This window comes from Chelmon rostratus, chromosome 6, assembly GCF_017976325.1.
Source record: "Chelmon rostratus isolate fCheRos1 chromosome 6, fCheRos1.pri, whole genome shotgun sequence".
NCBI classification, from domain to species: domain Eukaryota; kingdom Metazoa; phylum Chordata; class Actinopteri; order Chaetodontiformes; family Chaetodontidae; genus Chelmon; species Chelmon rostratus.
The window spans coordinates 23270513-23414691 of NC_055663.1; the positions used below are offsets into that span (position 1 = coordinate 23270513).

The 144179-nt window shown below is 41.4% G+C and overlaps 1 protein-coding gene across 1 annotated transcript; it reads right to left on the reverse strand.

Moving 5' to 3' along the window:
- Nucleotides 1–31050: 31050 nt before the first annotated feature.
- lingo1a (leucine rich repeat and Ig domain containing 1a) lies at nucleotides 31051–91921 on the reverse strand. The gene is made up of 2 exons (XM_041939381.1): nucleotides 91815–91921; nucleotides 31051–33164 (listed from the first exon to the last, which is right to left on the reverse strand). Exon 2 carries the CDS (start codon nucleotides 33150–33152, stop codon nucleotides 31305–31307), a length of 1848 nt encoding a protein of 615 aa, XP_041795315.1. The 5' UTR covers nucleotides 33153–33164; nucleotides 91815–91921; the 3' UTR covers nucleotides 31051–31304.
- Nucleotides 91922–144179: the final 52258 nt, after the last annotated feature.

Below are 144179 nucleotides of genomic sequence, written 5' to 3' on the forward strand. Positions count from 1 at the left end.
AGTGACCTGTCAATCACAAGGTAGCCACACCATAAAGCATACCCTGCTTTATTGTCTATTTTACTCAAAATGGGACCATGATTCTGAGAGAAGCCTTCAAAGTGATTGTGAATGAGACCATAACTCATTCAAATGTTTACTGAGGTAATAAACCAAGTGATAAGTAGGGTAATTTTCTCATAAAATCACATGTAATCTGACTTAATTTTGCAACCACTAGACTCGCCCCCTGCTGGCCAGTAGAAAGATCGCAGGTTTAAGCCACTTTGAAACCAGGAAGCTCCAGCCACATATTATACTGTCTGTGATGCAAAGTCAATAAAAAGATGCAAGATAAAGGTGAACACTGATTCACTGTTGGCAGCGGAGAGTTAACCGTAACTTGGCAAAAGAGCTCTAAGTTATCCAGAGTTTTATGACTCCACTTCCCTTCATGCAAAAACAGAGAGTGAAACAGAGATGGCCTGCGGTGGAGGAAAAAAACAACTGGAGCTGAGTTTGAAATCTGTCTGTCTGAGCTGTCACATGCACACATACACAGACAAACACCGCTCCCCACCACACTGGATGTGTGTTATTACATCAAACGTCAGTGCTGTCAGGGAACAAGGCTATTGGCTATTTGTGGCCAAAAGATGGACTGCAAAAACAGTCCAGCTGTCAAATATGTCCAAATAAAACCAGACAAGCTGCATCTGAACGCAGCTTGCTTGTGGGATGCAGCAGTCTCTTTGAGTAAGAAGGAACACTGCTCTGGTCAAAATGACGCCCCTCCACTCCCACTCTGCACCACTGCTGCTCGCAAACAAAGGCAGCCCTGTTCCCTTTTTAAGTGAAATATACAGAAACCAGTGGTGTTCAGTCTGGTTCAGAGGGGAGTGCCTTTGTCCTGACAACCACTCTTACCCACTCACTATACCCAGGGTTTGAGCGTCAGACGATGAGCGGACACCATGCCATTCCTTGGGTTTGTTTTGGGGAGTTTCTACTTTCTCCTAAACTTATTTTCGCCGTGATGCATTTATGGTGAAATAGTTCCAGACCCTTTTCTAGGATGTATGCGACTACATTACATTTTCTACACTTTAGGTGCTTTAACTAATGTACTGCATCACGTTTTCACCATTGAATTTGGTACCCTAAAGGGCCCTGCACCATGTTTTCTCCACTAGCAGTGCACTGCATGACATTTTCTCCATTTTTAGGGCCCTCATTAATGCACTTCATCATGTTTTCTCCATTTGAAGGGCACCCCAGAGGACACTGCATAACATTTTCCCCACTGGAAGGGAACTCTAGAGGGCTTTTTTTTCCACACATATTCTAATAATGTAGTAATTATAGATAATATGTTTATAACAGTATAATCATTCATGTAATTGTTTGATTCTATAAATTCTATATGAATAATTTTCTTAAATGCCAAAAGTATCTAAATTCGGTCTTAGTGGGCTGCAAAGGTGAAAGGAGGATCCTTGAAGGCTCTGTCAGTGAGTCCTGTTGGACGGACCTTGAGTAATGGTTATCAGCTCCTTTAAAAATAGTATTATTATTATGGAGGATATATGTCGGTAAAAGCAAGACCGTTCTGTTAAGCAAACCATCATGTGACATCATGTATTTATTTATTTTTTTCCAGAGTGTGGGCATTTTGTTTGTTAGAGCAAATCTCTTTAACAACATTTTTAGTGAATTGTTTAAAAGAGGGAATCCTCTTAGTTTATTTTTAGGTGTAACTTAGTGGGAAGATTAGATTCAGAGGGTGAACTTTTATGGTAAAACACAACTGATCTCCATGTCATTACCTACCAGATATTTAGACTGAATGGTGTCAGAAAGGTCATTATCAAACACAGAGCTTCCACCATCAGCATGGAATAAAAGTACTTAATGTGAACATACAATACAATTACACATACATACAATTCATGGTTGTTTGTGATTCTGCGTGAATACTCAGCTTCTACATGATAATTTCTTTGCTCCTTTTGCTAAAACCACATGAAACTCTCTATAAAATAAATGTGTTTGTGTTTGTTTGAGCCATCCATCCACCCCACCTTCTTCCAAATGCAGACTTTTTTGCTCTTTATACCACGTCACCTGACTTTGTCTTTACTTTCGTCATAATTAGTATAGCCACTAGCTACACCGCTTAACAATAAATGTACATACGGGCAATAATAACCAACTTGCCAAGTCTACCAATATGTTTCTCTGATGAAGATGGGCTCTCATAAACATCACATTAAAGCCTGATTGTGCATAATATGGATAATTAATAATACTGAAGTATAATACTTTTACAGTATCACAATCCAAATGGCTCAAGATCGCCCTAGTGTGTGTGTGCATATGTACGTGTGCTTGCATGTGTGTGTGTGGATTATTGCAGCAAAATAATCCATTTCCCAGATGGTGAAATTTGTCACCATCCATAATGTCACAGTCATGAAATAATAATTAAAAGCAGTGATACAAAAGCCTCTGAAATGTTGCAGCTCTGCTGCAATAAAGTTGTAACCTGCTCCTGCCTATTGACAACTAACGACCCTGCAAACAGAGAAACCCTTCAAGGCATTATATTGCTAGTATAACCAGGCTTGCAAGGGCTGTTACTCAGGCTACAGAAAGTTCAGCATTTGCACCATAAAGCTTCATTCACAGAGTGAGTCGGCAAAGATTTCAGTACAGTCCAAATCCTGGGGGGGAGCTACCGAGGACTGAGCTCAAAATCCAATCAGACGAGGGAAAGAACAGAGAGGATTGATCGCAGTCTACCTGTTCATTCCATGTAAAGTATTGACAGTGCACTGTGCTGCAGGGTAATCTAGTCAAAGACTGAGGAAAATGTAATTTTGGTCCACCCAGTCTCAGTAAACAGTCCAACAGTTACCAAAATAATCCATTTCTCAGATGCTGAAATTGAACCGAGATGATCACTTAGTCGCCTGCTGTTCTAAAGTTCATTTTGGACTCCAAACAAATGCTCATGTACTTAAAAGTTGGGGTTAAATAACATGATGGCGTCATTGAAATGACACATGAGCACAGCCTTTATGGAACTGTTAACACTCACTGTTCACAATAAAGCACTTTTCTTTGTAATACCACTCGCAACATTAATGCTTCCAGTCATATTCACCATACTATTTATAGATGTAAATAAGTGAAGAATACACAACCAAGGATTAAACTGAGATAATCTCATCTCACAACACACTTTGCAGGGAAGCTTTACAAATAATCCTGGACTCCAGAGTCCTATTTAGGTCCTTAATGTCAGTCTCTACTTTGTGGGCTGCATATTTTCATGTAATAAAAACGATGCTTAGGCCTATATTACGTAAACAGGCAATACAAATATATGAGATTTATTTCAGCACCTCAGCAAAGATGTTTCCTGTAAATGACTGTCGGCTCGACTATCTGGTTTCGCTTCACAAGACCCTAATGTTGACAAATGATGCTGTCTTGTCAAGGTGGTTTATTTATGGTTGGTGTACAGTACCTATTGTGGGCACAGTTCAGTGACTTGATGGTCTGACCCACCTCCACCATCTTGTATCTCAGCTCTCCACCTCACTTTGTCGCTGCTTGCCAAAGGTAACTCCGTCTGTGTTCTATAACTTGTCTGGACCTTTGCTGAACTTGCCTACAAAAAGCGTAATGAACATTCGTTTACTGCCTTTCGTTCTACGGACAAAACCTCCTCTCCTCCATTCTTGATTCTTTTCTATCAAAAAATTGAAGAGAAATTCGAACAGGAGGAAGATAAGTAGGTCTGAATGGTGTTGATATGTGAAAGAATATCAAATTAATGCAGAACTCAAAAGCAGGTACAGTGAATTTCCAACCGTTCTTTATTCCCTGCTTTAACCTCGGCGAAGGTGTCAGAAGGGACGACTCACCCTTTGCTCTATCTTGAGCCCTCCCCTTCCTGTGCAGTGTTTATTAAATCACATAGCACATGAACGCTTTATTAAATGAGAAAATATTGAAATTCAGCCATTCCTCTCCAGTCGAGTTTGTTCTCACACTCTTCTGCTCTTAAATTGATTTCACGCTCTGTGGCTATCTGCATGGGAAATAATGTGCGGCATTATTAACTGGGAGAAGGGGAGGAGAAAATCACAGGGGAGGACAGGAGGCTCCGACTAAGAATGTGGGCCCCAGATAAACGCCGTCATCTAAGGCCGCATCCAAATCTAAAGTGGGTATTCAGTGCAAATTAGCATTGTTCTGTTAATGCCGCACTTGGATGGAGCCATTTGCTTTACTTTTTCTGGAGCCGCTGAGCCAGAGGTGCCAACCTCCTCTGCCCTCATCAGGGCCAAATTGATTTCAAATTCCTCCTCGATAAGCCAGTTGCTGGTGAAAGTCACAATAACAATGGTGAATCTCAACTTTAAAGTCTTTCGTTCTGCCTTCGATCGCTGTTTCTGTTCAATTAAACGCCACAAACCACAATGTAAGTCACAATCTGAACCAATGAGTAGAGGCTGACGTCATGCCTTTGGAAAGACCTTTTGAAATTAAAAAAAACAAAAACATTTTCAGTCCTGTGCCATTGCATTTATTGTTCAGCCATCTCTTGGTCATGTTAAAAAAGTAATGTTCGTCAAATTCCCCGTCAGCTCCGACCTCTGATCTAACATATGGATGATGCAGATGTAGGTAGAGGCTAACAGTTCTCTGCAGCTGTACAGCAGCCACCCCCTGTGGTTCTCCTGAGGGAAGAAGTACACAGAACACTAGGGACCGATGCCGCCTCCCGCGTTCTTCTGCATCCACCTGTGGGCAGATCAATTGTGCTGCCGTTTCAGGCCCATTTTACAGCTGCTTTAACTGCAGGTGCCATCAGGTTCACAAGAACAGTAGATCCTGTCATGCCCGTGCTCACTGAGTCATGCACCCTTACGAGCGATCAAATCAAATCCTCAGTAGCGCTTGCAACCTCGTTCATACCCCGACCACATGTTCCATATCTCTTGGACATACATTGTAAAAGAAAGATAGCTAAGCTAAGCTAGCTAGATATGATGGCTAGAAACTACATCTACACACCTGAGGCTGTAAATGGAGTCAGTAAATAAATATATGAAATTGGTACAATATGTTCCACAATATAGTGCGCTCTTTAAGCGGAGGTGTTGCCAGACTGGAGAGAAGCAGTGGTGGGAATTATCCTGTGGAAGCAGAGGCTCAGACTGGCTGCATCACAATGTATGCATATAGGCTTGTTAATGATGGTGCATGCAGGGAATACATTCAACAACAAAACCAGAACAAATGCATTCATCAGTTCATTGTTTGTGTGGCCTCATGCTTCTGCATCAGGGAAAACAAATACAACTAAGAGGCCCCAAAACATGACAGCTTGAAAACCCATTGAGTCAGATAGCTGGCAGCAGCATCTCCGGGAGAGGAGATCAAACTCCTCATCAGCTGCCCAGTATCACAAGTGGAATCCTTTGATGATGGCGGGGAAGCAAATTGCACAGTTTGGGTTTGCCTGTGCGAGTTTAGAGCTCAAATCGTGTCTAAAACCAAACTGTGTTCATCAACCAGTTTGGGCGTTCGCTGCCGCGCTGTTTCATAACACACCAACAGATCTGCTCTGCAAACAAACGCTGGTGTGAATACCAACAACAGGGTGATTAAAGCCTCAAATTGTCTTCCGCTTGCCTAATAACGTGTTTACTACAGTGTGTGTGTTTGTCTCCCTCTGTGTTTTGTGTAATCCGAATGCAATAATGTTGTTTACAGATGAGATGGCAATCTGAAAGGCGTGCCGTCTATTTAATTTAATGCTAACAGGTTAAGAGATGGTACTATAATGAAAGCAAGCACTTGATTTATAGCAACTGCTGTGTGGCTGCTGCAAAACAGGAAAACACTTGATAATAACGAGTAGAAATTTTGATAGCCTTCTAGCCTGTTACATAACCAGGTAATAAAGTGCGAATGTTAGGCCCCATCGTCCTAACAGCAAACACTCTTGTGAAATGGGAAACTCTTGTCAGATGGTAGTATCTTGATACACAGGGCCAGATTTAGAGAATGTGCATGGATGTGTCTACACACACACACACACACACCATTTCAAGCCTTTTCTGGCTATGATCCGAGCTGGATATGCATGGGGACTTTTTTCTTCATTAGAATATTTCACTCGCTCAGTACAAGAAAATTACAAACTGTGTGCAAATACGTTTGATTGCCAAGAGTGTTCAAGAATGGTAAAACTGTCTAAATTAATTGCTAAAAGTAGAGAATTATTTGCGTTTGTGCCTTTGGGTTGTTGTGTTAAGCGTGAACTCTGGTGTTTCCTCACTGTAGATTCATGAAAAGCTATGAGTGTTTATAGTGTTTATAACATGGCCATTTAGCGTTGGTGTGCGAGGAATGTGTGTGTTGGGGGTCTGGGTTGGAATGTTTCCTCTTTTTGTGCGTGTTTTTATTATGTAAAGCACTTTGTGTTGCATTGCCATGTATGAAAAGTGCTATGCAAATGAAGCCTAACTGATTGATTGATGAGGGAATCTGAAAATAGACATAATGCAAAATGCATTATGTGTGACGTCAACTTTCAAGGAGCACTTTTATTTGCTGTGTTGTTGAGCGTGAGACTGATCTCAGTCTGTCTGTGTGCAGGGCTGCATTCAGGATGCGGTTAGCCCAGACTGGCTCCCTGCAAAGGTCAAAACACATGTTTATCAAACAACTGCATTGTTAGCAAAATGTATCTTGTTCTTTTAACCCACGTGTGAACAGAACTATATATATATATATATATATATATATATATGTATATACATGTGTGTGAGCAGTCTCTATGGGCACATTGATACCAAACCTGGCAGTCACTGTGCACAGCATCAAGAAATAGTTCCAGCACAAATCTCCCCCTAAAACACCACAATGTTGTTTTTTATACTCCTGTCTGTGTACAGCATCACATTTTTGAACTTTGGATGGTTTTCCCTGCTTGATGCTAAGCTAACCATCACTCCAGCTCCGTGCTTAACACTCACGCATGACAATGACACCGGTATTTTGATCTCGCCACCAAAAAGAAACTAAATAAGTGCATTTCTCCACCTGTTGCGCATAATCCAAACATTTCCACACATTCCCATCTCAGAAATCCAGGACCAGGATGAGCATCGACTCTTCGGCGCCCGCAATAATCCATCTGTCTCGGCTCACCTGCTTTTGATTCAGTTCGCATGTCTCGGCCTCTCCTGTCAATCTCTGATGCACCGTTGGCTCAGAATCATTTCTCAAAACAGTGAACAGCACATACAGCACAACAGGGCCATAAATTAGGATCTGAAGAGGGATCTGGTCAGCAAAAACACACACATACAAACACACAAACACACACACACACAAAACAAACCTTGCAATCTGGCTCATGGTGGCACAGAAAGTGCTTTTTAATCTAATAGAGAGCTTTTGAGCTGTGAATTAGTGTGTGTATGAAGTGGAGGTAGTAATCCTCAGCCTGGCACGAGCTGGTGCTCTGAGTCCTCCTACGCAGCTACAGGGTGACACAGATAGTTCTCTCAGTAAATTATCTTCCAGTCTTCGGCTTGTTAGCGATGCATGAGAATATTTGTCAACAGCAGTGAGAGGACCCGCTCTGTCTGGTCAGATGCTGGAGAGCGTCGGCCTCGCCAGGTCTATTGGCCCCGTGCCATCTTCGCTCTCTTATGCTAGCAGTGCTGCGTCGGACTAGAATAGCACTTCATGCTCCATTTGCGCGTAAATACACCCTGCTTAGTGCGGTGACCTTGGAACAGCCTGACATCTGGTGCCTTGCTCAAAGTCGTTGTGACAGTGACGGAGAGTTTGTGTAGCGTTCGCTGCTCTCCAGCCACTGGCACACATTCCACTTGCATCACCACTCGACACTCCCGTCACCGTGTTAATATTTCAGCTAGCATGCACATTTCAATTTACCCACTTTCCAAATCGAGGAAGTGGAATTCCGTGTTTCTTTTTTATTTTTTTAACAAGGTAATTTCTGTCGCTGAGTGACTCACTCCGTCCATACACGGGGGGTTAGGTGAGGATCACACTGAAGGCAGAGGACAGGACCACAGAATATCAGCCTGGGGAGTTGAAGCATTGCTTTGGAGGACAGTGAGTGGTCTGTTATCCCCAAACGGACCTGCAGTTTCCTATGCTACCCTCCTGCATCCTACTGTCCTCTCACTCTGTCAAACCGGCGGCATCGCAAGAGCTGGATGGCAAAAGGAAACTCTGCCTTTGCAGCCTTAGCCTCACCGCCTTAGGAATAGCCCATTATTCCACAAATAGTGCGTCACAGTAAACCACAGCATTCACAGATAATTTCACTTCACAGCTTGTGTTGCTTGCTTCATTTATTAGCACTTTGTGACTGTTTTATATTTCATGTCTCCAATGAGATGAAGAGTTCAAGGTGAATTCTGAACAACACATCATGAACATCACAACAGCTAAATACATTGAAGTAATCCGAAAACGTATTCATGCTTTGCAAGAGATTGATGTCTGTTACCACGTCAACATGTTGTCTTCCCACAAAGGTGTTTCTCAAATAGAAGTGACCAGATCTTGCATCGCCCTGTTACGGTTCTAGACTGCTTATTTGGGCCCATGTTTGCATTTATTGTTCGGCGGGGGACCCCTAGTGGCTGTAATAATTAAGACAGGAGCAAAGGAGGAAGTCAGGTGATGTAGTATAAAGAGCGACAACAGGCACATATGGAGGAGGTGGGCTGGACGGGTCATCACCCAGGCGACCAAAAGTCAGCGTTGACTTATTTTAACTTGCGTAATGTACTCATGTACACAACTTTATTTATTGCAATCGAAATCATAATCTTTTCCTTAACCTAGCCGAGTAGTTTTGGTGCCTTGAGCTAACCAAAGTGCGACCATTTCACAGCGTTTAATAGTCGTAACTGGATGTAACTTCAGTTCTTTACCAATGACTCCCGAAACCATGTATATGACAAACAACCTGTTCTGTCGTTTAGGTGTGAGGACATGTTGGTATGAACAGACACAACTACAGTTCGATGAAATGCAAAGGAACAGGGATCCACTGCAACTGCAAGTGCTTTTCTAGCATTAATCCTTAGAACTGCTACCCGAACACTACATGCATCACATTTTCATGAGTTAAAGCTCTCTGGATTTGTAAGCCGAACAGCCAGCACCTGGACACTTCTGAAGCAATGTTTGCACAACTTCTAAGATCAAGCCATGCTCCTCTCTGTCATTCTGTTATTTCACTTCCCTCAACAAAAGGAGCTTCAATGATGTTTTTTTACGTAAATGTTAAACTAATCCATGTTCTGCTTCATGTTTCCGGAGGGAATTCTTTTTGCCACATCCGATTTCACATCTCATCCCCCGTTTCACAGAAATTAGTGACAGATAAGGTGTCTCAGATCACTCTGGAGGGTGAGAAACACGCACCTTTTCAGCCACATTTAAAAGCATTGCCTCAGGCACATTCATGAGAAAACTTTGCAGTGTTTTCCTATTCCTCTGTGAGAAAAGAGCAGCGGCTCCCAATAAGCCCCAGAACCGTAAAATACCTTTGGCATTAATTACAACACAAGCTGAAAACCTGTTTATAAAAGATTTCATAGCTTTGAACTATAGTACCAGCAACAGCAATTAAGAGAGAATGCTGAAGATTGACTAAATGTTTGTTTTTGAAGGAAGATAAAATGCAGAAAAACAGTTATTCACCCAGCAGACTTCAAGGAAAGAGCAGGTTGGAGCTGCACAAAGAGAGGGAAGTGCACTGATAACATCCTGTCAAAGAAGCTTCCACGAAATGTTTTGTCAAACTATATGCAAGCGGTGTTTTACTACTGAACAGCTTCTCCCTCAGCGCTCACAACACACACATTCACGTGCCTGTCGGGACGGAGAGACACGTTTGTTCAGCACAGGAGCGCACATGGAATAGACGTCTTTGCACAGGTGAGAAGCCCAGGTGTCAACTCTGATTAACACATTGGGGCATCGGCAGTGAGAAGGAAAACAAGAGGTCAGTCTCAGTTCATTATTATACGTTTCACTGGACGGCACAAAGCACAACAGAGAAGACTTCTGGCCGCCCAGCCGCTGTCTGTCTGTTAAGAAATGCTCTGGGTAGGTTACTCAGATGCCCAGAATCAACAGAATATGTAAAGGCTAATGCTAATTGCTTGCAAATGAATTATTCTGATCATCAATTCATCTGTCAATTATCTTTTGATAAGGTGTTAAGTCTATCCAATACCAGGAAATTGTGAAAAGTGGAGCTCAAGGTAACATCTATAAATTTCTAATGTTGTTTGATTACTAATTCAGGGCTGTGAGTTGGTCCATTTACAATCATTTAAAACAAAGAATAGCAGAAAATAAGCTTGACCCAGTGATAACCATACACATGCACAACATAATTTATCATCAACTTTGTCATATAAATTAAAAGATAATACAGTAAATATATTCACCAAATGCTACAGATTAATACCACTACATATTCTATAGTCACAGATGATCAGAAAACTGATGCTCATCACTTTATCAGTCCTCAAACTGTTTTTCTGTGCGATTGCCACTGTTGTGTGTTAACTCTAATAATGTAGTGTTGTACACACGTAAATATGTGCAATTTGCATTGAAATATGAGCAACGCCCTGTTATTTATCATGCGCCGGGTGTTCATTTTCTTCTAAAACTGATTAATTGTTCATATGGGGAAAGCCATATGCTCACCTTGCGGTGCTTTTGCAGCGTTGTGCTGTGGTGCTGATCACATGTTGACTTGTTAGGCTTATGCATCAAACAGGTATTTCTCAAAGGAAGCGACGACAACTGAGACATACCGATGAAAGCAGAGCGTCATTAACTGTTTCTGCATGCTACGTGACTTTTTCTGCGAGGCCTAATCCTGCTGGAGAAAGAATGTGGAAGGTCAGATGATTTGTGAGCTGATTGTGTCCTGAAGCTGAATAGAGGAAAGCACAGTTCAATCAGCGTTGGCAGAACAGGCTGCAAAGCATCACGCTGCGCGCCTCATGGACGGAATTACATTCCCTCAAAACATTATTTGTCGATGAATTACTATGAGTGCAGCCAAGTTTGCTTAGAATGTGACATTCCAAAATAACCTTTTATTCAAATGGCTGATGGTCATTTTGTCCTTGAGAGGAGCCTCATCAAATGAGCACAAATACGACGATTGCGTGTGTAAGTATGTAGCAGTTGGACTGTGCACAACCGTTGACAAGAAAAGAAAATGCTGCGGGTTAAATATTTTCTGGTTCTGACGTCTTCGCTGTGAGGGTTTTTGGCTTTCTCTGTTCTCCATTAGTGTAAATTAAGCGGACAGCAGGTGCTTGCAAAAATTACTCCAGCGTGGTCAGGATTAACTTTGGGTTTCAGATGTCACTTTGAGATCTGGGACACTGTGAGTGGCATCACATCTTCATAACATTTTATAGACCAAACTGATGAAACAAACCAAAAAAGCTAATCAATCATTATAATCTTTGGTTGAAGCTCTAAAGCTATCATCAGAAGCAGAATAATGCTGCGTTCACATCAGGTCGGGCAGACTGTAAATGGCAGGTGGAAAACACCGTCTGGATGAGACGAGAGAAGCAAAAAAAAAATCTGACAGTATGGCGGCACGGCAAAAGGAAACACACATGGCAATATGTTGCTATATTGTTTACAAAGACTGGCATAAAATATATTAAATAAAGTTATTTTTTGTTAATTTTTTTTATATAATTGTTCTTGTAATGCATGTATGTTCTCTTAATATTCTATTGCAAACTTATTGTTTGCAAATAATTGTTATCTTATTATTATCATTCATTTCCACCATGGAAAGTGATTTCCTGTTATTATCTCAGTCTTACCTAATTTTACCGCCCTGCTCTCATTCATTAAAATGAATTTGCCGTCTACCATCTGCCTGAATCCATGTCAAAGCAGCACAAGTTGACTGTTCGCTCGCTGGCACACCACTCAAGCACAACAGTCTGAACAAGTGGAGACTTTCTGCAACGACTAATATTTGCTGTCTGCAGTGGAGCTTTGATGGAGGAGAAATGCCAGATGTTGCAGACCGAATGAATCCCCTCACCAGAACAGAAGAACGCATATCAGTAGCCCTTAACAAGGTTGTGGGGCAACACTTCCAATGAAAGTTGATGTAAATGGCCTTCCATAGGAGCTGTTTTACCAACCATAGGAAGGCCCTCGAGCAAGAGACAGGAGAACCATGTTCACCCTGGATCTTTCAGTTTTCCTGTTAGGTGATGTTAAAGAGGAGAGCACAGCTGGCTGAGCTCATTCTTTCCACTTTATGCTTTCTAGACATTACTATATATATATATATAGCTACCAACTGTGAGCTCATCTTCAAATGCAAATTGCAGGATGTCCAGAGATAGATTTTTTTTTTTCTTTTTGCTCGCTGGCGTTTACTGAACAGAGGAGACAGGAGCCTCATATAGCTACAATAAGAAATGGCTGTTTGAAGAAGTCCAAACTGAAGCAACCACAGGACTTAAAGTGAGTGGAAGTAATGAAGATGAGACAGCTGGTGCTTCAACACACTTTTAACAAAATAAATAAAGCTATATTGGAAATTTAACATATTCTGACCAATTAAAAAGGGAGCCATAGTAGATAATAGAGCTTGTGATGCTGTGAGGTTCACAGTTTGTCTCTGGTTAGTGTTCTGGGGATTGAAGAACACAAGTACTAACTTGAGCTAATCTAATATTAGAACATGTTCTCCCCTGTTGGCTGGCTGAGCCGCTGAGTAAAGCCGGCACGATGGGTGGATTTATTTTGATCTCTTTAAACTCTTTGAAAGACCGAGTATATATAAATATATATAGGAGCCCACAAGTGTTCATTGTTAAGTTGAATAAATAAAATAAAGCAGAAATTATGAAATAATCATATGAATAGATTTTGTGTGAACTGTGAAATCATTTAATAGTTGTTTGATTTTTACTAATTTCATTTTAATTTATTATAGACATTATTTATTTTATTTTTTAAAAGAAAGTTTTCATTTCATAATGTCTTTTTTTTTTTAAATTTTATCTTATTTCATGTCACCTTTCATGACACTCGTGGAATTGTCACCAGTACCCGCCCCTCACCTTCCAGCCAATCACTTGCCCTCAGCTTCGAGCCTTATGTGAGCAAGCTCAACAACGGCTAGCAAATTTAGCCACTTAGCTCTGTTAGAGAGAGAAACGACAATATGGAAGTGATTGCAGAGGATGCTGCTGTAAACACAGCATGCCAGGCGCTGCGCCATGATTTCAGTTTTGGATGGGTCAAAGAAATGCTGGCTGGGCCTTTTCATTACAGAAGTCATCCTGTCTGCCTTCCTTTGATGGTTCCTAACAGGTTGTCTCGCTAAATCTTTTTCTAGAATGCTTTCAACGCTGAAATAACTTATCATATACCCACAACAGTTTGCATTTATTACAAGGCACACCAGGTATATTGCTCAGATTGTGTGAAAATGAAATGAATGTTATCTATTGAGTTTTTTTTTTTTTTTTTTGCTGGGAATTTTTGTGGACTAATGTGTCCATTCATTTGGAGCACTGACGTTTTAATTCTATTTCAGGAAATATCATCTTGTTTGGATGATCTGATTATTATTTGTTTAAGTTGACTGCAGGGATAGAGAGCGAGACCGACTGCTGGGTGAGCTAGATTGACTTTTAACAAGAGAGAGAGAGCGTCGCGCTGCGCCGTCAGCTCATAAGCTTTTCTCTCCAGAAATGCTCTGTGCTTTCAAGGCAACATTGGCGACATTGGACAGATATGTCAAACAAGTTTTTTGCGCCATCATCTGCTGCTGCGTACTGTGACGTGCATGCACAGGCTTAACAGGCCTGGGCCCACGTGAAATGTGCAATCGTGATTGGTCCAGACTACAGCTGTCATGAACAGGGAAATTAGCTTCAGAGACCAAAACTGTTTTATCTGCCATGCTTCATGTTTATTTCTGCTTGTACAGCCGGCCATTTTATTATGAGGGTCTATGGGGATAGACTCACTTTTGGAGCCACCCTCAAGTGGCCGTTTGCGGAACTGCAGTGTTTGGCACTTCTGTGCAGGCTGCACTAGCATGTTCAGGGAGTTTAGTTGCTGTGTCTGTGCACTGTGTTAGCTTACAGCAACAGCTGCTTCTGTGGCTGGTTGATTCAGAATGACTGTGACATTGCTGTTGCTCAAGCTAAAAGGAGCCAACTGGCTAAAAAAAAGAAGCAGGGGCCGTGTGATTGGCTGGGAGGTTAGGATGAAATAATATTTCATAGTAAAGAGGTGATCAGTTATCATGAGGATTTCTTCTAACATTTCACAAATTATTGGTTCATTTGCATATTTTACATTATTGCTTAATGAAATTATGTAATAACTTGACCTGAAACATTGAACCATATGATATATACATATAGAATTTTTAATGTAATTAAGTAAGAAAATTAAATGCAACAACAATACAAAAGTCACCATAATCAAGATCAAAATTTATGATATAACTTCCTTGGCTTAATGGGATGAAAAAAGCAGTCAGATGGAAAGATAAAAGAAAAACATTGGCTCCCTGATGTTTTCTCATTCTGGATCCAAGTCTCTTTTGAATGTCTGCTTTTAATAACGCTCGCTCTGTTGTACAAGTTTTATTGATTTCATTTGGTCGATTTAAAGTATAGTATATTGCATATAATTCCTCAAACAGAGATGTCTGTACATGATGGATATCTCCATCTCTGGCTTTAAAGAGTCAACACAATTCATCGTTTTGTCCTTTTCCTATTTCCTGAGTCGTGAGCCCACCCATTCACTCCCCCAACTCACAACACATGGAGGAAGGCTCATCAATCCTCCATATATACATCTCATATGTAAACAACCGCCTACACAGACTCCTCCATGACTTCCTCTATAATTTCTCCCGACACACAGACGGTGGATTTTCTTTACATCAATTTCAGCTGTGACGAAATACAAATCAAACAAATGCGTTCTAAAGTTCCACTGTTGGAAATGTGTGCAATACAGTGATGCATTGTTCTAGGACAGATCAAGGTTAATCTTGTGTGGCCTCTCTGCATGAATTATAAATAGGTGCTGCAGAAGTGTGTGCGTGTGTGTAGTTTAATACACCAAACTGCGAGAGAAAGTATACAGACCTAATTGGCCAGCAGAGATGAAGAACCTGTGTTTATCAGTCTTCAGTTTGGCTTGTGCAATGGTGTGTTTGCAGATGCTCTATAAGACTAATAAACTGACAATTGCATTTAATCTGATTTAGATTAGACTGGACTGGTTGTAGCAACAACACTAGATCATGATAAATGTATTCATGTCTTTTTTTTATTTACCTTTCATTTCAAACATTTAATGTATCAGACACCTGATTTGCAGATTGGGTCAAAACCAACGTGTGAATTTGTCCTGTGGAATAACGGGCTGCGTTTCCATGCACATTTTCAGTCACTTATTTTACACAAGTATTTTCTCGTGTAATGAGATAGAAACTATGAATAGAAATTTTCACCACTGGAATAGAACGTCATGTGACATAAGACGACAAAATAGAAAACAGCAAACCAATTTGAAAATGGCTTGTGTCCAAAACAACACAAGTGCAACAGTTTGGGGAAATGCTAGCTTATCTTATGCTATGCTAAGATAATTTCTTGATAAATAATACTGTAATTCCTCATTAAAACACAAACTGCATATTAATTAGCCTCAGTCGTGCTGGTATGTGTATCTATGGAGAGAGACAGGCTTGCTGTTTCCCCATCGTTATGCTAAGCTAACCTATTTACCTCTCTGGTCCATTTCTATACTTAATGCACACATATAGTCGTGGTATCAATCTTCACATCTAACTCTCAGGGAAAAACAAGCTTAAGCATATTTCCTAAAAATTTTCAACTATTCCTTAAATTCACATTTGGATCAATGCTGCCCTTCCTGAATGAATGTCCCCAGTGGATGCAACAATGATCCAGTATTAACTATGCATAGCTCTGTGATATATACTGTGTTAAAGTCCACAGATACCAATTCAATCCCAGAAATGTGTTGTTTTGGACCACTGTTTCCCTCATCAGTAATTTCAACACTATGGTGCATTCCTCCTTTTTTCCATTAATTTTACATTTACCACAATCTCATTGTAGAGGCCTTCTTGGTGGACGAGCATAATTGATGGTCGAATGCAACATATTTTATTTGGCCTCAAGTTCAGAGCAAATGCATTTACCTTGCGCAGATTAGTTTCGAATTAAATTTATATAGCACGGGGTCTAAGCAATCAGACCTTTCCCGGTAGCTCCCCGCGACTCATTTCTTTGAGCAAGTTTAATTATCTTTAATGGCAAAGTCAGGCTCTGCATATCTGGTGAGAAACAAGGTCTATTCCTCATAAATTCATTATACTGTGGGACCTGGGCAGGAGGTGGTGCTTAAGGCAAGAAAATGCCTCGTGTCATTTATGGAAATGCAGTCAGTGTGGTATTTTGTTTTGATTAGACTGCAGAGAAAATCGTCCAAATGACATTATTTCTGAGACAGAATTAATTAATTGTAATCAACCTGTATATTAACAATGCACACAAGAGGATGGAGATATTTTCAAAAACTATAAAATAAACCCATATCAGGTTATAATATAATATAAAATAGCATGCAGACACGAATTATTATTATCATAATATGTTTTTTTTTTTTTGTTTTTTTGCACGAGGAGCCAGTCTAAGACATACTTGTGATAGCTTACATTAAATCATTTTATTATCATATACTTAGATATCAGATGCTTTTCTGAAAAGATGTTTTTTCCCCTTCTGTTTTGTACCTAAATCATCAAAAACAAGACTTTTTGTATTTGCAGAGTACAAAAATCCAAATATTTTTGGAGCTTGGTGTTGCTTTATTATCGTGGTTCCTTTCTTTTTTAAGGTTCGTGACTTCGTGCTAATGTGTATTTAGAAAAGTAGACAATTATTGAAAAGATTCTCTTAGATATCAGCAGCCGCCTTCTGTTACTGGCTATCATTGGCCTGTATGTGTGCTGCGTGTGTGAGGTCAAACGTGGGAAAGGATGACGCCAGCAAGTCAGCCAATGGTGAGTCCAGATGGACATGATCTCATTGGCTGAGTTAAACCTGAATGAGTGGAGCCAGATATCCAACGTCGTTTTCTGGCCAAGTAACATTACACTGAAGCTCATGGACCAGACAAGGAGTAGAAGTGGAGGAAACTAATACTGAAAAACCTTCTCCACTGAAAGAATGTAATCTAGCTAATTACTTACTGTGGGCCAGATAGTTTACTTGATAGGTCAAGTTCATGATGGGCAGTGGTGGAAGAAGTACTCTGATCTTTTACTGAAGTAAAAGCAGTAGAGTGTGGGAATATAACATGTATACTGCTCCATAGCTCGTCAATCAGTTCCTAGGATTTCTGAATTTGGTGCTCAGGATCAGACAGATGCAGGACACAATGGACTGTAGCCATGCAAAATCTGGCTCGACTTTACATTTGCGCCATCCCAGGGCAGGCAAAACAAAAATGTTTTTGGTCATTCAAATTTCTAATTACAATAAGAATTTTCAAGGATTTACACCAAGAAATTGCAGATGACCAATTATCTGCCCTGGGAATGGTTCACTTTTTTTCCATTAGCATGTAGCTTGTTACAATAAGAACACCATACAATAAAAAGCCAAAAGAGGCCCAATGGTCACCAAAGCTATGTTTCACCTTCGAGTCTGAATATTTGCATATGTACCAGCAGTGTGCTGACATCCTTGGAGGTTTCACTTACAAATCGATTCTCTCATGTGCTTCTGTATGTGCAACTGCTTATTTCTGCTATTGCAATCACAGCAGACAGTTTCAGATAATGTTCACATGCTGTGTTTTTTTTTATGAATCCACTGCCCATGTTACTTTAAATTCCCTTATTATAATAGAAAATATTCAATTCAGAACCACATGTCATCATACTTTACATCCGTCCGTCTGTCAGGAGATGCTGGTCCTAGTTATTTTTAATCTGTGAAACCATATGCGGTACTATATATTTGAATCTAGCAGTGAGTGCAGTTAGAGGTTCTCCCTTGCAAAGCTCATTAACAAGAACAACAACAACAAGAAAAACCTGTCTGTATCTCCCTGGTGTAGCCCAACCATTCCTGGCAATGGCTGCGTACAGTATCCATGGAAACAAGAAAATAATTTGGCAAAGCTGAAGAGGACACTGGCACAAAAGAGGGGTTGCCAAGTTTATTTTGTGCATCCCTGTGAGCGAAGCAAAGAGACTGGACCATTACCATTAAAAAAAAACACCAGCGTGACGTAATTTGAGGTAATTAAGAGAAGACTTGGACCTCACCAGTGACACAGGTAATGACTCATTCTCCAGGAGGCACTGATCTTACTGGGGTTTGTGGATGTGCAGAGATGGAGAAGGGACCCCCAGAGCACAATCTTTCCTAGGACCCCGAAGTGGCCGAGACCTGGGCTTTTGGAGACAAATTAAACTCCTAAATAACAAAACCCTGTATTTGACACAGCTCCAAAACAAAACATTGGCACTCAAACTGTAAATGAAATTAAATGAAAATCTAGTTTCTGTTAAAAAAAAAAAAAAAATGAATATATCTATCTTTCCCAGTGAAGTCACACTGTCTGTGTCAAGAAAATCTTGCCAAATACAAGCTGTACTAATTGATATGTGACGAGTCGTTCAGTAAGTCACATGTTCTCGACAACCTTGTTTATCACCCTGGCAGCTTCCAAGGATGCCTGCAATGCCGGCTGTCATTTATGTGATAGAATAAGAAGCCTCTGTGTTTAAAGTGTTTTGAAATGAAAATTGGGGGAAGCCTTTATTTGAAATGGGACATTTCAAACATTGCATTTAACTCAGCAATTTGCAAACACCACTTTAACACGACCCACCTGCATGAAATATGAGCGTTTTAAGCGCTTGGCTGCATGCTGCTCCACTGTTTCCCCGTCTCATCTGTGTCCTCTTGTGTTTTATTTTCCATTATCAGGTGTGCAACTCCGCAACTGTCATGCATCATCTGTGCCCGCACATTTCACTAACTGCACTAGTGCTTGTTTTTTTTTTGTTTTTTTTTTACTATGTAAGTCTCAATCCGCTGCTGCCTCAGAAGTGCCAAACCATAGTGTAACCGCACACCTGTTTTTCACTGTACCTTCAAGAGTAGCAAGCTCTCAGCTTATGCTGCTTTCTTGGTTTCAGAGATCAGAGAGCTTTCAGTCTCTCCGGGTCTCTCTTTAATGTGTCAAGAAACCCGTCCTCAGGTAAATTCACCCCAGGAGCACTTGGTCTCTGCAGTCGTATGTGTCACAGATCCTGTCAGAACAAGGAATTTGGGATTAGCGAACAGATTCCTCCTTGCCGGCTTGTGCTATTGTTCCAGATTGCTGAGCCTGAGATAACCAGCCAACAGGTGTAAATTCAGATATGTTCAGTTGTGCAGCTCAGACTTCCAGTTAAAGCTGCTAACCTCCTTAATGGGGTCAAAAGTTACAAATCTGTCATAGTGGTCATCATCGTTTAGCAACTGTTTTCCCAAAACTTTTAGGTTCACGCACAATGTTTAGCTGTTCATGCACTCATACTCATCCACACTTCACCGCTGATCAGATTCACACAAACAGCTGAGCCTGAAGAAGGCCCAAAGGCTGCTGTAAGCTAGTTTAGATGCCTTTGAGCAATGTAATATAATTTGCCATTATACAATGGAAATTAAGAAAAACGCCATGATACGATGTTTTTCCTATATTGCACAGCCTTAAAAGAATTTAATTAGTCCGGAGTTTCAAAGCATAAATTGTGTAAAGCTGTCTTCTCTCATAAATGGCAGTCCACTTTTAAAGTCCCAAGTGGAAAGAGGTGGGCTGTATACCAATCAGCAGCTGTTACAATCAAACCATTGGGCTTTTCGTTGCAAGCAATTTGCAATTTTCGGTGACAACGCCAGGTGGTTCCTCCAACCTCTTATCAAATATTATGTGGCTGAGGCAGCGGTGACCTGAACATTAGAGAAAGTTTCTCGAGGCAGAGTTTTTCAGCGCGAGACGGGGGCCACCAGCAGATGACTGCGTGCAGGCAGCGAACAGATGTGACTGTACTCGAACTAAATTAGTCAGGCTGTTGTTGAATAATAACAAGAAGCACTGAAGCAGCTCAGTTCTGGACAAATAGAGACTAGATTCGTGCAACATGCAGAACCGACCTGGCAAAGCAGGTTTTTTTGTTTCCTTAGAAACCTCAGTCCAGGGTCTACTGTCTGATATGCAAATGAACTTCTTTAGTACAAACTTACTTGCTGTTGGTTGTTCACACATTTTGACTCGAAACTTAAGAAACCATGGCTTTTTGTTTGTTTTGCCTTTTTACTACCTGTCTGTTCTTTCGATAGACAGCGTAGTTTAGATTTTTTGCAAATTACGTTTACCTTTCCCAGGACTATCACTCCTTATTTGTTTGCTTGCCAAACGTCAGAATGTTTACTTGTTAGATTTATGCATTTTGTCATTTTCCTCCTCCATATTTGCTGACATGTTCAGCCTTTTCAGATCGTTTACTGACCCACTGCAACAAAGAAGAATGATAATTAGCATGTTCTGTACTACTAATGGTCAGTGTCTGCTCAGTATTATCATGATATTTTAATGAGCTAATGTTTGGCTTTATAGAAAGTGTTTCTATTCTATTGCACAACCCAGATTCCACAAAAGGCATTTGTTGCTCCAAAACCTGTATGTACCTTTCTGCACGAATGGTGTAAAGTCACCCCTGCCACGGGCACGAACACACCCCCATACCATCACAGGTGCTGGCTTTTGCTGGTAACAATCTGGATTGGCACTTTGTTCTTAAGTCAAGAGAAAACGACGTCCATCATTCCAAAAACAATCTGAAATACGGACTCGTCAGACGACAGCGCACTTTTCCACCTTGCCTCAGTTCATCTCAGATGAGCTTGTGCCGAGATGAGTCAGCAGTGTTTCTGGATGTTGCTGATTTCTGACTTTGGCTTTGCATGGTAGAGTCTGAGCTTGCATTTGTAGATGGGGCGATGAACTGTGTTTACCAACAGTGTTTTCCTGAAGTGCTCCCTAGCCCATGCAGTAATACCCTTTTATATGTTATGTTGGTTTTTAATGCAGTGCTGTCTGAGGAATAGAAGATCTCAGTGTTGGTTGTTGGTTTTTGGCCTTCCCTACATAAAGTCTTTGATGATATTATTTATTGTAGATGGTGAAATCCATAGTTCCTTGTTACGAGGTGTTTAGAAACATTTTTCTTAAACTGTTGGATTATTTGTTTTTCACAAAGTGGTGAACTTCGCTCCATCCTCCCTGTGAACCACTGAGCCTTTCCAGGATGCTCCATTCATACCCAATCATGATACTATCACCTGTTACCTATCAACATGTTTACATGTGGAATGTTCCAAACAGGTGTTTTTGGAGCGTTTCACAACTTTCCCAGTCTTTTGTTGCTCCTCTCACAACTTGGTTGAAACATATTGCTGGACTCAAGTTAAGAATGAGTGTATATTTACAAAAAACAAAGTTTATCTGTTTGAACAGTATTTACGTTTTACATCCCAACTTTTTGAAAGCAGGTTTGTACCCCACATCTGCTAAAAATGACAAAGCACTTTAACCCATATAAACAAGTTATTCAATCACCCAGAGGCTCTAAGTTTCTTTATTTTGCCCTAATTAGTTGAGCCAACTTTTCCCCTGGATGCCCTAATAATGTAGTAAATTACATGGCCTCACAGCACGTTTTCAGCAGTAATTTGTATCTGTGGGTAAAACTCTCAGCCGCATGTTGACCATCTCATAGTAACAGCGACTGGATAGTGAATCTTTCATTTAAAGCTCACGCTGAAGTAATAACTGAAAATCGTCTGATGTCCTTTGGTTCATTTGTAAAATACTAAAGCTCAGCAGACCGCCTGGCTTTTGATAATGAGTGCACCTTGAGCGAGATACGGCGGTATTGATGTGGTTTTGATACAATAACAAAGTAATTCTACAGTCGAGCAATGAGTGAAAGTCAGAAAATAAGGGAAAATAAAAAAAATCCACAGCACTCTGTATTATTTTCTAAGACAACTGAGGCATCTCAAGGGCTCTCGTCTGCGGTGTAATGTGAGAGAAACGGGATTTTCTCACCCTCATCTTTCTCCTTGTGACTCCTTTTAAATAATTGAAAGCTGAGCAAAGCCGGGCAATTCTGTCTCACTGAATGAGAGAAAATTCTTCTGCGGGCTCCTGCAGTGAGACTGTTGAAAAAGCCAAAACAGCTTAGATTTGTAATATCTCCACAGCTATGTGGTGTCGTGCCATTGTTGCATCGCTCATCCCCGGGGCTTTGCGAAGAAGAGAAAGTCATTGCTGAGGCATTCAACTGGTTTCTGACATCTACACTATTTTACTCCAAGGGATTTGGCTCTCAGAGGACAACTGCATTGATCAGTCCCTTTTGTGTCGTTAAGTCCGTCTCCACTGGAGTTTTGGGATATCAACTGATCTGCTGAAATTACCCCGTCATACAATTATTACCTCTGCAGAAATGATTAACTGCCTTGGAAACTGCTGCATGTAATAAAGGACCCTCCATACAGTGATTATGTTATTGTCAAATATAAGTGATTTTACATACTTCCGTGAATTTGGAGAACAGCCTGTAATTAAAATGAGTCAGCGTGGAGTCAGCTCACTTAGATTCACCTCTAATATATGAAGCACAGCTGATCATAATGAGGACAGAATTTTTAATATTGCCCATCAATATTTTAGTGAATATTTGAATGAGCTCGATTTGGTAAACATGCCTTTGATTAGGCACAGCTGTTTTTTGGGAATTATTTCTTTCTGGAATATGAGCCATCAGTGATCCAAGCACAAACTGTTCAGGTGGTTGTTCTATACATACAGTATGTCTACAATACAATGTAGTATAGTTATATAGTTGTGCAAGACTAGTGAGTTTGAAAATTCATGTGTGTATACAGTAAAAAGACTTTGAAATGTAATTTTCTCGTGCATGCCTTCCGCTCTAAAATTTACCCAATTACAATTTTCCTTTCATGTTCTGTTTCAAGTTAAGAGGCAGACGCTCAGCTGAGAGCTTTGAGTTTTGAGCAGCGAGCAAAGGGCACTCAGACATCGCCAACATGTCCTTTGAGTTGATTATTGCCCTTCCTGTCCCCTCCGGGATTGCAACACACCTGGGAACGTTAGTCAGTCAGTAGCTTGAATTGATCAATTAGCTGCTAAAGAGACTAACAGTGCTGAGGCTTGAATAGCTTTGGGGTACTGCCTTAAAAATAAGAAGGTTAGCAAAGAATTCTGGGACATATTTTTGGTCACTTGTATTTGCACAGCCCTATATTACAGATCACAAATTTGCCTCAAAGGGCTTTACCGTCTCTACAGCATGCAACACCCTCTGCCCTCAGACCCCTGTGCAGTATTTGCTTGTCTTAAGAGATATTGGCTTTATATGGACTTGGGGGCCAAATTAGCCTTTAAACTGGCGGGAAATTTTCCTTTGAGCATGTGTGTCTTATCATGACGATTCTCTGCAGGAACAACTTTAAAGTTCTGGCTTGGGTTTGGAGACTGCTGTGTTTAAAAATTATGTGTGTTTTTTTTTTTTTTAATGCATGGAGGGGGTAGCATCGTACTGGATTAAGCTGCATTATGGGAAGTGCAGGGTATGGTTCTTTGGAGATAAAAGGTGGGATATCTCGGCCTCTGCTGCATCAATTCTGGTCATCCTTGTTTTAATCGGTCTCTTGCAGGTCCCTCGACTTTATGGAAGTGGAATACTAAGTTGCTGGACTGGCCCTTTAATACCTATGTATCCATCCATCCATCCATAGATACACTTTGATTTTGAGTAGAGGCATTACGTATTAAACCTATTTTCATGATTCAGGAATGTCAAATCTAAACTCCATAATCTATATAAGAGTGATGTCAAGTCAATTTTTATTCATATAGCCCAGAATAGCAAAACACAATTTACCTCAAGGGGCTTTTATTATATTTCTCATGATGTTATTTATATATTGATTGCAAAACTAAGATAAATAATATCAGATGTCTCAGCATTTCAGATCTTGACTCTACAAACCCTATTTTCTGTTGTGTTATTCTTGCACAATATGATGAACCTTCAACATCACTGAGATAACGTGATGGCAGGAGCTCAAAAAAACTACCCGGACAGACAAAAACACAATATCAGAAGGCAGATGGAGAAAATAATGAAAAATGAAACCCACACTCACCTGCAGATATCTTGGAACAATGCTGACAAATGGGAGCAGCAGGCTGGCTGTGCTGTTTTCATCAGATCACATCGTCTATCTCGCAACGGCACCTGCCTCAGCTGCCCCATCAAATTTCAACAGCCTGCTGTCCTTGAGGCAAGTAGGCAGAAGCCAAATTATTTGCAGACTGGCTAGCCGCTTCAAGGTGAAACAACAACTGTGCTCTCAATTATTTCGCAGTGGCATATTCAGGCCTTACACGGGGGAATTGGAAATAGAACAGAATTATAGGATGGATTGGCCCCTTACCTCCTCACCTATTTACCTTGATAATAATTGCCCAGATCACCTTGCCTGCAAACATTCTGCCGTCCCCTCAAGTGAGCACAAATTTTAGATTCAGTATAGACATTCGCCAGCAGTGAGGCTGCCAAAAAGATGGTTTTAATGGCAGACAGTTGCAGCCTTTTGGCTGTCACATCTTTCCAATTGGGAACTCGTGACTCTTTCATGGGGTTGTTAAATAAATAAGGAGGGTAGATTGAGTTGCCTACAGAGACGTGGGCTGTGGCATATGGCCCAAGCAAAAATGGGCCTCAACAGATCGCCTTTTTGGACGCCGTCCTGGTGCATGCTAGATAGCCACGAGCCGGCCAAGACAGTAAGACAATAGCAAAGCAGTCAAAAAGCGAGTAACAGAGGGGAGTCAGGTGGCTTTTTTTTTTTTTTTTTTTTTTTTTTTAAAGCAGCGGGGCTCGGGGAAGTGTTTATTGACTATGCAGAACTGTCTGCTCAACATCAAAGCAACAGCTAAGTCCCCTCATGGGAACCACACAAGACATAAACCCCTGAACCCAGAAGGATCAAAGTCTCACCCACTATTCAACTTGGAGCATGTTAAATGAATATGAATATTCTGAATATTATGTCACAAATATAAATAGACGACTCACCACCAGGAAGCTATCGTTTGCACGGATCATATGGTAATTACGGTGGATATTTTGAGAAAATGAATTGGGAGTTGAAATTCTGGGAAATGAAATGATGCATATTTAGTGATGTACTACAGTAGGGTGCAATCTTCACATTCATATATTTGCAATGCATGAAATAATAATAATAGTTAATTATTCCTAAACAAGAACATATGTGTTTCAAAAATAAACTTCTCTACATCTATTTTTGTGTTTACTGTAAAATCCTAGTATCTGCATGTGCTAATGCAGGTTCTGTAGTTACAGAAGGCCATTTTCACCCCCAAATCATCCAATAAATGTACCTGAGGATGTGCGGGACACATTAATATGTGATTTGGGCCTTTATCAGTCAAGAAGAGTCCAGGCTAGCAGTGATACAAAGCAGGCTTGCCACTTTTTGGCTTGTACGGTAGCCTCTTAACTTTATCATTCAGTCAGTGGAAGTCGGTAACAAAATAAACTGTCATGTCCAGTTTCCCAGCGATCCCGAAGAGAGAAATTCAGTCAACAGCCTGCAGAAACCGACACGGTGCTCCTCACTTCTGAACAAAGGATGTTGCTGCTTTGATTCTGACTCTCGCTGAAACAAGACGAGACACTCCCACTTTGTTTTGTGTGTCCGGCCTCTTTAGAAGAGCTGCAAACTGCTCAGCCTTGGGGTGTTGTTGAAAGTAGGAAGTAGTCATGGTCTGTATGTTCACATTAAAGTCGATCTACTGAATGTGATGTTTGTTTTAAATCAGATCCAAATGCATCGATCAGTGTAGGAAACACTGAAACACAGCATTGTTGTGGTCTATACTCGTAGTGTTTGTCAGGTTACTATTCATACTGTTGAACTTCAGCTTTATTATCCGTCAGATAAGGCCTTATTTACAGTACATATACACTGATGTACATAGTATATATAATTTTATTTTTTCTTTACAAAACTCATCATAAAATTTTATCAGTGCTAAAACAAATGGGATGTTTTGTTAATTTGTTGTATAAAACATCACAGTGAGTTATATCATCACGATTTCTTAGAATTATTTTTCGGGGTAAAGTTGCAGTTCTTGCACATAAGCTTGTGTATGAAGTAACAACATGCCCTCTGTCTGAGATCATCTGATATTTTGAAATCTGTCAACTTAATCCTGCACTCCTTCCTCTTTTTTTCTCCATGTACAGTACACGAAGTGCTTGGCTTGACTGGAAAAGCAAATGATGTAATCGGTATGGAGAGAGCCCAACAAAACTGACTCGCATGTTCGAATATATGGCAACGTGTGCAATAAGATCATAATGGACAAATTCTGTGGGACAATGCATCTAAAAATGCATCTCTCCTGTAAAGAGCAGAATTCAATTAGAGTCATTTTTAATTAGCCACAGTCCAGTGATACAACTAATACTGTGGCATTCAGGAAGTACTCATATCCACATAGAAAACTAAAATGATTAACGCAAAGAATAAAGTTGTCATGTGTGACTTTCTGGAAAACTTTCAGGGGATGTCAGACTTAACATCATGCGTTTTTTTTCTTTTTTCTTTTTAAATTGCTGTTTGCTGCTATATCCCATTTTGCCTTAATGATGCGTGAAAATGACTATTTGCAGCAGATGAAGTTTTACAACAGCGAAGCAATAAACTCTAAACAACCACACCACTCTGAGTTTAGCATGGTAGCTCCTATCCCCTCGAAGCTGACTCCATCCCATGCATCTATCTTCATACTGGGGTAGCATAATAGGCATTTCAGTGCTTAAAATAACATGCTGCATATTAAAGCTGACGCATAATATTTACATCATGTGCTGGGGTTTCTAATTGAAAATGGTCTAGATCCTCATCGCTCTCCTAAAGCACCTGGTGCAGACAAATTACGTCTTGCAAACAATGCGTATCCTGTCATATTTGCATGTTTTTGACAGGATGGAGAAAAGTTACAACACTTTATTCTAACTCCCACCATTTAACATTCATGAGCAAACAAACCATTAATAAATGATTTATCACACACTATATTATTTAATTCCACCTGTTTTACTGCGTTATGGTTATATTGTCAATTATTCATGTACTGTTTCTAAACGGTATGGATGAATAATATAGCTATGGTAAACAAAGAAGGGCTGCTATTATTATAAGGCTTAAATGCTGCTTGCCAAAAACATACAAGCATGTAGATTAATTCTGACATTCATATACAATATGTTGTTTGGCGCAGGGCCTTAATTAAAGTAATTAAGGTGCAATTCCTTTCAATTAGGCACATGGCGTTTCCAAAATGAAAAGTGCCCTTGATTTCTGGTCCACTCGTGCCTGTTCCCTATTGGGATTAACGAGCGCTTTAACAAAGTCAGCAGGAATGTTGAAGTACAGGGTTTGACTGACAGTGACTAAAATTAGGTGAATTAACATACAGTAGGTATAATATGGAAACAAAGACCTAAACAAGGGCTTAAATTAAACCCTTTGATATGGATATGAGAAACAGCCTCCCATCTATGAGTTTAGATCCCGCATCTAAACAAAAATCTCAAATGATTTGCTTTTTATTTTAGGCATCTGAAGCTTCCATTGTGTGACAGAGGCACCGCCAACAGCAAATTCACATTTTTGTTTGCTTACATGCAGCGTTTCCCAGATGTCATTAAGCACATGGATCTGGATGAGCGCAAGGAACACCCAGAGGTGTGTCTGTATTTTTATGCTCAGTTGAGGAGAGGCGACTTGTCGCGCAGTGTCAGAATCCATCAGCCTGTTCCTGACCTAGAATTTTAAGCACAGATCTAATATCTGAGGAATGAAAACAATAGATGTCTCCATTACTCCCCAGGGCACCGAGGCCTCAAGAATAGCTTCTCTCCCTTTCTATTCTGCCTGTCTGTTTTCAAGTCAGAAGATAAATGAGCATGCTTTGATACAGCTTGAGGAAAAAAAAAAAGAACATCAAAAGTCCCTGTGGAGTCCTAACCAAGGAAGCAAAGATGTGTAATGAAAAGGAACGGGACAGAGATCCAAACTTAATGCAGTTCAGCGCTGCGTTTCATGAAACTAGGCTGTCCTACTCGTATCCTTGGTCATTTCCCATAACCTTCAAAGGTAACCTAATTTGCTCATGTTTCGCTGGGAGACATCCCAGAATAAAACTGTTATTCAATGCTAAGCAGCTACTATTTTTGTTTCATTTTGAACTTCACCAACTAATTACCAACATTGTCTTTTCAAGAATATAAATGTGCAACGTAAATTAGCAATATTCCCAATACATATCTTAATGTTTGTGATCCCTTACTAATGGTGGCTAATTGATGTTTAGAGGGCGAGCAAGTGAGCTACCAATGCCTCTGTAAACAAGTAATTAGCACTTAAACATGTGATGCTAAATTACCTTGCAGGCTGCATCATCATTTAATGAGGTATTCAATCAAAGAAATCAAAAATTAAATTGCTATTTGGTCCCTAATACACAAAAAATACACCCAAATGTTCAGCTAGACTTGCATTAAATGGACTTTGTAGCTCACTCTTGTGGTCTCTCATCTTTATTTATATGTAGCACATCTGTATTTATGGAGGAGAAAATGGAAAAAAAGATCAGCAGGACTCTGCCAGCTTGCAGTGGCCTGTAAGTGAAATTATTATTGAGTAATTAGGACAGAGCAAGGTTATCTAAACCCCACAGATACACAGCTTTCATTTCCAGCTATAAGACAGTCAAACCCTTACTAACCCCACCTTTAAAATCAAGCTAGGACCATCATGTGTTTAAAAAAGTCCATAGATTGTTTAATACAACATACCATATTCTCAACAATTCAACATCAACAAAATTTTGTTAATTAAAAAAAAAAAAATCTGCATATTACCTTTATTGCACAGAACAATTTGAATGTATTTTCCATAGATTTCTTTTTTAGTACATTTTTTTTTGTGTAAAAAGTTGGCTTGGACTACATGATCAATATAGTCCAGGGTCGAAATTAAAAAAAGGAATTAACAGAAACAAAAAACAGAATCCCGGGATCGCTCGGGACCAAAAAAAGGCTAGGTACAGTAGCCACACTTTGAACGAAGAGAGCATTCATAATCAGCAAGAGGGAGAACCATGAGCAATATCCTGTTTTTTTTTTTTTTTTTCCCTTTATGCAAAACGGATTACACCAAAGCTGCATCAGATTGCTCCATGGGTGAAACCATCTGTGTCACTCCACCCATCTGCATATTCTGTCCATACTTCCAGCCCATTACTGTGTCGTTGTCTGTAATGTCATCCATCATAAATAACTTAGCCTTTATCCTCACACACGTTTGCAAAGCCCAGCTGTCCACAGTGTGTACTTGAGAAGGCAAGGCTGTAACCTCAGATTTTATATGCAGGGCCAACTTGGAGCATAATATGCACAGTTCTTTTTCCCCTGACAAACATTGCACATTTCTGGGGAATAGCAAACCTGTAAATGATCCTGGAAGGTAATATTTCCATGGCTTCAATGGGGGGAGGGGAGCATCGGCATAAATAAATCATTGATTTCATAAAACAATCAAGAAAAATAACCAACAATGAAAGAAATATTCTACAGCTTGAGGAGCACATTGTATCCAAAAACATGAGCACCACAACTTTAATTCCTCACAATCATGTTGAGCACAAAATAATACCATTACATAATAGTTTTTGAAATGCAATTTTAAAATGTCAGGGATAAGCGCTGATAGTATCAAGGTTCCAATATCAACCAATTCTGTTTGATCGCAAAACCGAAAGAGCTGTTGTGGGCACAGAGCATCATATCAACGGCATGTCACATTTCCTTCTGTATCATGCCCTCAATGCATGTGCGAGCACACTCTGGTTACATCTGAAAATTAGGCATGAGTGACACTGATACTGATGTCAGATACTGGGCTCAAGAGGTGCTATCAGAGCATTGCCCAGTGCTAAATTCTTATACTGAAAGCCACATTTAACAACAGCATTTTCTGCTACTTTTCAACATTAAATATTGTTCTATTTATTGTTCTGAAAATGCAATTAATTTTATGTACTGTTTGGCTGATTGTTTTACAGTGCAGTGCTGAGAGTTGGTATCAATGGTGAAACTTGCACTGATGCATCCCTATAGTACTGAATCTATGTATTTTCAGAGCACTTATTTTTGTGCATCATTCAGTTTCACATAATGACCAATGTGAAGTGGTTTACAGCACCACAGTTTGTATTTCCTATAACTGTGCCATACAATCTTGCAAATTTCTACTAATTGCTGGGGCATACTTTCTTGACATTTTTTTTATCAGTTACTGTGACACAAATATACATTTGACGGATTACAGAACAATCATCACTGTAGGGAATAAATAAAAAGACCATATGTAGCACATAGCAGTCACGAATGCAACACTGGTGTGTTATAATGATGATGACGATGTACTCGAAATGCATCAGCGTTTTATAAATGTGCTCATCAACCCATACAAATCTCATTCATAACTTGACATCTGACTTTGGAAACAAAAAAAAAACCAAACAAACACGAAATGAAAAACACAGACAAAAAACAGCGATGGCCAAAATCTGATCTGCCCCTCTCATTCTGGCTGTTTGAAGTGTTTTTCTTTTCTGATATATTTTTCCCAGTATAAATCCACAGGAATATGAACTGCTTATGACAAATCTGACTTTCAATTAATGCCCCCACAGGCCTTGTAGAAACCACCGATGCGCTGTAGCAATGAGTGTGTTTTCATTCCCTCTCACTCGTGAAAGTCAGGAACTGCCCTCCTCGCAATACTTCAGTCAGGAAAAAACATATTACTCTATGTTGACAGACCAGGATCCACAGGTTTGTAAGAGAGGAAAGAAAATGTCTTCTTTTCCACGTGTCTTATTTTTGAGTTCAGAATCAATAAAATTCCACAGCTTCGTTAAATCATCTTCATGTTAAACTTGCGAGGAGCATCCACCGTGCTGCTGCTCATGCCAGCGTCCGATTTCCGTGGCACATACTCGATCTCAATGTTGTGCTTCGTGTTGCCTTTGCCTCTGCTCCAAAGGAAGAGCAGCACCAGGCAAAACAAGACGACACCCAAAAATGAGATGAAGCCCATTGTGGTCGCAATGATCAATGTCTTTATATCAAAGGGGAAGGGGACATTGGCTCTTGTACCGTTAGCACCAGTTTCTGTGGGCTGGTTGGAGATGAAGGCAAAAGTCTTGTTGGGCTGGTGTGGCCAGTCAGGCGAGTAGCTATGAATGTGCAGGTGAGCAAGAGAGGTGTCATTTCCGCCTGCGTTGCTAGCTATACACACATATGTACCATTGTCTTGAATCTGGGCATAACGCACCTCAAGGGTACCATCTGGCAACACGGAGAGCCTTCCAATTGTTTTGGTGGTGATAAACTTTTTCTGCGGGGATAGCCACATTATCACCGGCGCGGGATCTCCATCTGCTTGGCAAGCAAAATGAACAATGGCTCCCTCGTCAACAAATTTCTGCTGGGGTTTGCGATCCCTAATCCTAGACTTGCGACACGTGAAGTAGTTGGGCTGCAGAACATCCGGGAAATCTTTGAACTCTTTGCCTTGGACAAACTCGGGGGAGGCACAGGTAGGCTGCTGCCTGTTGAAGTTCAGTCTCCAGCGTCGTCGGAAAACCCATAACAGTCGGCAGTCACAGGCCAGGGGATTATCATACAAGGCGAGGGTTTCCAGGTTGCCGACTGAATGGAAAGCAGACTCCTCTAAAGTGCTAAGGGAGTTTCCAGACACATTAAGAATCTTCAGGTAATTTAGACCACGGAAGGAGTAGGGCTCAATCATTGCCAGCCTGCCACCTACCAGGTGAAATTCCTGCAGGCGCAGAAGATCATGGAGCTTATTCCCCTCAATGGTATGGATAGGGTTGTATGAAAGATTAAGAAAGCGCAAATAAACCAAATGCCTCAGGGCTACGTAAGGAATTGTGGTCAGGTTTGCATTCGCAATGGTCAGGGACGTGAGATTTAATCCGTACAAGCAATTTGGGGTCATCGTATCCAAATATGGCCAGTTGGCTATTTCCAACACTTTCAGTCGATAGAGCCGTTTAAAGGAGTAATCCCGTATCACATTGATATTGAGGTGGCGCAGCCTGAGAGTGATCAAACTGTGGAGGTGGGTAAAAGCCTCTGTTGGCACAGAGGACAAGTTGCACTTCTCAAGACTCAGGTGCTCAAGGCTACTTAGGCCATGAAAAGCTCGGTGGGAGATGAAAACCAGGTCGTTGTCGCCCACCTCTAAAGATCGGAGGTTGTACAAATCCTGGAACATGTAGTCCAACAGGATGACGATCTTGTTCTCACTTATGTCCAGCTGCGTGAGATTGCTCAGGCCCGTGAAGACACCGAGCTGGATCAGCTTAAGCTTGTTGCTACGCAGCCCCAATGTCCGCAAGCCATAAAGGTTGTTGAAAGCTCCAGGTTCAATAGTGGAGATCGTGTTTTCACTGAGCTCCAGGTGTTCGAGGTTGGGAAAGTTGGCAAACTCGTCTGGGTTGATGGTTCTAATGCGGTTCTTGCTGAGGTCCAGCAGTCTTGTTTCTGCAGGAATGCCCTCAGGAACTGTCATGAGCTTCTTGCGGTGGCACATCACAGAGCGCTCTTGAACATTGCACTCACAGCGGGATGGACAGCCTGTGGTGGAGCCAGACAGCACGGTGCCCAGCATCAGGATCAAAATGGGCTGCCAGCAAGCCACCAGGTAGCTGTGCCCAGTCGCTTCCCCGGCTGCCATCTTATCGGTTACCTGGGGAGACACAGAGGCAAGGCGAACCATTTAGTTACGACAAGAAATTCACATGAAGGTCAAGTTGATGGTTGCAACTACCCAACATTTCACAAGGTTCTGTCAGCTTAGGCTCTATGGCATGCTTTTATATTGCTCAGTTAAATTCAGTGGAAGTGGAGGACAGTGGTATGATCTGACAGCAATATGGATTTGTTTTAAAATGCTTTCCTTTGGCCACTGTGTCTATTTGCTGCCAGATGGTTATTTCAACAATCATAAGTGCTAAAAGGATGCCATTCTCATGTGACACAATTCCAAACAGAACCCAGAGTATGAATGCTGCAATATTCATGGCACAGAAGAAATATGATTTGAGGTGGGCGGTTGTGAGGAATAACATATGTGCATGCCTGAGAGTGCTGACACTTTTGAATTCTGCATTGTTCACTTTTCGACACAGAACTTAAAAAGATATTTCAAAAGCAAGTAGGTGCTGTGAATGCACCGCATTATATCAGACCTATTTGTGGTACAGAGGTAGAAGCTCTGATTTTAGGGAGAAAATCAAAGGCCAGATAACTCTAGTAATCTACATAAATCTTGCACTGCGCTCTCATTGTATCTGCAGTGGAATGCTGAACACCGCTTCCACTGCACACCTTGCAACGATCAATCAGTCAGTGCTATCGCCCTGATATAAAGTGAAGAGGCACAGCTTCAAGTGGAATTAACAGCATTTTTCAGACGGTAATCCAATTCATGCTGTGTCACAGACACATATGCTGAGCGCATCTGTGGTTTGTTCTGGTACCATAAAGTCTTTTTTTCACCCCCACTCTTCTCTTCCTGCTTCCAGGCTGAATTTGCTGCGTGTGTTGAAAAAAAAAAAAAAAAAAAAAAAAAACAGTGGGGGTGGGGTGGTGGAGCAGCAGTAGCAGGAGGACGCAATCAAAGACTGATGGTGGCAAGTGTGATGTATGTGCTGTGGTTGACACTCTGCTCACGCAATCTTTTCCGATAAAATATAGACCATACACCACCAGGTAATTGGATACAGAGAGATAAATACAGGGTTTAAGAGAAAAAAACAAACCGTATTTAATTCCTATGTCATCTCTTAGCATGCACCCAGCCGTTCCACTAACAATGCAATTAACAATTGATTGTATCATTTCAGAATTTTCAGTTATATGCAAAGAAGCACGATGGCACGGTTTACACTATGGCGTGACCTGAATACAGGAGCATCCTTCATGTTTTGTTTAGAGACAATGATGCCGACACATTGGTTGTATGAGGGGTTCAGTAGTAAAAGGCAGATGGACGTAAGAAGTAATGATTTAGGTTCTGATGAATCATTTCATCTTCACTTAAAGGACGTTATTTCTAACATTCGAGGACATGGAGTTGGACTGTGATGCACTGACATGATTAAATGTGCAAGAAGAAAAAAATCCTTCACATCTAATTTGCACTCATCAACACATGTCTCGGGGGGGGGGGGGGGGGGGGGACTCCTGTCTGAGCGTGATGGCTGTCACAATGCACAGAATTTTGCCAGTGGTGTGCAGTTTCATCTCTTGCTCTAAATTTGTCTTTGAAGTCGATTGCTAACTGGTCACATGATGCTTTCTCTTCCTTCTTTCGCACAAGGTTTGTGAAGAAGGATAACGCACACTTTTGTGCTTCAGCACATTTCATGGACCATATTACATGTGACAGATTGAGACTGTAGAGAAAAGGAGGGGAAATCTCAGATATTATGGTTGACAGTTAATTACGGGGTGACACATTACTACCATTGTGGTCACCAGTAATAACTTTTTCCCCGAACCAATAGACAACTGGACATCAGACTCATCAAAAAAAAAGGGGGCTTTATCAGCCAGATTTACTTCACTCAATTTCATTTTATTCCCTCTGAGGTCAAAGTTCAGATTGGGGATTTGATGATACCATCTGTAATCAAGTGATTTCAAAACAGGCAGGGTTGATGGCACATCTGAGATCAGAGGCCTGCACCCGAGCCTACTGTGCTCCTTCCTGCCTCCAGCCATAGTTAATCATTCTTACTCCTTAACCTACATTGATCAAGTCAGTGCTGAGCGCTTTGAGATGGAGTGGTGTGGGGCTTTGTATGGCATGCTAAGACACCTAAGAAGAAGGAGTGGTCTTATCACAAGCTCAATTCCATCTGTCACCCTCGATCATGTGGCTATCGCATATTGGATATCAGTCAATGAGATGCTATTATGTCCAACTCTATTACCACTGACACTGAAACACAATCAGCAAAATGATCATAATCCCTTGTTGGTAAAGCTCAATGACTACATCTTCAGCAGGTTATGGACCGCAGTCAGGCTTCTTAATGAGTCCTTGCGCTCATTAAGGGCCGAAATACCCATAAAATAGCACACTCAGTAACTCAATCATAATACATCCGATTATTTTTCAAGATGCATTAGAAAGCGACAATGTTGCTGAAGCTTTTACAGTTATTCCCTTAAAATTGTGCGCCCATGTCGTCTTCATGACGGAGCACCTCCGACAATTATTGCACACGGCTTCGGCAGCAGATAGGGAGAGAAACAAGTAAAGACGGGGACACATTAAGATGAAGAATGCCATCCACGGGTAAACATTTGGAGCTCTGTTTTGTTAATGATCTGCTGTTATCGTTCCCTCACAGGCATGTAGACTGAATGCAGTTCTTCATTCCAATCAGCACTCCAGTGAGCTCCCAGAGAATCACATTAATTGAGGTGAAGTGAGAGGGGGCGTGCTTCTCAAAGGAATGAATGTGGTTGAGGAGAAGTGAGACAGCCGTGCTCAATAAATGAGGACCCACCGGTCCAAGACCAGTAATGACTAGATCAATGAATGGTGAGATTAATGCCTTTATGACAGAATCCACTGGGATCCTGAAGATGCTGCCTCATATCAGGAAGTGGATGGCGCCCTGTGCTCCTATTACTACAGAGTGGCATAAGAGTAGCCATCTCATTAGTGGATGTACAATCCTAATTAAATGGACAATGAGTAAGATTTTTAGTGTCCCTTTGCACAAAACAACTCAGTAGATATATGTGGTGGCTAATTGGTCAACCAGTTACAATATCTGTAGTTTATTGGAAAGTTTTATAAGTTCAAAGTTGTCATGTCTCAAATACAGGAACATTTGCAACATGAGGGTTTTCAGCCATCTTTACCTGCTTCTTCTCGAAACACCTTCATGTTCTGATTGTGTTCCGGTTTGTCTTTTTCATGTTCACAATCTTATGATAAAATTGTTCCTTGTCAGGATCATTCCTGCAATTTAAATCTGTCTGTACAGGCGGACATTGTTGCAGTGAGTACAGCCCTTACAACAAGATCGAGCCATGAATTCCAGTGAATTCTTGGGGAGAGCACGTGAGCAGAGTGGAAGGAGTCCGGACGAAGCACAGGGCGTCGCCTTATCTTCCGCTCCAACGCCGCTCTTTTCATGTATTTTGTGTTTATTGCTGAGTTTGTGGGAGCGTCTGAGACTGAGCTTTTTCAATGAATAACCTATGGTTTGAGTTGAGTTGGGTTTTGTATTACATATTTCCTTTTACATTTTGTGCAATATTACATATCATTTACTGTTGTGTATGTTTTAATATTCTGTGCAATAGGAGTAACACTATTATTATTTTTATCTGACGGCAGCTTACATTGTTCTTTTTCCACAGCTATTGGGGCAATACATACTTTTTCACATATTTTTTATATATATATATTTTTTTTTTCTACATATTCTAGTTCTCTTTTACATAGTCAAATTTCATTTTCCTTGTATAATATGTACACATATAGTCTACTTTTTATTTTGTATTTTTCGAATGTTCTCTACCTCTGCTGCTATTTTTCTTCCCACTGCTATGACATGCTGCTGCAATGCCCAAATTTCCCCGGCTGGGGATGAATAAAGTTTTATCTTATCTTTTTTTTTTTTTTTTTTTCAATGAAATGATTTGTCTTAAGCAGCCTGAGAATAAACCAGATGAATGTGCACAGCTGGTGCTTTATTTGTGAATTAGTCTGGCAAATGTTTAAGCTAATATTAAAACACGGCGCAGCTTTTTTTTTTGTTTCAAGCAAACAGTGAGCGATATTGAGCGGAGCTGCTTTGGTCTTTGGTCGTTTTTCTTTTAGAAAAACACACCTTTTGGATTTACTGCATTTAAACCCTGTGGCTCCACGTTCAACATCTTTTATGCCCCCACTTGTAGAAAGTTGTTTTAATTGCTTTCCGTCCGCATGGCGCTTTCACATCCAACATGCTATCACTCCACTAAATCTTGTCCCATGCGTCATTAAGTTGTCCTCGCTAAGCACAATCAAGCATAGCTGGAGGTGGGCATTGTTAAGACTTGACCGTCACCCAAAGCTTTAGTTTACCTGTCACAAGACATCACTCCTGAGCCTTGTTAAATACCATAGTTAAATACCTGTAAGCTTCTGGGAAATCCCTGAGATGATGCTGACGTTATCTGCAGCACAAAGTGTTAAAAGCCTTTAAAGCCCATTCCTCTGCAAACTGCTTAGTCAGCTGCCACGCTAATCCTGAATGGGCAGACCCAGCTGCAGAATATTATTTACTGGACTATTTGCATGGCTTTGGTAGTCTATCCGAAACAATTTGCACTAATCAGATGCTGCTATCCCAAATCTCCTCAAGTAGATATAACAAATTCTTGTGGTGCAGTATGCATTTAATTTTCACCCAACACTATACAGTATTACTATCATTTTTCATAATTTGGAAATTAATCTTTTTGTGCATCCTGAGAAATACAAATGCATTCCACCCAGCTGCTGAGATTATAAATTAAACTGCTTCTTAAGATGCTTATTGGTTCAATTCTTCGCAGTAAGAAGCATTTTGGAGCGGACATGTATATTGACAGGCACATTTTGGCTAAATCCATCTCAACCAGGAGTGTCTGACCTTTAGCTCCCAAAGTAAGAACACTTTGACACTGCTATCATGTTGCTGAATTTTGTGAAAAAGGTTACCCTTGTGTCATTGAGAAGCTAAGCTGCCTGGTGGGATAGCTGGCTGGAGCCGGGGCTGTGAAATGGCAGGGCTTAAATGTAAGCCGACGCCCGACAGATGGACAGCAAAGCCCTAATCCAGGTGAAGAAGCTGGTTGGTGCAACAAGGTGCAGAATTCCTACAGCGGCCAGCTGTTGTCCTGACGAAACCCTGCCATGAAACCTGTCTACATGTCCCTCCTGAACTTCACCTCCAAAAGGGGTCATTGCCGTTTTTGTGCAGGCGCTCTGCTCACTGGTAAAGACACAAATACTTCTAAGAAAAGAGTGATAAGGAGAGCATCGGTAGCTGTTTAACTTAATTATGCGCACATAGAAATGAAAAATACAGTGAGAGGCGTTTCCAGTATTTAGTCTACCCCCCGTGATATAAGCAAGGTGGATACAATATTAGAAGCACTTGTCCGTATAGGGCTGTTTGTTTTTCTATCTCCCTGCTGTGCTCGGGTCTCTCTTGCAAAAGAGATTATGTTTCAAGATTATAATAATAAAATGTTATAATAAGATGCAGTACAATTCAACAGCATTACAAGCGAACTCCAAAGAGACCAAAGCGGAATTAACTCTGAAGTTCTCTTGCAAGATTTGTTTTAAAAAAGGATAATATAAATAATAATATATAATATATGGGCTGTTGACCGCTTTCACCGAGTGGTGTGGTTGGTTGGAGAAGTAATCAAATCAATGTAATGTTGTTGTTGTGGTCACAGGTTAAATGGTTTTGTTCTTTCTGGTATTTTGCTTTTTCAGTATTTTCATATTTGCAAATAATAATTAAACAAATTGGGACAGATATCTAATTAGATCAACAGGGATTTCCCTTCTTTAGTTTCTGAATAAAACAAACAAATTGCTGATAACAATGGCAAAAATTCCATAATTTCCAAATGGGTGACGCTGTGTGCTGAGATCAATCTTATTGTGGTTGTTGACAACGCTTCACTGCACCCAAGTTCACCCAGGCTCCTAATGTGGGTTAATTTTCACAGATGTGGTTTGGCGCTATGTGTTGGAGAGGGAGTGTGTGTCCTCATGAGATGCTCCATCGTTATTGAGCTCATTACCCTCGTCTCTCCAGCCATGTTCAAAGAATCACCATTCATTTTTCGTTCCTAAGGAGATGTGTCTTCAAAGAGGAACAGCCTCCAGAATGTCAGACTTTTATAAGGAGGATCCAGGGTTTTGGAAGGACTCAGATCAGCAGTCATTAAGAAGAACCCACGCTCCGTTCACAACATCAAAAAAGAAGCCTGCCAATACTTGTGTTTAGAGGAATAACATCAGATATCACTTCCTAATCAAAGCCAGAATAGACTGACACTCAGTTCTAACAATTTGAATACTGTGTGCGATTGTGACGAATAATAATTTCAGATTTAATCACCATCTGACTACATTACCTTTTTAAAAAAGCTATAGAAAGCTACGTGATGCTGACTAACTCGAAGTTGACAGTTTTCCTCCTCAGTTCATATAATATCTCTGTTATCTAACAGCTATCTTGTTTATCGAATCATAATATTTCACCTAAAACGCGTGGGTGGTTTGGTCGTTTAGAAAAACTCACTAGCGTGGTGCACACCTTCACTCTTCAATTCACTCAGCGACAGAAGTAAAGTCAGCTCTTCATAATAACACTTAACTGTGATGCAGCATGTGTGGCCAGAGAAGGGCAACATCAATGTCATACGGATTTATCTTCTCTAAAAGGGAAGATTTTTTTTATTCGTTATACAGATTTATCTTGTCTAAAAGCAACCAGTTTACTCTCTACTGATATAACCATGATCAAATTGGCTGAAAGTGCTTCTAAAGTGCTACAATGGCGGCCAGCGTGGTTCTGACATTGGCTTATTGCTGTGCATTTATAGGTTTATTGAAGCCTGCCAAGCAAATTGGCATCAAAAGTGAAGTCCTCGTACCTGCGCGAGCAAGAAGTGTTCATCAAATTTAAATTCTTTATCTGTTAAAAATGGGATAAAATCGGAGACGAGCACATCATTTTATTTCTCTACACTATCTGGTTCTCCTGCTGGGAGTTTAGCTGATTTCAAACTAACGAGGCTGACAATCAGCAGCTTGCAGCTCTGTGAGGCTCTACTCAGGCACAGCGGTGCTTCCAGCTAAATGCTAACATGCTCACAACAGCAACGGTAAATGCTGTTGTTCAGCAGGTACGCTGTGCGCCAAGTTCACCGTGCTAGGTTCGTGTGGGAGATTGCTAAAAGTTGCTAACTAGCACTAAAGACAAAGCACAGCTGGTTATTGGTTTTGCTGATAATAAGTTTTGGGCTGAAAACTTGATGCATGTTTTAGAGCAGCTGCAGTGCATTCTGGGTGTTTGGGAGCAGAGAGTAACTAAGCAGAACAGCTCGATTGTGAAGGATTGAGCTCCCCCAGAGAGAGCTGCTGGAATGGGCGTTTCCTTTTTTTTTTTTCGCTCCCAAGGCTGAGAGAAAATGCTCCACAGGCGGGAGGGCTTCTGCACACACACACACACACACACACACACACACGCTCTTATAAAATCTTGGTTTGCCTGTGTATTGCTGCGTCTCATAAAGCTGTGTCCTCCCACTCCGAGGCCTGATCTTTTGGGTTGGGGACAACTTGCTGACAGAAGCCCTCTAGACTTGAGGCGATGGTGTCACGGGGGGCACACGGTCACACATGGACTCCTCTCCAAACACCGCAGGAGATGTCAACCTTCGGTGCACCGGAGCACCGCTTGCTGCTACACTGGCAAAACTGAAAACACTGCAGCCATGGCGATAAATGTAGGAGAAAGAACACCCGATGAAGGTCACAGGGCTTGTACTTGTGAATTTTATACTGGATGCTGATCTTGGATGAGTGTTTTAGCGTGTGGGCTGAACCTGGCTTGCTCTAGTTTGTTTAGTTTGCAAGACTGAAAGGCCAGCACTAACAAGGCCCCATGAGGTGCTTTAAGAAAGTCTGTTTCAAGCAAAAGGCCAAAGAGGATTTTTTTTTTCCAGAGTTCTAGAGATGCTATTTTATTAATTTTCCAGATTAAAAACTTTGTCTAACTGACTACTATAAAGATGGCTATAAAAGGGTAAAATGACATAAAGCCAGAGATCCTAAAAGACTCGCATCTACTGCTGCAATGATTATTTGATTATTGATCAGCCAATCTGCAAGCCAACAAGTTTGATAAATGATAAATCATTAAAGTGACTTATTGGTTTTGGACTGTTTGTCAAGGAATTTGACATTTAATGGACATATATTTGAAAAACTTATGCATGCTTGAGCCTAATTCTGCAGATATCTACAACAAGAACACATGCTTTACTGCTATTTGCAGACAACAACATTCAGTTAATTGCATCTCTGTGGCAGACATGAGCTTATTAAAGGTTATTTCAAATTAATTCTTCATGGTACTCGAGCTCTGCGTTAGATCTTCAGTACACAAAATAGTCCCAGAGGCAGTATTAAAACTTGAAAATGAAAATAGCCCCAAATAACTCATTCTTCAAGGTTGCTTCGCTCGCACTAAAATGAAATAATGTCATGTGTTTGCACTATGTAGTATAAAGTGCCCGCATAACATTTAAGATAACTTGTAGTTAGGATAAACATTTGTCTTTGTGAACTACTGTTTTTCAGTTCCTTTTCAATATTAAGAAACCTTTTCCTTCTCCAGCATAATGAACCCAGCAGCTTCTGATTAGGAGGAAACACTGAGGTCTCACCATTATTATTGTAATAAATTCACAGGCTATTGTGCAAAAAGTAGCAACCTGAAAAATTCACTCTGACTCAGTTGCTGTTATTAAAACAATCACATTAAAGGTTTTAATTTGAGTATGATTACTTCCTATATGATTTTATGTATGGTCTTCAGTAAGTTCACAACCCCAGGCTGAAGGACATATAAACTAATACAAAGCAACAAAGTCTCTGTCAGCTCACTCACATATCCTGCCAGAGCATCCACACGTATTTAAATAATCCAGATTTTTGCCCAGAATTAATCATTCATGAGTGATGAGTTAATATTATGCAGCTAAATCAAGCCCTTACCTCTTCTATTCCGCGTAAGACATCGTGTCAGATTTAATTTAGGAATGACAGTACTTATGGAAATCAAAACAGTCCTCAAGTCGTGCTGCTGGGGTGGAAGCATTTTTTTTTTTTTTTTTGAAAGGTGAAGACGCTGAAATTGTTAAATTCTACATAAAAACCCTACTGAATATCTCCAAAAAATTAATTCAAGGGTGGAGGAAGGATAAATGAACGTTTTGCGAAGGGGGAGCCTGAACATATTACTCTTCTCACTCAATTTGTGAGTGAATAAATTTTTCCCTTAGATGAAGTGAGTGGATTTGGCAGTTGCCCTGCAAGTGTGTGTGTGTATGTGTATGTGTGTGTGTGTGTGTGTGGGGGGGGGGGGTGTTTGTATTTGGGCAAGCTCTTATGCTCGCTTATGGAACAACTACTATATCAACTCATCCATGGGTATATATCTGTAGGATGTAGCTTTAATAGCTGTGACTACACTGCGAGCTACACTGGTTCCTCAATTAAGGGAGTCAACATGGAAACATGCCTTCCTTTCATAATGAATAATTTAGGCTGTATCTTATTGGCTGGTAGGAAAGTGTGATGGGCACAGTGTGGAGCGGCTCAGGGCCATATTGACTTTAATTGTGACTGGCATCTACAGGCTTTCCTCCCGGTGTGGCGAGGAAAATGTCCCCTTTGCTTAGCTGGCCCTGCAGCTCGCAGTGAGGCCTTTAAAGGGAAATGAGCTGTAATTAGTTGATAGAGAGGTGACCCCGATGCAGGAAATGCCACGCTAATGCACTGCGATCAGACACTGGAGAATGCTGCTGTCGCCTTCTGTAGTGGAGAAAGCATAGATTACATCCAGCAGTGCAGGGATTGTTTTCAGTATTCATTACTGTACGTCAGTATCTGTGTACTGGAAGAAATGCTTGTCAGGACTTTACATTGTGGAGCAGAAAGGATCAAGATTTCAGACAGACTACAAAATAACAAAAGATGGTCAATGTTGGGTTTAAAATGCTGCTCTCTGAACCAACATGCAGGTCAATTCATCAGCTTGGCTCTACGGAGTGCATTAGAGCCCAGCTGGTAAATTGGCCTTGCTATTATTTGCTACTTGCAGATACGTTATTATCAGTGTAAATGTTGGCTGATAGGCGAGGAATTACAGCACAGAAATGCCAAAAATAGCAGCTTAGAATGACCGTCTCCATTACAGTTTGTCCAGCAGAGAGCACCGACGAGATGAAACGCTGCACTCCACTCAATAGCCAAATATGAAAGATCCTGCGAAAAATATGTTTTTGTGTGTCTGTAATAAGAAAAAGCAAATATTGGAGTATTGCAATTGTTAAATGATCACTTTTGTTATCAGCCTCAAAAAATCCAATATCATTCTCGCTCTGGCATCTTGTGCACCAGTGCATTTTTTTTGTTTGTTTAAAATTAATTATCTTTATTATTTTAAAACAGCTAGTAATCTGTCTAATGATGCTGGCAATGTCAATGTTTTCTTTTATTTCCTTTCATGATTAAAGGGAGTAAATGTTCAATCACTTGCAAGGACGTGTAATAATGGAGTCCTGAACTGCAGCCGTTCCGATTCAAGTAAGAATTCAGTGGTACTGAACAGATTAAAGCTATTCACATCATGGGATTTCCAAGGCCTTCCTTCCACCTCTATATGTACCGTTTGACAACTCGCACTATCATGTTTTAACTACAAGTCAAAGAAGACTATAAGAAAGAAAACAGCTTCCTCTCCTCAACCTTGGGTCATTTTTCTCATATTTAAAATGGCATAGTTCTTTCAAATGCTTGTTTTTGTAGGACATCCACGAAGGTGAATCTCATTCAGAGACAGAGAGGACAGTATTTCATGGAATTAAAACGGGTGGCAGTGTAGGCACACCTTCAGCAAGACACAAATTCATCTTGCACAATACATTCAAATACAAAAAAAAGCCAAGGTTTCTCCCTGCACAGTTCTTGATTTGTGGCTCTCAGACGTATAAACTGCCTCAGCAAAGTCACTTCAGTTTACCCATTTAGGATTTATCTCCTCCAATGACGTGGGCTCAGACAAAAACACTGCCTCATCAGTGCTTTATCGAAAACCAGAGGTGCATTATAAGAACGGCACATGAGCCAGCCAGCCAAAGCTCTGAGGCAGACTGTGTTTCTGCACCATAACAAAGCAAAATGTGTTTTTTTTTTCCCCTCCTCTCCTCTCCACTGCAATGTGAGAAAAGTCAAAAGGCAGATATAACCTTCCAAACAATTAGTGACAGGTCTGCAGTGTATCATTGAGGTCTCCCCGCTCACCCTCTGTTTATATGGCGAGGGTATATTGGCTGTTGCTTTAATGAGTGTTGACCCAGACTTTCATCTGGTGACTTTCAGCACTAGAATATAATGAGAGTGGACCCAGAAAAACAAGGCTTTGGAAATTCACACGGTTCTCTTCTAGCTCTCGCAAGAAGTGACTCAGGATCCTGACTGCAACTAAAATGAATCACCTGATTGTATATGCAACCAATTGGCGCCACTTGAGGCATGCAAACTGATTGTAAATAATTTGTCCAAAGGCTACGGTCGGCTCGGTTATCGATTCCAAGGGCTGATAAAATAGGCTGGACAATTGACACGTACAGGCAGTGAGAATGATTTACACTATTGAGGTTATAGTGGAATTTGTTACACACTGTAGCTCATATATATGCTTTTGCAATGCTTGCACAGAGGGCATGAATCAATCACAAACAAAAACAACCCAGGGCACTTTGAGGGTGCAGGACTGGGATGTTTGCCCAAACTGTGTGCACTGCACTATACGGTTTTCCACAAGCTATACCACAGCCTATCAATAAATCCTTTGATTCCCACTTTCTGCCTCAAATATTTATGTTTTTCTCCTTTTCTGAATATCATTTCACTGAAACAACCTGATGTCAATGCCCCCCCCCCCCCCCCCCCCCCCCCCCCCCACACACACACACACACACACACACACACAATCCACAATCTACAGAGCGGAGTAGGCCTCTGCCGACCCCACCGCGGCTCCAGTGCAGAGATAGGGGAGCTTAATCCATGTCCTCTGAGAGATCGCCCAGAAAGATGAAGTCTTAATTAGCCAGATAAAACCCCACATAATAACGCTATTGATATAGACTGGGAAACGAATAAGCAGAACAAAAAAAACAAAGACGACTGTGTAGAAGATGGCCGAGATGGGCTTGGGAGACAGTTACGAACTATGGAAAAAAAAAAAAAAAAAAAAAAAGGGGGGGGGGGGGGGCGTTCACTCACGGTCTCGACTCCAGTGGGGGAGCATTGTCTCATCTCTCTGAGCAATCCACCTGCTTCGAATTCTCTCATAAGAAGCTTAGACAAAAATGCTGACCTTCATATAATCGAAGATTATGTGAAGGAAAACAACAACAGTTTTTTGGAGTACTTAAGCAATAGCACTCATGGGAGGCTGGAGCAATTAAAGGCAAAATTACTTGTCTAAGCTGTCCTTGCATCTTCCCGTTCCCTATCTTTGGTTCCCTGTAGTACGAGAGGAGGTCATGAAGATAGCGAAAAGAAGAGAATCACATCTCCTGCTAATCCTTGGGGTACTAGAGGGAGCAGAATCTCCTTTTAAAGAAAGACAATCTAGGTATTTCACATGCTACACATGGATAAATGACAAGGTGACCCTGTATAGTAATACCAGATGGCTTTAGGGTTGGCAAAGACACTGCAAATCCCTTGTGAACAATCGTGCACCTCTTAGAAGAAGCTACAGAAAAATGCATGAGAACTTGATTCCTTGACGTAATTCAGCTAAATCAGATGTAAAATGTTCATGTGTGGATTAATAACTCTTAGAAAAACCTCATTAGATTCTGGGTGCAACTCATATCAAAGCCCATCCAGCCTCAACCTGCAGAGCTAGGAATTGAGCTCCCTTCTGACACTCACGCCTTAATTAATGAGAATGACGGTCTTTGGCTCCCCACAAAGAGCAGTGCCTTTGTTGAAGCACGCTGACGGGCAGATGATATGCTTGTGGACACACATTTTGGGATTTCATCTTTGCAGTCTTGTCATGTTAGCCTCGTCGTGATGCAACTTGCATGACATTTTCGGAGGAGATGTAAGCCAACGGTGCTGAAACACTGCTGGCTGTGCAGGAAAGTCTTTCCACATTTCTCTCAGTTCAAAAAAATTTAAGCAGTCTGGATGATTAAAGACATTTCTACTTAGAGAATCAGCCTCTAAAAACCCGCCATCCTACCGTGAGAGGTACCACATGAAACAAAACAGAACGTCTGCACTTCAGGGTGACAAACTGTACTTTATTAGTCAATACACCAGTTAGTCATTCGACCGGAAACTAATCATCAGTTGTGATGCCTGATTAATTGCTTCGGGCTTTTATTCATGAAGCAAAAATGCCAAACATGCCCCGGATGCAGCTTCTCCAATGCGACGATTTGCTGCTTTTCTCGGTTTTCTATCATCGTAAGCTGAAAATCTTTAGGTTTTAGACTCTTGCTTGGACAAAATCAGATGTCTAAAGACAACAGCATGGGCTGTGGGAAATTGTCACAGCTGTTTTTCACAATTTTCTGACATTTTATACCCTAAATAATTAACCGGCTAATCAAAAATTCATAAATGAATCGATAATTAATGAAAATAATTGTTGGTTTAAGCTCTACTTGCTTTACGTTTTACATCAGGCACTAAAAATACTATTTATGACATTCAGCAGTGACGGCACCATGCTTGTGATGTAAAAGCCTAGGCTGTTATCTGTCCTAAAGCCCGGCATCTGAGGCTGACGGACCAACCGCGCTAAATGGAAAAGACACTACGTATTTTCCTTGTTGCTCTTTTGCTCATTGCCAACGTGGCAGGAGCAAGCGCAGGAAAATGCAAAAGAGCTGAATTATTTATTTGACATTTGCATATCTACCAAGGGTTTGGGACCAGCTGAGGGTAGATTACGTTGTGGAGGGAGATTACTCCTGGGGTTTCTTTTTAGAGCATAATACCAATTTACAGAGCCCATTACTTCACATCATACGCAAGACTTAGTGAGAGTCATACCATTGTTCAATACATGGCACTTTTTTTTCCACCTGAAATTGACTCATTTTGTCATCTTAATAACTTTTGGCCACCTCGCGGTCCCTGGCTAAATCAGTAATAAGATGGAAGGGTTAAATTGCCCGGACCATCCTCTCGCCTCACATCAACGCTCAGCAGACCCGATCTCTTTCCCCTCCCGATTCCCACAGGTTCCCAAACTACTTTGCACTTCTGTGGCAGCACGTCACTCGCCAGCATCCAGCAAGGTCAAATGCCATTTCATTTTCTCGCCTTTGATCGCTCCCTGGCCCTTTCATCAGTCTAACCCTCCCAATCCACCCACACGCTACCACCGCCACCGCCACCGCGGTAAAACTGCCCTCACTCACCCCCTCCCCTTAGATTTAGAGAATACGACTGGCAGTAGCCGAACTTGAAATATGTCTTTCCAGAGGTAATACATAAGCAATCGATCAACTTCAGCGTCCAGCTTGTGAAGTCAGAGCTGCGCTTTGCTTTTAGACAGGATGGCAAAAATAATCCAAGCGGACCACCGCGTGCATTTAGGTGTGGCATCCATAAATCTCAAAGCCTTCCATCGGTAATTCAGCTTCTCCTGTTCTTGGATGAAGCTCCCTGCCCTCTCCTCTCCTGAATGAAAGCTGGGACGCATTGACTCAGTGAGCGCCTCCATCTCGCCTCTCTGCCTAATCAACCCCACCCATACTGTGGAGTTAAGCTTAGAGTGGATGCTCTCCTGCCAAGTTCCACCAAACGAACCACATGCTCCACATGAAATCTGCAATGTCACAACCACAGCACTTCAGTGTGCTATTAGCTGTCAGTTTGGTGTTATTTAAGTGTCTTAGTGGGCTAAGGGTTTAAGAAGCTGGTCATGTAATCCCATTGGCCCAGGTCTGAGTCTGGCCGGGAACCTTTGCTACACGTCATCCCTCCTCACTCTCCTCAAAGATCCTCTCATCTCTCAGTCTCCTATCTAATAAAGGCAAATATGCCCTCAAAATGCTTATAAAAATTGATGTTGCATCTTTTAGAACCAGTATATTATGCCTCCCAGCTCCCATTTAAAGTATGTTTAAGTAAAATGGGAAAAGACTGCAGATTATGTCTATTCTAAATAACAATATCAATAATAGTTGAAAAATGCAAACGCCTCCGTCAGTTAAAAAGAGTATGTTGAAGCATGTTAAATGAGTCCAGTTTTTATCAATGTTTAACCTTTTAGACGTTTATGAGTAAAAAAAAAAAAGGATATTTGCTGGATATGGATTCACAAGTCTGAAGAGTTTCTTGCTTGTGCTTTTCTTGTTTGTTTTCGTTACATTATAAATTGAGCACTTTGGGTTTTTGGCTGCTGGTCAAACTAAATAAGCAATTTTGACACATTACTTTGGCTGGGAAAACTTGTGATGGGGATTTGTCATTATTTTTGAGAATGTTATAGAACAAATGATGATGCTGAGGGAAAGAAATCAGCAATTAAAATAATTATTGGTTGCCACCATGATTCAGGCTGGATTTCTCTCTGTTTGAACATGTTTTACACTAAACAGGAATGCACGTGACCATATGGCAGGAAGTCTTGCATTGTTTGTCAGGATATTGTGTTTACATACCAGAATACATCAGAAAATGGGCATCCCAGCTGGCATAATTGGATATTTTATTCCCACGATATAGAATTAGCCCAGAATATAAACAGAACATGGCAGTTGAATTCACAAGTAGATCAACCCTATTCTAAATATAATTCGATGACACAGCAAAGGGTTCAGCATTTCTCTGTTTTTCACATCAAAGTATCAGTGGGATTATTGCTGCTTCTTCATGTCTAGCAAACTAACATCTCCTCATGCCACCGAGCCTGGTCGATAACCTGAAACCTGACCACTTGTTTCCTCCCTTCGCTTTCACTCTCCTCCATCGACAGTATTCGCAGTTCTTTGTTGCAATGTTCTGTCATTCCTTTCTCTCTGTCTCTCTCTGCATTGACAGAGAGTGGGTGATAGAGGCCAGAGTGAGTGGGGGAGAAAAAGATGGAGAGAGAGACAGACAGAGGGAGCTTTTAGGGAAGTAAAACAGAGAGAGCACCAAAGAGATGGGGAAAGTGAGCTTTTAGGGAACTAAAAGCCTCTGCCCCTTTGTACCTCAAAGCAGGACCCCGTTGTCTTGAACCGCATGATGAATGGGAACAGACTGTCAATGGACAAAAAGCAACTAGACGTGTCTGACAAACAGTGGGGATAATGGGCTTGACGCACATTAAAATATCTGAATTATCAGAGAACACTTTAATCCAGATATCAGGGTCGCCTTTCTATACCCTGGCTGCATTTGAACAGGGGTGTCCATGTTCGTAATGAACTCTAATGGGATGACTGGCTGTTAATGGCCCTCGGCGTGTCATGAAATAGCAACAGCAACAAAAACAAGTTCTGAGATGTATTCAGACTGAATGAGCTCAATGTAAAAGGGCAAAGAATTGCGGCTCTGCATATTGGTAATTAGCCAATAAGCATGCAGCATACTCATTCTAACAATGCTGCTGATTGGTTGTGTACGTTAGACATAGAGGCATGCAGTAAAACACTACTTATGCTTAAAGAAAGGGAACACTGATGTTGTTGTTTGTTATTTCCTTACTGCCGCTTGCTTATCTGCACATATAACTAAGTAAACGTTATCTGGATCCGTTAGCTAGATGGACACCCTGCAGCCGAGGCGGGGAGTGTTTCTGAACAGACAGGTAAAAGGAGAGAAATGTCCTGAACTTGACATTGTGGGTCATTGTCAGACTCAGGCTAGCTGCTCTTTCGTGCAAAAAAATTCAAGGTCAAGGTGTTGGTATCAGTATTGGTAAAATTTTTTGAAGGATACCGAGTGCTACCCAAAAGAAATAAAAATTGAGTAAATCATATGTTCAAAACCGCTGCACCTTTTGCTTCTGAAATCAGAGGAGCCCCTCAGCGGATCTGTTCTAGGCGACAGCTTCACTTCGACGCAGATCCTCGGTCAGCCTCCTCGACAAAGGAGAGACAGTTGAGAGTGCTAGTGCTGTACCTAAACACTGGACTCTGTGAACTCTGGAGCTCAACAGGGGTTTTAACAGCCATTACATCAGCGAGGTAGGGCACAAACACAAATCTTGTTCCCACTTATGGGAAATATCATATGCTCCATTCAAGTGTGGCTGTATAAGTGGAGCTGCTATTGTCCCGCTATTGGGTTTACAGTCACCACTGAATAGTACTGTTTGAATAGATGCTTTCAGGAGAACAGATGCAACATATTGTAATTTGGCCGCACAATACAAATCATCACCATTGCAAAACAATTTATTCAGACTCTAGTTTTAAATGCATGTGCGCATATCAAATGAGACAATAATGCTCATTGTGTACAGATGGAAGGGAAGGGAAGGCATTGTTAATAACAACGGATGTGGAAGTCACACCCAAAAAATCATCACATTTAGTGCTTTCACAGTTTTTGTGTTGAGCCTATACACTTGCAATTCAACCAACATTGCTACATACTTTCTAACTCAATCACAGTTGTATATGCCATATGTATATGGATACCAGAGGCCAACAACTGAAATGAATGAGTGCTTTTTGCCACTTAGTTCAGCATTGTTTTGGCTCTTCCATCCCAAGCTGCCAGCCTGAGGCCATCAGCTGCCTCGGCCGATGTAATTCACAGCCCACCAGCAGCTTATTAGGGAGACATACGTGTCATTCACACAATTATCTAAAAGATGGTTCTCTACGTTTAAGCCTGCCTAGCAACAGGGGCGCCAGCATAGGCACTGATTAGTCCCTATGCAGTGAATACAAATGTCTTCTCCAGGGGGTTTGTGAGGAGCCTAAGCAAGCACAATCGCACCTCCACAACCCTTGACCCAAACCTTGTCCACCATCAATATCTTTTTTTAATGATGCATTCTCCACGGCACTCCGGTTGGTCTATGGCAGGATGTCACTTGGACCCTGGTAATGATTAGAGGTTTGCATTTTAATGTAAATGGTTTAAAATATACTTTAAATCCTAATAGGCAAATCAAGGCATCATCAAAATGCTGGAAGTGGTCAAGCATCATTAGGATAAAATCTATATTTTACTGGATTTGCATGTAAATGAATCGGCTCATGGCTTGTGGAGGTCCAGTACCCTATGATACTGTAGCCAAAAATCCACCTCTGCTGGCTTTTTTTGCAAACATGTGGTAATCCCGCTTTTCTTTGTGGACACTTTGATTTTTCACACAAGCATAAAGGCTGAAGTCGCTCTCTCACGGCACCTTTGGAGAAATTCTCAAGACATTTTTCCCAACACTGTGGACCGGATCAGAATTAGCTGCACTTGTATAAGCTCTTCTAACATGATTCCTTTAAAGGTGAATGGACCCTACAGGCTAATGTGAATGCATGGCATTTCGACATGCCTCTGACATGCCGCTAACAAGGCTCTACTGTGCAATGACATTCAACTTAAAGCACTAATTCAAATACTAATGTTGTCATAATCATGACTGGTCCTTTCAGATAGTCCTGTTTCATGTTTCCCGTTGCTTTGCTGCTTTTGATTAGAATGAGATCTGTCACAAAGCCACTTAAAATAAAAGCCAAGTCACAGTCCGATTCGGATGATTTCTGCAGCATTTGATTACGTCACATGGCTCTGGTCAGAGGGAAGCATCTATTTGCAGCTTTGCGCCCGGTATCACTGATGTGATAAGTACAAGGTTACTGATTTTGTGTAAATTCTGGATTAGTGTATACAGTAATTATGTAAATGCATCCAACAGCACAAGATTAGGGGCAATGCAATTACAGTTTTTCAAATTTGAAATGACACAGTGAAAGCTACTGTCACTCTGATGAAGGTAAAGTGGAGATAGATGCATGGGTTGCACGCCCAAATGTGTGTTTAAACAATGCAGCATCTCCTGTAGGAACCCAGGAATTAATAGATTAATTCAACAGAGCTTTGTTGAAGCAAAATGATGTTTGGAGCCGAGAAAATGCTCTTTTTGATTTTTGGTCACCAAGAGGCCTGCAAAGCGCTAAGCCGCCGTGAGAACAGTAAAGGAGAAAAACACTGTCGGAAAGTGTGGCAAAGAACAAAACCATATTTTTCTGGACACAGTTCAGCACAACAGAGTCCATCTGTGCAGAGACGAGTCCTGTGCATGACAACCGGCTGCTACATTCTAGACCGTAAGTTAGCTTGGGCGGGTTGGTGAAAGAGGGCTGTCAAATTTGTTGAGGAGATGCGGCTCGTGCTTGTGCCACGCTCCCTGGGACACTTTCACAACAGGTGAGAAATCAAAGGGATCGCACTGCTGGAGGAAAAAAATGCTGATGACTTCTAGACAGCCTTCTGCAGCTGCTCTTCCTGCTTATCTGGTTCAAAAGACATCCACCAAGGACAACAGTGACTCGTGAACAAGAAGCTCCCTCCCCCTCCCATCAAACGGCGACTATGATCCAACCGCGGGCCTTTTATAAACATGCCATCCAGCCTCGGGCATCCATGTATCAAGGCAGGGGCATCAAGTGGAATGGCAGCCGGGTCTTATAAAAACAACATAATTGGCATCCCGGGTGAAAACTCTCAGCACTGTGTCATCGCAGCATTATGTAGGCATCGCGGCCTCACAACTGGGAGCTAATAAACACCTTGTCAGTGCAGTAGGTGTCGGCTTTACACCCAGGATGAGTGTCTCCAAGAGACGCGCAAACGCGTCACAACCCGGCGCCGGCCCGCTCACTAACACTATTGGTCATTTAGTGTGTTGCAAGAAGGCAAGCCTGCGATCAGTCATCACGCGCTAGCATCATGGTCCGCGCCGTCACCACCCACTCTGTCTCGAGTGCTCCTCGGCCCCGGTCTGCTGACAAATCTATGGTGCCACGGATTTCTTTCACCAGTGAATACAATGCTGCCCTCGCTCTTATTCCGGTCTCATTGGCTTGCTGTTCCGTTCTCCCGACATGTGATTAGATTACAAACATGCCGAGATGTAACCGTACTTCACAGAAATGTAATGCTGTTATGAGGAGCATGATTCTCCTCTGACATCTGATACTCTGTATTATATCGGCCACTATGTAGAGGTTTAGCTTATTGCAAACACTGATCAAAGTGTTGTAATTTAATATAGTATGTCAACAGCAGCATAATGTTGGAGGATAAGAGGGGGGCGGCCTTTGTTACACAAGTCCTGCAGCCTATTGCAGGGCAGAGAGGTGAATCCTATTGACAACTGGTTGGTAGCCAAGGTCAGCGGCCGCACATTTGTTTAATGAAGGCAGCCGGGGCGTCTGGACAAAGCGGATCACGCACTTCAGCTGCCTCTTAGCCGCTGCGAGGGAGCCGTGATTGAGTCAGCAGCATCCCAGCCATAAAAAAAGATCAAGAGTAAAAGCTAAAAAAAAAAAAAAAAAAAAAACACAGGCTTTTAAGCCTGCAAGTGAGGTGAAACAAACCTATAGGAATGTAGTGACAGCGTGGGGGATTAGAGGGAAAATCATTTGACGTGATAAGGTCAGTCGGAAGTCACTGCTGAGTGCTATAAACGCTCTTAGAGACCAAGCACAGGGAAAGTATTCTTTCAGAGGGGGAGCACACAGCGCCATGAGGAAAACACTCAACCCAGGAGGGGCTGTGATGCACCTGTGAAGCCCCCTGTGCCACACCCTTGCCTGTGCATCCGTGCCGTGTATCAGCTACCTATCATCTTGGATTGCGAGCCCTGATAAAGCCTGAGAGGCTGCTGCTGCTGCTGCTGCTCGAGCTACGGGAGGCTGCTCCTGTTCTATCTGGCAGTCCGCTCCCTCCGGCTATTTATAACCAATAGAGCTACAGCACTTTATGAATGTCCGCAGGCGCAGCATCACACAGTCTTCAGATACTCTGCCGCAACTGTTTTTGGTGTGTCATTATAACAGGCCGCGCTGCACAATAAAGGAGGGAGAGAAAAAAAAAGAAATGTGGGGCCACTGTCATATAGCCCATTCTCTGCAAATGCTGCCTTGAATCACAAACAACAGACGGCGCGTGGCACCACACACACACACACACACAAGTTTCATCCAGTGTCCGGTGCAGCCGCTGCGGCCGCTATATATAGATCCCATGACTGCTGTTTTATTGAAAACAAAAAGTGGTTTTCTGAGGATCGATCTGATGCACGGCTGCAGCTGAAGCCCTGCTTTGTCTCTATAAGGTGTCCGTTTAACAGATAGCCATCTTTGCAGATGAATAAAACGGCATATGAGGAGGATCACGACTGCCTCCACAATAAGACATGTTATCTCAGCAGAGCCTATACATGGCTACATAAAGGCTAGATTAAGATGACATTTTGCAGCCCTCCCCAAATTCTCTCCCTCTCTCTCTCTCTCTCTCACACACACACCGTCCCCAATCCCCATTCTCTCTGTCACACACACACATTTGCGGGACAATTACATTTGATTAATAGCATAAGCTTTCGTCCTCCCAGACAAGCGCACAGAGAGAAAAAAATGACCAGAAAAAGAGATTACGCTGTCGAAATGCGCGTGGATAACACATCCATGAATCAATTTCGCATCCGAGTGTATTAGATGCATTTTTACCTGCAGAGGACGCGCCTAACCACACTCAAGTCCCCGTCTGCCTCCCCGTCCTGCCAGCCGACTGTGCCCCAGTCATCGCGGACTTGGCGGGCGTATGTTTAGCCGAATGACGCCCGAAGAGTTTGGGGGAAGCCTGCGGTGTGGACCGATGTCGCCACCGGCACGCGAGAATTCACGCACGCGGGGGATGTTGTCTCCAAAGTAGCCCAGAGAGACCTGGGCTGAGGTGCACTGTGGGTCGGCACCTCTCTAAAAACCTTGGCCTCAGCCCACATGAAGCTGCATCCACAATGAGCACAAAAAAAAAACAAAAAAACAAAAAACACACAAACACGCAAACACGCACATCTGCGTCTAGAATGAGCCCCTTCCTGCGCTCGCAATCGGATACTCACCTGATGTAGCCTTCACTGCTTCCGAGCATCCTTTCGCATTTCTCCCCGACGGCAACTCCCAGCCACCAACACTCAGATTGAGACGCACTATCTCAAGTCCATCGCCTTGAAAGGCAGCTTTCACAAAAAGAAGAAAAAAAAGAGGAAAGGAGAGGAAAGAGCCAGCCGCCTCGTGATTTCCAACGACTTTCTCCACAGCGGCAGCGCCGCGGTCAAGCTGCCAGCTGGAGTTAAAACAGGCGCACGGCGCGATCCTCCCTCGGTAATGGGACTCCCCGCGCGCCCGAACCCGTCCGAGGATGAGGATGAAGAAGGGACGCAAACGGCAGGTGGAGAGACGCAGAGAGAGAACAACTCCCACGCACCGCCGCCGCAAACGCGAGCGCACACTTCTCTGCCGCTGGCGCAGCCTCCCGCTCGCAACACCGTGTGACGGGCTGTCGTCAGCGGCACAGGCAATCCGCTCGCTGGAGGGAGGGACAGAGATGATCGGCGGAACGCACTCCGCCCGGTGTCCTGCTCAAGTGTGAGTGTGTGGCACAGCTGCGTGTGTGTGTGTGTGTTGTTTGTGTGGGTGGGTGCGCTGCGTTTGCCTGCGTCTGTTTGGTCGCCGCGCGCATGCAGCCTGTTCATTTGCTGGTTTATTTACTTAGACTCTGCGCGTTTTGTTAACCAGCCTTATCTGTCCAGATTTGTCTGTCCAGATTTCAGCCCCCCCCCCCACCCGTTGGCGCGCGCGCGTGTTTACGTGCACGCTGGCGCCCGGACACGCGCGCCGAGGACCCGCTTCAAAGCGCAGGATGTCTTCTGAGGGTAAATGGGAAGAAAGTAGCCCACATTACCCTTGCAACATGCAAATGGTTCACCGACAAGCTGCTGGCAAATAAAGAAATAAAATCAGATTTAAGTCTCTGTCTCCACTCCACTCTCAGGGAGGGAGGGATAGTGGGGAGAGGTGGTGGTGGGGGTGTCTATGGGAAAGTAGTAGTTCCTCTTTCGAGAGCCTGATGGCACTGTGGGCTTCAGATACTGCAGACACACATAGTCACAACACACAGCTCTTTGGAAGAGGTGGGCCCTGGAGTATGTTGTCTAATACATATCTGATCCTTTGTCTGTCTCCTGTGATTTTAAAGGGGGTCTCAGGCACAATCAGTGAGAGATTGCAGTGGGTTTTAAAAGCAGGAAGGGCACATTTTACATAGGAGCAGACTCTTACGTTGTCCAATCCACCCTTCTCATTTCACTCTCTTTAATGTGATGCCAAAGTGGGAGAAGATCTGATTGTTTTCTTGAATATATGATGATGATCCAGCATCAGTGGATCTCCTTGAATATTCTGGGATCAATGCATGATGAATTAAGTCAGTTTTAAATGCATTTTAGGTCACTTGTTGTAGTTGAGTGAAGGTTAGCCACAGAAAGCCGGTTCCAAACATTGTAAGGACAAGTGTGCATGGCAACACAGTGCTGTAGCAACAGGTGTCTTTGGCTGTTCCCTGGACAACAAAGAGGAATGTGGTTTACTCTGTGGTGAGCAGCGCATTGAGGTTTCTACACCTATTCATCATCATTTTCCATCATTACTGGCAGGAATAACGTCACATAACTGCAGTCTTCAAATCTTAAACATCTGGCACATAAAATGTGTGATGGTAAGTCTGCTTATTCTGAATCTGATGCAGAAACACGTTTCAAACAAGTTGGGACAGGAGCAAACAAAAGACTGGGAAAGTTGTGGAACGCTCCAAAAACACCTGTTTGGATCATTCCACAGGTGATAGTATCATGATTAGGTATGAAAGGAGCATCCTGAAAAACGGCTCAGTGGTTCACAAGCGAGGATGGAGGGAGGTTCACCACTTTGTAAAGACACGATTGTGTAAAGGAGATTAATACATGGACTCAGGAACATTTTGTAAAACCTTTAACGGTTAACACAGTTTGTTTGTTAATGGATCCTGTTTTTATTGACATTTTTTTGCCAACACTTTTGTATTGGGAAATTTTGAAACTGCTTCTTTTTGCTTTTATTGAAGCTAAATGCAACAACTTTTGACATCTTGTTTATCTTTGGGATGTTTAAAATGTGTATTTTTGGATATCTTAAACCTCATATCAGTATTTTCATTAAAAATGATTTCCATTTCATCACGTCATCCTTTTGATTTATAGATGTTTCCACAGTGCTTTTTCGGAATTGTGGTCCTTAAGCACTTGCCATATTATTTTAATCGAGATAATTGGAGTGTGCAGAGGACTCTAAAAACAAGGAGTGTAAATATTTCATGTGTGCCAGCTTCAAATCAGCTGCTTTCATTATGCAGACATTCAGCTGCTGTGTGTTCATCATTGCTGACACCTGAAAGAGACTGAAGTGCTCTGGGTCTGCTGGGATTAGTTAATGTATTAATAACTGAAATATACCATCTGTAGTTACCTCTTTTTAGATTAACTGTAAAAAAGAAAGTTTCCGTTTGTTTTGAATCTTTCAGGAGGGATCTGGTATTAAAACCCAAATTACTTGTCATGCATCTCACCTACCCTACATCATCTAACATCACATGTATATTTCAGTCAAATTTTCACTCACGGCCCACGACAGAGAAAATACCACTGAAGTATTTGTCTGCCAGTGTTAAAATGTGTATCTGTCCTTCTTGCATCCTCAAGCTTCTCTGCACAGACCCTCAGAGCAACTTAAGCCATTCAGGCATCACAGCTACATGTGAATGTCATCAGCATCAGTTCACGCATGGCCAAGGCACCCTTGCCATGAGTACAGGGTATTTTCTCTGTATTTTAGAGCTGTTTCCCAGTGCCTGGCTGTGAAACCATTCCTTAAGGGGGGGACATAGGCTTCTTCTTTTCCAGATCAGTACACTAGACGAGAAAAAACTCTGCTGCAGAGGTATCTCGACAGCTACTTTAGTCTGAAAGTCAGTTGGCATTATATTTCCCTGTGGATATGACATTAAAGACTAAAATATTTAAATAAGTTTTAAATTATAATGCTTGGCAACATTTTTCTTCGGAGCATATGCAAGACATTCATTACTGGCCCTTACCGCTTTACGAGTAAAACAAATAAAGCAACCATTAACTGCAAATTAGCAGCGACTGGTCAAATGTGTTACAAGATGAATAAAGACGCAGAAAGGAGGAGATTAAAGAAGAGGAAATTAGCTTTTGCAGGTCACACTTCATGGGAGGGAGAAGATAGTTTGTGGTCCATCCCCTCTGCCCTGCTAAGAACTGCAAACAACAACAGAGGTAACAATGGATACCTAGTGACGCCATGGGCTTTGAAAGCATCCCATCAATAATTAATTTGTTCTGCTGTGTTTCTCAACACTAGCACGCATGCTTGTCCTTAATCTTGTGTTATACTGAGTGTGAGGGGCATCTGTCACACGGACACTCTTCACTCTAAAGGACAAACGGTTCTGCGATGACGTGATAAAATAGCTGCTTGCTTGTTAATGATACAATCATTTCCCCTTGTTAAGTGGTTTTACATACTAACCTGCAAGTCTGTCATTCTTGCTTAACTGCACTGATAAGCTCCACCTTTAAATGATCATCAGTCTATTCTGATATTAATCACTGACATTACACTATTGGGAAATTCTTGTATAGAAATATGGATGTGTTTGTAACCTAATTCTAGAAATGTATCCACTGGAGAGGAGCCTTCGCTCCACTTTCATTCATTTTCTCTCAAATTACATTCTGGAGTTTGGAGTTCGTGTTTTTTCCATAGGTGAAGTGCTGCCAGAGCACACTGGAATGATGCTCCACCACCATTTTTTTTTTCCTCCAAGTGAGGAGATTGCACATAATCTGGTTGCAATTTCTAAATTTTTTAAGCGCTTGAAGATCCAATCATCCTTAAGCGTATGCGCAAGAGAGCCCATAAGAACAAATGGAACTGCCAGAGTTGTCGTCTTGACATTGAAGGTGTGTTGATTGATTCATGACATCGACTCATGCACTAAATAACGAGCAAGAAAGCCAAAGTTGCCAGTAGCTGCCTGTAGGAAAGAAGACAAGGCAGAAAGACATCCTTTCATTCATCACTCACTCGTGTGATGTTTTTTTTTTTTTTTTTTTTTTTTTTTTTTTTTTTTTTAAATCCTTTGCACAGAAAAGTTACAAAGCCAGCTTGTTAAACTTGGCCAGCTTGTGCTGCATCCAATGCTTAGCTGGGTGTCAACGCTTAGACTTCTCCATGACCTTGACGCCCGCACTGCAGCCTGTCCTCAGAATGGACGTTTTAATAGCGGCTTCATTAGTTGGACATAAGCAAGGACGTGAAATCAAAACATAAACTGCTTGTGTTCATTCACATGTGTTGCTTAATGTCATGCTAATTACATCCATGTTATCACCCAGTACTACTTAGGTGGATGCTAGGCTAACTGCTGCATAATATTCTCAACATGATGAAACTACACAGTCAGTTAAAATTGACCCTGTGGTCGGTTATAGTTGAAGAATGTATGTAAACGGATATAATTTATATTTATACTTGTATATTTGTACAAAAATGTGCATTACTTCCATGAATTACAAGTAAATTTAGCAATCAAACCAAGTATTATGAGCAGTATTGTATTCAAAGTGCAGCAGTGCTCTGTGGCTTCCACACATGGCTGCACTGGGCCACTTTATAGCACAATGGTTTATGATGCATCTATATCACGAAGGGCTGAGGTGAGCTGACACATTCCAGCAGCAAAGATAGATGTGAACGTGTCGACGAAGGAGGGACTCTTGCTCAACATTCTTTCAGTTTTGTCTGAGAGAAGCAATTTCTTTGTTTCTTTATTGGTGAAGCTGCACAAGGTCTGTGTTAAGGCTTTTTTTTTTTTTTTTTTTTTTTTTTAAGGTCCAAACAACAGTTTGCATCATGCTGTGAGAGCCACCCAACCGCGACCTTGTACAGTTTTTCTCTCAGCACAGGATTTGGCTAGCTCTTGATAAGAGAGGACGTTAGCCAAACCCTCCTGCTGAAAACAAACACACACAAAATCTGCTCTATAGAAAGTGGACCTCTCTTTTATGGAAGAAATATTACAACTTATAAAGCAAAATACATGTTTTTTTTAAAAAAAGCTTTTACCTCTTTTAACAGCATTTAGAAATAAGTTTGTATTTCACCCAAAAAGCATTACCACAGACTCTTAAAGTTAGGTCAAGTCAGTTTTATTTATATCGCCCAATATCACAAATCACAGCTTTGCCTCAATGGGCTGTGAAGCAGATGAGAGTTCACAGCCACAAGGATGCCACGTTCTGTTTTTATAGCAGCACAGATAAAACCTCAGATCCAGTGCAGCCAAATTATTTCCCATCCTGTTCTTTATCTATTCAAGCCAACAACAACAACAACAACGCCATCGATGACCCCATCCGACTGGAGGGAGCAGAACTGAAAGACCTTACACTTCCACCTATCTTAGAAGTGTGTGGGCAAAGGTGAAGGGACAGACGCAGACATTCAAGTCTGAACTGGAAAGGCTTGAAAAGGTTTTGTTACACTGATTCTAAACTCGAAGGAAATACGCCAAAACAACAACTCTGAATATTTAGCATCAATATTATATCAGTGCTGCTCTGTAAGGTCCAGAAACATGGAGAACAACAAAGTCCAGTCCTTAAATCCTTCACTATCTTGAAGATACAATAGCCAAACATGATCAGAAATAAAGATCAACGGGCGAAAACAAACCAAGAGAAAGAAGACACCCAGATCAGAAAAAGGAAGTGGGGTCGGATTGGACACATCCTCCAGAAACCCAAAACCAGTGTAACCAGAGAGGCTCAAACATGAAACCCACAAGGGAGCAAAAACGAGGGAGACCCAGAAACAGCTGGAAGAGGCAAAGCACACACACAAAAAAACATGCCTGGTGAATAGATGTCAAAGTTGCAAACATGCAACTGGCTCCGACACAAACACGCAATCCAGGACTTATATTGTAAAAGTATCACATTTCTGGCTATTTGTTTGGAACTCAACAGCATTCTGTATGTGAACATAACCACGAGCATTGCCACTGCTAACAGCTTTTAGGCCATGCATGATACATGTTTTGTAAAAATTGCAAGTATCATCTTAAAATGCTCAAGCTCTCACCTGGTTTCCATCTGCTAGATTAACACCTAAATTAAAAACGTGTGGCAGCAGTTTGCACAAGCATCGCCACTCCAATGAATTCTGCTCAAACCCCCGTGGCCTTTTTACCAGTGGGTCCCTGAAAGCCCTCTTTTTCCACCGTCTTGCAGCATGCCTGTCCTCCTGACCTTTAAATTGAATATATTTCAGTGGCAAGGGCAATTATTACATTTCTAAACCACTCCTGTACTTCCTTGTGGCTTTGTGTGACTCTTTCTGCCTTTCTCTACTCCCACTGTACAAACTCAGGCGCAAAAAAACACCTGATGATTTCCTGTATGGCACATTTTTTTTTGCATGTCAGATCCACTTCATAGGAAAGACAGTGCTGATTAACTGGAATGCGGTTTGCAGAGCAGCACTTGCTCAGAGGAACGTCACCAATCTAAAACACAGTTTTATTCACACCTTATAGCAGTGGCATACAGTGTGCAACCTCAGTTATCACATTTTCTTTCTTGCTTTTTAAAACCTCGGGTATTTGCGCTTGCGCCATTAATGTTCTCATTCACTGAGATTCATTCATCGGGCCTGGAGAGCAGCTCCCGGTTTTACATGCATATTTTATTTTCTGTAAAAGAGCAACATTTGGCACAACATGCTTTACCAACATGTATTATGAAGTGAACATAAAGATAAAGGACATTTTAATTTTATATTTTTCTTTAATACATCATAAAAAGTTTAAATGTATTACAATGCATTAAAATGTCAATATATATAAATTATGTACGAAATAGTTACGTTATAGTGTGTTGTGTTTAGACTTATTGCAAAAATGTCTAGTATAACTGTGTATTGTGATCTAAGACGGGTGGATTAACTGATTTAGACTGCATTTCTATTCGTAGCATTGCACAGTACAGTAACATGCACACACAAGTCTTACACCACCAGGTCCAGTGGCCGTCGTGATGACAATTTGCATAATTCCTTACAAATAGCCCCACACGTTCTCTCATTCTCACACATAAATAAACACTCACACAAAGACTGACTCACTCATTGTCACTCACGCTCACCCTCACAGTCACTCATTTGCCCTGACTTGTATTATTGTGCTGCTGTGTTAAACGCCTGGTGCGGTGAAACTGGAAGGCAGTGTATTTGGCGGAGGGGAAAACTACCCTCAATGGGCTTTGAATTGCCAAGATCCTGAATAAGCATTGTAATACGGGCTTGCATGCAGCAACCAAATGTGCAAGGAATTGGATTTGGCATTACTGACATCTGGTTTTATCCTTGCAAATGCATATACAGATTCAAAACCCAACAGCCATACACACTAATAAGACCCTGTCATACTCTAAAGGCTATTGTTGGGGGACTGCAGGGTTTAGAGGTGGTCATTTTGCTTTTGCAGCATGACATCCTTGGATGAAAGCTAATGTAATGACAGGAAGTTCAAAGCCATAATGTTGCAAAGGTGCTGAAGTGACGTGATAATGACAGTCATCAAGATCATGGAAATCTATTTGAGACAGTGGCAGTACACCAGAGGACAATCTTTGTGATGGTTATAAAGATGAAGAAATATGCGAAATGAGCAGCTAACTACACAGAGGCACCCATAATCATTGCAAAAGAAATTCCTCAAGGTTATTGTACAATATATTTTATACAATGGCTCCCACACATGATTAGAAAAGCCTAAGAAAAGAAGGACATGCAGCTCCTTGGTTATTAACTCTTACACTAGTGTTGCAGTTAAATATCAGATTATTTTTGTGTACACTACTCATTGTATAATGAAGAATGAATACTTCACTAGACTCTCTATCAAGTGACATTTACAAAAATCTGCCCTCAATTTCAGAGGGATAAAAAGGGCCTATTCACACAATTGCACTAAATTGGACCTAGCTATGTTAGGCCAGTGGTCACACGAGAAACACTTTGTCTTCAGTGGTTTAGATTCCTCACAAAACAATTGGCACGCTGCTGCTCTCTCGCTGCTCCTCAGCCTCAGTGATGTGCAAGAAGGACTGCAAAGAAAAATGATGCTCCCATGCCACTTACACACACTGCTTTGGGCAGACTATCATTCCCATTAAAGTAATAACAGTTAGCTCCTTATCTCACAATGTCTTGGCAAAGTCACTTCCACCCTTGAACAAAACACAATGTCTTTGAATGCTGGGGCATAATCTATCACTGAGGCCCAAATGAGCCTGCATAATCCTTTGCAATTTGCCTTCTTGTGTTCTAAGTTATCACCAATTTCTAATGCAGTTTTTTTTTACTACACAAATTTCTGTTTTTCGGGACAATAATATTGTCCTTCAACTTCATAAGCAAGCAGAAATTCATTATTTTTTTCATCTTACTTACTTACTTTAGAATTTAATAAAGGAGGAGAGTACAGCACAACATCACTCTAGCAAACATGTTTTTCTTGTTAGTCCTAAAATTTTAAGGCAAATATTACAGTTTAAGAATCTAGAGTAAATATTTAAAGTCAAATAAACATGTTGGAGCCACTAGAGGTCAGAAGGTAGTCTTTTAAATCTAGAAAACATTGTTAATCAGCACAGGGTGGAAGACCAGAGCGTGATATAGTAGATTAAGTTCCCCAATAGACCAGAATAGGAAAGTTTTTCTTTACATAAAGATGTCTAGCCCAGTTATATCAGTTTTTTCTCTTTTGAATAAATATTAAACATGTCTGTGTAACCATTAGTGGAAGATGCAATTTTTCTGTCAAGTTCATATACAGCAGGGTTGCCAGACATGCAGGAGCATAACAATAGATATTATTCATGTGTTTTCATACTCTGAGAAGGACCAAACTCATCAATTCTGGAGTGAACATGTGGCAGTGTCTTAAATCTCTGCAACATAAAGAACAATGTCATCTGCATATAAAGATGTATGGTCTTTTGTTCCTTCTGTAATCATTTTAGAGATTGAGATGGGTTCTACCAATGATTAAAGGGAATTAGTTGTCAGAATGATGCATTTATTGGGCAGTTAGGATGGTGTTTTACTCATGCATTAAATGCAAAATAAAACAGAACTTACAATGTTCAGTATCCCCATTCAGTTGTAGTAAACTACTCAGACAGAAACCTGCTTATGTTTGGGTTAATTTCACATTTGTGTATTACCAAGATCAACCCCGATAAGACTAGTTTTACATGGGAAATTACATATTATGCAAGACAAGATGATGGGACTTTTGCAAATAACCCAACATCAGAGTCTAACAATGAAATAGCATGAAAAACAGAAATTTCAAAAGGATTCTTTCCACTTTTTAGAAACAAGACTCAAAGCAACTTTTCAGCTCCTATAAGATGTGTCAGCCTTGACAGAGTAATTTAGCAACTCTGGCAAAATAGGTCCAATTATATCAACAATGGCTGACAGTTCCTGGGGGATGCCATCTAGATCAGGAAATTTTGCTGTTGGCATTGATTCCTAAGGGTGTTTAAGCTCTTGTAGAGTTAAAAGATCATCCAAACTATTAGTCTGGATGGCAGACAATGATGGAAGGTAAAGGGAGTTGATGAATGGCATTATTGTGCTGTCACCTTGAGAGTCTGAGAAGTATAATTTGGAATAAAGACTTGTGAAAGCATTATTTACCTGTCAAAGTACTGTGAATAACTCAGCATGTTCATTTTTTGACAGGGTCTGCAGGTAAAAAATGTTGGCTTGACTCATCAAAGTTTTTCGATGCTTTTTTAATGTGTGCGTTGTATTTTTGATTCATGGATGTATTTTTGCGATGATGTTTAAAGATGTATGCTCTTCTTGTCCACTGTTTTATAAAAATTATAAATTTCTGGTTGCTGTCCCTCTCAAGTTTTTAAGGTGAAGATGCAAAATGGTAATTACTTCATTTTACCATTCAACACGAATCTGGTCCTATATGACCACCAAGGCTGCTTAGTTGCTTGACATCAGTGTTCCTCCAAAAAAGGGAATAAAAAATGGGAAGTCCCCTGTTGATTTGGGTTGTAAATCAAAAATTCAACCATGTTCAGCCCAGGATTCAGGACTCATACTCACTGGTCAAAAACCCATTTAATATTTAAGGAAATGCATTCTTAATGCATGAAACTTTCTTGGGGAGGACCCATACACTCACCCACCTCACATATACTGTAAGTGGTTATTTCACCACTCATCATTTTCACCACTAATCTTTTAATGGTCAACAGCTGTAGATGCTGTTGTATCTTGTACAAGGGGCCATTTGGGTTTTCATTTTGCCAACGAGACAAACGTGACAAATGTGTTTCCCTATAGACAAGCTATTACGAGCACCGCTTTGGCCTCAGACCCCTGCAGATATTCTGCCCATGGCCTCTGAAACAATGCCTCCATTTTTATTTATTTTTTTCATCTGCAGGGCACCATCCATCGCCAGGGCTGCTCGCCTGTCAGCCCGCCACGCAGACAATGGCTTCCTGACACGAGAGCTCCTTGTAAAAGATGTTGCCACCTCTTGATCTCTGCGCAATGCAGGCACACACATAAGAGTGTGCACACGGGCAAACACACACCACAAACACGTGGGCACGCGCACACGCACACGCACGCACGCAAATCTAATCTGTCCCCGAATCAAATCCCATCCTTTTGTTTTTCAGACAGTAAAGGAGAGTGAGGGAGTGGTATTGGGAGAAGTGTACACTGGTAAAGTAATCACTGTTTCAAGCGGTTTTGGGGTCACCCCCCTCTCCTCACCAACACCACACCATTCTGAAGGGTAGAGAGATTTCAATCAGTTTATAGCTGCCACCATAGCTTTAGTAAATTGTTGACAGCCAAATCCATGTCGATCCGCTGAGTGATTGCATGCTGCAAAAGGTCTAATCTCATTTTCTCTTCAGTGTCTGAGTGACTGTAAATGAACAGGCATTAGGTTTAGGTGGATTTCCCCCTGTATGGTTGCATCATATAGCAAGGGCAGTTATCAGTCATCATTAACACCTCTTGAGCTTTAGGGACTGATTCAGTGCGACATGCTAAAACTGTCTTTGAACTGTTATGTGTAAGACTGGCCTTACAGGTAGAACACGATATGATTAATTCTCTTTACACTCCACAGAAGGCTTCTCATAAAGACGTAGGTGGTCAGTGTTCATGGATTTTGCTGATGTCACACACATAAAAATGCACAGAAGAGCCCTGTGCCTCTGGCTTATTTTCAAATGGCTGCACTTAATGCTATTCATGGCTTTAATATTGTCACCAAAAGGCACGAGTCATGGAAAAATTATGAGGCAACGTATATGAGCTGCATTACTTAAAAAACAGGAGTAAAAAGGGGCATTTCATCCAAAAACCAAACTGTGAATTCCAACACACGTTCCATAATTATTGTATAATATTGCTGATTATAGTGACACCTCAAACACTCTGCTTATTGTGTCCTTTGAATTGAATCAGAGCACTAGCAGCTTTGGCAAAAATAATAAAAAAAAATATGTGAGACAGGTGAAGCCAGAATCTATTTTAGTGTACCCTCTGATGAATAATGTGAGGAAAAGAATATACCTGAAATCCCTTAGTAACTATGTACAAATAGCTGCCTGTTCAGACACATTTACAGCTATCCCAGGGGGGACGCTTTCAGTGTCTGCACTGTAATTCTTTGCTGTTTGTTCGGTTGTTTATTCATGCATCATTTATCAGCTGATCCATACTACCTCACTATACTCAACAGATATATGAATGTATTGCTGCATAAATGTGATGGCTTTAACCGCAGTACATCTGGAATGGAAAGTCCTATCACGCTGCTATCCCGCTAACTCAAAGCTTCATCCTCCTCTCTTGAACATTTCTTTGCAACGTGACAAACTGTCTTCAACACAGTGGGATTGTTTGTCATCTGCTGTACATTAGAGCTCCGCCAGGGCATCAAAAATCCATTACTTTTTAAACATCATTTGTTTTCTTAGCAGAACATTTTCATATTAAGCAAATGACAGACAGCTCACTTTTTAACCCCTCGCACATTTCACAGTGAAAGTATCTGAGCTTGTACAAAGCTAATGGCTTGCATCTGATGCCTCATTTGCACAAGGTGGCGACTTGGACCAAGAAGGTTCCCACTCTGTCTTTTCATCTTTCAAGGCTAGCACCATTAACCCGAATGCACAGATGTACTGTCTGTGTTACGGGCCTGTAATGTACCTCTGGATTTTTTTTTCCTGGAATCCTTGGCTTTTATTTTAATGCATGCAAAGACAGGTGTTCGCTTTAGAAAGAGCGGCTGATGTATACCAGGTGTACATTAGTACAAAAATATGAATGAATATCTTAAGACAGTGCCATTTTTAAACTTTCTTGTTAATCAGTGTTCCATATCAACATTAAGTTTGATTAATCAATTAATTCAATGTGCATAGCAACATTTAAAAGGAAAAAACAATTTTCTCCCATTATCATGACATTGTAATTATAAATGAGAGCACTATACAAGAAGGCAGTCAGCCATCCTTATGGAAACATCCACATCTGAGTTAAAATCAGTAATCCTATCAGCCTTCCAGCAATTTTGCTCATCAGCAATAAACTTAACAGTTGCTTTTTACAAATTATATGCACGGTTCCCATTTCAGCATACTGCTTTCAGTGACACTGTCAAAGTGTTGCAATGGCAACAAATGACAAAAAAGGGAGAATTAACTGTAACAAACTGAAATATATGCACTACTATAAGAACGCTGAAAAAAAAAATCATTATGTGAGATGAAAAAAACTGAGACCAGGACAATGAGCTGCATTATGTTAAGTCACGTGTGCTGCAAATAAACAGATGCCTGTCAATCAATGTGATCCCTGCTGCTTTCCTTTGCCGAGCTCCATTATCTGAGAGTTGTTCTTAGTCAATTTAAGTTGCGGAGGGGTCGGTTGTCAAAGGACTGCGGGAGGGGCTGGGCGCGCCCTTCATGTGCGAGAATATCTCCTCACAGAGACGTGCTGATCTGAAGACTGTAGCAAAGCCGTGAAATGCTCCTGAGACGGCTAAACTTCTCCGATAGAGATATTCAGCAGGTGAAGACGCAGGTCCTGCGACTGTGTCCTGCTGTTTCCACCTACACCCACAGCTTTGAATTCTTCAGCTCAATCAGCTGCATTACCCTGTCCTGTGCATCCAACCAATCCATCAGCGATAAACCCAGTCCATGTCCATCAAAGCTATCAGGTTTGATCAGACAACGTGGGTCCGTACTTCTGAAATTCCTGAAACCTGTGTTGTGATATCCAAATCAAGCCTGCTGACGCATTTGCATATTTCAGCTGTGATGATGCTGTGCTGACTGCTCCATCAAGTGTTTGAAGTAGTGGAAAGTAGACGTGCGCTAGAAGAAAATAACAGTTCGCCCTGCACACAAATTAAACCTCTGAGCTAGAGAGAAAAGCCTTCTTAATATATTCACTGTCAATGAATGTCTTTCCACGTTACCCAATGCAATGACCAATGTGAGACTTTGCCTCAGTATCATGATTTTTAGCGATGGAAAAGACTTCAAGGGTGTTTGCTTGCTTATCATGCCTCAGCCTTGTCTGTCCCATCGGTGAAAGTTTTATTGTGTTTCGTTGCAAAATAGCATTTAACACTTGAGGTTCTGCACAAAAACATCATCAAATCATAAAATACACGCAGCACGATCGATCTGACACACAAAACCTCATTCTTCTGTCCATGAGGGCTGGAATGCTCAAACCTTTAGCTTTCTTAGCTTGCAAGCCTGCTTCTGTGTGTGCACCGAAAAACAATTTCGGACGTTCAATCGCATTGTGAAGAAAGAGAGACGGCAAAAATCAGCAATCTTCTCCAGAATAACTCGCCAAGTTTAAAAAAAAAACACTGCAGCAAAATGCGATCCATCATCATTTTGTTCCATGTATTCTTCTCTCTTGTCAAATCCTGGCTCCTGCATTACACACAATACAACTCCATCACCGGCACTTCAGTCAGATTCGGTTGTGTTATTAGTCTGTAGCGGCTTCTGTAGCCTTGAGCTGCTGGCCTCGAGCACAAGAGGACCAGGCTGCAGAGGTCTGGAACTCCTAAACCCCCCATTTTGACAGCCTTTAAGATCCTGCCAAATTCAATATTGTCTGTTTTTTGCTGGACCCCGCAGGGTCTTGTTATGTAATATTTTACTCGATTGGTGAGATTGTGCAAGTCAGGCTTTTCTTACTGGGCTGCATCCTCATCTTTATAATCATTATAAGTGCCTTTTTTTTTTTTCTGACCTTGCTAGAAGTCTACCAGCTGCTATCTGAGTTGAGCACAAAAATGGAGCACGGCTTACTAATCACGATGAATCAAATGAAAACAAAATCCACAGTTCTGCCTTGTTTGATTTACAACAATACCCATTCCAGCACGGACAACCCACTGTGATCCAAAGTCTGTCAGCAGCGCAGTCAAACAGAGCTGCATCTGTCAACATTTGCTGGCAACGTTTGGAACACAAGCCGGTCGACTTTATTCGGCTGACAACAAGAGCACTTCTTTATTCTCCCTGAGGGATATTTTTTGGTTTGTTTAGAATTTGACGTTATCAGAAGTGTTAAAATTACAATCTCAGCGGCTAAAATATTGAATTGCCTCCCCACCACTTCATGTGTTATTATGTGTATTGTATTATATTATATCATATAATAAGAATTTTGGTACTTTATTGATCTCCACAGACCAACTCATCATTTCTATCTACAGGCAGGTCAGGGTTCATGATTAGCTACAGAACATGTTAGCCACCAGCTGACACCCACCAGTCCAGGTGCTTCCTGACCTTTAGGCTTGAAACCTGATCTTCTGACACATGCTAACTTTTAGCATTGTTGTTAGCTTTTAACAAAGCTGCAACTGTCAAAAGCACCTTTCAAAGCACTTTAAAAACCTAAGCAAATGATTTGAATGACAGATTTTTATCAAAGGAGAAAGGAAAAGTACCATACCGCTTCCCACTCCCACTCTTATCGCAAACCCTACTCAATTATAGTGGCTTGCTTGTACCACAATACTGTGCATTGAAATCTGTTATCATAACCGTGTCATTTTTTTTCTAGCTTTTTCCAGGTTAGAGGACAGATACAGCTATGATACAACAGCAATTTTACAGGAGCATGGAGTTAGGAGTTTCAGCAGCGCAAACAGGCAATAGCAAATAAAACCATTTAACCTCCTCAACCTGTCTACCCAGTAGAGGCAAATGGCAAATACATAAATGTTTGGGCGTATACACACGGCTGCTCTCTCTCTCTCTCACACACACACATACACAGCCAAGCAAGCAAACTGTGGAGAGGTTGGATACAGCGTATATTGAATTCACTCTGGCCACTGCATTGTGTCGGCAGAATCTCATTATTTCCATGCGGTTTTTCTGAGGCAATTATTGGGTGGGGAAATGCTAGTTCTCTATTGGGTGGCTTTATTTGTTCCAGGGTTGTGGCCATTTCTCAATGTGTGGCTCCGAGCAGCAAGCCGGCCCCCCTTGTGATGTGTGCTTGGTGTTTGTGTATGAGTGTTTGTAGGTTAGGGAATGCACCGAGATCATTATTAACCGTTTCCGTGACGAAGAGCCGGGGCTGAAATGGCTGCGGGGACTTCGGGGTCAAATGTCAAAAATGACTCTGCTTTTCTTTCATCTTGCAATTAGAGAGTTGAACTAAACCACACGGAGGAGAGATTAGCCAGAAACAATACAGGGAGCTTCACTAACCCTCGCCCTTTCCCTCAGTATCTGATGTATTCATTTCTCTGCCGTTCAGAGGTCCCAATACAGTCAGAAGAGAAGACAGTTTTGCCTCGTGGTGCTGGCTAATGGGGATGAGAGTATCACCAAAAGCTTAAAATAACGGCTGTTAACTGAGCCCCATCTCAAGTTGCTTATTAGTAAAAATGAAAGGAGTGAAAAAGTTACTTTGTTTCACTCGCAAATTGAGTGATGCTTTTGTTTAATCTTGTAATTGGGATCAAGATATCTTTATCAGCAGTGGGTAATAAAGGAAAAAACAAATGAGTGTGAGCACAAAGGAGAAAAGCGTTTGTTTCTATTTTCCAGAACAATCAGTGAAAATGATGAACAGGTCTAACACAACAGTAAACGATCAGCAAAACCGCAGGAAGTATCGCTAAGCTGGTAACTACAGGCGTGGAGGCAGAGGAGGGAGGAGAGGGAGATGAAGCCGTTGTCTCTAAACTGCATTTTGCTTTCTTGTTTGGTTTTGTTTTCACTCTGTATTACATCATTTTTGTTTTGTGGTTTATTGATGCCAGGCTAAAATTACATGGGCTTGTTCTTGGGAGGCTTTCTGCAGCAACAACACAAATGCATCCATTGTATCTACATTCAAATATACAATTACGTTTGGTTGAAAACAAGGGCCACAAACGTTTCTCAGCCTCCCGGGGAAACATGTCACGAAATTAATTTGCTGTATCTTTACCAACATGAAATGCATTGCATTTACATTACATTTTGTATGTTTTGCTTGGCGCTACCACTCCGAGAGAGTAATCCAACTATTTGGTGACTGTATTTTACAGTCACTGTGACAGTAAGTGCATGGTTATCCTGGGAGTATATATATAGGACATTCATTGTTCTTTTCTGTTAGTTGAAATATTCTAAAGTAATAGCTCGAGCAGCACATGCTATCTAATATTAAAGCCTTTTGCCGGGGGAGGGCCTACTACATATTAACCGCTTCCTGCCTTAGAAGAGCTATTAATAAAATAGCAGGTGACTTCTCCCACACAAGGAGACCCCTGTGGCGCTACATTTCATTTACAGAATTACAGGTGACACTGATGAGCGAGACGATGATTGAAGGTTAATTACATGCCAGAGCCAACGTGAGAGGGGAACGCCACGGAACTGTTAACTAATTTCTGTCCCAACCTGGGCTACCTGAGGCTCAGTCTCACTGCTCAACCATTGCAAACCAATCCAAGAGGAGGAAACACGTTATTCACCACAAGTGACGGACTCTGCCTTTGGGGACTTGATGTCACTTTATATTTGACAACAGCAAAAGGGTGCAATGGCATGCATTATTCCCCCATAAGTTTAAGACTGATATGTGGTATCAAAGTTATTGTACATGACATAAAGGAGATGAAAGGAGTATTATATCACTGTGAAAAAAAATGCTACAAAGGAAAAAAGTGACTTCAGTGACGTTCCAGAAATTGTGCCTGTCACTGGATGTTGTCCCTGGTTTTAATATGGAAGAAAAGTACCAGCCATGAAGCATTTTACTTTTTGCCGTAAGCAGCGCTTGAGATCGCAATCATTTCGCCTGTCAGTTTATCCCACATACCTTTATTTTAAATTCTAGTCGCAATCCCAAAGTTTCCAGTGATGCCAAAATATGTGAGGATGATTGTTGAAGGAAATGTGCAATATTTCCATTTGCTGCAATGATGTTGCAACAAAAAAAAACATGATGTTTTGGGGTAAACTGAAACTATCACATGTGGGCAAATAGGGCACGTGGAGTCATACACTGAGCTGATCAGTGTTCAATACTGAGATCCACTTTGATCAGCAATCAGACCAATATACAGTTAGCACAGGACGGTCTCCAAAAAAAGGTCAAATGAGCCAAGGAAAGCTGCAGGACGCAAGAAGGGCACGTTAAGATGCCGCCCACCACCACCTAGATAAATAAATAAATAAACCCCTGACTGATTTATCCTAAACTAACCAACCTTGCTGCATCACTCGCCAAGCAGAAAATCACGTCACGCTCTCTTATCTTGTGATTTATATTCAAATCCTGTACGTACAATGCAAAGCCAGGTCTCCCAACAAACAGAATACCCTAATCACTTCTCCTAAATGGGTTTTCTCACTCTGCTCCCTCGCTTCAGACTTTCACTGGACTCCTGACTCAGCACTAATCTGCTGGCAACAGATTCCTCTCCTTCCTCTCGCAGGCAGGAAACAAATGTTTACAAATGTCATCACCTAAAATGATGCAGACATGCTGTAAGTCGATCTCGTTTGGCCAATCTGAGAAATATGATTGACTAAGAGGGATAGGGCCTTTCAATTTCAGACGTTTTGACCTTTAATTACTCTGCCTCATCAGACCAATTAGTGGAAATAAGAAAACAGTGTGCCAATATTCATCATCCTAGCATGATCTGTGAAATAAAGGCAGTTTCTTTGACATCAAGCATGGTTTTAAGACACTAATTTCAACCCTGAAGCAGAATTTGAAGACGTATCATCCCAATCGATAGTCTCAATGTCTTAGTGGACAGCAGAAATTTAGAGGGTGTCTCTGGAACAATTCTGTGGATATGACTCGGAGTCTCGCACTGGACCAGAGTTTCTAGTTGATGGCTCAAGTCAGAGGAAGACTTGACACAGCCTTGGCAGGAACCTCAGAAATAAAGGTGAGGAAGGCCACCACCAATATCCTACTGACACCAAAGCCAGTAAACTGCTGCTGCTCCCAGCTGGAGAACAGCCAAGGCCACGGGGAAGCAGCAGGATTAAAAGGTCTCCTGAACGATTGATAGGGCAAGGTGGGCTCAGCAAAGTGTGTGCAATGACACATGCTGTGTCGCCCTGTATTAACAGTGGTTTATAATGTTTTTCAGCTGAAAACACTTTTATTGTTGCTGTGGGAGTCTATTCCTGTGACAAAATGCAAGGAAAAAAGGAAAAAAAAGGATTTTCATCATGTTTCGCTCCCCTCAGAAGAAACTAAATATTGTTGCTAGTAGTCAAATAGGCCACCTTACTGTGTGCAGGACAAAGGAAGCTTTATGTTGTTTGTTTCTAGTTAGGCTTCTCTGACATGTTGCATAAAGAGTTTAACTAACCATTTTTTTCTTATTACTACTGTCAGTAAACACTGATGACATAAATCTACTGTTACTCCTTTTTTAAAATTGAAAGTGTGTCTATCAGGCATCTCCAAAGTGTCAAGCGGACCACTTCTGATTTCCCACAAATAAAATAAAGTTTTATCTTATCTTATCTTGTCTTATCCTATCTTCATTACTGCCGAGGTCACTTCCGCTAGACGTCAAAGTGACCAGTGGGCAGTTTGGGCAGTGCTTTGTTCCTAACTGGCCATGTAGGCAGTGAAAATGCAAAACATATTTTAGTTCTTGATTGATGGAACTATATTTGTTTTGGCTGAAATCCCAATTTAGGAGAGTGGGTGCAAGATTGGGTGGGAGTTTAAAACGAACTTAATGCTAACTGTTTGATCAAAGCTCTTTACAGCACTATTATTTCACTAAATCTTGTCTGTCCCTTCACAATCCACTGACAAATATTTGCTTAGTACATGTTGGAGGCCTGTATTTATGTAGCAGCATGGCATCAGTAAAAGAGTCCCTTGTTTAATGTATGGACAGTATTCACATTCTGCAGAATCAATGTTATTCATGATTCAAACTGTTTTCAAAAAATATTCCCGATTGCGAGCTTTCAAAACGCAGCCCTGTGTGTGTATTTTCCACATTATTTTTACCATCGAACACATTCAGATGTGTGCAGGACTGTGTTTGAAAGGACAACTGCACCAGAATAAAAAGAAGACCTTGTGTCTTTATTTGGAACTGCATTAATCACTAATCGTCAATGTCTCGCTTCAGGTGTCGTGACATGCCTGAATGGCACCGAAACAGGGGATGTGAGTGAGAGGGAGTACGCTTTTCAGTTTGAAGAAGTTTGTTATGACAGTGTGCGCATCACACAATGTCCAATGTGTTTATAAATAGCGTGGAGGAGAGGTGGAATTATTAATATTTACAGTGCAAGCTGGGATCTAGACAGGTGGGCATCAAAATAGTCCTGCTGGATTGAATTAGTAATATAATAATAATAAACTATCTGCAGCGCATGCCAGCGAAATTAGATTTTGAAATCGGTGGCTTTTAAAATGCTGAACATGTCATTTATCCTGAAGCCGTCCCATTGTGTAATGCAGATGTTTATTCCAGGGCACTGTGGCTCCACACTGTGCATCGACTGAAGCTTTTTAACAGCTGTGCCAATCTTAAATGTGACCCTGTAATTAATCTCCGCTTTCCAGATAGAGCAGAACACATTCATTTCTTCTGCCACCTTTGCAAACTAGCCTTTGCACCACAGGAAGGCCTAAATGGGACCTTGCAGTGACATTTTGCACAGCCCCTTGAGCCCTACTTAGCACTTTCACTTTTAAGGCTATTGACACAATGTTGTGGCATGAAAGGGCTTCGAGACAAACAGTCTGCATAATTGCTTTTGTAAGGAACCCTTTTTGAAGTCTCAAGGGTTCTAATGGAATTCCCATGATAGCGCCATTATCTAACATTGCTTTCACCTTCCTCCCGTGATATGCTCACAGCTGCAAGTAATCATGGGTAGAGGAACAGATTAGAAGCCGCACTCCGAGGGTTCTGGTCTGCGATCACCTTGATGCATCTCTTTTGCAAATGATTCATTGCCCTTCACTCTTCTTCAATGATCCCCTCTCCAGATCATTAAAGCACCTTTGGCTTGAACTTTGGTGTGGCACACATCATCTGCAGCGCACACCCGCCCACTGACCCGCACCTGCAGTATCGAGAAACCATCCGTCACGTTCCGCAGAAACAACAGCCAACAAATCGCTTCTCAATAGGACGTAAATGACTCTTTCACAATCAAAGCTATTTTCTTCAGATGTGACACATTAGTTACTGCCACTTGGTACCACGGCAGGTTATTTGTCAAACAGCTGGTTCACGTATGCTTTCAGTGAGGCTGTATTTCCAGATTGGTTTCCCAGTGGAAAGGCGCAAGAGAATGAAAGCTCATTTCAACATTAAAGCGGGCTGTGATGAAGAATCTGACATTACCTGTGCTATTAAACACTCCTAAACCTCACAGAGAACGTATAAATCTTCTGCATGCAGGTGCCTCAGATGATGATAAGAGTGCAGGGAGCTCACACAAGCCTTCCCACACTGCGGGTTACTGACTGTGGGCCTAATGGATTCCTCCTGTGATCTGTGTCTTGTATCATCGCAGGCAACTGCAGTATTCTCTCTCTGCTGGTTGTCCTCATCAAACTCACTGAAACCAGTACTGAGACACCTAGTCTCATTAAACCAATGTGCTGCTCACTGTAACTTTCCACGCTTTGTTGCCAGCAGACAGAATAATTGGTGGTATCAATTAAGGTCTGCTTACTGTCTTACCATCGCGCTGGCATGCTTCACCACTCTCCGGGGTGCAGAAGAACAAAGCATGTCCAGCTCCACCTGAGTGAAGCACAGACCAGTTATTTTGGAACAAATTATGCTGTGCACTCGTCAACCAGCGACAAGTTTAATTTTTCCACTACTGCTTTTTAATTTCAGTTCTGGTAAATTTCCTTTACCCTCCAGAAACTGTTTGTTGTACTTACCCAAAGGTGTGCCTTTTTGTACACAGGAAGTAAACCAGGATAGTAAAGAAATATGTTAGGAATTGAAACATTTTTCTTCTTCTTTGCTTTCATATGAGATTTACGTTTGCCACCGGGGATGAAAAAGTAATTTCTTGACTTCTCTGTTTCTCGCTCACACTTCTGCTCTTGACCTTGAGGAGGAATACCTCTGTGATCATTGTCGCTTTTATTCCCAACCGTCTGCCATGTCTTAAGAAAATGGGATACTGTGAGAAGAGGGAAGAAGCAAATTTTGCCGGGCTGAATATCAGCTGTTATTAGTTTGTCTCTGTCTGTGTAAGTGAGTGAGACTGCTGAGAGAAATTGTATAGTTTTTGCTCAGCGTATGCCAACGTTTTTTTTTTTTTTTTGGCATCAGCTTTGATCGTCATGCAGGAAAAACATTTTGAATTCAAGACTAAAAGAACTGAAACACGCAGAACTTCACAAATACGCCACAAGATAAAAACCTCCCATCACTTTCAGTGGATCAGCACACTGTACGTACTCATGACACACTCATGATGCACTGCAAAAAACAAATTAGATTCAGTCAAAACTGGCATGTGTGTCTGTGCCAAAGAGGAACACTGAAAAGATCTTCAGTATTATAGCTATCAGCTAGAACGAATTACAGGATGATCATTTCAAGAGAATGTTTAACAATTTAATAGTATTCAAGCACAATGAGAACAGATTCATTCAGATCTACTGGATGGAATTTAAATAATAACAATAATTAGCCAAGGTAAGTCAGAGAAATCACAATACTATGTAAGTTTATGAATCTACTGTTCCAAACTGTTGTATGTACATGCTGAACCTTTTAACATTTAATGGATTATTCATCTGGGGCAAATGAACAAGTCGCAGGTAATCAGGTTCTACACGAATGCTCAGGTGATTGCGTTTTCTGCATTGCTTATTCACTTCAAAGCCGTATATACTCCAACATTCATCACGGTAGGGTAACCGAGCAAAACAGGGCAAACCGGTACCCAGCTTCACACAACTGTGACAGCATTGGTGTCCCGTCAGAATAAGCAACAGCTGCGCAACACAGTGCAAAACATTTAATGGGAATTACAAGGCAAGTAATGCTATTTTCAGCAATAACACATTTTTAGTAGAGAAAGTGCCGTGTTGCATCATTTCTATGGAGCTGCATCTATTGATTTAACATATCTGAATTGTGATCAAGCACTAATAATGATATTTCAGGCAGAGACAATCTCCACATCGCCCACTGTTATGGCAAATATTGATGACCTTGGCGTAATAGAAAGCCATATGGCAGAGCAAAAACACCCCCCGCCCACCCTCCATGAAGAAATATAGAGATCAAGCCTTAGCATTACATTTTACATTGAAACATTGTACTGCACCACATACACTGTATATACAGCATGTGATAAGGTTAAATGATAAACAGGCAGAATATGGGGGCAGGCTGGAGTGGTGCTTGATGCATTCCACTTTGCAATGCAGCGGTGGCTGACAAGAAACAGTTTTTTACATCTTTGCATGCGTGGGCATTCAGATAGACCTCTCGTTTATGTGAATGGTTGTGGAGAGAGCAGATGACGGTCATCTATGGGCTGCATTTCTGCATGTTTCCCTTTTCACTTCAGGAGCACAAAGAGTAAAATTAGTCTCAACATAAGAAATGGAAAGGCCAGATCCAGTATCTGCATGGCTTAAATACAATTAAGTACATTTATAGTGAGTTGCCTAGCGGACTTTTATAAGCAACAAGGATAAGGCAAGGCAAAAAAGCTCAGCACCCAAAAGCTGGTTGTATTATTATTATTATTATTATTATTATTACTATTGTTGTTGTTGTTGTTGTTGTTGTTGGAGAGCATAATTCATTTGAGAGAATTAATCTGAGACCGCAGAACATTATGATCTGTGAATTGATGTAATCTTAATAACCATAATAAACCTTTTAAACCTTTTGTTTCTTTATTTAACTGTGGAGAATTTTGAGCTGCATCTAAAATGAAATGTACAAGCCAACAGTTCACACGATAAGCAGAAATGCAAAGATTTGTGTCAGCTACTGTCTGTGAGTATGAAAACATGAAACTAAAGGCAGCTTGTACAGACAAAAAGTGGACCAAGGAATGAACCCTGGGGTACACCACAACAAAAATTAACTCTATAAACTGACCTCAAAGTTTTATGTGTTATGTGTTATCCTATTAGAATCACCATTTTCAGCAGACTTGAACAGAAACAAAACATTGCTTTGAAAATACAGTCCCATTTAACCTAAGACTGTTGGACCTATATCTCTAATATTTATAACCAGGATTTGATTATTCTACAATGAAGTATTTAGATAGCACGAAAAACATTTATCAATATATGTTCTGCCAAAAACCATCTGCACCAATGCTCTTTGGCATCAGAGGTGTATATTACAATGAAACTGTCTCTAAAGAAATGTTGTGAGACAGGAAGCAACTAGATAGGACAGAGACAGGTAATAAAAAACTACCATCTTAATTTGTGACATGGCAGGAAGTATTGTAGGCTTGTAGTTGTTGAGTCAGGTGAATGGTGCAATTCAGTTGAATGAGCCCAGCACAAAAGGAAGGTACATCACACCAAACACAGATACAAATGCCACATGAAGTGCGTCATTTTGAGGTGTCTTTCCAAGGCAGAGTGGAGAGAAAAACCACACATTTTGCAGAAGGCAGGGGGGTCATACGAGAGACAAGACAGAAATGATTACGTTTTTGTGCATGTGCTGAGGTGGTCGTTAGGTGTGGGTGCACATTAATCAGGTTACGGAAACAGAACAGTTTGCTCCTGTGTGGTAGAAAATGATGCCGTTAGTGGAGGCAAAGGGTGGGTACTGATGGAGATAAGTTTCTTCTCCTTCTTCTGTCTTCTTCCTGTAAAAGCAGGCCGAACAACAACTCATGAGCACACAACAGCTTCCTGTGTTCGACTGGGCTACATTTCTCTCTGATAGCTGAGTTTCTTTCTTTCACTATGGAGTGAAATCACCAACAAAATGGGTGAACCATGATAACAAGAGTGGCTGAAGTAGTGTGCATTGCTTTCTGCTGTGGCTTACCTTTAAATACAAAGGCACTCAGAGAAAAGTACAGTAATTTGATGTGGGTGGACTACTGAAAGATCAAACTGGTCTTGTACACAGGGTATAATCATGGTCATGTCAGACATCACGAGCATGGACTGCATGGTGAACCAGAAAAACAGAGATACCGACCCGTAACCGAGAGATAATAAGCTAGATCCAACTGACAGCAGCCCGTGTGTCCATCGACAGCCGTGCCCAGTGAAAGTGTCCTCGACCTTGAACAAGATACTAAACCCCAACCGGCTCAATTATTGTAAATCAAGCCTGATAAAAACATCAGCCAAATGTCAAAAACAAAATGAACATAATCAACACCATGTGTCACGAAGGGCTTATCAACAAATCTCAATGAAAAAAAAATAAAAAATCTTATCGAGACAAGTGAACCATGACCTATTCAATGTCACGTGAGATTTAAAATCAGCGTTGGAGATATTTCTGAGCATTTCTGCTATTCAACTTTATTGTAAATGCAATTGGTGCATCAGATTCTGCTCCTGACTCTGCGACTCTGTGTTTATTGGTAAACTGCATCTGCTCTGTCTGTTGTACTCCATCCACTGTAAGCCATTTCTCGTCTGTTAAACGCATCAATATTTGATGTAGAATCAGCACTAAACCATAACGGCCAACCTTGGATGGGGCTGAGTAGTATAATCTTTGGTAGCGTTGTGCACCCACCAGTACGAGGGGCGATGACCTTCATGCATCGCTGCTTTGCAATCATTTTAAAAGCAGAATCTCACCACAACCACGAGATAAGACTAAAACCTTTATAAGAGGAAGCTGATGCTCCCCCATGAGCCCACAATCTGTTTGCAAACTCTGCACATAAATCCAACAAACTGCTCGAACTATTTGACGGCTCTACTCAACTCGGGGCCCAGCTGCACCTTTGAGGTCCATAAATGCTGAACTTGTATTATAACAAGAACAAAATAAAAAAGAAAAGCAGGCGTCGCACTGCCCACTGTGATTGGTCATTAATTTAGCAAACACATTGACTTCCTACTGTCAGTTCTTCTGAGCAAGATCCTCATAGAAATAATTACAGAAGCCATTTCATATTTTAAGATTAATGACTATTGAATATCCATTTAGAGGACTATTAAAACATACATCATAAGCAATAGAGATTAATTCCCAGGGACTTTTTAATATCACCCCCAATAATGAGGTGTATGTGTAACAAACACACCAGGCAAACACCACCAAACTACAAACTGCAGGAAAACATGATGCTTTCGCATTTCCTCGTCCAGTGAGTGTCAATGAGTGCACTGACATTCATACAGGTAATGCTTCAAATCCCTGGAACGCTCTTATTAGAGGCACGCTTTTGTGCGTCTTCATATCCCAGTCGCACACACTCCTGTGTTCATGAATGCACCGCCTGTTTCTATGGCAAAAGCTGCCGGCAACACCATCGGCAACCACTGTTGTTTCTACTTGTGTACAATACAGGACAGGTGTCAGGCACTCTGTATTTGTGTGCTCCAGGAATCGTAGTCATTTTTTTCCTCTTGTTCATTTCTGCTACGTTTCAGCCTCGATTTTCTGCACATATACAGATATAATCCTTTAACACACAATAAAATAACCCCCAAAAAAGTGATCTGTCTTTCAATCTGAAGCATTTGTCTGAGTATTTACGTGTACTACTGCCACCGCTGTGCAGCCACTGTCCCTTTCAAGCGCTTGCCTGTGCTTTGTGTGTTATGCTACCTTTTGCATGTGTGCTGATGTCAGTGTGTACGGCAGGTGCGTATGCTGCGAGACAATTCCAATAGAGCACTTATGTACCACAAACCTGAACCCTGCAAATCCCTCCACATGAGAGAAATATGGCCCCTGCATCCTTTGGTAAAAAGCTGACCTTGGATTCTTGTTTTGCGCTCAGCAGCCAGGATTAGAGGAAATCTTCCACAAACACACATTTTGCTCCAAGAGATCTGGGCCTATTTTGCCTCAGCTTTATTTCAAAAACGCAAAAAACAAGGCTACTTTTGAACAGCAATCTCTGGCTATTGACAGAAAGGGAAAATACTGTGCAGGGCTGTGATTTTTCTCTTATCATTTTCTTTTCGTGTGAAAAGTAGGTCGAGCTGAAAGGCAAAGAAACTTACTGATACTCAGTTCTGTGAGACAAAAAAAAAAGACTTTCCAAAAGTCAAGCTAAACTCTTGGGCAATGTGACCTCCCTGTAAATTAATGAACGTTTTTTTCTTCTCTAGCTTTTTAATGCTTTGGCACTGCCATAGCTGCCCATTTATGGCAAAAAGGACTGAGCTCTGGATGCCATTTGGATTGAACATTGTAAACAGATTCTATTAGGCCTGTGGCCTCGCCTGTGGCCTCACAGTGCCTTAATGACAATACGAGAGGAATAAGGAAAGCCTGCAGAAGGACAGCGCGGAGGTGGAAATGGGATAAATTACAGATCTCATTTCAAATTCTGAAGGATCTCTCGGACACCAGCTGGCCGTCAGATATGCCAGGGCTCAATGCTTTGCTAATATTATTGACAAAAACAGTCACAATCCCACATACTTTTTAAACTTCGCTGTCTCCAATTGTGAGGATTTCTGGAACTTTTTTTTAGAGACGAAGTACGGGAAAATAAATCAAGCATCACTCCATCTGTAAATAGTCAATCCATCTCCTGAGAGCACCGCAGTTCAACATTCCCTTTACTCCATCACATTATCACAAATTCATCATATTATCTCTGCTATTAAGACCTCCTACTATTCTAACTAAGCTCTTCAGAGAAGTTATTGGCACCATTAGCTCCATTATTCTTTCAATTATCAATAGCCCCCTGGAAACCAGCCATATTCCCCAGTCTTTCAAACATGCAGCTGTGCACCAAAAAAAAAAAAAAAAAGAGAATCATAGATCTTTCAGTCCTCAATAATTACAAACCATTCTCCAAACTCCTGTTTCTTTCTAAAATCCTTTAAAAAAAAGTTGTTTTTAAAGGACTAGTTTGTAAGATTTAGGGGGATCGTTGGTAGAATATGGCAAATCATCTACCAGGTTGTACCGCAATGTTTCTACAGTAGCCCAGAAAGGACAAACCAAAATGTTTCTCAGCCACCGTTTGGTCTCGCATACATGCTTGGTAAGGGCGGGGTGAGGCGGGTGGGTGTTCAACTGGTTGCAATGTGCAACCTCACCTCTAGATGCCATTAAATCCCACACTGCACCTTCAACCAACTGTCGTCCCGCCTGGGACTAAGTAAGATTCTGGTCTGGTTTCAGAGCTCTGCACAGTCCTGAATCTGCATTACTGAGAATAACGAATGACCTCCTTCTAGCAGCTGACTCAGGTAACTCGGTCCTCTTGCTCCTAGAATTAACTGCAGCCTTAGACACAAAAGGAAATTCTTTATCTGTCACAGATTAAATGAATGCACAGGGCTCCTGCCTTGAACTCTGGACCTCGGTCTGTATTTCCGGGACAGGAGCTTCACTGTTGATGGCCCAGAACAACAGAATTCTCTTCCTCCCACAATCCAGTTCTCCACCACTGAGATATTCAAGAGTCATCTTAAAACACACTCATTAGCCTTTAACTGTGCATAAGATATTTCCCCTGAAGACGCTGCTGTCATTATGGGCTATGTGTGACTATGTGCCTTTAATATTAATATTATTATTAGTACCATTATTGTCATGTAGTATTATCATTTTCATGTTTGCTTTTGTTTTGTAAAAAGTAGTTTTTTATTACCTGTCTCTGTGTTCTGCATAAAATTCTATACAAATAAAGCTGAGTTGAGTATTGATCTGCTATTAATAGCATAAAACCAAATCTTTTCTCCTAAAGCTGTCGTGGCTTTTCATTTTAATCCTGATGTCAGTTTTAGATGTCAGTGTCTGCTCTGTTTCTGGATTTAAAGCAGTCAAAATGTCAATATGGACCAGATGTTAGCAGGGAGTGACTGGAGTAGCCAAGTTGAATAAGAATCACAAACTCTGAAATGCAGATTCTGTGTGAACTGTCTGGACCTAATGGTCTTTAATCTCAATTTGCACATCATTTCTGATAACAATTATGCTTTTATTTTAAGTTCAGGCGAACTGAAGTAACTCTGGTGTTAAAGCCATTTGTCTATTAAATGCTAAATTCTGGGAGGCTACAACAAGGGGAAAGGTTGGGATGATTTCAGATGCTGCAGCAGTGCAACGTTCCACGTTTGACCATCAGTGTACTACATGAACAAGATTTGGAACATCTCATAATCACTGACACCGTACACTGAGCACGAGCGTGGAGCTGCTTTGATTACCTCCTCATACGCTGGTGAGCTGGTCGAACAGCTTATCTAAATGTAATGGACGGTATTCTAATACATCACACTTGAAAAGCTAATTAATTCCTTGAGGGCCAGTTGTGGCGTTTACAGGGACACACCTTGAAATTGATGCACGATAGAAATTTTGCTGACTGTATTGTGACATTTTACATGAATTTTAAGACCACAATTTCTTTTAAACCTGTCGCCTTGTGTCTCTTATAAGATGTTATTATTCCCCCCAACAACCCAAGCAGGAAGATAAGGACGGTGAAAGCCCTTGATAACTTGTATGCGTTCAATGAAAGCTTACATGACACTGGAGCTCCGCAGCTAGAATACTGGAGCAGGAATAAACTGTGGAGGCTCTGGCATATTAAACGCCTTAGGCAAGGTCATGAATGAAAGATTATTATTTGCTCCTGAAGTTGGATATTTTAAGTTTTCTTTTGTGTGCTAAAGGTCAGGGACGCGGCGCCTTTGGTAACATGTTTACATATTGTGTGTTGACAACCTTTCAAATAACCCGAACACTGGAGAGCGGTGCTTTATGACAAACAAACATGCCTCCCCCAAATATCCAATACACAACTGGGCGAATGCGGTGAGTGGGCGAGAGCGACAGATGTGAAAAAGCACATGACGTGGGAAGAGGGATCTTTCTTTGAAACTGATAATATAATAAAAGACAAAAACAAAACTCTGCTGCATCTAGGCTGCTGTCTTAGGTAAGTGCCCAAACTGACAGCCACTGGGGAAAAAAGTAAATATACTTGAAAAGGATAGTTTCCTGCAATAAAATACTGTTTTGTAAAGCTTTGCAAAGTCATAATATCCAGTTTATGCCAATGGTGGAAGCTATTCGACCATGAAAACCTGGTAGCACAGAGTAAGCTGCAGCCAGGGGCTTCTTACATATGTATAATGTATACCATTTCACGCACTTCAAGTTCAGTTGGAAGAAAAAAAAAAACACAAGACATGCTCTGGATCATAAAAGTATTCTACAAGAATGGAGATGTGCTGAAGGTGTAGGTGTATGTCCTGAGGCATTTTGTTGACTGCACCGTAGTGGTGGGAACGCAAACATGATGTTTGCCGTCGTACTGGGAGCCTACTATGCCGCGACCGATAATGATTTGTGAAGAAAAAATGCCGATATGCGCAGCGTTTTGTCATTGGAAATGGAGAGCAATGACAATACAGAGGCGGCTGATTTGGCTGTTAAAACAGACAGACATCACTCGCATGTGATGTTGAATGAATTGCATGTTTCCTCCCTCCACAGTGGTAGGAGCTGGTGTATCTGCAGAGCCTGCACTGACAGAGACTGAAACGATAGGGCTGATTAAAAACAATGAGCTGCGTGGGCTGTCCCTTCACCTGACATCTCTGCAACCGATATCATGAATCTCAGCAGCGTTTAGCAGAGCTTTATCACTTTCATGTATTTTTACCACATCAGCCTTCAGACAAACAAAGTATTTACCTACACCTCCTTCCTTGTTGCCATTTATTTTTATCTCATCTTTATCTTTGTGTCTACTTAACAGTGAAATTATGATACTTTTCTCATATGATATGATTTGATATCATATGATATCTCATATTGTATGATATTAAAGTGAGTGTTAAAATTGGAGAGTCTGGAGAATATTCATAATGCACCCACATCAGGATGAACACACCCTGTTCGGCGGAGTGGGCCCGCGCAAACGGTACAACGCGGTGTTATCGGCTGCTCCCGCCATGAAACTAGAGGTCTGTGTTTTGATGATGGTGTGAATGGTCTTTCTTTGTTGTCTGTCGCAATCTGGCTCAGGGAAAGATTTCCCATAAAACAAGAGTAATTTATTACGCTAAGGTTAACACAAATCATGCCAAACCCAAAGCCAAAGATGCAGGCTGGATGCCAACACAGCCTGAGGGCCCAGGTGAGCTCAATCAGCTGACGACCCTCCCATGTCTGCCAATTGCCTGCTGAGGTTGCCAGAACAGCCTCGAGACAGTGGGAGGGTCGTCACACTGCATTGCATTATGGTCTCTTGAGGCCCATCCTGTTTTTCCTTCTTGCAATGTCCTTGATATTGAGGCAAAATAGCTACAAAGAAGCCTACAAAGACGGGACTGACTCAGTGTTGTAGATACAGATGATGAAAAAAAAGAGTTATTGTTATCAAACTGCACATTAGGCACACCGGGAGTACATTACGTTGACATGATGACAAGGAGACTGGGCTAAAAATACGCCACCAAACAATAGAATAAGCCAATGGCATGCGAGGTAGATCACCCAAAGCTGTTTTTGATAATGATGAATGTTTCGTGGTGGCATTTCCTTTAAACCAATGCACATTTCTGATCAGATGGCATGAAGGAAACAATGCTGGATGAAAAGCTACAGCACTTCTAAGTCTGTCTTTGTTTCCTCATCAAAGCGAGTATTGCTGTCAAAATCGTTATTTGTCAAAACGGCTTTGAATGTCAGTCCAGGCAGGTATGTTGTGCAAAGTATTTTGTTCTGAGAGCTACAACAGAGCTTACAAATAATACCAAAGAAGACTGCAGTGGAGCTTATTTGGTTTTAAACGGTCGGTGTGAAGATATCCTTTGGTGGAATCAGAATTTAATTATCTGCGTTTGACAACCTGTATTGGAAACTGAGGGGTCCAACTGGAAGGAAATCGTCTCTAATTGGACAAAGAACGAAGCACTGCCCCAAAGCATGAGAAACCAATTACGTTGCAGGTGCTGAAAATAAACAGGCTTCCTCACTCAACCGTTCTTTGAGGAGAACTTCATGAATTCCAGATCAATCAAATACAGTCAGGGAGTCTAATGATGCATGCAGATGATGCTTGCATTTGACAGGGCAGCGTGTTTGAAATGCAGCCACCGCGATGAAAACAAGACGAGGCTGAGGCTAATTTTACCAACACGGCGCCGAAAGCCCGACGCGGCTTCCCTGTAAGAATCTCAGACAGAGATTTCTCGAAGTGAGCCGGCGAAAGCTGGAATGCTCTCCCCGCGCTAAACAAACGAAGCCACGGTGACTCACGGCCATTAACTAAATGGCATTGCAGGGCATCTCGGTATGTGTTATTCTACGCTCCTTCCCTGTCTTGTCGACATGGATGCAGCTTCACGCGGTGGAGAATGTTCAGAATTCAAAGGTCAAGTCGTGAGGGTTTTGTATGCAAGACGGCGCGCAAGCCATCGAACATGAACATTTCTCATTAGCGCTCGCTGAGAGGTGTTCCTTCATTGTTCTTATGCAAATGACGGATCATTTCCTGATGCTGTACATGGCAGTTATCGTGTGCAGCAGAATATTTCATCTTAAAGCACAGTACAGCTGCTTTTGATGCATTTGACTCTGATGAGGATGAATGAATGATTCTATAAGTTCATATTAGCTGATGGACAGTTGCCATTTCTTCATTCCTTTTGAGATCATTGTTACACAAATTAGACGGCTTGTGTGACTCAGCGTTGGAATTGTGAGGATTAAAGTGATCTGGAAATGACGTGTTAGTGTAAGTTTGAGAGGTGTTTGATTCTGGGGCTCCATGGTGTTTATAGTGATTTATAAAAGAAGGATTTCTAAGTGGAATTGAGGAAAAGGAGGCTTCCAAATTATTGTCACAGATGAAGTTTGGTGATGTGTGGAGTATCTTTGGTCAAACTTGACCAAATTTCTAATGTCGGAACACAAGATGCATCAGAGACAAACTACTTAAAACATGTTCTTCTGCCCTTTAAATATTACCGAATCATGAACAAAGAGAGAAATGCTTCATGAGAGTCTCTCATACATAATGAACTGCACATAGTAGCATGTTTCAAACATGCTGCTTTACCCAAACATATTTTATATTTTTTTTCTGATCTGGCCAAACCAGATTGAAATCACCTTTTGTGCATCACCGCTGTTGTATATCAGGTTATTGGCTATATCTTCACTTAATTGTTCACCATGTTTTTATATGGGTTTATACGGTAATGTAAGGAGAGGAAACATTGTAAAGTGAGAAACATTTCATTCAGCTCTGTACTACGTATATGCAGGAATGACAATAAACAAACTTGATTTAATATAATCTAAATGTCTGCAACAATTTTTGAATGTTGTTAAATGTATTTTTTTTAATATAATCACTGCAAACTCACACTTCTGTGTTTCAGTCTCGTTAAGCCTCATTGAAACAAGCAAACAAGCTTGTCGCCCTCCATATCCGAAGATTGAGACGTCAAGTGCTCCACTCAGTCAGAGGCATGGTAAGCATGGCTACTTTCCCTGTTGGCACCTTACGGCGGCGATGAAAATACAATAAAAAAAAAAAAAAAGCCCCACAAGCTTGCCTGCACGTCTCATACATCTTCAGTCATGCGGAAGGCCGTCCGTCAGTTTTACTGCACATCGGCTTCCTCTCAACGCGGCATCGATGACTGATGGCCCTAAGTGCAACTAGATAACTACGGCTGGGGATGATAAAAACGTGAAAACACACATCCTAGACAGGAAATTGGCCATTTTGGAGCAATTGACACAGAGGAGCTAAAGTGATGGCACTTCCTGTAATGCTCCCCCCGTGAAAGCGGTGATGTCTGGTCGTCCACTGGGAGACAGCTACAGTCCACCGGACATAAATCCCAGGTACACTAACCTGATAGATCTCAATTATATTTTCCTCCTTAGCCTTTTCTCCTGTTTTAGCTGTTATAGAGTCAAACCTATGACTGGATAAGCCTGTCATGAAAAAAAGAGTTTCAGTCAATATCCTGGAAATCTGCAGCAAAAAGAATCAATTGAAACAAGTTGGGAACGGTGAGCTGATATGAGGTAGAGTCATCATGAAGAGGTGTAATTAAACAATGGCCCTGTAAAAGTAGGGTAATGAGAAAAGTGAAGACCTGTGAAAATGGATCACTGGGGCTTAATGGTGAATGGAATATCGACAGAGACAAGCAGGCGTATGAAATTGTTAGCAGTATTGGCTATTAGTGATGATGATATATATGATAAACATCTATTTTTATACCTACTCTCACACCTTCTCATGTGTTATCTTTCTCCCTCTATGCGCCACACGTCTGAAATACTGAACTGAGCTGAATTGCATTGACTGATGATAATGATGGTAAAGCTACAGCTGCAAGGGTTATAAGCACATTATAGAGGTCAGCAGTTTAACCTTTCTCATGGAGTGCAATCAGTAAATTACACATCATCTCCATATAATCTGACACGGATAATGGCAATCAAACCATTTGAACTCACGAATCCACCAGTGCACAAATGTGCTTCGCAGGATCAGATCTCCAACAGATGTTCTCATCGCTGACATAAACCTCGATCACGTGGTGAAATCTCAATCTCCCGTAGTTGAAGGCAGCGTAGACAGTGTGTATACAAGTGGGCGTAAGAATCACTTCAGCGCTGATTAATAATTAATGTGTGTGTTGTCATCAAGCGTTAATGGCCTAATTCTTATCCAATTGCATTACCTCTGAGACTGGAGGATTGCATCGCTGGGGCTGATTTTCTTATTGACCGACCATAAATGAAACATTCTGCTGTTGATTAGGCAATGTCATGTTTACCACATCATACTGCATAATTCAGCTTTAAATTCAATGTCAAATACAAGGTGCACTTTAAATGCAGGGGCTCACAGCTAAGAATTAAACCCTGTGTCCATTTGCCACGTGGCTATTTACACCTGTCACCAGGTGACGCAGTGTAAAGGAGGGTCCACACAGGGAGGAGGTTGTGGTGAATGAATGAGTCAAACAAAAGACTTTCACACAGGAGACTGGAGTTCAACCAGTGTGTGTTTCTAGACTTTACATTTTTAGTTTCCGTTTGACGAAATTTAACAGCAAATCTGCCCGGAAATGTTCAGGCACCAAACTTTAAGTGTCGGAAAGGCCTTGGTTTTTGTGCAAATGTCACCGCTGGCTGTGGACACCTGGAAGCTTTTTCCACAACATACATTCAGGACTACCTACATTAATCTGACAAGGTGGCAAAGTGCTGGTGGTGAACGCATCAGTTCCTTTAATTTCCGATTTGCTAAGCTTTCCTGTAGTTATGTTTAGGCACTTGCAGCACTTGATTAAAATTACTAATACCACACTGTGAAAATACTCCACTTCAAGTCCAACACTAAATCCGTATGATGTAAGTATGATCAACAAAATTTACATAAAGTCTCAAAAGTAAAAGTACCCATTGAGCGGTAAAATGTTAGTGTTTTATTATTATATATGATGTTTTTGTAGTAATATTACTGCTGCATTCATGTTTATGTATTGATGTTTAAGGTTGAGCTCATTTGAACTATCGTGTATTCTGTTGGCTAGTTCAATCTACAGCAACGCATCATAGTCTATAAAATGATCACGTGTTTGTTGTGCTGGTGTCCTGTAAGAACCACGTATCTCTAAAAAGTCAACTTTTCAAGAGCTCAGGAAAAAAGCCTGTTTTGTGACGATGCATCTTCCAGCCAATCCAAAATCTTTTTAAGTACTTAATTTGCCTTAAAAGGAGGATAATTTTCTCAATCCATAATCCTTCAGTTTATCAACACAATCACCAAATTGCGAGATATAAGGTTTTCACTGGACAGAATGGAGAATTGTAATTGCAGCTAGCAACTAAAGCTGCCAGACACGTCACCTCTGAGATGTAAGAGATGCAGTGTAAAAGTATAAAGTTGCATAAAATATAAATATTGAGATAAAGTACTCTGAATTTGAACTTAAGTACAATACTTAAGTATTTTAGTTACATTCCAGCACTTCATTGATGTGTTTACCTTTCACACTGAACCAAAAACACCTTTTTTCCCCTAATCTTAACAGACGTGCTTTTACCGCCTGAACCTCACCACATGCAGGATGCAAACTGCTGCATTTGTATGGAGATTTGTAAATGCAGCACTTCCTCCACCATAAAAAAAGGCTGCCGGTGAACGTAATCCAGGCAGCTATTACATTTCTCATCACAACACAGGGTTCGGTGTGTGGCCCCGGCCACCTGCTTGAGAGCCCATCTAACGGTTCCTGCGTTCTCGGGGATGCCTGCGTTGACGTGTATGGTGCGGTGATGTTGATTGACACTAATTAACTCAGATGAGATCAGATCAGATGTTTCAGCATTTTAAATGTCTGTTGTGACTGCTGTGAGACGGGTCGACTTTGTTAAACCCGCGTTGAAGGCATCCTCGCACAGTCACGTGTGCTAAACTGCGAGCTGATTTGACAATGTGCCAGACAAGGCCTGCAAATCCAGTGCGTTTCAGTGCACTGAAGCCCTAGATCATGTTAGATTTTCCCACTGAACTCAAGTTCTTCACAATGTGTGCTGATAAGCAGGAAGGTCTCATAATTCGGGTAGTGCAGTAGTACTCACAGGCAGTAATTGCTGGCCTGCTGATTCCAAAGAGCTGCTGGAGCTGCTTACTGTGCAGAAGGCGGGAGGCTGGAGGTGTGAGGTGCGTAGCGTCTCCCTTTAATCCACATACCCTCACAGCGTTCCCTCTTCAATTCTTCAGGCACCTGGAAGACAAAATTAACAGTGGAAACCTTACTCCCAAGCTAATACATCTGTAGACCTGTCGCTGTGGATCTATGGGCCAAGGTGATTATCAGATTTGCAAATTACGCTTGCATTTAATATCTTAATAGGATAACCTGTATGTATGCAATGAGACTTATTGTTCTTTAAATATGCAAACTCATTTTCTGTTTACCCGGGGCAGCAGAAAAAAGCTGCAAATACTACACAGACATATTATCACATTTTAGCTGAAATTATTGGTTAACAGTTGCTTATTTACAGATCCAGCAGATACAGTGTTTCAGGTCATCTGATCGATGCAAATCCAATATCCACTTTTCATTTAGCCCTGTTTTGGTCTCCACCAACTCCCGAGGGAGGTATCTGGCTCTTTAGCTGCTAACTGTCGGGGCGGCTGTGGCTCAGGAGAGCGGGCGTCCACTTATCAGAGGTCGGCGGTTCGATCCCCAGCCCCGGCAGTCTGCATGTCGAAGCATCCTCGGGCAAGATGCTGAGCCCCAAAGTGCTCCAGATGTTGTGCCATCTGTGTGTGAGTGCGTGTGAATGGTTAGTGCTCATAATGAGCATGCATGTGTGTGTGAATAGGTGAATGCAGACCTGAATGCAGAATGCAGTTTGGTGCTGGGCAGCTAGCATACAATGGGTTTATCAGAGCGCTTCCCTGAAAACAGTCGAGACAGCGATGCTGATGAGAGCGGCAGGAGTAAACGCGGTAAAATTGTGAGGCCCCGAAAACCAAAACTAGCTGAACTATGAAACTATGCATGTAAATATGTAAAAATATTGATTATAGCATCTTTAAAAAGAGCTGGGTGATACTCCAGAAAGAAGCAACATGCTGTGGAAAGCCGAACTTCAACCTTAACAGCTGATTATGATTTTAGTAATTCCTGGTTTATGCAATCAACATGAATGCAAGTTCATAGCTTTCAGACGACCTAAAGGACGTCCTTATTCCCTCATAAATTAACAAATAAAACAACAGAGTGGAGTTTGCATAGATGTACCCCAGGCATAAAATTTGATAAAAGAAAACAAAACAACTGACATGTTTTCATTCTAAGAATATATTTACAAGTGCATTGGCTTCATATGGAAGAAATGTTTGCAAAAGAGTGCAACAATATTTCATCTTTGTTTTTTTTTTATTTCTGCTTGCTGCCAGTAACAAAAACCACATGCTCCATTTCCCTCTCTGTGGGTGAGAGACCCTCGGACTCCGGAAATGGCGAGGGGAGATCAGAGTGTTCAGAGGTTGTGGACGCCACGGTTAATTTGTTCGTTCATTACAGAAAATAAAGGGCTTCTGGTAAAATTATTAATTGATTTTGCACTACAGATTTTTGCACTGGCGGCTGCTAAGACAAGTTGGGCCCACGATAATGAAAGAATCAGACACTTGCACCCAAAAATCTAACGCTGCGACCATTTGTTATGCCTTTTACAACCACGACTCCCCGTAATATCACGACACCAGCTGAACTACGACTATCAGCAAACAGTGCAAAAGGCGACGGCCGCCAAATGGCCTGGCAAGCATTTGATTCGTACGCGCAGAACGAGCTGATGCATTCAAATCAGAAGGGATGAACTTCCCTTTGATTTCCTGGCTGGGAAAAGTAAGACCTTGGATCCAAAGCAAAGTGCTGGAGCATCTGTGCTGGAGTAATTTGTCTGCGGCGTTGTTGGCAGCGATAGAGACACCTTGTTCTTCCTCGGCAAGATGTTCTACATCTCATCTGCCTCATTACTGGCAGAACAATTAATTTTGTGATATGATGTTTGGTTTCAGATTATTTACTAGCATCTGTGTTACAGCTGAAATGTTGTGTTGCTGGTGACATAGGTTGGGGGCAGCTACAAAGACACAGCTGCAGTAGACATAACTGATATGGTATCATAGAAATGAAGCACTTTATGATTAACTGAATGTTGACTTACTGGATCCCTGTTGTGGATTTAAAAAGAATCATCTCTAATATAATATCTAATATGATAGTAATGTTATAAGGCATAGGTTTCTAATACAACCAATGCATTTAATCTGAATTTTACTTAAACTTGCTCTATGAGCTGCTATTGGCAACATTCAAGGTACTCAAATGCCAATAGAGCATTAACCCTGCAGTTATACCTGTGAAACTTAAACACAGAGGGAAACAAACACAGATAGTTGCCATTAAAAAGTAATGAAGTCAGGCTCTCTTAATGTAAATGTATCTGACATATGAATGCATAAAGCAATAAATGATGTTGAGCATCAACAACAACAGAATGAGTTGCTCTGAGCCCGCACCTGTATGACTAAATAGCTTTTTAGTGGCTTGGTTGGCTGGCCGGCCGGCTAATACTGCAGTTGCCTTGCTGCTGGGACATAAAGCAGCTGAGGAATGTCTGGAAAGTGTTTGCTGGGTCGGTTGGCTTTCAAAAAGCGCTGAATAAATGAATCGAGAAACCTGCAAAAGAGGTTCTGTGTTATTGGTTTTGTGCAGAAGTGGGCCGAATCAACAATGACGCACATTTCAGGGCTAATCCTGGGGTCACTGAAAATCAGGTCACGTACTCTGTCTGTTTCTTTTTTGACCCTATGATTCACTTTTCTACCAGACGGTGCGCGAAAGCAATCTCTGTGATGTGATGTGAGATGTTGTATTGTTCAGACTAAAGAATCTTCGCAGCTGTATTTAAGCATTAATAGCGTTCCTTGGTTCTGCTTGGCTCCCCTCTGATATTTCACAAGAAGCTGCCTGAGCGAAACCTGGAAGTCGGCTCCCCATCAAAACTGCTGCTGGCTATTTTAAGAGCGAAGCGGAGCCTGATAAGGGAATTGGCCCCTTGTTTCCCCACTTGAAAGCCGTCAGCTTTGGCATGCAAAGATTATTCCTGCCACTCCGTCACGTTGACGGGACCTCCGAGGATACCGCCGCTGCTGCCGCCGCCCTGCCGCCGCCGTGGCATGCAGAGCAGCAAGTAGTTACTACATGTTACCCTGGGAAGTACTGCCGAGACTAACGGCAGCAGGGATGCTTAACTGACATGATGAGCGCAGAGTCCGAGGGGATAACAGGATTCAGGCAATAACCTGAAAACAAGCGACTTCTCCTTCGACAACCTTGGGATAATCGCAGCTAAGAGCACAAAAGCACACACATTTAGTCGAAATAGAAAGTGAACATCGTATGGAAAGCAGGGTACTGGGGAGAGAGAAGATGAGTCATAGATAAACACCATCTGCACACTATTTAACTTTTAAACAGTTAAAATGGCGAATAGGGAACCGAACGTAAAGGGAAACAAGAGCATGATAGTAGATGGGGAAGAATCCTTCCAGTTGCATCTGAGAGGAGAGGGGAGTAATTTCAAGGGCAGGAGTATGAACCGATATATAACATAAAAGTATGCAGCAGTGAATCAGGGATCAACAGCGGCAAAGCGTTGGGAAGAAAAAAAAAGAAAAACTTTTCTCAGTTCGTATCGTGTGCTAGCATGATTTTACAAATCGTCTCCGTGAGCAGAAGTCTTTGCTACTGATAGCTTGGGACTTTCCTCTTCCCCCCTGTGTCTGTGACAAGATTAGGCTATCTCTGCTTGTGCACATGGATGACTGACTCCTTGGGGCCGGTTGCATCTCTCTTGCACCCTCCCCGCCCCCCCCCCCATCCCAAGGCAGAAAACATTTCTATTTTCAACAGGATTAGCTCTCACCACAAGCCACCTGACAGGCAAAAGCATCACCCATGTGGCACATGCCCCCCAGGCACCCAGCAGAACATATCATGGGCTCAGTGACTAACAGGAATCCTGGGGAGTTTACCGTACAGTGGCATGCACAGTGGGTGCCACAGTTCCAACCCCTCCACCCCAACCCCCTCTGAAACATCAACCACAAAGGATTTGCGAGCCCTGTCTTTCAAGCAGTCGGTAAATCTGTGAAAAGTACACGCAGCAGAATTGACAAACAACATATTTGTCATTAACTTTAGAGGATTGGTTCAGTATCCCGCATTATAAAACTGCAGACTCATCCGAGAGCAGCGAAATAAATAAATAAACAAACAAACAAAAAGTAGTTAAGATGACAGCGTTCTGTGCATGCCAAAATATTTGGTACATCACTCTGCAAGAAAAACACTGTCATTGTGTTGTTCGTGATTTCAGTCGTAATCCCTTTTTCAGTTCCTCTTATCTTCATTTGGGGATACATTTTCTGTCAGTTTGTTCTGTATTACACTAATATTTTCCCCTAACCTGGCCTCTGTAATCCTTAACCAAAAAGTGCTCGAACAAGGGATTTGATATATATGTATATAAAAAAATAAGACTCTGAGAGACATTTTTGCATTTTAAAATACAGCCTGATGAACAATCCAGCAAGTATCAGATTTTCACAAGCGCAGATTATCTGTGCCAGTTGGCAGAGTGTGAGCAGGGGAAAGAATATAAAAGACTCACACATCTCTCTCTCAACAATTAACAGCTTTATTAACAATGGCTTCGAGGTGCCTCTGAGCGAGACACTTAACCCCAACTGCACTCTCGGGACTGCTCGCTGACCTGCAGTAGAAAAGTTAGACTCACAAGCTGCGAGGCGGGAAGTGTTCTCACTGCTTTTGTGTGATGTAGGTGTATTTCTGTGAAAACTGTGTGAAAGATAAACCTTCGCTCACCCAATAAAGGAAAGGAAAAGGGCGATAGGAAAGTCAGCAGTAACCGGATTATTCTGCAAACTAAACCCTCAGTGTTATGTGTGCACATGCAACAGCAAGGTATCACATTTAGTCATTTTGTTGGGTAAATAGTCTTCTGGATTCTGATTATGTGTCTTTACAATAGCTAGAAACATGGTCAAAACTTACAGATATTTAATGTCAAACAAAGTGGATATATTTTTATACTTCTTTCTACTCAAAGATGAGACATTTGATACCATTCTCATACGTATTTTTGTCCATTGCATTTAAAGCTGGAACCAAGAGAGCTAGCTTAGCTTAGCTTGAAGTCTGGAAGATGGGGAAAATGGCCTGGTTTTGCTCTATGGTTTAAAAAAAAAAAACACCTCTAAAACTCACTAAATAAATAATTCATATCCTGTTTGTTTCATTCATGCTAGATCTCACATGTCAATTTGGTTTTGTTGGAGGCTATGTGCCTGACTACTTCTTGGCCAGTAGCAGTTACTTCCTGGAGTTTCAAACAACTGTTGATGCCAAGATCGATAGGCAGATTTTTGTTACCTTTGAATGGAGCCAGGTTAGCTGTTTCCTCCTTTTTCCAGTCTTTATGTTAAGCTAAGATAATTACTTTAGGCTCTAGCTTTCTATTTTACACACAGATACAAGAGTGGAAATGATCTTCTCATCTTCTTCAAGTGCAGTTAGTTATTTGTCTGTAGTCAGCAACACAGCTTTATATGTAGCACATTTATTGTCGTAGCATCAGAGCAAATGAGAATGACAAATCTTTTACAGTGTACTATAATTTAAAAGCCAACGGTCTTTCCTCTCTCCCACAGCGACTTTGAGGAAACACAGAGTCTCTTAAACCAATGAATATTACATGCTCTGCTTACTTCCTACTCAAAAAAGGAAAAACATCAAATCCCAAGGAGTCGCTGTGTCCTGTAGGTCATGGTGGTGTTAAAATAAAAGGAAGTAAAATCAAATCCCCACTGAACTTCTCAGGAAGTGGAACACTTCTGCTTTGGAGTTATTTTAGCCCCTTTCACATTACTCAAAGAACTACCAGTAATTTGATGTGATTTAAATTGATTTCAGTTCAAATTTCTGCCTTTTTCTTGTCTCTTCTTCCTCTTCTTTGTCCCAAAAGTGCCCAAAAGGTAAGGAGAAAGAGGCTGAAAGTTGCAGGGTCACGTGACCCACCTCTCAGACAGGTCCACCGGCTCAGATCATTAAAGCAATACCTTCAACCTTGACATTCGCTGTTTTGGCCTGTTATTTTTTCCTCAGCCAGCTCTGTCACAGTGCTGTGAGAGTTTCTAGAGTGCCATTACAGTTAACTGAAAATTGCATGTTAGCATTGTTGGCAGTCATTTTCAAAACTTTCAAGCAGCCCTGCATGTTAAAATGCATGTTAAAAAACAGTGCAGCAATCTAATCGCATTACAGTTTGATTAAGTGAAGTAGTTCAGCTGGGAATGAGCATTAAGGGTTGTTAGCAGCAACAAATTCAGCAGTAACATATTATATTTGTGAGCTCTGCAGGACGTTGGGTGTTTTGGCTCTTTAGCATGTTGGTTTTGAAATGTTACAATGGTTATCAGGCTTTAAAGGTGAACAGTGCGGTACTCTTATTAGACAGGCTCCTCCACTTAAAGACAATGATGCGCAACAATTATGCTAAACATTCAGACAACCATCAGCAAACAGTGGGATGTTCTTGGCTGCCACCCGATCATGTGTTTCACCTGCTGAAGGTCAGACTGAAGGCATAAAAACACTCAAAAAAGCAACAAGCGAAGATGGCTGCAGACCTGTCAGATCATTTTCTCCTTAACTTCAGCAAACAGCTTTCACTTTCATTCAGTTTTCAAGTGGCAATTATGGAATTATGGTAAATGTAGCACAAGCAGAGATAATATGAACTGAACCCAACTGAATCAGGCTGTTCTCGATGTTGAGTCACGCCCTTCATTATCTCACACAGATGCACAAGGTCTGTCTGACATGCACCAGGCTTTCAACTGCTCCACTGCAAACCCTCCTGTGATGCTCACAGCGAGGTGACGTGGTGTAAAGAGTGAAAACGTCCGTGTTTGGAGGAGCTCAGGGTGCCTGGACGGGTCAGACACAGGACTTGCACCCAGGAGTCGCCAAAAGTCAACTGTGACTTATTTTAACTTGCGCACATATTTGAGCTTAGGAAACATACTCCACATATGTATCACAACATATGTAATGTGCTTAACTTGCACTATGTGAGTAAGCATACTTATTTTAACCCAGTCATGATTTTTAAGGTAGCAAACTGCGACAGTTACCCTTACAAAAGTTACAAAAGCCAAAAAAATAAAAATCTACATTTCGTAGGATCGTCATTGTTATATGAAAACTTTGGTCATTGTGAGCCTCATTTTGATTTCTGATATTCATGTTTATTCCCTCTCATGGTGGTCTCGGACTTCATTTGACTCGTTCAAAGACAGTTTGTGACCGGCCTATCAGAAGCTAAAAACCTTTGCTGTGGGATCGGCCTTTGATTTTAGAGATATGTCTGCTTCCATCACATCAGCCCAACTGCCCAGTTTATTTTCCCAGGCTTTCACATGAAACTTCCACCACCTGTATTTTTAACTGTGTTATTATTATCATTGTTGTTGCTGTGTGGGTTTTATTTTCCATCCTAAGTTCTGGATGCATTTTCTGTATTCTATTTTCATGCTTATTTAAGGTTTAGGGTTCAACTCAAATTGCCATGAGCTGGAATGAGCTAGAAACACAAAACTTGGCCCAATAACTGGAAATTATGTGCAACCCAAGAAATATGAGCCCAATCTGTATCTTAGGGCCAAAAGTTTAATTTTGGAAAGGCCACGCACCTCACAACATAAAACTGATGAGTAATTATTGAAATGCTGCAGGTTTATGATGATGAGACAAGCGTGTGATTGGTCTCACTCCCTGTTTAAGCAATATTAAACTAGCTGGAGTGACTTTTGCTCATCTTTGTGAAGCCTGAAACCTGCTCGTTGCTGCTTGGGGCTTTTATTTTGGCAGATTGATGGGGCTGGAACCCCAAAACGCTGCATGCAGCTATATTTGTGTTATTTTTACTATTATAGCATTTTTTTATATTATAGCAAGTTTTGTTTTGTCTGATTTTTATGATTTTCATTGCTATGTTCATTCTATGTCTTTTTGTGAAGACCTGTAAATCATCTACAAATAAAGTTACTATTATTATTATTATCATCATTATTATTATTAATGAGGTGCAGCTGCAGTCTAGACGTACAACGTTCATAATTCACGAAGTAATTTCTTCGTCAGCTCTTTGTGACACCTGAGATGAGCTCTATGACCTGCTGTCAGTCATCAGAATTTGATTTCCCCCTCAAGGGCCCATGTAGTGCTGATGATGCAAAGTGGCACCAGAACTGTCCAGTGAATGAGTCACTGGTCAGCTCATACTTCATGTCGAAAGCTCCTGGTCTGTTTCTAAAAAGCCAATGTACAAACAAAACTGACAACAACATTAAAAAAGGAGTAGAAATAGCGAGGTAAATGAAGTACAGGTATGAAGGAAACACTGGTTGGTGTAATATTCTTACAGTCTTACAGGTTTATATTATTAATAGTCCCTTTTTCTTTTACTTTCACATTTTACAACTTATCCTTCTTTTAACAACTTGATTGGCTATTTCTGTAGCACTAGTCCAGAGCAAAAAAAAAAAAAACACACAATCCAAATAATCACAGTCAACCTCCCATGAGGCAACAAAAAACCTTTTGACATGCAAAAGTAATTATGTGCTGCGACGTGAGCCCTTGTTTTCATGGTTCATGACTCCTGCCCCCCTCCAGCCTCCGAGCGGAATCTGAATTCATTTTAATGACTTAATTTAAAAGCACAACACAATCAAGGCAATTAGGGGAACCTAGCAAAGTTTGGGTTACTCTCAGGTTTTAAGCCTGTGTCATCAAGGGGAAAGATGCTGCGAATGCTGGCCGTCACATTACTTCCATCTCTAATTAGAGGGCAGTAGTTTAACTCGGGCAGATGAGAGAGGTGTCCAGGGAGCTCCGCTGGTCCACTTTAATTAACGGATAAGCAATTAATCAATTACTCATTTGTGGAGGGCAATTAACAAAAATGTCCTAAATCAGATCTTAATTGTGGTGTTATTTGCTTTGAATATGCATTGTGCTTTTCCAGCTTTTTGTTTGTACCCTGCAGCTGCTGCGAAAGGTCCAGTGGCGCTTAAATATATTAACATTAACGGTTTTGGTCATTTCAGTGCACAATGAGAAATCTGAACTCTGTCATGAGTCACCATTTGCACCGCTCCATGCCAATTTTCAAGCAATCCATCAAATAATTTGCTTCACACAAGCAAATTAATCTTCAATGTATAATTATAATGTCATTAAGAAGCTGTGTATCCCTGAAAATGACGCCTAAATGATTTCATGAATCATTCCGTCCGAGGTGTTACCAAAAAAAAAAACAAAAAAAAAGCTGGAACATAGCATCCACCGCATCTCTCACCAAAGAGAAGTTCAGCTTTGTTAATTTTGTCACATAACACATTAGCAAAGACATTTCATGGGTCATGAGCCTTTATACTGAATTAACTCAAGATATTATTTTCTGTATGATGCAGGAGAAAAGAAATGCAACCATACTGAACACGTATCTCCTACCCCTCAGCAATAAGAAAGCTCTTTTTATACGCAAAGATTTTTAATAAAAACCACATCTATAGTGCGTTATGGGGACATTCATTGGGAATTATAATGAATTAAAAATGCTTCATGACTACACTCATAAACAAACATAATGCTTTCTAATGCACTATATCAACAGTCATGAAGCATTATAGATGTGACTTATGATGAATTATAGCTTCACATGTCTTATGGATGCAAGTTCATTTAAAATAATCTACGCTGCATCATAACTGATTACTTTGTAAGATGCCAAAATGCAGGGTATTACAGGTTTATTCTTATTTTATTCTACGTATTTCTTATTGAGCAGTGAAGAAAAGAGAAATCCTTGGTTTGCCTTCATCCAGTGCCTAATAATTCACTCTAATAGTCACGGCCAATTACACAGTCAAATGAATTGTACCTTGTGACTTGGTGCAGATCTGCTTCAGTTAGCTGGAATTGAATGGGTCACCCTCAGTCTCCAAATATGACACATTTGCCAAATAAGTATCTTTATTTGTATTGGTTGTCCAGTAATGACCGAGTATTGCAGACAGTCTTGTAACTGTAGGATGCAGACATACCAGGAGATGATAGCCTCAGTCCTGTAAGCAGATGGAAGTTTCACTTTAGTAATTTTCCTAATGGGTGTCTGTCTAACAATAAAATTCAAATATATTGCCACCACTTACTGTAATTGTAGTTTTGGGTGGCTTATTAGTCTAGAGACACAATTATGATATTAAGAAAAGTTTACAGATGGGATCAAGTTGCTGAACTTTTTTCCTGTCTAAGCATATTTCTAAGGCCATCCTTTCAGTGATCATAAAAGCACCAACGTCTCCTTGAAGACCAGGTCATTTTCCTACATGAGGGGAGAGAACGATTATGACAGCAGTTTAGGTTTAATACATCGACACAGTCCCCGCTTTAGGGGCAAATCAACAACTGATTGACAACCCTGGGCCAAGGGTCATTTTGGTTTTCATCCCACAGTCTTGGAGAGTGCTGACACAGGGTCAGTGTCACGTCAAAATGAGTGCGATGAAACCAAAATCAAGTGGTTCGAACTTTTAAAAACTGCTCCTGAGGAGAGGAAGCAGATAAACGTGAGCCACACAGCAGGCCGTATTTCCCTGTGATTGACTTCGGCAACTATCCATCAGATCATGGATGCTAAGGAAATGATCTGGAAATGGAACGGATAACCAGCCTCTGAGAGAATTTACAACTTAGAAAGGCGTGATTGCACATTTGAAGTACATGTCGACATATCTATACCTGCTCATGAATCCGGATCCACTAGATGCGGACCTACGCTCAGAATGTTTTGGTCTGTTGACGGGAGAATCATGCAGAGTTCACGTCGACCGGTGGGCCTGCAGCCCGGTCATGAATATCAATGACGATACCAGGAGACCAAGGAGACTCATTAGAACGCTGGACCATGAAGGCAGACCTGCAGTAGCTAGAATTAGGCTTGCTGCGGAGGATGGTGTTAACGGTTGCACCTTGATTATATTACTGGCCCTTTACTTCACTTGTTTTGCTTGTTTTTGCAGAAATAAAACCCATTTAGTTCATTTTCACTGATTTCTAAAAATCCTAAACCTGTTGTCAATACTTAGTCGGACAAATACAGATGCAAACTAAGAGTGTCTGCTCTGTGCAGCAGCAGCAGCAGGAGTCAGATTTCAAAAAGGAGGCAACTGACAAGACAACGGCGGTGGTGTCAAATTGAGTAAGTAAGCGCTCTGCAGGTACGAGCTTCATCTGTGAAGTGCACAGTGCAACACCAGTGTTCATTAACCAGTGGGAAAATGTCCACGCTGTATCATCACCAGTTGGAAAACTGTGCCGTAGAGTTGGAAATGTGGTGGATTTGCAAACTTGCGATAAAATGAATCATCCTCATGATACCGAATTCGCCCCTTTAAATCGCAGGCCAGCAAACATGCAGCCAAAGAAGGACTGAGTTGGATTTAAACCTTGATTTGATTTCATGGTGTTAATTTCATGAGAACAGAGAGCGTGCATTTCCAACCTGGAACATCTAAAGGCTGATTCACGCATCGCTGCATCACAAATCAAACATACTGTACTCGATTTGATTCAGTTTTCCCAAGTTATTAATTTTGATTGGACAGCAAACAAAACTGCAATCGCTACCAAACAAATGTCCTTCACCGTGAGCACGGGTCTTTGCACGCATGTATACCGTCCCATGACTCATTTACAGCATCGAAACAGCTGCTTCTATCTACCACATGCCCCGACTGCAGAAGAGTAATATCACCATGGAGGATGCTGTACTGTATCTGGCGGCCAGATGTTGCTGTGACGTTACACAGAGTCTCAGAATACATACAGTTCCTCACCTTGAACCATCCTCATCAAAAAGGTCAGCAGCATACACTGACTTCTGCTGACTCAGCTGCTATCGCTCCATCACCAATGCCACTGGTGTCTTGCCTTCTATTTTACCCTCTCCAGACTTAGCACCACGCCATTATGTTGAAAACAAATTAAAATCAGGCTCTTTGTTGTCTGTGTAAACAATCACTAATAATGCAATGGCACATTAAACCCTCCCTTCCCCTTTGATAATGATTTTATGGTGACATGAAGTCCTGAGGCAGACTGACTGTTAGTATTCCCTCACTGATGCTTAGGAAATGATTTATATTAGCACTGCAACCTGATACCATATTCACCACATGGCACCAGAGGCAAAATAGTCCAAATTATACCCAGAGACATTTAATTCACACATGGATTGAGGAGTGGTCCCAGGAAAAGAAAGGAAGAAAGAGAGCAAATTCTGGAGCAGCAGATGGTGTGAAACGACTTGAGATTTTGGTGCGAAACAACTTGAGATTTAGTGCATGACTAACAAAAAAATGCTGCCAAAAGCACTTGAGCTTATTTCATAAGCATAAATGAGATAAAGTGCAATGGAGTGGCGTTTCAGAGTCTTGAGATTAATGGCGAATGTAAATTTGTGATTCTGTAAGACGTCCAACTCCTGACTGGCTGCGGCTCTGAAGTACAAACAGTCTGAATAAATTGGAGAGTGAGATAATAAGATGCTGACACATGCATACAGCATTTGACTGTTGTAGCTGGTCGAGGTGGCGCTAGTTTTGAACTACTTTATGTACAGTTTTATTTTGATTTCATGTCCCTTTTCTGTGCATGTTTCTCTAATATTTGCTTACTTTTTAAGTGTTGAATAGTTTAATTTCTTTGGACCCCAGAGAGTACAGAGTGACAAGGCAGCAAGGGTGGGAACTACTGGTTCAATCTTTATCAATGCATCATATTTTATCACATATTAATGAATGAGAAATTTAACCATCACTTTCATCGACTCCACCATGCACTTGGTTTGAATGCTTTTTAACATTATTTATTCACAGTAATTGTTATAGTTATTGTTCTCTTGGTGTGGACGGCGCTTTCAGCTTCTGTTTTTATGCATGGGATGTTCAACGTGCCCTTAAGCAGCCGACTCCTGTGTGATTAAAATGTTTAGTCTCAGTCTGCAAAACTTCCCTTGCTCTTTGCATTTCGGCTGAACTCTGGAAAAAAAAAAAAAAAACAAGCTGTAATAAATAATAAATAAAATACGATCACATCTCAGACGAGGTGCACGCAGAGGTCCGAAGATCTGAGGGCTGCAGACTGCACAGAAATCTCCCCTGAGATCCCCCCCCCCCCTCCCTCCCATCTCAATAGTCTTATCTGCGATGTGCAACTGATGAACTCCTGAAAGACTCCCTGGGCTTCACCCGCATGGATCAACTGACAGAGGGACGGATTGGGGGGGGGGCTTGGTCCATTTCTCTCTCACTGGGAGATAAGCGCTGTCTGTCAGCTTGATGGACGTATCAAAGAAGGGCAGCCTCTGCCATTGTGGGGGGACTTGACTTCTAGATAGGCTTTCTCAGCCGTCTACCGGACTGGTTTCTAATATAAACAAGCCAGACAGACAGACACGGCTGCTGCTTTGTTTGCAGCCATAAAGAGGTATTATGATGATGCTGGATTTTTAGCACAATAAGACCCGAGAACTGAATAGCAGACTTCAGCAAAAGAGGATGGGGACAGTAAAGCTTGAGAATGGACTACAGCAGTGAGTTCAGCATCCAGGACACGTGCCTGGAATTATTGATTGGAGCGCAGGCATACAGTGTGTACATTTCCAGAAAAAAGAAAAAAAAAAAAACATGGTTCATATCGTTAGTTTGAATAAACATTTCAGTCATCTTTGATAGGCCTTTTATTCTATCAGCCACTGGCACCATTTGCTTTGTTTCACGCTCATACACATAAAGACAATGAGTAAAAAAAAAAAAAAAAAGAGAGAGACAGGGCTCAAACCGACTGCTGCTTCACCAACTGAACAAATAAGTCGAGTTGAAAGCTTTGAGCAGCCCTGGAGTTATCAGTATTAATCTTGGGCATCATTTGGGAGATTTTGTTATCTGTAGAGGCTTGTTGACTTCGAGGCATCGCGAGTAAATAAGAGGCTGTAAATACGGGCCGAGAGGCCGACCGCCATGCGGCGAGGCAGAGCGACACTTTCACAGTGAAGGACCAAGAGCAGCTTTCTGCTTTGATACAGCAGCAGGCAGTTTGCCAAAACACCCTTATCCTCAATTCACCACTGCTCAAATGAGGCTTCAATTATTTAGCCAGAGACCAGCGAGGAATCGTAAGAAGACCTTGTGCACATTTTAGCGCTAACAGGGCCCCGTGCTCCACGTCTGTCCAAACACTTGATGGATTTCCAAAAATCTGAGTGGCGAATGCTGCAGCAGGTAGTCGCGCTAAACACGCTGACATCACGCCACCGCCGAGGACGTTCGGCTGACAGAAGGTGACAATAAGTGTTTCAAACCCGCGCTGACTCGGTGGCGTGTTCCTGTTTGACAATGCATAACGTTACAACAAAAAGGCGTGAGGAAAACAGCCCATGCATATTGCAGCCGCGGGCTTCGCACAGGGCTTCATACATCAAAGGCTGGAGGGGCCGGGGCTGCCGAGAACCACAGAGGCTGCTTTGCATTCACCTCGACGTCCTTCAAAAGCCGTGCGCCGGTATCAGCCCGACTGGAGAAGCCACAGAAAAGTAATTGAAAATTCAGCAGCACGCAAGGAGCCACCATTCATCAGACAGCGATAGGTACAGTAGCATTTCACCCGACTACTTTTGTGTTGAGGGGATTGATGGTTTCCGCTGGTTTGTTACAGATGAGTCTTGTGATGCGACTGGGCAAGCGGAGCGTTTTCATGTTTGGTCAGTCGCTGCTTTTATCCAGCAGATGCTACAGCTGCTGTGAGCTGATTGTTGGGTTCATTTGGTAATTGAAGCAGAATGACTCTCGCCGCATATGCACGCCACCACATTATGTTTACGGATGTGTTTAATCAGTGTGTTCACGTATGTATAATTCATTACTTTCTATAAAATGAACTGGAACTCGCCAGTTGGAAATGAATAAAAACAGAAAGTTGGAGGAGCAACAGTGTTTCAGCCGCGGCTGTCTCCATGTGGACTGTGCTTCCTCCCTCTGTTCGTCCACCACAGAGGCAGCTCAGGAGGTTTGGAGACTTAAAATAACCCTAAAGTTACAAACATGAGTGCCTGTATTTCTGTGTTACAGCAGTGATGGAGTGACAGCCTGCCCGAGGTGTCACCCTGCCTGAACTCTGTGGAGCACATTCGGATTGTTTAAACAGCGCAGTCCCATTCAGGCCTTTCCCCAGATCTGATTTATTTTTTTCTTCTTTGTTTTCATTTTGCTACTTATGAAGGTTGCCCCCCTCCCTCTAATTGATCCAGATGTTGCACACAGGCGGCGTAACTGGAGATATCAGGGCTGATTTTCATTTGTCCAAATGAATCCGTTCAGAGACGATTTATCTTTTATGATATATAATTTAAGGCTCTAACTAAAGATTATTTTTAATCAATCTGCAGATTTTCTCGGTTAACTGAAAAAAATGTGAAGAAATGTCTATTGTAATATCTAACAGCTCAAGGTGTTTTGTTTTGACCGATCAAACAGTCCGAAACCCAAAAGACGTTCATTTTAATATTGTACATGACAAAGAAAACAGCAAATCCTCACATCTGAGGAGCTGGAACCCAACAATGTTTCACACTTTTCCTTGTAATGACTCAAATGGCTAATCCAAAGAAAATGGATTCATTTTCTGCCAATCAACCAATCAATTAATTGACTAATTGTTCCAGCTCTAATTACAGTCCAGTGCAGTATAGACACTTTACAGAGCAACATAATTCGTGACAGTAAACAGGAAATCCTAATTTGACTTATTTGTGGATGCATGTATTATGTTATTTGTTGCTTTCTGTCAATGAAAGTTCCTTCAAAATACTGTTTACTAAGCCTCATTGTTAGATTCATGTCTATTCAGGGAATCTCTGTACAGCAATTGGGCTCTTTTTTCATAAATTATCTATGAAACAACTGAGATTAATGAATTTTGAAAAATGTTATTGCCAATGAGCTGCACTGCCATAATTGCTTGGTAAATTAAGAACTACACCATTGCTTTAAATTACAACAGTGTTTTCCTTTAAGGGTTGCCTCATGCCTGTCATTAATGTAATCAAAAATGTGTTTCTTTTTTAATTCCCTGCTAAACGAGCCTCTAGGTCTCAGCAAATGTGAACAGCTCTCAAACACGTTGCGATACAGTTTGTTCATATGTCACTATGCCTAATTAGTTCAGTTTTAGTTGAAATTACTCTTTTGCGAGAGAGACATCAATAATCTAATGTGCAAGTTTATTTAGCTCACCGTTCAAAAAGTGTTAAAGCGAGTTGCGAGAGCTGAAACAGAAAGTTCTCTCTTTTTTTCTGTTTTTCTAGTTTGTTTACCAGCTGAAGCACTGACCTAAATTCTCTGTCTCCCTTACTTCCTGTCTAAATTCAAACTTTATTTCCTGTTTACTGATACAGCACATGCCATCTGTGAGCCATTACCATTAAAATACAAAGACTGACACCTCGCTGGCGCGCAGGGAGCGACGTGGCTGAGTGAAAAAGAGCAGAAGCTTTTTTTTTTATTGTCAAGACTGATTTCAAGGTGACGGGAGAGCTGTCGAAAGTTTGATTGATTGTGCTCGAATCCAATAAAGTCCAATAACACACAGCTGAGTCAAACCACCTGGATCGATACAGTTCCAAGTGACGAAGATGGATATATATTTCTCCTCTCTGAGAGCATCATGTAATATATCAAGTGTTGGTAATTACTTCATATGCTAACTGCCAGACATTATGATTAGCTTGGTTGATGCTCATGTTAATTATTGTCAAAGTAACTGAACATAAACAAGAGGCTAATTTTCACATGATGTGCAACTTATGCACAGTGAACATGCAGGATGATGGATGGAGGGCAAAAACACCTAAAATCCTCAACAGTCCCAGAAACTGTATTTTTGTAATGAAGTATTCTTTAACGAGTGAGCAGTGAATTTAATCAAATTAGAAACTGTCAGTACCTTCTGATTATACTTCAACTACCAAACTCTGCATATAAACAGTGATATTTAAAAAAAATAATAGGAATTTCCATAATGGCACTTCATTTAAAGGTCACTTCATCCAAGATACTGAGAACTATTTTCCACCAAGTACCACCACACCTTACCTCTGAAAATAAAATGCAATAAAATAAAATGCCGCACACACACACACATAAATAGAATGTGTGTATGTCTGTATATTCTGTGTGTCATTATAAATGTCATAAGGAAATTCTTTTTTTTCTCTTAATTATATTTTAATTCATTATATTATACATAGTGTGTCACAGCAATCCCTGTTCTCACGCTACCTCAAAAAAATCATTCCACTGTAGTTCCACACAGTGGAGAATATATATTTTAAATGTTGGGAAAAGGGGCCACTGGTATCAGATCATTACTCAGGAATTAGAGTTTTTTTCAAATTACTTTAAATGCAAATATTCTCGCACACGTTTGCGATTTCCCTTAAATTGTGTCTTTCGGTCTGCTGTTACAGTACAATACAGCGATAGCAGAACATGATTTTGAACCAATAACAACACATGTGCATTTTATAATAAACCTCAGAGAGTGCAAAGACTTGCAAATCTTAACTATCAAGCAGAGTATTGTCACTGTGCACTACTCACATAACAAATACAAGCATCAACTATGAGGCTGAATAAGTGAAATCATTAATAAACTGATAATTATACTGTGTTGCTTCGTCATCAGTGCGTTTGGAAAAGCTCTTAAACAGAAATACGAATTCCACAGCACCTCAGGTCTTAACACTGAGTGTACAGTAAGGCCCCGAACAAAATCAACTGCAGACTAATCAACATTAAAATAAAAACTATTCACATCACCGCTCCCCCAAACGCAAAAGCCCCTCAATCACCTAATCTGCACCTTACATTCAGCGACACTTTGGAGAACACAAACTCAGTTGTGCAACAGAGCAGAATCTCTCACTCAAGTTGCTCAGCAAAATGACTGCACCAGATGCTTGTGTTAGATTATCATGCATACTGATAGCAGCAGTCTTTTCACAGCACCGCATCAAAATGTTAATTTTCCCAAGATGAAATAATCTAACATTCGGCAGTTTTAATTAGCAGCTAGTTTCCCTCAATTTTGAAAAGATGTTGTGTCTGTAAAAGCTATTATTGGTGCCTGCAAGAGAGAGTTTCACACAAGTCAAAACTTGCATTTGCAAACAGCAGATATACTTAAACTATTTTTCTAATTTCTTTTTGGACAGTATGTTTCATGGGGCCATTAAAAAAATATCATGACATAAGGCTAAGACTAAATATATCTGAATAAATGCATGTGATAGAGTCAAGGGTCCGGTTAAAACACACCTTGACACAGCCGCCTAATTCATTTACATTTTGTGAGTAATCCGACTCTCTTTGTAATTTTATGTGACTCACAGTTTAAATGCGATCGTTATCTTCTATGAGCTAAATGAGGATGAGTCACAGATGTGACAGCAACCAGACTTTGCGGACCTCGGCGAGCTGCAGGGGAAACAGACATCAAAATAGCACCAGATGTAAAAATAGCATTTAGGGGAACCTGCACACATAAATATTTTGACTTTTAACAAGAGTGCAAGTGGAGTTCGTCTACATCAGAGTTCTTCACTCTGCTCTGAATAGTCTTCTGCTAACACGTTTATTTCGTGCTGGTTGTTTTATGACAGATATGACCGTACTATATGACATTTCACAACCAAAGGAACGAGAACAAAGGCTAAAACTCCAGCTCGGTGTTGTATCATAGTCTTTTGTCGCTTTTTAGAATGATAATCCTGCAGATGATTCCTTAAATAATGTATGACTATGTAGATTCTTCTTGGTCATTGAGGTAGCAAAATGTCCAGAAGAGTCCATTACAGTCCATTTGGCTGTTTTGCTGAGCAGATGAACACTATTTAGGAGTATTTACTCTTTACACCCCAGTGTGCTTCAACACAGAGTCTCCTGGAACACGTAACAATGCCATAGGTCTGTGTTATGGCCACCAGTTTAAACGACTTTGTCTCTGATAAATCATGCTGCTGTCCGCATCAGTTTGGTAGGACAGGTGGCTCTTAATGCCGCAATGCCCACGAGCCTCTGTGGTTGCTATGGAGAAGAAGCCTGTCAGCGGTGCCGATCAGGGCTGTAATGTGCTGTTGCAGTCGTGAACAAGCAGCGCCATAATATAGTTGTGGGATTCAAAATGTCATCATTTTAGCTTTCACACGCTGTTGGTGGTGCAAGAAATGTAAGTTTAAGGTCTTTGATTGGATGATTCGCACCAAAATGCAGCTTGGGAGTCATAAAAAAAACTTTTTATCTTCACGGGCTTCAGCTTTTAGCCATGAAGCAGTGGGCTGTGGTCAGTCAGTCCATGACTTTGGTTCAACTACTGGATGAATTGTTGTGAAATCTGGTAATCCTACTGACTGCGGTGATCCCATGACTTCTGCTTCACTGCCAACCTGATGCCAGCATTTCTGAGTTTTAGAGGGTAGCAGTCCTCTGACTATTCATCTGGCGCCACCACAAAGTTATTATTTCTGATTTTTAGTGAAATATCTCTACCACTGTTGGGTGGCTTACCATCAGATTTGGTACAGACATTCATGTCCATCCCCACAAGACGAATTACAATAATTACTAATTATAATGACTTTTCATCTGACGTCATCATGAGGTCCAGCACTCTAGTTTATGTCAAAATACCTGCAGAATGAATGACAATCCCATTGGCCGCAGCTGCACTTTGGAATTTGTGCTAATAACTAAATGATAGCATGATAACATGCTAAACAATGCCTTATTTTTTTAATATATATATACTGTATTGATCCCAGAACTGGGAAATTAGTTCTTTGCTCTGCTCCATTTTTGAAACACACACATGCAACATGCAGTGAAAAACACAGTGGGCTGCCACATCAGGCGCCCGGGGAGTATATAGGGGGGTTAAGTGCCTTGCTCAAGGGCACATCAGCCAGCTAATGGAGGGGGAGGGGATACTCCACCACACCCAAATTTTTCTGCCAGTACGGTGGGGGATCGAACCGGCGCCTTCCAATCACAAGCCGCTTCTCCAACCTCAGCTCAACCACAGCTGCCCCCAACATACATCAAAAAATCTGCATATAAACATCAGCATGTTAGCGTTGTCATTGCAAACATGTTAGCATGTTGACGCTTTGCATTTAGTGCAAGTACAGCTGCTAGCATGTACTGATGATTCAGCTGGGAGGGTATCACGTCCATCCAATCTGTCTCCAGATGTTACACACATAGACAGTGAATGGGACTTAAACGTCTGGAACCAGGTCTGCTCAATGTCTACCCACATCACAACCCGATGGGACTGCATGGCAGCAGAGTGGCCTTGTGAGCAGGGGGCCAGCTTTCACTGAAACCCTATACACTTTGCTCAAGCATCCTCAAACAAAACACTAAGTGGCTATCAGCAGCAGGATGTTGTGCAGTTGACCTGGTACTCTGACCTTCCTGTGAGGGAGGACAAGCAGAGACAAAGCTGATCTACAGAGATTAAGAAAGTATCTGTAGCTTCATTTGAATAAAAAAACTACAGATACTCTGGATGTTAAAAAGAGAAGGAGATATAAAAGCAGAATGAGTTAAACCTCTTCACAGCCGTACATCCCGACTCTTTCCTCCTGTCTTGTGCTCAAAGCTCGAGGGAGCTCTTGTGGGGAGGGAAAAGGGATATTTTTAGCAGGTTCCACAATCCCTCCTGTAAATAATTACCCTAGTTGCTGTTGAAGCTGCCAGCTCATCGGTTTGGATGAGCGCACAGCGTCAAACGTCAAAATAAAGCAAACGGGGAGGGGGACATCGCGTCTACACAGGCCTCTTGGTTGTGAGGGAACAGGCACCAAAGCAAGCAGAATGGGAACGCTGGAGCGATGGAATGTGGTACAATGTGACCCAGCACACTTGAAATGCACTGAGAAATTCCACATTAACACTTTTGTGTTTGAAAGATGGGATTGGAGAGGGCCACTATTGCACCAATCTGCTTAGGGAGCTGTTGACTAGAGGTAAATGTGTAAAAATTAACATAAAGCTTATAACCCATTGCATTAAGTGAACATTTGAACACTCCCAGCTGCTGCAATGGAAGCGCTCGGTGGCCGACAGTCGACTGTAGTTGCACCACGCAGTCCCCAAATGTTTGTCTTTATGTGCGCGGCCGTCCCTATTCTTGCAGCTACCCCCCCGAGGCCATCGCTGTAAACAAGAATATGCTCTTTGCCAAGTTGCCTGGTTAAATAAGGATGAAAGCGAAGAAACTGCAACATGAAGGTCAGCCGAAGTTCTGCTGTTCTCTGGTCTTGTCTACTGCGCTGGAACATGTATACAATGCTGCACATTAACTCTGGGTGAATTTAGGGACACTCGTGGTATCTCATTGTTTTTGCAGAGCTGCACAGGTTCACACACGGCCACAGACTCCTCAACGGTTCACCGGCTTTTTAGGAATTGAAGTAATAGTTCAAGCTTTTGGGGAATACACTTATTCACTTTCTGGCAGGCGGCTACATCAAGATCAAAACCACTTTCATATCCGTCTGCTAAATACAAGGCCAGAGCCAGCAACACCTAGCCAGGCTAGCTGTTATGCCTCTGTTAAGCTAAGCTAAAAAACATGGCTGCTAGTTGTAACCTTACACTTAAAGGACAAACATGAGCATGGTATCACTCTCCTCATCCAACCCTCTTGTGGGACATAATTTGTTCTACGTCTGATGTTTTGCTAACATGTGTGTAATATATGTGCTCTGTTGAGCCACATCAAAGATACATTTTGCTGGTAATAATGTAATATCTGGCTGGTGAAAGAGGGCAGAAGAGCATTTGAGAAACCATTTCATCTCCCTGATCAGCTTTATAGTGGCTCAGACTTGAACTAAAAGGGCTTTTCGGGGCCAAAAAAGTGGAGGCCTGTGATTGCAAATGCACTGTCAACAGATTCTCAGGGGCCCGCTCTTTTCCACGGAGAATAGACAGTCACCCCTCCTTTGGTATTCTATTAGGACTGTTTGAAGAAGCTGACGCAATTCCCTCTCTGCTGTGATGTCACTGATGTTAACTATCTGACTTTCATCTTTTTTCAGCTTTACTGCCTTCGCAGCAACTGCTGCATGGCTGCCTCATTTCTTCCCATCTAAAGCCTGCCTTATTTCTTTGTGTGTGAGGCAATGCGTTGATTTTTACATATCCTCTGGGCCCGCATAAAAGAAACCTAATTTGGCCAAACAATGTCAAATCCTCCCGCGACTTGTACCAACCGTGAACCTGCGAGATCAGATCAATTATGAGATGACTAACATCAGTCATTGACTTTCAATACCCACCGCCAAACACATGTCTAAGAGAATTTTCTCAGCTGTCTGTCTAAGCCTTCCCGAATCAAAGCCTCACTCTATGAGCCTTGACACAATCCATCTTTGCTGCACACAAAGACACATTTTTGCGGTATTTCTGTGAGGCGACAGCAACTGATTTCTTCGAAGCAAACATTGTTTCTGGAAGAGCTTATTTGTACGTACTGTTTGACGTGTAAGTCATCCATGACACAGTAAAAATCTGGACTAGTTATTTTTTTACGAGTCACAGGAAGGTAAAATCCTGAAAACAAAATGAACGTGACGCATCCACAGAGTAAAATCAGTGCAAGGTTGACTTTATTTTACCCATCATACACAACACTAAATATCTTATATTTTTGAAATGGGGCAAAGACCAAGTTTGTTGCTTTAATTTAATTAATAATATTGAATCCTTCGGCAAACTGACGTGACACTTTGCGCTGCACTGACAGATTAATGTAACGTAAAATTAGCGCTGATGCCCCTGCAGACGTTAAGTTTAAAGACTGGGTGGATGTCATGAAATCAAAAGCTGTGATGCTTTTAAATAAGCATGTTCTAGATTTCAAACCAGCTGGGAAACTTAATCCACATTGTCTGTGTTTTTTTCACTTGTCCGAAAGCATCTAATTAAAAGCGGGAGATGTGAACACAAACTCTACATGTACATCAGCAACATCTCACCACTTTATCACCACATTCACTTTCATGCATGCTAATGAACCAGGAAATAGCTCGGCACCGCAGTGTCATCACACTTGGAATTGAATTAAAAGCTACAAATAGTTTCCAAAACATTTGCCTGTTAATTGCAAATACAAAACTGTGCTAGAAAACCGCTGATTTCTTCAAATGTAAGACAAAAGCTCTGATGGTCGAGAGTTGAATGTTTAACGAAGTAAATCACAGCTGCTTCCTGCCTACATGGTGCCTGGACGGCAGCATATTGCCATTCATATTTTATTATTTGTACTGTTTTTGTGAAATTTTTCAAGGAGAGAGAGGTAGACTGGTTGCTATGGTATATTTTAGGAGTTACATTGAAACAAATGGAGCATAAAATAGAAAGCAGCACTATTCGGTGCCAGACACACGCCCCCACAGCTACTCTCCCGAAGTGTGGGACTCGAAAGAAAGACAGAAATATATGCACTTTGCCATCTTTCATTCTCAATTTCCTGAACGAATTTCACTTTAAGGAAGTCTGGCTTGCAGGTTGAAGGGCAATGTGGACATCTGATTAAATTAAAGCACTTGAAATCACAGTTTAGGCGGACAGTCAAGCATAGAAGAAACCAAGCTGGTGATTTAAGGACTAACATATATACAAGTGAGGTCAGTTACTCTAAGAGTTCACACTGGACCATTCCTCTCATTAGCGAGACGTATTCAATCTTTTCCGATTGCATTTCGAGCTCTTAAACAAAGAGTTGAAACAGCTGCTGTGCTAGTGTCATGGTGTAGGCCTGCTCCTTCTAAACTAGACATTGGTGAGGATATCTGTTTTAATTAGCTACCTTGCTCCTCTCTGCTGGGAGAATGCAAGCTTATTGCTTGTATCAATTAAAATTTTAGTGCACTGAGAGAGATCTTAAAGGAGGCCTGGGGATTTCTTGAGGATAAGGGTTGTGGTGCCTGATTCTGCCTTGTTCTGGAAAACAAGTTATTTTAAGTTTTGAAATCCCAAACACTCACACATGGAGCCTCAAAATTAACATACGCAAGACTGTGGATATGACGACAGAATATACAGCATGAAATATTTTCATATTTAACAGTATTTCAGTTACCTTGTGAATACTGTATATTCTTCGAGTGCTGCTTCGTCTTAATTATGAATGCAAACATGCTTACTTTTTACATTAGGCATCTTTTGTGCAATATTTTGTCCTTTAACATTTCTAACACTTAAAAACCGTGTTCGTCATAACCGCGTCATGTTCACGAGAGCAGCTTTTCCAGGACATTTTAAGCGAAGGACTCCAGCCATGAAAAGGCATTACTGCTCTAAAAGTCCTCCTCATGCAAAATGCTGATTGGCTGCCCTCTTGCCTCCTAGCTGATAGGACCCTCTGAGGCACCGGTGTGTTTCTGCCAAACAATAAATTCACCTTAACAAATACTGCTTTCAGCAGAAGCTCCTTTATAAAACTTCAGTGCATCTCCCTTTTTGGCTTGTTGCACAGGAGTAGAATAGAAAGGGACTTTTTTGACTTGCAAATGGAAAGCTGGCTGGGACAAGACAGCGGTGCAGTGAACATACCTCTGTGCACAATAGGTTGCTGCTGTGACTTTTAGTGCGGATTAGATGAGGAATCATTAACGCAGTGTGACAGAATCATCTCATCTCCAGGTTTATTTTCATGCTTTTAAAAGGGCTTTCGACTGCACCTTATGGTCTTCATCAGCGAATGGCACTGAGTTGTCATTACGTCAATGTCGGTCACATGATAGTAGTATATTGGGTTGATTTGATATACGATCACCTGTTGACCAACTCCCTTCAATGAATGAGATGCCACTGACTGCAGAAAAAGCTAGTAAGTGGACATTGAGTCAAGAATCAAACTACAGTTTGTTGTTTAATATCTATGCACTGTGCACAATATGGGAGCTTGAAACAATCAATAACCTATGTCTATAATAAGAAAAAGCCTTTTAAATCAACATAACTCTCAGACACACAGACCAAAATGTGTGCCTTTATTAAACTTTAATTTGCTCCAAACACGGGTACCTGTATACATACTGAGAGAGTGTTCATTATATTCATGTTACAATGCCATAATTTAATGACTCCACTGAGCTATTGATGTTTCTGGCTCACACTGTGATGATGTCTTGGGGACTTTAAAGTCAGAGATGAATCGAAATAAGCGGCATATCATTACTCGCAACACCAACGATATTGTTTTAATGATGTTCACAAAATCCCTTTAGTGAGTCTTAGTCAGTCATCAGAAAACACAAAATTTCCCCTCTTTCAATGCATTACAAGTATGAATTGTTTGTCATTGCCTTTGATGTATAGAAACATATTCACCTGGAATTTAGTCAGTGAACTCAACATAAGACTGATGGAGATCAATACTGTCTGTGCCAAACAAAGTGACTGCTGGGAAAAATATACAGCTCAAAAGCTGCTTTTATATGAATCTATTATACTTGTTGTAGCATCACACCTTCTGCTGTAAGCGCCACTGCCAGTCTGACTTTAAAGATGATGAATTTATCGTCACAATAAAGTCAAGTCTGTTTTGTTACATGACAGTGATGCCAAATGAGTTCCATTCCATTTCCTTTAGATTCACATAACCTCCCAAAACATTCAAATGAGCCCCGGACATATTCAGCAAGACCCAGTTAAGCCCAAAACTGAAGCGCCTGCTTTAGTGCTATTTGCCACTATTGTTTTTAAAGCCAAAGTCTACATTATACATGTGGAAAAGGCTGTCACTGCTGATGCATGAGTGGCAGAGCGCACATTTGCATCGGTGTTGCTTTACTTGTGCCATCCTCCTCAAAGCTACGTATCCGTTTAACACAGACACCCAAAAATACGAGTGTCAGAGATATTTAAAGCTGCATCAATCAATCGAGCATTGAATGAAATGTCTTCGTGCAGTATTAAATTAGTCGTGTGTGGTGTGCTGTGTGACATACTCAGAGAATAATACCCAACTCTGCAGCTCTGTGGAGCTTTTTAGCATCTATTAGCTAACTGCGTTGGTTTCATAGCACATTTTGGTTCTCGTTGCTCTCAACCACCTTGTTTCCAGGCCGACAGCTGGTTTTAGCTAATGAAAAAAGCTTTCACGTTCACCATTGACAACCTGCTAGGTACCAAATGGCAGAAAGACAAAGCTAACGTTGAAAATAGTAGCTTGGTGAAGAATATCAAACAATTAGCAGGTAGGCGCCAGATATTTTTCTCAGGAGCTGGTGGAGAGCCAGCCAAAGACAATAATAAGTAAGAGCTGTGCGTCTGTCAGCTTGCTTGAAGATGTTGCTTTAAGTCTAAATTCTAAATGTTTCGGCACGTATAAGTACTCTCAGAAATACTCCACAATAATTTATAATAGGCTGTGTTTATTTAGTTTCAGCTGCTTCATGCACATTAAACCACGGGAAAGTAAAGTCAGTTAACATTATTGAGGTTCATCAAAGGAAGAAAAAGCTCAGCTAACTTTGTTTTGAATGTGCTTCAGTCTCTTCACTCAATCTCCTAAATACCCAAGGTCACCGCTAACGTAAGTGCTAACATCTCAACATTGCACTTGTACAGTACTTCAGTGAAGGTGACGTTTTCTCTCACATTGATATTATATTAAAAGCAATTTCCTCTTTTTTTTCGTTAAATCTTTGAATATTCCATGAAATGTTTGAATTGTAAGTTGTGTAGTTTATAATTGGATATATACTTTAATATATATTTTAGCGCTTTTATGCTTTGAACACAACACATAATTGTTGTGCACAACTTTTAATGTGTCAGGAAAAACAACTTTGAATGCAACTTACTGTGTCCTGCGTGTCTATGCATACTCTATGAGAATCGGAATAGGTAAGAGCCACTTTTGTAAAGCATCAACCAGATTTTTGCAAGCTTAAAGATAGATATTAATATTCACACCATACTAACTTCTTCAACACCTTAAAAATTTAACATGCCTGTGACATTTTTTGCCTGTCAGCAAAGAGCTGGGTATTGTTTGCTGCTGCTCTCTGAAGGGGAAACTACAAACTTTCAAGCCTTCAGAGGGTGAGCGTTTGAGACACAAAAGATAGGGTTTTGGGTTGGAGTATCACTTCAAGGGTTTAGTCTTAAACATGCTGAGCTTTTTACACATCCAAGCTTCTTTTAGATGTGTTTTCACCAACACCTTCTGAACTATTAGTGGAACATTGCTAAAAAGCCATAGCAGGTATAATTCTGCTGACACTAACACCTCAAAGAGAGATCTGTGGCACTAACAAAGGTCCTCGCAAGAACACAGGCCTTTTACTTTTCAGGCAGGGTGATTCAGGGATATTCTCTAACAAAAAGACAATGCTCCACAGTTTGGCAGAGTTTGACTGTGCCTAGATGTGACAGCGTCTTTAAAAAAAAAAAAAAAAAAGAAAAAAAAAAGAAATGAATAATTATATGCTAAGGAAGGAAAGGAAATAGGAGGAGAGAGAGAGAACGTTGAGAATTGGCTCTGTGAAGAGATGCAAGGTAGGAACAGGATGAAAGACCTGGTGCAAGAGAAGAAAGTGTAAGTGAGAGAGACGGCATACTCAAAAAAAGGAAGAAGAAGAAACAGAGGGAGAGAGCAGGGAAGGAGAGAAGCTGGTTGTTAAGTGCACGAGGGAAGGAGGAAAAAAAATGGAAGGATGATAAAGAGATGGCACAACATCTAAGACTAGAAGCAATTCTCACTGTCCCTCCTTCCCTCCCACTCACTCTCATTATCACTGTGTTCTAGCCAGCTCCTCTCAAAGTGTCAAGCTCCAGACAGGATGTCGCTGTTGTTGTTGTCGAGATTATTCGTGCGTGTAAGGCGCAGTTAGAGGAATGTGGGTATCTTCACTCGCTGTCGCACGCAGGCAGAAAGCAAACATCTGTCAATCAGCTCGTCAGGAAAGGTGGAACAGGTAGCGCCTCAGTAAAAGTGAGCACAAAGCTACACAAAGCACTTGGTGGATATCCAGTGTTTACCTAATGATCCAGGCGGTTTGAACAGTAAACAAGATAAATGAGAGCCAAGGAAAACTCCACCACTCTGATTAGGTGAGCGCTTGTGTATGAATGCATACGGGGGTGAGGATGCATAGGGCTCGAATTGATCTGCTCACTGAGCTATCATGGCTAGCATTTTGTCAAAGCTTTAATTTCAAATGACCTTATCTAACAGCAGTATATTAAATGGGAATGCCAAGCACGTACCTGTGAGTTTACTTATTAGAAATGAAGAATTGGCTTTGCAGATTACACATCTTCATAAATTTGTGTGAGTAAATGCCAAGACAATATCAAGCTTTTATTGACCTCTAAATATGGCTATTTACAATTTTGAAGCAAAGCATTTCCATAAGATTAATCGAGGTTACTGGAGATTCTGTAGTAGTAGCAGTAGTAGAGTAGTAGTAGTCTGTAAGATTCTAACATTCATCAATATTTTCTTATTCAGGATTCTTAGGTAAAAATAGCATCTATGCACACTCGAGAGCACACTTATGCACATTTAACTGCTGACGTGTTTATGCACAATAACTCAATACTGCGTTTTCTTTGATTTATCAGTCATTTAAAGTACAAGAATAGTTTTTAGAATTCATAGCATTTTTATAATTGCATTATTTTACAAATCACGGTAGTCTTTAAAAATAATGAAACGCTGCACAAACACATAACATCAGTTGTGTTAATTGGGAACTATCCGATCGTCAGTGGTTGATCATGCTAATTATTGGCCTGAAGTAGGCCTATTTCTGCACCATATGCTTACTCTCACATATTTACTGCTGATGAAAGATGTTGCAGATCATGTCTGAGGAGGGAAGGCATCTTTCAGGACTGTGTAGATTTATTTGCAGAGAGTGACGAGTACCTCTCAGGATGCTTTAGGCTGCCAAGAGCTGTTCCCAGGGAGGTTTACGATAGTTCGGGGCCAGTGCTGCAGAGCCATATTGGACGGTATAACCCTGTACCACCACACATGCAGGTAATCTCCACGTTGGGCTTTTTAGCCACTGGGATATTTCAGAGGGAGCTGGGAGACAGAGCAGGCACATCACAGGCATCCATCAGATACGCTCTCCCACGAGTCGTGGATGGAATAAATCGACTGGCCGTACAATACATGCAGCTTGCCTTTACAGCAGAAAAACAGGTCTCAGTCAAGAGAGGATTGCATTCTACTGCTGGTCTGCCCAACACCATCAGTGCACTGCGCCCTCTCCAGATCGGACTCCTACATTTTCCACCGCAGTCCTGTGGGTATACACCTCGAGCAAGGGGCTGCTGGAGATGGTGCACACTGAATAATTACAAATTCTGGCAAGAGTGGGCTTCCATCCCTGTGATGATTTATTTCATGAGAAAATTGAGGATATGCCCTGCCCTCCCTGGTTAATGACACCACTCACCAACCCTCAGACTCACCAGGTGTCCTTCAATCAGCAGCACGCACGTACTCCATCTCTGCACTGTCGAACTCACCACCGGCATCTTAAGAGGATGCTGGATGTGTTTGCACGCAGTAGGTGGGAAGCTGCTTTACAAACGAGAGAAAGTGTGTAGAAAGTGAACAGCTGAGAAATTGTGTTTTTTTTTCTTACAAAAACATCAGAGAGCCTATAGACTACCTCAGCCAAAATCAGATTTTGGGCGTATTTTGAAGCTGTGTGTCCTGATCCAGTCCTGCAGACTTGTTCCACAAGTTCAACAGCAATTAACAGCTTGTTTGTGAGTAAAGTTACTGTCTGTGAGATGCCAGGGTGCTCCTCAGGAGGGGGGCTGCTTCAGTGGGAGTTTATCTTTAAAGAAATGCTAAAAATCAAACCATAGTAATGACCTTTTATTTTCGGGGTTTCAGTTATGCAATGTTTGGTCTATACTGCAAAAAGCAAATGTTTAAATTCTGAATACCAACTAAGCACTTAGAAAACACTTTTTAAACACGTGGACATGAAGAAGAGAACACTTATTCACAAAAATAATGATCACAAAGTAATGTTGCATGTTCCATAGTTTTACCATCAAATTGTATTCAATCTTATTAACGAGTAGACCTTCTGAGATAGGGGTTGGCCTTGAAGATGAAACCACTGACACGGGGTCTCCAGTAATGGCCCCGATGCACTGACCCAGCTCCAGTGATCAGCAACTCTCTACTCTCTTCTTTAGTTGGCAATTTTTTTTTTTTTTTTTTGGCCTCAGATTTGAGATCAAACTGTTTCTTTTTTTAAATTAAATTAATCAGTAATGTGCTCTTGTCTGGATGCAGCTTCATGCATCTTTTTTGTGTTGTTATATATCCACTACTGACGTTACTAAATGTGAGAGCTTGTTTGCTGTTGAGGTATATGATCAGATATATCAAATATATGTCAGATCAAGCATGATCAGGCGTAAACTGATGTCTGGAATGGAGACTACTTTTAGTTGTGGTATGTGAGGCCACTAGGGTCAGATCAAGAAAAGATAAACCAGAGGTAGTAATGTTTGGGGGGCTATTCGGACTAAATTAACTATAAATGTAGACATAGATTGTCACATATATTGTCACAGATAAACGGTCATGCTATATATTGTGTTGTCTGTATGTGAAGGGCAGAGTCTTCTGATCTGACCCTGAAGCTCTCTCAGATGGTCGGCATCTGATCTGATACTGCTTGTTAATAAAGGTCTCTTCAATTTAAGCTTGTATCAGCGGAGTTCTTCCTCCATCATCATCACACTGCTCAGCAGGACCTGGCTGATAAACTTCACTGTTTACGTCCTGCAGCAGTAATTCCACTTTAGAAGTTCTCAAGCTTTTCGTGCGTATGGAGTCCAGTGTTCTGCCATCTTTAGATTTTTGCTTGGGTGTTGCCTTCTCTCTCAACTTTTAGTTCACCTAAAATTCAAGAGGACAATGAGATTCATCATTATAAGAACACAGGTGCAAACAGTTCTGTGATTTAAGATCACATCATGAATCTGATGTACTTATCTTAGAACCTCCTCAGAACAAATTTAAGGAAAAACTTGTTGTTTTGGTCATTATTGGCTGACAAACTACACCCTCAACCTTCTTTATACTGTAGCTGAAGGCTGAAAAAAGTGAACACTGTCCACCACCTGTCCAGCACAAAAATGGCAGACACAAAGTTAGCAACTGGTGACGGTTGTCTAACAGCTAAAGAGCCAGATATCTGTCTCGGGAGTTGGTGGGGACCAAAATGGAGCTAAAAGGAGTGATTTTTTTTTTTTTTACATACATTCATGGTGGTGAACAGAAACATGACTCCAAATGAACACTAATGTTGTAGAATGTGTAAATAAGAAACTGACATTAAACACATTAGCACAAATACATAAACCACTTAACAATATAAACAAATGGATGATTCTGTAAATTTTCTAGAAAGGCTACCTGCAATATGTCTAACAGCAAGGTGTCACCAATATGTGAAATATTATTTGTCTCAAAATAACCGTCATTGTAAGGTGATTGGAAGCAAGTGACAAATAATTGGTACGATTTCCACATGCTGCATTTCTTGACAAGGCTTACTAATAGTAAATCCATAAATAATTACACAACTTACTCACTGAAGAGTGTGTGTGAAGTAACTGATTTTTCAAACTACTTACTAGCACTAATCTTGTCTCTTAATGCTGCTTTCAATTAAGTTGATAAAGAAGAAAATGAAAGAAGCCATTAAAACTCAAATGGAAGTCAGCCTTGAATCCCAGATTGTATCGCCCCTCTTTCACTGATGGAAGAGAAGAATTTGAAAAACAATGAATGTGTTTTTGACAGCACGAAATGCTGTGCACCCGAACAGAGAGGCGGGCGGAGGTGAGGATGCTGGTGTGACCACAACAGCAGAATGAATGACTCATTTTCATAAACAAAACACAAGCTATTGTGGCCCCAGTTGACCTCTTAACGATTACTTAAATCTCTTATTAGCACCAACAATTATCATCTTTAAAATCTTCTCTTAAGACAGTTTTGCTCTAAAGCCTTTAATATCCCTTATTCATTTCCTCTAACTCAACATCTGGACTCGCTTTCTCTTACATTGAATTTTATGATGTCTGATTTTCTGGCTTTTCCTCTTTTAATGCAGTAGCACATTTGTTTACCTGACTAATGAATTAACCTGTTCCCCTTTTCCCCAATGTCTCATTCATAAGAGAAATTATTGTTTGCATATTCAGAAGCAATGCATTTATGCATATCAGCAGGTTTGTGCGTACAAAGCCATTAAAAAGAGCTGCAGACTGCTCCACACTGCTGTGCTTTTTGCTAAAACTTTACACTGCACCAAAATCATCTCTTATGCCAAATTGTCTTCCTCACAGCGTAAAATTGCTGTACTAAATCTAGCATGGCCTTTAGCTACGGGTGTTGCTGTGCGTCAACAGAGTGATGTATAAGGATGGCACCCAACCTGCTTTTCATAAGGCTGCTGATTGCTGGCTCTTATTACTTGGCTTCGTATTGATTTCATGGCATGTCAGCGTGTGATCGTGATTCATAGGAGTAACAAGTGCTGTATCAACGTTTTCGCTCCTCTCTGACCCGATATGACTTGACCGTGTCCTTGGGTCAGGTTGGAAACATTAACCGAAGTTTACAGCTGTCGTTATCTCAGATTGATGACAGAGAATGTCAAGTAGAGACGTATGGAAGTGATATCACACCCCACGCCAGCGTTACATGAACTCCATTGATTTAAGACAGCCTGTACTGATCTCTAACCTGCAACAAGGGCAACACTCTGCCTGTGTGCTACTTAAAAATGTAGTTGCAAAATCTTAAAGTGTAGGATTTAATGGCATCTGTGACAAGCTATGGTGGCTGCCAAAAACGTGATAGGTGCTCCCTAGAGCCAGTGTTTGGTTTGTCCATTCTGGGCTCCTGCAGAAACATGTGCACCATGCTGCACATATGAATACTATATTCCATTTCTGCCAATAGGCTCCCCCTAAATCCTTCACACTGGACCTTTAAAGCTGCACTAATCAATATTTTTATGTTGTAGCAATGGATCAAACTAAGTCAAACGTGAAAGGGGTTTGCTCAAACCAGCAAGGAATAATCCCACGACACCTAGCATCTTTCAGCTCATTGCTCTGGTTTTGCAGCCTACAACTTCACTGTTTTGCTCCAGTCTCAGCTCCCGACCTTGTTTCCAGCCACAACCGACAGCTGTTCTCATTGAAAAAGCTCTGATGAACCCGCTGTACGCTACCTTAAACTGCAGGCTGACACAGCTGCAGGCACTAGCTTGTGAACACAGTCAGGCATTCAGCAGCTAAAGACGTTGGCGTAGATCAAAATTGAACTCACATTCGTCATCTGGCCAGAAACACAAATGAATGCTAATGCTCCTCTGTGTCTGCTGGATGCCTAACAAGTTCACGATTGCGCCTTAATGCAGTGATGACTTATCGATGTTGCGTGCACGGCTTGTTCTGCTGCCCTACCGTGGCCAAAAACGCCAACTGATGCCGCTTTAAAAACGCATCTGATCAGACGTGCTTCTTGTCGCCACTGTAATACAACTCACGGAACGGATATTTGTAAGGGTACCACAAGAGTGATGCAGCAATCAAAACGTAAGCCACAGCAAATCACAGCAGATTGAGTCAATGTCTGCCGAGGCTTTTTCACAGGCAGGACAGTAACATTTGCATCTGAAACTGTATCAACACAGCTATGAGAATCTCATTCCATTGAGGATACAGCGTTCCAAAGCTGATACCGAAATCAGGCCGCCTATTTCCTCTGACGCCATAAACCTGTTCTTCAAATGCACGTTTGCTTTTATAAGTAAAGCAGTCCAGCTGGTATCTGTGTTTACACTAGTTGCATCTGACAGACTGTGACTTTGAAAGGAAGATAATCTGGAAAATCAACTTGAGAGAGAAATTTCTGTCAAGTTTAATTACAGAGTTGGAAAATATAACTGCGGGGCCTCACTTGGATTTTTGCGAGGGAAGTCAGTTTTAAAGCACAAAACCTAATTACCAATTTGGTTGATTATTCATTAAAATGGGTCCACGTCCTCCTCCATTGTTTCCTCCCGCTGCCTGTGCTGACTTTGGCAAAGCAGGGCAATAAAATCAGAGCTCTGTGGTTTTTAGATACAGAGGGACCAAACATCTGGCACCTGGGCCAGTGGTTCCAACAAAGGCAAACCTCGAAGCAGTGGTTACTGAGGAGTGAATATAATTAACACTGCCAGCGGGGATTTGATAAGGCAAGGTCCCTTAATGACTGCTGCTCCAGGATCTATTATGACTTACAGTATCTGTGCAAGTAGAGGTAAGAATTGTATTTACTTTCATAAGACAGATCATTCTTTTTTCATCAATATGAAAATGATAGCATGCTCAGAAAGATTATTAGAAAGATCACATGACTAAATTATGCGCAAAGCATTCTGCAAGGAGTCTGGTTTTACAGTAGCTCCTCTAAATATCTAAATAGCATTGGACAGGATAGGGCTGCTGGCCCCAAAATGGCCAAATAAACCTCCATTACCACTATGTTAGTTGATGCATTGTGGAGGACACATTGTTCCAGGCTACAGCAAAGGAAGGGCAGACCGTAACATGCAGATGTAAAAGGTACAATGCCTGCACTCTGTAACAGACTGTACCTGCATATGGCAGACTGCCTTTGAATGACTGCTGTTTCTGGCAAAGCACCCCTCTTGTAGCTACACTTATAATTTACAACACACAGGGCTGTGTACTTCCTCGAGCATTTTCATTAGTGCACTGAGAAACTTTACAGCCAATAGCCTGTCCTTCATTCCCTGTCATGTTGCCATGGAAACAAGAGGAGAAGTAGGGAACACGGGAAATAAATTTATATCTTCTCAGAGCACAAGGACTAGTCAAGTCCTCAGGTTGAATAATCGTCTGCTGCAGTTTTTTCAAAAATAAAACGAAACAAATAGCCTCCGTGAGTAACAAAAGGAAGCAATCAGGAAAATAAATAAATGGCACAAATGTACTTCACTGCTCCTGCTTCTACAAGCAACTGCAAAAAGTAATTTAATGTGACACAATATTTTCTGAAAAATACTTCATTTAATTTATTTAGTTTATTTACTCAAAGAAACTCTGGATTATCTGGATTAAATGCTGGTGTTCTGGAAGCGCTTGAATAAGATTAAGTTAACTAAGATTAACTTCCTGATGATAAAAATACCATCATGGTGTCACTAATAGAAGTTATCCCATGATTTATGGTGCAGGTACAATAACTAGGGACATTCACTTCAGGATTATCTGCTGTCGTCTAGTTGGTGCTGATGCGGCGCGTGGCTTATCACACATATTCCCGGTGTTTGATTGCAATCTGCATAGAAATCAAGACGAGGATGGATTCTCACGTTTTATACAACCACAATTCCAAAAAACCTGGGTAAAACATGAATAAAACAGAATGTGATCACTTGCTGATCCCTTTTGACATATATTCAATTGAAAACGGTACAAAGAATATATATTTATTGTTTGACCTCATCAGCTTCATTGATTTTTTGATGCAACAACAAGTTGGGACAGGTGCAAAAAAAAAGACTGGGGAAGTTATGGAACGCTCCAAAAACACCTGTTTGGAACATTCCACAGGTAAACAGGTTGATTGGTAAGAGGTGATATCATCATGATTTGGTGAAGGAGCATCCTGGAAAGGCTCAGTCGATCAAAAGTGAGGATGGGGCGAGGTTCAACACTTTGTGAACACATGACTGTATAAAGGATGTTACTACATGGGCTCAGGAATATTCCCTCTAATAAAACAACAAACAAATCTCTGTGTTAAAACTAGAGAACTTCAGCAGTTTTTAGCATGAATAAAAAAAAATCACATCCCTCAGTACTTAGCAGATCATTTTTTAATCAGTGTATGAATTAAATGCCAAACTGCCATCTGTAGTGATGTGTTGAACATCACTGAGCATTTAATTTAAGAGGTCCATATCATTTTACAAAAGATAAAGCAAATCCAGATAAACTAAAAGCAAAGACATGATTCCACCCACTTTTACATTTTTCTCATGAGAAAAGGTTCAGAAAGTTTGCTTAAGGATGAGGCTAAAATGCCAATCCATGACCACGACTAACTGTGTGCACACAGTGAATATAACTCAGTAACAGTCTGGATCTTTGCAACATTTTGTATTTGATTTGAAGGCACTGCAGGACAAGATGTGTCAACTAAATAATGGTTTACTGTACACCTTTGAAAAAGTTTTGTTAACTTCAGTGACAACCTGCTGGAGAAGGTTCAGCGAAAATATCAGTTTAAAATAAAGACGGTGCCTGAAGGCTTCCCAGTGGAATCACTCTCCCTTGTGGGGGGGGGGCCAAGACTTGAGGTCAGGTGCGATTACATTATATAATACTCATCCTCTGAGTGATCGCCCACAATTCCACAGGCCTCGTCTGTGCTTTGGTTCAACCCACAGGTAGAACTGTCTGAAAGTCTGGAAATCATTAACACAAACCATAAAGTTGCCGTTCCACAAGTAGAGTCATACTGACAATAACTGCTCACTGTTTTTGACTCTTCAACAACAGCACTGAGCTACAATTTGCACAGTGAAAAGTCTATGGTGTGTGTGTGTGTGTGTGTGTCGGGAGGGTGAGGTGGACTTTCTGAGTCGAAAGTCAATAAATAATTGAAAAGCTGCTGTTGTTCCACAGTTTTGCCTCTGTCTGCCTTTTGTCTTTAATTAAGAGGCTGTGGACCCGCTAATCCTGAAGCTCTGTGTCAGGGAGACCAAAGTCAAGCAGGACAACGCAAGTGTTTCGAGATGCAATCAAACTTTAGCAATACAGTGGCACAGCAGCTGCAACTTCTCCAGAAGTGGAGTGATTAAAAGAGAGAGAGGATTTACTGAAGGAAGCAACACAGGACCAGGCCTGTTCTTACAAAACATGTGCCCAATGTGACTCCTGGCACGTTGTTGTGCTGCAACTACATCAAGGCCACCTCTTTAGAGCTGAAATGATGCATCTCCACTGGAACCATTATGTACCGGAAAAACTTAAGGCCTGAACATCGAGAAATGCTCCTGCGTCCATCCAATTGGGATCGTGATTTGTGACATACACTCAATTAAAAACAGTACAAAGACAATATGTTTAATGTCTGACTTCATCAGTTTCATTGATTTCTGTAAATATCTGCTTATTCTGCATTTGATGCCAGCAACATGTTTCAAACAAGTTGGGACAGGAGCAACAGTCAGTGCTGCGAATACAACTAATCAGTCCAGCTGTGTCTCTCAGTCAGTGGTTTATTTCATTAATTGAAGCTCTTCGTTCTTACAGGGGTTAAACAGTGGATAGGAGGCAGAGCAGGTCGGGACTGTTGTTAATATACAATCTACAGAAATGAATTTCATATGGAAGCATGCAAAATGAAGAAAAAAAGAATAATAATAGTAAAATATGTGAAGCACATTTGCAGCCAAGGAATTTTCTGACTTAAGTTGCACAGTCTCACTGGCACATGAGGGAGAACGAGGAGTCTTACTTTATACCTACAGTATATACCAGGGGAACAGTTTTATTTGTTTCCAAAAGTGCTCTCAAAATGATTATTTCCTCCCAGTACAAGTGAGTTCCTTGCTAAAATAAAGCAAAAAGGGTGGTATTATTTGACCTCAGCACAATATTTCATCTCGGGCTACTCTGGCCTATGTCATGTCTGCAAAGTAAGGTCTGGACTTCGTCATACAGTGAAATAGTTACTGAAGCTTGTTGCGGTTGTTTTAGGAACAATCATCTATCCCTTTCTTGACCATATGTCAAACCTAAAATTACAGCTGGAGATGAGTGAAGTGATACCTATAAAACACTGACTCATTATGCTTATGCAATAGTTACGCTATACTTCATTATTTATAGAAGAGGAATGCCAACTCATCGTTTGCTCACATTCACTGAACAAGAGGGACATGAACTGAAGTTCTTTCTGGTTTTTGAGTTACATGAAATGCTGAAATTTTCACTAAAAGCAAAAAGAAAATTTATATGTTTTTGAACACATACTTAACTTTATTTCTTGCAGTTTGCCTGCAGGAAATATATCCAACACTGTAAAAGTCTTGGAAAATTAAAGTAAATCACAAGAAATTGACACCTAAAATTTCAGGGATCCTGTTAAAAGCTACCGTTCATAAATCTGCAGCGCCCGTTAGCTTTCATCTTCCCACACAGGCTGACATTGACCATTGTTTTTGAAACAAGATATGAGAACTGTCAGAGACGTGCCACCACGCTGGACATAATTCAACCACCTTCGCCTTGGACCGTCTTCTGCTGGCGAGTCGTGAGGCAAGGACAATGAGCAGCGACCTCTCCGTAGCTCTGAGAGGAAGCGCCGTTCACATGGCTGCATAAGCATAACCATCCCTACCTGCACATAATTAGTCAAATAACCTTGAGTCAGCTGGTTGAATGAGGTGTGACTAATTATCTGTGCTGTTTGTGCTCAAACCTTTAGAGTGGAATGCTAAAGGCGTACGTCCACAGATTTTAGAGCCATCTCACTCCTCATTGGCTACTTGAAGCAGGAAGTTCATTGTGAAGATATGGCTACACGTGCAGAGCGAGAGCCTGTGGTGACCATTAGCATCTTTGTCTGTGAGGGCAGATGTAATTTAAGATTGAAAAAAGGCAGGAGGTCACACTCAAAGGTTTTTGGACCAAAGCTTTTGCAGACAAACAGTCTAATTTCGGTCTTATATCGTGTTTTGCACGAAAGACACTTTTTAAGATAATGGCGAATAATATCATGTTGCTTCTCAACAGTATTTTTGAATCAGATATCATGAGGGAGGCGATGAACATGGTGGACCCTGCTTTGCAGGCATTACAGTGGCAGCAGCTCCCTGATTGAAATGAAGGAAACCTGCTGAGTGTAAACATTCAGGAGAGAAATGACAAAGCAATTACAGCGTGTCTCGCTGATTGGAGGGGTGAGACCGGTTATTTCATGAAGGACACCAATCAATACCAAGCCCACATAGAGACTGACTACAAAATGGGTAACGTTTCAAAGTGACTACAAATGTTGTTGTGACTCTCTGACTTGATGGAAAACCGAAATGTGAATGTGGAACTTTGAATAAACATGTCTTTTTTGATTTGGTGCCTCCATCTCTATTACCATGAGATTTATAGGACATCAGCAATACTACATGACATATAACATCACATCATTGAAGATCAGAAAGTGAATTTGTAATCTGTTCCGTCAATGATTTCGATGCAGCTGCGCATATTTAACCTGCTGTCTGTGTGCTGCCATCTTGGAGAAGATAAATGAAACTAAACTACAGACATAACTGCGACACAGCAGAATGTGGCAAACATTCATTTACCTAATTGCATCGCCAAATAATGCAAGCCTGTACTGCAACCAGACGACCAAGCAGCTATCAGAGTGCCTCATACAGCCTCAGCTGCTGCTACAGTGCAGCTATGTGTAATTATAACTGTTTGTTCATCCACATTGTGAAAGACCCTCTGAGGGGGTTTCCCCTCAGGACAGTATGGATGTATTTATGATTGTAATAGATTCGGCCGCGCAAACACCAATTACATAAGGATCGCCATTTCAGTTGCAACTTCCGTGCATGCATGCATGGATCATAATGATCAACCCCCACACATTTATATGCTCTAAACCTTCAATCAATGATCCAGGTAATTCAGGCTGCATAGAGCCGTTTCCCTCATGTTTAATTGATATCAAACAATAACACAAATTAGAAAGACCTCTTGAACTCTGCGCTTTGATTAATAACCATCCATTCAGCACATTTTCTTTTCTTTTTAAGGTCAAGGGCCTTTGGTCAAGGTATAGATCAAAAAGTATCTGATATCTGCACTCTATGTGATCACTTATGCTTCGCCGTCAGCAAAGTAGCTGGAGCCCGAGGGCTGGACTTCACTATAAACAAACCAACAGAACAGCCGTGAATTTCAATGAGCTCTTCCCAACGACATCGTCTCCTACACCTAATAAAAATGTAGCACGCACCCACTACCTCTCACCTGCCCATCTCACGGGGAAATACTGGAGTGCGGTGGTCACACTGGTGATAAATCAATAAGTCAGACAGGGGTCACTGATAAGCATTTATTGCATAAAAAAAAGTAATGACTTTAGCTCTGCTCGGGGTAGATCTGCTCCTAAATGGTGGGCTGTACTGTAGGAGATGAGCATAGTAGGAATACATAAATAAATGAGCAGCGAGCACTATGAAACCCGCCATGGGTGCAGAGTGAGTGAAGCCAATGCAGGCGAGAGGCTGACTGTTGGTCACAGCGGTGGTGGAGAGCAGCATCACTCACCACGCACTCTGCAGTGAACAGCGGTGGTGGTAAGTGATGGTCTCTTCCAGTCAATATAGTCTGCATCCCATTAGTCCAGCACTCCTTTCCACTCATTACTGACTGTATTAATAACCCAAACAGGTCAAGAGACGCACAAAACAGGCATTTCGAGTTAAAACAAATGGAGGCCAAGGACATATTAACACTCTCACCTTCAATGATTCATGTATTTGACTGACTACAATTATATTTTCCAACTCTCACCTCCAGACGTTATGGTCAAAATATTGTATTTTCTACACTGTCAGGTATGTAATTCAAATGAAGAACACAATAATGTAAATAATAAAAAAAACAATTAGCTTGTTAATATATGCAATTAGCTTAACCAAAAGTAAGAATCTACATGTGATTTAGGGTAATGCTCAGATGACAATATTAACATGCTGCTATTCGGCAGGTGTGATGTTCTGTTCACCACTTTACTTCCGCGTGTTCGCTTACTAACATGAGCACAGAGTAGAGCTGAGGCTGATGGGAATGCTGTTAGTTTTACAGGTACTTTGGTAAACTTTTGAGCCAATGATGGAACTAGAGGAAAAGTCAGGAAACCGCCAAAATAATCAGGATTCTCGGGACAATGGACACTGACATCAGAATCAGCCTTAAAAAAACACATGTTGTGTTTAATCGTCAAATTTTACATATCCTAAATCACCTAAAATATTACTGAGTGCATGACCTAAGCGTCCGTCATAGTATGCATGGCCCCGATTTGAACATTTGAAATGATTTTTGCTGAGCTACTTTGAATTTCTGAACTGATTTTTGGATCCACAGCTTTGCCGTTCCGACACTAAATGCACCGGGTCGACTGGGACGCAGCTGTTTTGATGAGGCAAATATTGCTTTTGTCAGACTGTCAGAGGTGCCCATTCTTTCAACTCTTTTATTGCTCGTAAAACGACTCCCTTCCACCCAATGACTAGCATGCACCTGTGCCACCATCAATAAAAACAGCTTTGGTGAGTGTTTTAAGCAGCTGTTAACAACTCCTGCGAAACTGGGACAGCAGGTAAATTGATATCGTAAACCATTTCCAGATGAAAGACGAGAGGGGGGACCGAGGAACTGACAGTACCACCAAAGACAGACACATTTCGGGATACAGTGCAAGCAGTGAGATCATGGGTGCGTTCATGCAGTCTCTGCAGGACGGGATGACTCAGACTTGAATTGGGCATGATGTCTGCCTTTGACATGCTGTGAAGATATTTTCGGCTATTTTTTTATTTTTTTTGTTCTTTCTAGTTGGTTATGTGGAGCACACAAATACAGATTTTTTTTTTTTGGACCGAAAGGATACAAACGTGTGATCTAATTGGAGAGACGCAGCTGCGAAAGACTCATGGTGAATCTGAGTGTCCTGCCAGAAAAAAAACGTCGCTCCCATCATTTTTTTTAAATGGATGAATGAAATGAGAGAGCGCTCTCTGCCACTCACCAGCTGAGCTTCTTAATCATGCCTAATCGCGCACGTGAAGGGCGCTATCGACGCCTCAGAACGTCCTAAACTCGACTCAAGTTTGGTTGGGGCTCGCGGCGATGTTAGTCTCATCGTGTATTTCCGGGTAACAGGTTGTTGAGTGCCACTTCAAGCTCTGAGTAATGCAGGCAGGAGCCATAGCTGCCATTTCGGTCTCATGCTCTGTCAACAAGTGCAAATAAATACAAAAGCAAAGAGGATGTTGACTCAAACACTTTGTCCAGGGAAAAAAACAAAACAAAACATTATTTGTGTCATCAAGACACTTTCGTAATAACTTCAGGTGACATGAGTGAAATTTTCTCGTCAAATGTACCAACTGAAACACATTTCAGCAAATACCAAAACAAGGTGGCAGTCTGAAGTTAACTCAAAGCAGTGACAGTATATAAATAACAAGGCAGACGACCTTAACCACAAATTTACAGGAACTTAACTGCCAAGGCAATATGTATATTAAATAATAATTTCCTACTGCTGAAGCTTTAAGTCAGGAAACAATAGAGAACAAGCAAAACTCCTGGATTTTTATGGCTTTATTTTCTTCCGATGTCCAAACCTGCCAGCGTGTAAGTATGACATACTGCGCTAATACCCCACAGACAACAAGGCTGCATTTAATAACTCTCAGTACTGTCTCTGCAGTGACACACTTAACAACTCCCTGTGGCACACATGAATTCACGAGAACCAGGGGGAAGCAGCAGAAGGGACCAGGACCAAAAACCCCAGTGGGAAAGAGGTGTGCCGTCCAGCGTCCTGCATACCAGCAACAGCAATATTTCAAAATGGAAATGTAAGCTTGTCTTAAAGGAGGTGTTGGTAGGCAGGTGATATTCTGCTTTCCGAACTCTCTGGCTTGAGTTTGGCTAACTGCTGAACTGTGCGGGATAGTACTATTTGATGATGATGATGATCCGACTTACTCGCAAGTGTAAACTCTCTCATTTCTTTTACAACGACAACATGACATAACAGTGGCCCAAAATGTCATGTCAAGTGATCTGTCAGGATTTGAGGGTGCTGGAACAACTTCCTGTGCATCGAGTGCTTCACTTGGGTCCCAGAAAGGCTTAAGCCGAGCAGACGCAAATGTCAATACAGCTAAAACCCCCATAAGATGGATCCCACTTAAGTTACATTTGATGACATACCTAATTAAGCTTCTGAGACTTCACAGGAATTTGCAGTGTTTTATTAAATTAAAGAGAGACTAGGTTGACAGGCATACTAATTTCAGACTGACTCATGAAATATTTTAATTAGACAGCTGTTCATTCAAACGGCTCTTAGTAATGAAACTAGTGAGATGACGATGAATTTTTAATTGAATGCATGTTCCAACTTTCACTGGTGAGAACAATTAACATGGTGCTTTTGCCAAGCTGGACATATTTTTCACATGTAGTAAAGCTTTGTTCCGTCATCTAAAACCTACTTTCCGTCACATATGTGTTGAAATCAGTGGAAATGACTTGAAAACGACCAGAATGAGTGAGATGTCCTCTTCAGCATCAAGAATGTACACTGAGAAGGGGAAACACTGGTGCTGTGCTAAACTGGTTCCCCATGGTAGAGCACAGTCCATCTGTTTGCAGCACCAATGAAGATGAGATGAAACTTTTATGATTTGTGCCTGGAAATTGGGCCACTGCAGCTGAAAACAGTAGCTGAATACAGCCAGAAAAGCCAGTGTAAACAAGAATGTGGAGGGTTATGCTGACATATGTACAATGGAATAGGATAGCACCTTATTGAAGCCTGTGGGGACATCTGGTCATAAACAACTTCTGCACAGCAACATTTTAGTTTAAAAAGACATCCTGCCAGAGAAAAGTCAACGACTGTAAAGAAAAGCAGCCTTGTGTCTTGTTTTAAAACCATCATTCCCAAAATAAAAAGGTGGCATGTTTGTTAAGGACACACGTTCACAGCAGCAGCAGAGAAACAGAGTGCATGCAAGTTATTCAAGAGCCCAGAACATGATCTGACATGAGACGGATCCAGTTGATGCTTGTATTGCTACTAAAAACAAGACTCAGTTCAGGTAGTATCAATACTTTAGGTATCGATCCTCCCACGCCTTCTTTCAATTAAAATGCAAAGCATCTAAGTCACCAAAAACTAAATGTGATCTATGAGATTCTGCATATTTACATTTCCTGTAAAAACAGGAAACTAGGGAGGGTCACAGATATTTTAGCGCTAAATGTGTGTTATGCATGCTAGCAGTCCTAATAGCTGACTTTTCCCAGACAGGGAGCTCCTTGTGAACACAGCCAGACCAGAACCCTAACCCTAACTTTCTTGTCATCGCTGCACCAGATTCTGGCCTATAGGTGACAATCAGCACGAGACATGAAGCTCATGTGTGCTATTGTCTTTTCGCCTTACTGCAGTGAAAATTTCACTCTACGTATAGACGGAAGTAGCTTCTGTGTGTGGAGGTCAAAGGTCGCAGAAATATGCATCAATTCCACAAGGAAACTAGATTGACATACTGTATCTTTTTCTCTGGAAAGGAGAGATGCAGCAGTCCAGGATTGATTGTATATAAATCTGCTTTAGAATAACAGCTGTCAGCAAGAATGCTAGTCTGTAGCTACATGATCTGACCTGAAGGTGATGAGCGACCAAAATCACCTTATAGTTCAGATGCAAAACATACGCCAAGAATTCTGCATTGAAAATAAATATGGTGTGATTAATGACGTCTTGAAACAACGATAGCTGACACAGATAATTAGATCTTTCAGCTCCAACACTACAAAACTATGTGCTTCACCAATCATTATCTGCAAATTACAAATAAGACCCAAGGTCATTCTCTGCTTTTAACATTGGGTTGGTTTGAACAGACCATAACTCAGAACGTCACTCGTTGCTCTAATTTAGGAATATTTGTCGTGCCTTGTTTATTTTTTTTCTGTTTGTCTGCCTATTTGTATCCTTTAATAGAGCCGTGAAACAGTGCAAGTGTGTGACAAAGATTAATTTATTAGCCCGGCCTAGAAGAAGTCAGGAGTTGGCAGGAACTGGCAACAAAGACAGAAAATAATAATACCCAGGAGGAATATCTGGAAATCAATTTCCAACCAGTTTCTGGCTGCAAACTGAAATGCGACTGGAGTAGCTGGTTGTGAAGATGATATCATGACCATTTGAAGACTTTGAGATAATCGCTTCCTCACACTCTTGTAGATAATCAAAGAAGTCATTTTAAACAAAGTCGGGAAGCAGCTGAGCCAGTTTGTCCGCGACATGAAAGATCTATTATCCACGCTCAAGCATTTTCCCACATTTCACGTTTTTTCAAGGAAATCACTTAAAGGTAACATCCACAGTCCCGATCATGTCAACGCTGCGGCCTCACCACTTCCAAAGTGACGCAAGCTGTTGCATCAAGGGACATATTGTCACACCTGTCTTTCTTCCTCTTCCTCTGTTAACACCTTGAAGGTGTCGCCTGTTGCATTTTTAGAATATTATTTCCCCCCACAACATGCACTTTGAACTGGAAATATAGTAAGAATTAGCGAAGCAAGACGCTCTCCAAATGTGGCTTCAAGTTGCCTTTAAAGCTTGGATTCCCATTGATAACTTATCTGCAGTGTTCACTTACATTACCAAAAAAAATGTGTGCATATTTTATGATACTGCTGAAATTATAAAGGGTTATTCTCATTCTCTCACGCTCTGCCCCCCCCCCCCCCCCCCCCCCCCCCCCCCACACACACACACACACACACACACACACACACACACGCACGCACACCAATCCATCGCTGTATTCTCCAATACAGTGCAAGTCAAATTAAGAGCAAAGAGAGGGCTACTTCGATTACAGCTGTAAAATGACCCGCTTCACACAAAGTTCACCTCATTTCGGTTGCAAATTAAATGTCGGCTTTGGTTTAGAGAGCTGCGCAGGTAGCCTCGCAGAATACCAATACGCTGTGGTCGTTCCTCCGCATCAACTTGGTAACCCTGTAGGGTTGTTTAATGAAATCAAATTCAATGGAGGTTTGGCTTTCAGTGTATTCATTTCAATCAAATGTACTGATGTGTGCTCACAAAGAGATAAATGTCGAAGTGTGGCATGACTTGAATTCTCACGGCGGGAATACACGAACTTATCTCATCAGCTCCAATCAGGCGGCAGACTCACTCATGTTAGGAGCAGCGCATCATCATCATTAGCGGATCATCATTTCAACGATGCCTTTCCTGGCCTAGACCCCAGGTGTGTTTGCCTTTTAAGCAATACGGTGGATGCTGCTCTCTGAAGCACATTACAGTGCTATGAGTGAATACATTTTTAATGTACTGTACGTAGCCCCTGGGGGATTTAAGTCCATAAACCTGCCAGTGTAACTTTGAAAGTATCGCGCTCTTCTCTGTGAGCACAGTATCGACATCGTCAAAAGACTCCACTGACTTATTGCCCTTATTATCCTTTTAAAGCTGGGGTTGGTTAACGGCGGAGAAACCAGCAAGAGTAAGATAGATTTTGAGAGTATCCGACCAAAATAATCCCATCCTGTTCCTTCAGGCCTCCCTGAAGCCACTCCCAAAAAACACATGAACACGCTCTGCCTGACTGCAGCTGGCGGACAAGTCCACACTAACCATATCCAGCGACCTCATGTCTCAAAAACACACTGAGCATCATCATGATGAAGGGAAACGATGTTAGAATTGGGAGATTCTGGCAGCACTTTGTCTGCCATTCCTGTGCAACTTGCTCACTATAACTTCAACAATATATCTGCGTAGCCTCGTGGAAGTCTCTGGTGAGGTGCAAAGAGCGCAGAGTGTGTGCAAGCAGGCAGGCATGCAGGTAGACAGGCAGGAAGGTCGTCCAGTTCTTTCCAAATTAAATGTCTGCTGTCAGGATGTATGGAGAGTTTCAACAAATATAACAAAAATGCTTCTAAAATACATACCTACCTTAGCATTTGGAGTTTTTCTCACATGCAGGCCTGTAACATCTATAATGTGTTCCTGAACCGCAAGAAGCTCAGCTTAATATAACACTTTCCCAAACAGACAGATCACTAGTTCACCTGTGCCACTTAGCTCTCTGCTCCGAAGGGTCTTTTCCAATTTGGCTTAAGCTTGGAAGGCGCACCTGAGCCTGGCCCACTTCAGGTCGTTACAGCCGAGGAAGGCGGCTACAGGGAGCCCTCCACTTCCACGACCTCCTCCGTCTTAATCTTCTCTCCTGACTCTTGACAGCGTTTACTTCCTGCTGCAGCAGGTGATGAGTAGCAATGCGATGTTAATGTAACGCTGTGTAGATCACTTGTCCCAGGTGCTGATGATACTCGTTCACAAACACATGCTACCAACATGGGCCATTATGCACGACCATACGTGCTTCCAGCGTATTGACATGCATATGCAATACATAGACAACAAATGCTTACATGCAAAATAGATGTATTGCATGTAAATAAGACTGCTAATAAAGTATCCTACTTTTACTTGTTCCTCACCAACTACAGCATTCCTCACCAACTACAGCATACATATAGCCTAATTTTAGGTTGGTGAGTCCCAACTACAGACTGCATAAACTATCAGGCAAATCTCTCCAGAGCTTCCAAAAAAGAAAAAAAAAAAAAAACTCAGTCATGAAATCTCTGCCAGAGAGTAGGATATGACAGACTAGCCTAGAGTGTCTGTCATAAAATGTCCCAAAAAGTCTCCCATAGGATGTCTGGTATAATCAGTTATTATGAAATGAATATGGTGTCTGATGCATACTGCTGAAACATCACTGAAGCATGTGCATCATACAGTTAAAGCCCAAATTGCCGGAAAAGGGACTGCTGAGAGGTGACGAGAGACCACCTGAAAGACAGGGTTCATGCTCAAAGCTCTGCTCATTGGACACAGACGTTTTTATTCGACCGCGCCTAATTATCCTTCTGCTCAGGCTGAAGCTGAGCTGCGCCGATTGAAATTAAATGACATCAATGAAGTCCACTATCTTGAGGCTTCATACAATCAGGCAACATAGATAAATTAAAGAAACATGGGGCCAAATAAGCAAACAGCAGATATTACTGTGTTGCCAGTGTTCTAATGTATAGGCGCCAACACTCAAGACCTCAACAGTTGGAGACTTTCCATACCATCGTATCAATCTATGTGCCATATGCTTGTAATCTATGTTCAGGAGCATGGGGGCCATCACCTGCCTGCATTATTCAAAAGCTGCTATATTACCCGCACCTTCAATAGAACAATAACACATCAGTCTTCCAAATCTCTGAGGACACCGTCTGCATATCAAGTGACAAATCCAGTGTTGAGAAACTTGATGCAATGCAATCCCGGTCCGGAAACAGCACCAAACAGGACTGCACAGTCCAACAAAGGCTGGTGCTTTTGGCCGAACATACAGTGGGTAGTACTCTAGCCTGCCCAAAGGATATGTACAGCAGGCACTGCAGGAATAAGGCTCAGAGAATTAAAGATCCCAACCACACGGATAACGGCCTTTTCTTCCTGCTGCGGTCAGGAAGAGGGTACCGGAGACACCAGGCCAGCACTGAGAGGCTCAGGAAGAGAGCTTTCACCTGCACAAATGGAGGTAACTGGCAGGATTACATTTCAATGTAATTGTACCTTATGTATATGATTACATGTAACAAATAAACCTGATTGACTGATTGATAACACAAAATGTATAGGCTGTATTCTAAATCTGTTTTGAAGCTATAGAAGATGATATGTATTTTAACCTGTTTTGCACAGTGTCCACTGGTCTGCTCCAGCATAAATCTGAATAATTAGTGACGCCTAAAAAGTGACACTTAAAAAAAGCCCTCTCTGAATGTGCTCATTAGCATTTTCGTGTAAGGATCTTTGTTTATTTATTTAAACCCGGACATCATTTTTGCGGGAAGAGACTGCCATTTCTACAAAAAGGCAAAAATAATTTCAGATGGGAAAATGGCCAACCAAGATGAGAGTGCACTGCACTGACCAGAATACTAATGATGACAGAGACCTGGCGAGGAGACGACAAGGTAAGAAGAGCTTTCTATAAAACCCTGGACTCCCTAAACCCGATAAAATGCACCTTTGCTGTGACAGCTCGACATCGAGCAAATGGCATTTTTTTGTTTATGTCTGGCACGTTGGCATTTTTTGCTGAATATCAACTTGAGCTCTGTTGGATGGCAAATGTTTTTGTATGGGTGGTCAGCTCATTTAAGCAAAACGCTCCTGAGTAATGTTCAAACCACCAGGATCAATGATCTCTGAGCTTTCAACTTCTGTTTCAACAAAGTCAGGGACGCTTTGATGATTTCTGTGGCATCAGGACATTTATCTGAAACAAGACTTCTGCAAAGGCTTGTGCTTGTTGGAGAACTTGATGATCAGGCCTCCCCTTTTTCTGTCCCTTTTTCTACAGCAAGCACCACACGACAGGCTCAGCTGCTTGCTAACAAGCTAATACACGTGCTCGTTTGACCGTGAAAGTGAAAACATGCATCCATTCTGTTCCATACAACAACCGCGCGCTTACGTGCAATTTAAAAAGCCATCCAATTAACCACATAAATTCCTCGGGCCCTCGTTAGACTGATTGTAGCAAATAAATTATGCCGTTTCTGGTTTCCCACATCTCGCTGCATACCTGCTGCAAAGTTTTGCCACATAAATGAAGTTAAACATGCACAGTCTTCATGTTTGATAGTAACCCCTCACCCCCCCCCTCCCCGCTTTCTCCTGCTGCGTTGATCCAAAAATAGAGCTCCGGGTGCATCATCCATGATAATTAGAAATATTGGCAGCTTGCTTTAGCCTGTGTTTTCACTCTCAACTGACGCTGATCATAGTGGAGACTTCGGTACAGTTGGGACTGGGAAATGATCCAGGAACGATGTTCGTGGAAGAGACACCTCTTCCCCAGCTGTGCTTATGTAATAAACTAGCTCTTTTGAGCCTGAAATTAATCAAAAACAAATAAATGCTATTTTCATGGTTTAATTATATCTTTTTTTTAGCATGTTTCCAAGCAAGCTGTGAGTGTTGCAGCTTTTGAAATATTAGTCACAAAGCAGGATTTGTAAGGAGTGCGTGTTCCGGGGCATCAGAGTAACACACATGCTGGGGGCCGAGGGAGAGGTCTCGTCTAAATGTATTATTATTTTTGATTTACCTCCAACTGTGAGTGTGTGTGTTTGTGCATGGGTGGAGGGGGCACCAATTTCAAGATTAAAAAGTGATGTCAGCCAGCCAAGAATGCAATATTTTAATGATGACCGTTTGTAAGTCTTCGCCGTGCTGACTCACTGACATTTAGCATTTTTTCGGAGGCTGTATGCACATGGACCCCGCATGCAGATGGTCTCAGTTTTCTTCACACGTTAAAGCCCACAATTGTTTAAAATAGATAACCTGTGGGGGCTGTGAAAAACGTCCTGAATCACATATTGATAAGGGATCAAGTGGCGCATTGAATTGCCTAACAGGTGTGAAAATCTCCAGCTCTCACATGCGCCTCATAGATTGTGCAAAAAAGCAGATCTGAGAAATTGCATCTGACATTTTGTCCCACGCTTTTTCACTAATGCAAATTGATGGTGGGCTAAGCCAGGCATCGTGGTGGCGACATTTTGAAAACAACTGAAGATAAACTGCGTGTTAATTGTCAGCTATTTGACTTTTTCGGCATCATCTTTGCAACTGTGCAGGAAGTTCAACCCTGGTGTGGCAAAATGTTTGTTTGTTGGTTTGCAGTGTGCTGTTTTTAGGCACCCAGAGGAAAATACAGATTTACTATAAATATCAAGCGGCGCTTCTATTAGCATCAGGCTACAGCTTTACCGGTTGAAGAGAGTCTCTTCTCTCACATCAGTCAAAAAACAGCCAGAAGCATCTGGATGAACATTTGGGATTTCTCCAATCTGACCTCCCTCTCACTTGCAGTAGGCGGCTCGCTACGTGTGCCAGCAATCAAAGGCAATCTATTGTGCGTCAGCCCAGAAGTATTGTTCGTCCTTTCAGCTGTCAGTAATGGATTGGCACAAACAATTCCAGCAAAACTAATAGTTGGGACAAAATGCCAAAGACTGTAAATTAAGACTGAAAGGTGATTTAACACAGGAAGGCCCCTTGCTTGGGATTTGGCAGAAAGAAATAGATATAATTCTGAGCGAAGCTGTAGCAAACACAAGGGTCCTCTTCAGGTGTGTCTCCCCCCTCATTGCATACATGCACCACTCTCTCCTCAGTGAAACTCTGCTGGGAGCAGCTTCACTTGTCTGCGGTTTAGTGACAGAAACTGTATTCCGCCGTGTGATGTGTGATGTGGAGAGGAGCAAACTGACGCCTCCTTTTCCCCGACTCTAATGAACACAGGCAGCGTTGGCTCACGCGCCTCCATTCTGGAGGTACAGTATAGGAAGCGCAGGTGCATATTATTCACGTGCATCAAAGTGCATTTTAAAGTAAAGCTCTCCATGTTGTGATCAATAGAACGAGCACTGTGTCGTGTCCCAGTAATTACAGTAAGCAGGGCATCTTTTAAATGGAGGCCAGGCTTCATTAAGGAGAGATTAAATTAGATTATTCATAACTAGATTAGACGTAATCATCATGCCACATTTGGAAACAGGCTCGTCCACATTGTAGCTCTCGGCCTGTTCAATACAAAAAAGATTACAAGCTGTGATGAGCATTTTCTTTTGCTTGTGTCTGCTCTCAGGCTTCCAGGCTGTCAGGTGCATTGTACATCCTATAATGCAAACGTTGTGTTGTTCTGGTGTCCATGTCATTCTCTCCTGTCTTTATGTGATACTTTTGAGACTACACAGTGTCCATTAAAGGATAAACTGCTTTGCTGCAGTTGTCTTGAAAATACCCTGATCAGTGTGCAGCAGGTGATTTTCTTCTGTAGTCAGTCGTAAATTGAAACCTGTGATCCTCTACTTCCTGCAAATGAAGTGGCCGTTTACTGTAGGTCAGGCGCATTTTACAAAACCCAGCAGCTGATCACGTAACATGAAAAAGCTCAGACTTTCTGATAGAGGCCTGAAACTTTTGTAATTTACCTCGCACTTATGCACTGCTGCACTTCATGTAAATTGTTGTATTTTACCTGGTTTTATATGCAGTAATCTACTTTTACCTATATTTTGTTTATTCTGTGGTTTTATTTTCCATGTTATGTAATGCATTATCTTTATTTTCATCATTATTCATCTTACTTTTA

Bases quoted from the DNA above. Each gene is read 5' to 3' on its own strand.
- lingo1a (XM_041939381.1), bottom strand. From the start codon at position 33,152: ATGGCAGCCGGGGAAGCGACTGGGCACAGCTACCTGGTGGCTTGCTGG.